Source organism: Anastrepha ludens, chromosome X (genome assembly GCF_028408465.1).
Source record: "Anastrepha ludens isolate Willacy chromosome X, idAnaLude1.1, whole genome shotgun sequence".
Lineage (NCBI taxonomy): Eukaryota > Metazoa > Arthropoda > Insecta > Diptera > Tephritidae > Anastrepha > Anastrepha ludens.
In genome coordinates this window covers 99,360,406-99,504,584 of record NC_071503.1, presented here as the reverse complement: position 1 = coordinate 99,504,584, position 144,179 = coordinate 99,360,406, and the positions used below count along the sequence as shown (strand labels likewise).

Sequence of the window (144,179 nt, the reverse complement as noted above, 5' to 3'; positions counted from 1 at the left end):
TCCCTCATTTCTTCGACGTTACTGCAGAAATTTCTATAGGATTCAAGTTTGGCTTTCCGCACGCTCCTAACCATTCCATCACCACCTCTCCCCGCTCTCCCCTGCACCTCATCGGTTCTTTCCTTCACCTCACTACTTGACAATGGTATCACAAAGAACGAATCCTTCTTCGTCCAAGTGTGCTCACTCCCTGGGCAACCATATCAACCTAACCTAAGTTTGGCTTTGCGTACTTTTTTCTTATATTCTCTCTGTGTAAGTCTATGATTAGCCCAGCCCTCTTCTGTTTTGGTCTTCAAGGCCTTATTAAGAAGTTTCCTGGACCGCACACGAAGCTTCGACAGTTCAGGGTTCCACCAAGAAACCGCTTTCCCCTGTCTGCTTTACCTGAGTGGGCACAGTTCCTCAAAGCAGTTGATTAAAGTACCTTCTAATTTCTTAGTAGCATCTTCAATCATTTCTGCTGATTTCAGTTTTTTCAGGTTTGGTAATCGCTCTGTTACAAGCTCACCATACCTGTCCCAGTCAACATTTCGAGGACTCCTTCCGGAAGGTATTGATATTGTGTCAATTCCCAGTCGGAATTCGATAAAACTCGCCATCGGTTGATTTGATTTCCTACTGACCTATTGGTAAGTGTTAAATCAATCACCTCTTGTCTCCTTCCGGTCACAAAAGTTGGTTTGTTACCAGTGTTTTGAATGACCAAATCGCATGACAGGATAAAATCCAGTAACTTGAAACCTCTGGGGTTGCATTTGCTGCTTCCCCACACAATGTTCTGTGAATTTGCATCACAGCCCACTATTAGCCCCAGATTATTGGATTCTGCATAATTGACCACTTCTCTTAGCTCCCTCGAAGGAGGTTGCTGTAAAGAGTCGTAGGGTAGGTAGGCCGAAACTATGATAGCTTCCACACTGTTTCCACTTTTCAAGTACTTTATTTTTGCAGCAATTATATCTCCGGAGCATAGCTCTTTTAACATTTTGTGTTCGATCAACCTCGGCATGATAATACATGCTCGCGGTCTCACATTCCCTTCACAATGAAGTATTTGTCAACACGACATAGCACCTAGACCACAGATACGCTTGTGACATACCCATGTTTCTTGTATAAGTTTTATGTGTGGGTTTGTTTGCAGTTTTGCATGCCTACGGCACAAGAGAGCCGTAGACGCTTTGCTATGCTGCAGATTTATCTGTGTAAATATTACTTCAGTCATGAGACTGAGTATATTTACGCTTTGTCCTCCACCTAATCCTGGACACGGAAGTGGATCCGCCCCAGATGTAGGTGAGGACGGCACCCGTACTTCGACTTAAGAACCTTGAGGGACCCAAGATCGATACCCAGTACCAGGTGGGAACCCGCCTCCGAAGTGGTAGCGCATTTCTGCCTGGTGCACGAGTATATTCTCCAGGGAGTCGTGTCAAGATCCTTGTTCTGAACACGGATGCGTATGAGGAGTTCTGCTGAATTACGGGAAGGACCCGGAATCCAGGCACTCGCTCGTACCAGCCTTTCTTTGCTACTCTCAACAAGAATAAACTTGTATTAATAAACTTGCTGTTTTCGCAGGCTGGAATCTTTGCTATTGCTTTTTCTAGCCATTCTCGGGAAAAAGCATACGATGCCGTCCACCACGCTTTTCCCCTCGAAAGTCGACGCGTCTTTCGACTCACCGATAGCTTTCCAAAGATAGCTGTCAAGACAGTCTTGTTGCCCTTTGGACGGTAGACCATCTTGTTTGTCGGTATGTATCTCTCCCGTCATTGCCTTTGCTGCCATTCTCGCGAATGATTCGCCAGACGTTGACGGAAGAGTGCCATTCGACATTTGAGGTCCCTTGTCAGGCAAAGGTTTGTCTGCCTTGGATTGGGTCGAGGATGCAGGCATTTCCTAATTCCGTCTCTCGACTTTCCTCTTCTTTGCCTTTCTCCTCTTCCCGGTCGTTGGCATATACCCCGTTTCGTTTCCGGAAGAGCGCAGCGCTACAGAGGAAACCTCTGTTCTGTCATGCTTTCCCGTTTCCGTTACAGGTGTCGAAGTTGATGGAGCTTGAGTCCTTGCCTTAGCTAGTGCTTCGGCTTGCCTCGCCTTCTGTCTTCTTCGTTTGATGTGCCTTGCGGTTAGACCAACACCTGCGTTCGACTCTCCAATAACTTCTACTGAGAGATTGTCCGCCATCTCCACATCCTCCACAACTTTTCCAGTTGCTTCAGATCGTTTCGACGACGGTATATCGCTCACACTCACTCGGCTCTCCATTGGCATAGCCAATGTGCCATGTTTCACCGCTAGTAGTACGCTTCCTTCTAACTCACCACTGAAGCCTCATCCCCGCGGCAAATAAACCGACATGACAAGATATACCCCTTTACTCGTAGGAACAAAAATGAACACTGATCTTAAAAAAACAAACAATGGTGGAAGCGGCCAAGAAGGCTTCAACCAAGAGGCTAGCGATAAACCTCAACAAACAGAGGCGGTCATACCTCAACAGGAAGAGGCCACCATGCCTCAAACTAATACGGAAGAACGGTCCGCAGTTGAAGACGTGAGAACTGCCGAGACGACTTCGAACAACACCGATGGCGAAGGGCCGACAACGGAACAGCCAAAAAGCTGAGTGGTGCGGGCAGGAAAATATTTGCACACTTCCTAAAAAAGGTCTAACCAGAGAAGAAGCATATGCTAAGGCGCTGAAGCCCATGCCTACTAAAAGCGCCGGAAGAACAACGACGGGGCCGAAACGACTAATGTCGGTTGAAGATACACCACCCGAGGCAACAGCCAAAAAGCGGCCTAAAAAAACGATCCGTCCACATCGAGAGACGCAGCTCTAAGAAGCAAAAAGTGGCAGCCCATTGCCACATATAAAGATATAACAACAGGAGTCAAGTTGGCAGTACTTGCTAGGGACTACCCTAATACGGCACTGACGACCGAACAAATGGACTTCATCCAACAACTTCTGTTGGACAAAATACTGGCGGAGAAAAACATGGCCACAAAACCAGCGTTCTTGGGCACTACTTACAAGGCAGGATACCTTGTCCTGCACTGTAAGGAGAGCACATCGGCAGAATGGGTCAAGGCGCCCATTTCAAATGCGTCGCCGTGGGGGGTGCAACACTGTGGGCCACAGAGGAATCCAAAATTCCTCACTTTCGGATCGCAGTGGGGTACTTTCCCAACTCCCTTAAAGTCGAGAAAGCCAGGTATTGATACCTGGCGCCTGCTAAAAAGAGCAGAAAGAGGCTCCAACGTAACGCTAGTCGTAGCGGTAGATCAAAAATCAGCCGCCAGCCTGATGGGGTACAATGGTAGAGTAAACTACCGATTCATCCAAGTGACCCTCAGGCTGAAAGCTGAAGACATAACGACGGAGAAGTTAGTAGACCAAATGGAGGCAGTGGAGTTAGAAGAAGAGGAGGAAAGTCCTCCCAATGACTCCGACAACGAACCACTAAAATGAGGTGCCTCCAGGCAAATCTTCACCATGCTAAGGCTGCTACCACTGAGTTTAGCAGAAGACTTGCCGAAGGTATCAACATTGGGCTGATCCAAGAGCCCTGGATCTACAGAGGCCGTCCTCAAGGCCTCAACGTAGAAAATCCACGGGTAATTTATGACAAAAGCGCTGTCAAACCTAGGGCTGCGATAATCATAGATACCAACATTAAATTTTTGCCATTCATAGAATTCTTGGATGGCGACATATCAACAATATGGAAGCAAAAGAGAGGTCGTAATCGACTCAGCTTATTTCCCTGGAGACGCCGACACAGTATCACCTGAGAAAATCAGAGGTCTAGTAGAGTATGGCCAAACCCACAATAAAACCCTCATAATTGGATGCGACGCAAACTCCCACAATGTGGCATGGGGTAGTACAAATACAAAAAACAGAGGTGAGTCACTCTTTGAATTTTTATCACTTGGTAACATAACAGTAGTAAACAGGGGTAATAAACCCACTTTTGTAAACGACAAGAGGTACTCGATTTAACTCTAATTACTAACAAATCTTTGAATATGATCAGTAACTGAAGAGTCTCGGATGAGGACTCAGTCTGACCACAAACGCATACACTTTGACTTAAATGACATTTTACAGAAGCCCAAAAACAGCAAACTGGAAAAGATACAATGAATGTCTTTCAGCTAAGCTTAATAACAGCGTAAGCAAAATAACATCAACAGAGGAGCTAGAAAAGGCAGTAACAGACATGACTGACCCAATTATAGGGGTTTTCAGCAAGAGCGCTTCAACTTTTGAACTTTTTTGAATAAAACACAAACGGTTTGACTTTTTTAACTAATTTTTTTTTTATTATCGAGTTTGAACATATACATTTAAGTATGAAATTCGATTTCTTTTGCATGACCACCGCGTGCACGTTTTATGAAGTCCAATCGTTGAACCCAATTTTCGACCACTCTTTTACATAAATCGGCCGAAATTCCAGCAATTTCGCGTTCAATATTGGCTTTGAGCTCACAAACCGTCGCCGGCTTGTTACTGTAGACCAATGACTTCACATAACCCCAAAACGGGACGGCTTGTTAAATGGGCCGTAAAATGGCCGTAATGCTCTTAAAGTAGCAGCAACAGAACGATTATTTTCATAAAAAATTTGCACGATTTGCAATGGTTGCTCAAGTGTGTAGCGTTTCATGATGAAATGTATACTAAAGAAGTTTACAAATGACATGCGAAAAATAAAAAATATTGCGTCGTTCGCCCTCCCTATCGGAAAAAAGTTGAAGCGCACCTATTGAATAACCCTATATATCCTCATACCAAGATTGTTGCCCACTAAAAATGAAATCCTCCACGAAGAGGGTCGCCTGGTGGAACAACGAACTTGATAAACTTCGGAAAGCAACGAGGAAATTATTCAACACTGCAAAGCAAACAAATAAATGGGATCAGTATAGGAAATCCCTGACTAACTATAACAAAGAACTAAGGAAGTCCAAAAGAAACTATTGGAAAAACTTCTGCGAGGATCTAAAAGATACTCCAGCAACAGCCAGAATTCAAAAATCACTATCCAAAGGTGACTTAAGTCCCATAGGCACACTAAAAGGTCCAAACGGAACTATTACCAACACATTCTCAGAAACACTAGAGCTTCTTCTAAAGACTCACTTCCCAGATTGTAAAAGTCATGACTTATCAATCGACAATAGTCTAGACATGGTAACTCACCGTCAACGGATATCGACGGTCTCATTTGTCAACAAAATCATAAAGTCTGAAAGGGTAGAGATGGCAATTAACTCCTTTAAACCATTTAAATCACCAGGTCTGGATGGAATATTCCCAGCACTTCTATCCAAAGGCACTGTGGAGCTGATCCGAGTCATGGTGAAAATCTTCAGAGCTAGTCTAGTATTGGAATACATTCCAAAGATATGGAGGAAAGTGAAGATAATATTTATTCCTAAGGGAGGTAACAAACCCTTGGGAATGGTGTAAAAAGGAGAGGCTGTCGATCAACCCTAACAAAACCACAATTATCCCCTTCACAAGAAAAAGAAAGCTGGAATTTCCTATATTGAAAATAAATGAAACAGTGATTGCCTATGCATCACAGGGGCTATGAGAACTACCCCAACAGCTGGCATGGAAGCACTCCTTAATTTCCCATCACTTCATATAGCAATCCAAGAGGAAGGAGCTACGGAAACACTCATGCTACAAATGAAATAAAATTTCAAATTAGGCAACCTCACGGGTTACCTAAGTATCCTAAATAAAGTCAAAAACACCATACGCATGGCTCAAGTTTCAGACCACATTGACCCAACCCTCTGTTTTACAAAAGAATACACAGTTACCTCTCCTGAGAGGAACGAGTGGAAAACAAACCCAAAATGGTCCACAAAAATGGTACATTGATGGTGTAGGAGCAGGAGTAGTGGGGCCCATAATCCCCAAATCATTCACCACCATCTTCCAAGCGGAATTATTCGCAATAATGGAAGCAGCAAACGTCATGCAACGTAGAAACCGCAAGAGAATAAAGATTAGTGTACTCTCGGACAGCCAATCAGTTCTAAAAGCCATACCTACAGCTCAAAAACTCTCTTAGAATGACACAAGGCACTCAGTAACCTGGCATCCAAAAACAATGTCTCATTAATTTGGGTACCACGACATGAGGGATATGACGGCAACGAAAAGGCAGACTTTCAAGCCAAAAAAGGGGCAGGATCGCCCTTCTTATGGATTGGACAGATCGCACTTAAATTCCAATAGGCAGGCATGCTTTCATCCAACCATATTTTGCATAGAAGCTGATGTATACACCTTATCAGCTCCTCGCCGCCATATTTGAATAGCTCAGCCGGCAGTCCGTCGGCGCCCGCGGCTTTGTTGCTCTATAGACTCATTATCGCTATTCTCACCTCGTCATGGTCGGGTAACGGAACGACAATTCTGTCGTCAACGATTGGGGTATCGGGATCTTCACATTCTGTGTGACCTGTGCAGCTGTCACTATTTAATAGGTTCGAGAAGTGTTCCCTCCATAATTTAAAAATGCTCTGGATGACAGTGACCAGATCGCCGTCTTTGTTCTTACAGGAAAACGCCCCGGTCTTGAAACCTTCTGTAAGCCGCCGAGCTTTCTGGTAGAATTTTCGGGCGTTGTTCCTCCTCCTACTCACGTATTTCGGCCTCTCGTTTCTTCTGTCGGGGTGTGGGCGCAAATTAGCGAGATGTTAAAAAATCGCGCTTTGATGCAGATTGTTGCGAGACGCTCATCCACCGGAGTGAACAGCAGTACTTGGCAACGAAGTCTCTCTCCCCCACCAATTTCGACACCGAATTTGCGCTGCTTTACATGGCAGCTGTAGTAGTGGGTTAAGTATCGGGTCCCAAACCCAGCGCACAACCAGGTATCCTGGAATGTTTCGCCTTCTCACGTCAGCTCACTCCCGAACGCGTGTTCGGAAGCTACCCAGAGGATACTTGGGCTAATCCCGGGAGTTGTGAGCTACTTGAACCATATGCAGAAGAATCGTCCTGGCCACTCCCAAGTGAATGGCGATAAGTAACTTTCCCCACTATCGTGAACTTCAACATATGGAACCATCCTAAATAGCAAACCTGGTAATCTATCATCCTTGCAACACAGAATACTGATGTTTTAGGATTTAGTGAAATAGAGAATTATTAAACATCTGTTGTTTCAGTTATCCAAAAGCGAAGAAGAAGGAAGTTTATTTTAGCTAACATATGTTAGCTGCTATTAAATAAGTAGGTTAATCTCTTATCAATTGTTCCTTTTATTTTTCGTAGCATACGTTTAACGGCTGCCCAATGCGCTTTTCCTGGGTTGGTTCCAAAACGACTCAACATGTTGACAGCGTACGCTGTATCCGGCCTGGTTTTTAGCTTTTGAGACATTTCTTCAATATCAGCTGTTTCCGTTGGGCGTTTACTTTTCGTCAAATTTTGGTTGACGTCCAGTGGCGTCGAGATTGGATTGCAGTCTAACATATTAAAGCGGTTCAATGCATCAAGTAAGTAATGCTTTGGATCTAGTGAGAAAATACTTTGATCTTCATTACGCGTTATTCTAATTCCCAGTATTGAGCTGGCATCAGCTATGTCTTCATTCGAAAATTGTGGCAAAAATTTGATTTTATCTTGTCATCCAATACATTGTCGTTGCTTAGGATGAGTACGTCGTCGACATAAATAGGTTTTTGTTTCACAATCAAGGTTTTCGTTTCACTTGAAGGATTGATCGATTTTACTACAAACCCGGACGAACCCCGTTCATTCCAGACTCTACTGTATTGCTTTAGTCCATATAAAGACAGCTGTAATTTACAAACGTGTTTCGTCCCATCATCACATCCCTCTGGTTGCATCATGTAAATGTCCTTTTCTAGTTTGCCATTGAGGAATGCTGTTACTGCACAATTTGCGTTATTCGTAAGTTAAGTTTTGCAGCCATGGCAATGAGTATGCGAATTGAGATGTATCGCACAACGGGGGCGTACGTTTCCTAGTAGTCGATGCCTTCAATTTGCGTGTACTCCTTCGTAACAACTCGTGCTTTGTACTTACACACGTTACCATCTGCATCTCGCCTCACCTTGAAGACCGATTTTAAGCCAATGAAGATTGACTAACACCCATGTTCCGCATGCTTTTAATGCATCAAGCTCTGTTTTCATTGCTTCTTTCCAATACTTGGCTTCAACGCTAACCATAGCCACCTTGTATGACAATGGATCACATTTCTGTTCTTCAATTGCCGTGAAGCTATACTTTGGTGGCAAGTAATTAGCTTTATTCCTGCCTTGTTGCCGAATCGAAAATTTATTTTATTAATACGCTCCAATGTAGAAGTGTCTTCATCAGGAGTATAGTAAGAGGCGTGTAAATCATCGGCGTAAACACTGGAACTTTCTAATGAACTTACGTCAGGTTGATTAGCGATCTCGTTTGTAGCCGGTTGGCTATTGGCATCTTCAGAATATACATATACCGATTTCGGTCTCATTTTGTAACACTCATGTCATTAATATTTCTTTCATTAATCTTAATTTTGTCTTCAAAGAACACTATATATCTACAGATTGCGATCTTCTTAGTCATTTTATTGTATAGCCGGTACGCTAGATTCGTTTCTATATCCCATCAATACACATTCAACCGATTTCTCATCCAATTTGAGCCGCTTTTGTTTTGGTGCGTGAACCATTGCTCTACAACCCAATTCTCTTAAGTGGGATAAATCTGGTTTGAAGTTTGTCCACCGCTGCACGGAATTCTGTTTAACAAATATGCTGCTGTGACAGAAGCTTCAGCCCAACCTTCAACAATGCTCCGATTAGTTTTTTCCTTTATTCTACGATAACTTTAGACTTTGCGATGACTTTTGCACTTTAATTAAATTCCTGTCACAGATGTGACCGAGACGACGATGTCATACGTCACCCGCAGCCTTTGTGTCTACTAATACCTACGTTGTGCACAGGTGTACAATTCAGTCGATATAACCCATTCACAAGTGACGCTGTACCAATCAATTCAGAGTTTGAATTACAAATTTCGCAATCCGTATTTTCAAAGGCTTCTATTCCCTTTGGATGCCATTTGACTCACTCATAGAAGGTTAGTAAACAATTGTGACATTAGTAATTGTTGCTTTAGATTGCCACTCCTCTTGAGAAACGTGTTTAGGTCACCAATACATTCCGCTTTAAGACTTGAATTATTAGCAATAATAACATTATTTTCCATAACTGAACTTTGTCTAAGAAAAGCGAGCTGGCCTTTGACATACGGGACGTGGCACCGCTATCAACGTACCGGTCTGTTGAATTTTCATTACACGCGAGAAGCGAAGCAAACAATACATTATCATGTTTGAGTTTGTTCTTGGTCGGTTTCTTTTTTTCTTTAAACATACCTTCGCAAAATGCCCGATTTGCTGACAAAGGTGGCATGAAAATTTCTTATTTTTTGCGAACATTGCATTGTCGCTTGAAGTGCTGCTCTTTGGATCTAGCCTTGATTCTTGCAACAACGTAGTTTTGATATACTCAATTGTTAAAGTATTTTGAGTATTTTCGATGGTCTTAACGAAAGTATCAAATTCAGCTGGCAAATCAGCAATCATGATTGAGGCTACCACTTCATCATTCAGTGAGAAACCCGCACTTTTTACCCGTGACGATAACGGGAGCATTTCAGTGATATACTGCTACATGGTACTGAAGTCAGAGAGTACGGTGAGTTTATTGTTTTAGCAATGCTACTCTACGGTTTAGACATGTTTCACTTCGACTTTTTTCAAGTGCATCCCATGCATCTTTCGCTGTTCACTTGCCATCGATATATGAAAACACGTGTGATGACACACTTTCTGCAGATTAAAAGAAATTTTATGGGAAATATATATGTATAACTCAATAAATAACAGCAAATACGCAAATTCTTTCCTGGTACGAGATTAAAAAAATATTAATTTTTGATAGTTCGCTGCATAAGTTAGCTCCTATTACCTCATCATATTGGTCTCCTTGCCGCTGTGATGGGGCTTAAGTGCTGATTTAACACCCATATCCGGAGGTCTAACTCACCACGAACTAAGAGGGAAGCTCCGTTCGAACGCCGTTCGGTGGATGAATGGCTAGCCAATCCCCATGAGGAGATCACCGTACCGACGATAGTCACCCTATGGTTCCTAACACTGGCATCCCATCATATAGTCCCTTACCGTGCTCACTGGATGGTTTGCAGCCAGGGGTATCCGGCTGTATTTTAACGACGCTCTCCTGATACCGAGTCACCTCAGGAGGTAGAATGACCATGCCCTGGTAGAGGGGACTGATTGAAAAAACCGTAGCCTCGAATAAAGGCACAAACAAAAAAAGACCCATGGTCACTAACCCAACCCTGTCTCAACAAAAGTTGGTGATGACATTCCATTAACGTCTGGTGTCAGTAGTAGACCCCCCCTTGGAATTAAACCCTCAGAAAGCAAGAATGGTCCTGTTCTAAGACAAGCCGAGCTTCCTGTCTCCGTCACTCCAGGTGACACGTGAACTCTAGAAGGAATAACACTCCTGACAACGTTGGCGGCATCGAACCACATGGCTCAGCCAATGGTTTCTGGAGCTCGCCCTTCTGACACAATCACTGCCCCGGGTAGTAGCCACCCCTGAAGCAAATTAGTGTTTCAGAAAGGTACTACCGTACCGACTCCAAAGCGTGGGCTGAAGCCTTCATAGTTGAACACCGGGAGAAGGCTAAAATGGATTCTGCACAAAGGAAGCGCAAACGATCGAGTGAGGGGACATCGGGTGAAGCCAAAAGAACTAAGGTGCCCGCTATGCAAACAACTAACACCACGAAGAAATCTTTTGTGGAAGTAGCGAAAGAAAGCCACATAAAGGCGTTGATTGATCGCAGGTCCCGTGACGGTGCGATCACGCGAGCAAACTGGGGCCTGATAAACAGGAGTCTCTGGAAAGTTTACCGAGACATGCTGCAAGAAAATCCAGGACCCCCACCCAGTTGCTTGGACGTGGGTTGGTTTCAATCACGCGTCAAATTAATTAGGTGCGTCAACGATTGGTGGACCTATATACCCTGGTAAAAAACGCATATGGGAGCCTCGGCTGGGGGGCCGCATTGATGTGGTCCTCCGAGAAGACATCCCCAATCGGTCAAGATCTAGAGCCTGGATACCAGACTTCCAAACCGAACCAGAGGAAGTGTTGGAACTGCTAAAACTAAGCAACCCTGAGCTACCTACCAGCGTTTAAAAAGTAGCAAAGATTGGTGAAGTGGATGGCAAGAGAAGGCTAGCGGTGATCATCTTGAATGAGGAATCACTGGATCCATTCGCCAAACAGAAATAGAAGATTAATTACGGCTTCCAATCGCTGACACGCCATGTCTACAGACAGGATGTAGACAGTAAAAGTAACTCCGCAGAGAACATGACCTCGTCTGCGGAGGAGACCACGGTTGCGTTAGACAACCAAACAGACGCCGAGGTGGCATCCAATTCTGGCATGTTAGGCGAACTTTTCCAAAGGGTTACCCTAGAGGACAAGGGGGAATATTGCGAGCTCTCAGATGCTTTGGAGGATGAAGAGTATATTCCAACTTCTTCCGACGAAGAGACCGCTAACCAAACCGTGGTTGGCTGTCATCCAACAATGTATACGAGCGTTGGTTGGGGTTGTACAGATCAACCTCCACCACAGTAAGGCGGCTTCAGCCGCACTCATCTTCCGTCTCGCTGAAAGAGAAGAGGAAATCGCACTCATCCAAGAACCATAGGTCGTAAAAGATCGTGTTGGCGGGTTGAGCAATAAAGACTTCAAACTGATCTATGTCAACGACAAAGGTAAACCCAGGTCGTGTAAACTAGTGAAAAAACATATTAATGTGTTCTTATTGAAACAATTTAGCGGTGCGGATATTATCAGTGGAGTCCTGCGGAAGGACAATATGGTTAGCCCTGTCCTACATGGCACATGACGCGGTGCAACCATCTCCATCATCACTCCTAAGAGGTGCAGCCAAGAAGCCGCGAGACGTGGTATCCCATTTATACTGGGTGCAGATGCCAATGCTCACCATCATGTTTGGGGTAGTTCAGACACCTACGAACGCGGTTAGTACATTTTTGAGTTCATCATGTGCAAAAATTTTTATATTAACAATATAGGCGGCACCCCTACTTTTGTAACAGCTACTAGGAGGGAAGTTTTGGACATTACGTGTGTCAACGAATGGAGGGCAGCCACTCGGTATTGTATTACCAACCAAAATGTACAAACCGGTCGTGAACCGCAGACGCACAAGTTGGGGAATGTTTGAAAGCATATTAGTCAGTAACCTCTCTGGGATGGCATACCAAATTGACCACCATGGGGGTCCACTGACATAGCAAATCTAAGAAGGGAATACAGCATTAAGTATAATGAAGCGAGGAGAACCAATTCTGGGGACGGATACAAAGACTGGGAACGCAGATTAAAGTATGCCATTAGGGCAGCAAAAACAGCGTCTTGTAGTGATTTCTGTCAAAAGATAGAAAGCACTTCTGAGACCAGCAGACTCAGGAAGTCGTATCAATGAGCCCCAACAGCCCTAGTTACCTCATGAAAGAGGACGGCAATTGGACAACTAATAGTAAAGAAACACTAGAATTATTTATGCAGACTCACTTTCCAGGTTGTATATGCAATGAAGACGGTAGAACTCATCCTATATTTAACAATGAAGATCCACCAATAGATTTTATAACGGAGGACAATATAAAATTTGTCATCGGCAGTTTCAAACCTTATAAATCACCGGGACTAGATGGAATTATCCCCGCTGACCTGCAACACACCATAAGTATGATTGCACCTAGACTCTCCTCAATTTCTGAGGCAGCCGTACGACTTAATTATATCCCCAAGAAATGGGCTGAAGTAAAAGTGGTCCTCATTCCCAAAGCAGGAAAACCATATATACGAAACCGAAAGACTACAGGCCGATTAGCCTATCATCCTTCCTGCTAAAAACGTTAGAGCGATTGCTAGATGGGCACATCAAAGGAAAGATTAGCAACAAGCTATCACCTTCTTAACATGCATACAGCAAAGGCAAATCAGTAGAGGCAGCGCTTCACTCGCTAGTCGATACGATTGAGAATTCACTTCACTATAAGAAATACACTCTTGCTGTCTTTCTGGACATCGAGGGTGCTTTCAATAACATACACCCGGAAGCAATTACCAAATCGCGAATGGAAATGGGAGTAAACAGAGCGCTCGTCCCGCTCATAGAACGAATGCTAGTCGGGCGGACGATACGCGCAGATTTTGGTGAAACATCCATTAAGAAATTTTCGATCAGGGGTACACCTCAGGGTGGGGTATTCTCTCCATTTCTGTGGAACCTGACGGTCAATAATCACCTTCAGGGACAGGGAAAAATGTGAGGTAGAATAATTTCATATGCCGATGATATTGTAACAGCAATCTCTGGCAAACACCTTCCAACACAGTGTGATCTTCAACAAAGAGCTCTCAACAAACTATCAATATGGTGCAAGAGTCGAGGACTAGAAGTAAGTCCAGAAAAAACGGAACTGATACCATTCAGCAGAAAACATAAAACACCTGTTCTTCAGAAAATACTTTTAGAGGGAAAACCCCTTAAAATAACAGAAAGTGTTAAATATCTAGGACTCGTACTGGATAGGAAGCTAAATTGGGGGCTCACAGTCGCAGATAGAGTACGCAAAGCTACGACTGCGCTATACTCCTGCGGAAGGCTCATTGGAAAAAAAATGGGGCTTGAAACCCATAATGATACACTGGTTGTACACAGAAGTAATTAAACCAATTCTCCACTACGGTATTGCAATATGGTGGAATGCCCTGGAGAAGGGCATACACATTAAAAGAGTTGACAGGGTCCAAAGACTTGCATCTGTTCTCATAACCGGTGCAATGTCAACCCCACCATCAAAGGACTATATGTGATATTAAACTTCCTGAGATGGCATGGGTTCTAGGCCATTGTGACATTGACGGGAACTGCAGAGCCGATGAACTAGCGAAAATCGGCACCAAATTGACTGATGAGTACATAAACAACGATATAGGTATACCCTTGCAAACAGCTAAACTACGTATCCGCGAGGAAATTGTAAGAGTAGCGAATGAAAGATGGCGTAATGAAGCCACTTGCAAAATCGCTCGACAGCTGTGGCCGACTCTCAATGCTAAACGAACGGAACTTCTACTAAGAAGAGATAAGCACAGTCTTAACACACTGATTTCAGTTATTACGGGGCACTACCTAATCGGCAGAAGTTGTCTACACGAGGAAGAGACGATCCCGCACCTTCTGTGCCACTGCCCTGCTCTTTCTAGACGTAAACTCTCCGTTTTGGGCGGGCAATTCTTAAATGAATTAGAAGATCTCGGCGCTGTTGAAATTCAGGATCTTTCGAAATTTTTGAAAAGTACATATTGGTTTTAGGAAGGATAAGGGTTAGTTCCCCACGCGGCATCCCAATGGGCCAGGACCCTGAGTGTATCCTACAGCGGACAGCCGCTTCAACCTAACGTAACCTAACCTAACCTAATTGAGGCAGTCCGAAATCGATACATTAATGGAGAATTTAAAATTTCTTATGATGGCGTGATTTTGAAGGAATTCATGTTTTGCAAATAGCTAGCATTTCCGATAGAGTTACAACAGGGAGAATAATGAGATAGGGCAAAGCGTAAGAAAATAAGCTGTAAATATGTTCAAAGTTTGTTTTTAGTCTATTAAATTTATGATGAATCAGTTTTTTCTATGAAATAATTCATTATGACCCTATTTTGCTTAGGTAACGTAATAGCTTCATATTGGCGACACCTCGCGATCGGTTTTAAATTTAAAAATTAAGTGAACATTTTTTTTGTTTTAATATCAGAATTGGCAATTTCTGCTAATAACTTCTATTAATACCATATCATATTCATATATGATACATGAATATGAACATATGTAAATATATTTATTCATTTACATAAATATGGGCATATGTATATGAAATATGTGTATTTACATTGTCCATAAAATATGAAATTTGTTTCCATTTAAGCACCTACAAAAATACTTTTTTGCTACCATTTTTAGCAAAAAGGATTTAATTTTTTTCACCTTCTTAAATGCAACCTTTTGTAAGGGAGTGTAAAAAATCGAATGTCACAAGTGAGCAAACCTTTTATAATTGAATAATGGTAGAAACTTAAATTTATTCCTGGAGAGTGCGTGCTCGAATGGAAAATTCCTTACAACACACGAAAGGTACGCAATGGCAGAAACAACAAAACCAGTGTTGCCACGTAGGGCAGTTTCCACAGTAAATTTTATATGCGTTAGTGATGCAATGAAAATGAAAATTACAATTAAATTAAATGATAATGCCGTTAATTTATTACGCTTTTTTCATTTCTGCACACCTTTCATTCTATGTTATTATATTTTTTTAAAGTGGTAATAATTTGCAAACATGGAAATCAAAGAAAAAGAAATTACTGTATCAGAAAAAAAATATTTAGAAAATTTTGGAAAGATGGAAATAGCTTCCCCCATATCATGGGGACCAATCCAACACGAATTAAGAGGGCAGCTCCATATGGGGATTGGCTAGTCATCCAACCTGCTTTATGGCGTATTTGGTGGCTATCCAATCACCATGCGAAGATCACCGTACCGACGAAGATCTCTCTGCTATTCCCAAACCCCTGTCATCCCAGTATTCCCTCTCCTTGCCCACCCCCTAGTCCAAGGTGTTACGCGACACCGTGCCCATTGGATGGTTTGCAGCCAGAGGGTTCACCAGACCGACTGTATTTAAACGGCGCCTTCCTAATACCGGATCACCTTTGGAAGTATCTGTGGCCTTGCCACGGCATGGGGCGCTGCCGTGGTGGACCATTTGAATTCCCCTTTACTTACCACTGCGCTCGCCTCGTTGAGCAGGTGGTCGTACGAAAAAGATGAATACAAATAGAAATATTAACTTAACCGACAAAACTTCCACTCTAGCGGGAGCAGGTTACAGGGTCTCAATGCTACTGCCAAACACACACATAACGCTCTGCATCGCGGAGGTGCCGTTGTCCACGAAGACTCGGACAACGAAAGCGTCGGGAGCACAAATACAGCTGAAGAAGAAGCTCTTCTGCGATCTCCGGCTGGGTCCAATGGTGCTGCTTCGGATAGCAAGAACAGGCCAAGAATCAAGCCCGATAAGGAGAAGCTGAAGGCCAAAGCTCGGTATAAGGCCGCGGTCAAAGTCTGTGACCGATTTGGTAGCAAGTCCAACCTGACGAAGCATGAGGAGGAACGGTTGGTTTGGACCAGGGAAGAGATAGAAAATGGCCGGGCCTTCTACGCAGCAAAACCAAATTTCGCAGCCTCCAATCCGAAGTATGCGAACAAAATCGAAGAAGATCTAGCCATCCAAAGGCAGCGTTCTGCAGATAGCGAGGCCTCAGTGCCATCGAAAAAACAGAAGCATAGGCACGAGATGGCTTAACCGAAAAACGGAGACGAAAGACCTACGACGTCGAAAGCAACGGCAGCGGCCAGTAAAATCGCCAAGAAACACCTGATCCTGGCACTCACTGACCGTAGTGACAAGCTGGGGCGAATGTCACAGGAACGGTCGAAGGTAGTGGGAATAAAGCTACAGGAAACTCTATTTACGAAAATGGACGCAGAGTCGAACGCACCCGTGCCAGCATTTGACGCAGCAGGGTAGTTCAGCGGCGTCAAAATTATAAAATGCAGGGAGGTAAAAACATATCTCGGTATAGAAGAGATCTTGGAAGCCTCCCTTAATATATAGGAAGTGAAGAAGGGTGAGCTGGAGGAAGCATCCAACCCTGAGAAGGCACTGAGGCCAAATGCTGAAGGTCCTTCAGATAAACCTCCACAAGAGTAAGAACGCCTCAGCCGAGCTCCTGCTCAACATAGAGGGAGTCGGCTACGATGTGGCTCTAGTCCAGGAACCATGGATAGCATCGGGCAACATAGTCTCCGGTCTAACGTCATATAACTACAACACCTACATCCCAATTGCAAAGAATAAGGTAAGAACAGCGATAATGGTTAAAAAAAGTATATGTTCTTGTATTGATCGTAATCTCTCTTCAGACGATCTGACAGTGGTGGCGCTGGAGGGCTGCAAGGATGAGACGTTACTCTTTGGGTCTTGCTACATGCCACATGATGAAGAAGCACCACAGATAGAACTTCGAAAGCTGGTAGAAACAGCTGCCAGAAAGAAGAACGCTCTGGTGGTAGGAATAGGCAGACATAAACGACCGAGGTGAGTCACTATTTAAGTATATTCTTCAGAGTAGCCTAGAAATTGCTAATAGAGGTGAAGAACAAACATATGTTGGACCAACCTCGAAGAATGTACTTCACTTAACACTTTACACAAGCAAGAATGTTATGGTACAGGAATGGGAAGTGTTGAGTAGGTCCTCATTCTTTGATCACCGATACATAAGCTTTCAGTTTATATTCCGCTCAAAAATTAAACTTATATCCTTTAGAGAATACTTATACTTATATCCTTTAAGAATACGAACTGGGACTTGTATAGAGATATCATATCAAAAACACCAATGATACCCCGGAAATACAGGTCATACGTCGCACTTGAGAAAGGGGTTGAATTGTTTGCAACTACTCTCGTCAAAGCCTTCCAAAGATCCTGCCCTCCAACACGTAATAGACGCAAGGGGAAACCTCCTTGGTGGAACAAGGAACTAGGAGCACAAAGGCGTAGGGTACATGAATTCTATAGGTTAGCCAAAGTTGCTGACAATCAGTTTTGTTGGAGGGAGTATAAGGATCTACTAAGAGTATACAAGAAAGACATACGTAAAGCCAAGAGAGAAACTTGGAAAGACTTCTGTAGCAGTATGGAAGACACTAACGAAGTGGCTAAACTTCGGAAACTGTTATCCAAAAATCCGTCTATGCCAAGAACAATACGAAAATTTATCGGAGAGTGGGCTGACAGTTGTGAGGACTCTCTAGAAGACCTAGTCAACACACATTTTCCAGGGTGTGCGGACACTACAGATCTCGAACCTAGAGGATATTGTGCGACACCCCGACGAACGTAATTACGACCAACAAGATAGAATGGGCTATACAAAGTTTCGACCCATATAAATCGCCAGGACTGGATGGAATCTTCCCAGCCATGCTCCAAAAGGTAAGCCATCTTGTGGTACCATGGTTAAGAACGATATTCAGGGGATGCTTGAGGTTCAGCTACGTTCCTGTATTGTGGAGAGAAGCGAGAGTTGTGTTTATTCCAAAAGCTGGTAAAAGCAACCCTCTCTACTTGAAGGAATACCGACCCATTAGTCTGACCTCTTTTCTCCTGAAAACGTTAGAGAAGATTCTAGACGCATACATTAGAGATACAATTACGTCGGACGTATTATCCAAGGCGCAGCACGCCTACACCAAAGGCACATCTACTGAAACTGCACTTCACTCACTTGTACTAAACATAGAAAAGGCGTTAGAATATAAGGAGTACGCTCTAGGAGTATTACCAGATATATCAGGGGCCTTCAACAACGTGACAAAAGATGCTATTTTAAATAGCATGGAGTCCCTTAGTGTGCAACCCGCGGTTTATCTATGGATAAGGCAGCTATTAGCAGAAAGATAAGAGCGGAGTGGAACGATGCGAGCGTCACCAAAAACGCATGCAGAGGTACTCTGCAAGGTGGGGTACTATCGCCGCTATTATGGTTACTTGTAGCAAATGAAATGCTCAAGAAACTTGACGGAGGGGCACCAAAACTAGTGGCATATGCCGATGACATAGCTATAGTAGTTACGGTAAAGTACCTGGACACCATCAGTAACGTGATGAAAAACGGTACACCAATGGACATCTCGCGCAGGGCTAGGGATGAACGCAGGAAAACAGACATGGTACTTTTTACCAGGAAGTACAAGGTCTCGGCGTGGAACCTCCCGAAGCAAGGCAACAACGAACTACTTCTCAAAGATTATGCAAGGTGCCTCGGAGTAATACTGGACAGCAAATTGCTGTGAAAGCACAATGTAGAGGAGAGGGTGAAAAAGGCCAGTAATGCGTTGTACGCATGTAAAAGAATGCTGGGTGTTACTTGAGGTCAATCACCCTCTCTGATGCATTGGTGCTACACAGCAGTAGTTAGACCGATATTGCTTTATGGGGCCGTAGTATCGTGGACTGCGACAAGAAAACTGACATACTTAATGCCACTGGAAAGGATTCAAGGACTCGCTGCTCTGTGCAAAACAGGAGCGATGAAAACCACTCCAACGGCGGCGCTGGAAATGATACTTAGCATGCCACCTATTGACCTTATGGCGGAAAATCTGGCAGCGAAATCCGCGAGGAGGCTAGTGGCTGCGGGGGTATTTACCTGCAGAACCTTCGGTCACAGCTCAATAGGAAAGTGGAGTTCAGGTTACACGGACTACATCACTCCGTACTTTAATTGGGAGAGAAGGTTTCGCACTACAATTGAAGAGGAGGGATGACACAAAGGCATGAAGCCTGGCCATAGAGCTTTTCACATCTATACAGACGGCTCTAAGCTTTAGTCGGAATGGGAGCGGGTATTTACTGCTCAAAACTAGGGATAAGGCAGTATTTTCCAAGCGGAAGTTTTTGCTGTGGGGAAGGCCGCGGAGCTAACCTACACTAGAACAAGAAAGAACTCAACAATTGATATATACGTGGACAGTCAAGCAGCAATAAAAGCAATAAGCTCATATTGTATTAAGTCCAAAAATGTTCGACGGAGCAGGGAGGCCATAGAAAAGCTTGCCGCAAACAGTACTGGGTACCTGGTCACAGAGACGTTATGGGGAACGAAATAGTAGATGAGGTAGTGGAAAGTGCTGTTAGACTACATTTTGAGGAAAAGAACGACATACCAAAACCGCTAAACACAATATACAATGAAACGGGCGACCACATGAAAAGACGAGTGGATGCTAGGTGGACTAACCTGACCACATGCAAAACAGCAAAAGTCATGTGTAGAACTAACGTCAAAAAACTGACTCAATTCGTACTTACGCTCTCGCGAAAGGACTGCAGAACTATCATAGGTGTGCTATTGGCTGCACATGCGTACAAGATAGGTATTGCTAATACGGACAAATGCAGGAAATGCATAGAGGCCGTGGGGGACACTTTAGAACACATTCTGTGCGTTTGTCCGGCATTATTAAAAACGCGACTTAAATGCCTGGGAGCCCCACTGTTTGAGGGTCTGGAGGACGTCTCAAAAGCGGAGCTCCCAGCTCTACTTAGATTCGCGAAAAGCGCTGACATCCTACATGATGTCTACTTTAGGTATTCATAGAGGTCGGTCTCCATCTGGAATCGCTAGGGACCAAAAGGTCTATGCGTGGTTTATTGCCAACCAGGCTAACCTAACCTAACCAGATGAAAGTAAATTTTGTATTTTTGGGATAAGAGGTCATCAAATTGTTTGGGGCAAATCAGGCACTGCTCTTGAGAAACAAAATTTTGTTCCTACATTCAAAATGGCAGTGGTGGAGTTGCGGTGTGGGGATGCATGGCTGTATGGGGGATGGGGATGTAATAAAAAGTAAGAAGACTTTGTGAAGTGTTGTGCGGGCAGAATGGGCGACGACTACAATTGAGGAAACTTATAAGTTAGTAAACTCAAGGCCAAATAGATTGAATGTGGTCCTAAAACATCGTGCCTATCCAACAAGATATTAATTTTATTTATAAAGTTTTTTCTATGTGTTTTAAAACTGCACATTGACTTTCTGGTTGCTATATTTACATGTTGCTGCAGTTACTTACCGTACTGTAAACAATGAAATCTTGTTATTTTCTTTTGATCTTCCAACTTGAAAATGTAACGAAAGAGTAAATAAATAAAATATGTTTTCAACTATTAATTTATATTGTGCTTTTAATGAATTTAAAAATATTTGTAAGGAGTATGCAGACTTTATGGGCTATGTGTACGTATCTCGGTAAGTTTTTGACTACTTTTGACCACAACTTGGAAGTATTGCTTTGGCGTGCAACTATTCATGATAATTTGCCAAACCTTACTGAATAGAAGTGCCAACACAGGTTGCCATTCTCAGCTGTCAAGCCATAGTTATCGATATCGACAGTTCTAATGAATCTAAAAAAACTTCCGATACTTCCACAAAAATGCTTAAAGGATATGAGCACCTTTATCGAAAATTTACGTCAAACCGTTTTGATATATGCCATTGAGCGGCCGCCGTAGCCAATTGTATTTGTGTCACACTACCATTCGGTGGTGAAACACCAAATGATAGAAACAGGTTTGTCTAGTGTACTCCTGCCATGCAAAAGCTCCTCCTAAAAAACACTTTCTGTTCAAAGACCGTAAAAAACTGAAGGTCCTTCCATTTGTGAAAAAAGATCCAAACGCACACCACAAACATGAGGAGGAGCCCGGCTTAACACCCAACAAAGGATATAATTAATTTTATCCGTAGCTTAAGAGTTCGTCTTAGTAAAAGTTGAATTTTAATGCTTTATAACTCTATGAACGATCCGTAGTTACGATCCTAAAAACACAACTGCGCTCAAATAAGTTGTTTTGTCAAAAGTCCACAAATACGTTTAAATGGTCAATTAATTTTAACTCGTGCCACACGCGAGCTATATTAGTAGGTAAATTGGTTTTTGAATCAGCTTGTCACATAAATAATAATAATAATATCTTACGTTACGACAGGAAAAAATTAAAATTGTACAGAATTTTTAAATAAACATTATTAAGAATGTGCTTAAAAATTGTTAGGTCAATTGTATCCCTATGGCATAGTCGTGCGTTAAAAGTGTATATGACTTAGTTCTCTTGGCAAAAAAGCGGAAATACTCGAAAATAAATACAGAATTAATATACCTACATTTATCTGTATTTATCAAAGAAAGAAAGAGAGAGGAAGAAATAAGTTGTACCATACATTATAAACAAGAGGGTGTGATCTAGCAAGCCGTAAGTAGCTTTATTGGTTGAGTGAATATATTAACGTGAGTTTAATGTTCATACACATGCGTTTGTTGTGTGACTATTTTGACGTGCATATGTATACTACTACTTGTACATATACGCATACACACGTAAATACATAAGCACATACATAAATATAACAAGATATTTTGTCTATTTACATATGTGGTTGATTCGACAATAGCGTATAGCCCTCCGCGAATGACAAATAAAATATCAACAGGTAAGAACATTATTGTATTGTATTGTTTTATAAGGGCCGAGGTCAGGGCCAATCAAAGATTTAGAATTGGTATACGGATAGTTTAAATAATTTTGCGCGTTTTGCAAATAACCTTCTTTATGAATTCTAGTTATGAATTATTCCAAATAAATGCCTAATGAATCATATACCTACGTAGGAGTCATAACACATGGACACGATCCGAGCCCTTCCGTAAAAGATCGCTAGTCAATATTATTTCGTGGCAATTCGCGGCATTATTTTTGAAAGAATGGCATTATTATTTATGGCATATTATTCTGTAGCAATCAATCCTTTCGATGCACATTGTTTCATGCCTGCCATGAAAAAGCTCCTCATAAAAAATATCTGCCGTTCGGATCAAAGCGCACACCACAAATAGGAGGAGGAGCTCGGCCAAACACCCACAAAGGGTGTACGCGCCAATTATATATGTATATATATAATCAATCCTTTCGATGCACATTGTTTCAGTTTGGCTATGAACTCATCGCGAGAGGCATCTAATATCAAGGAGCCATTAAGAGCTGACAAGATTTTCTAAGCCTTTTTCACCGACCAAGGAGACAAATTATTGTAAATAACATAGGCCAACAATCAAAAAACTTTTTCGATAATTTTAACTAATTACTTTGTAATTTGGTGTCCTGATTACGAAAAAAGTTGTTAAAAAGTTATATCACCCACCAATTTTTCACATTTTACGATTAAGTAAAAATAAAGTTTATGTACCAAAATGTATCGGATATATTTCACAGTCCTGCGAGGTACAATTTCTAAAACGGCTATGGGTGTTTCTTGAAGGTTTTTTTATGCTGAAAACGAATATGACCTTGAAAATGCTCCAGCACGTCAGGATTTTTGGCAATTTGAGGTTAAATAGTCAAAAAATGCAGATTTTGGCCATTTTTTTAATTTTTTTTTGAGCAAGGTAAAGTTTTTTTTTTTAATTTTCCACAACGGCATTGCAAAGTACTACTCTTCAGCTTTAAAATCCATTTTTAAAAATATTTTTGCGATTAATATAAAAAAAAGTTATACTATTTTGAATTCGCCCTTTACAGGGGCGTTAGAGAGTTAGAAGGGTGAATTTGCATGTCTAAAAGTCTCCAATTCAAAATAGAATAACTTTTTTTATATTAATCGTAAAAATATTTTAAAAAAGGACCTTAAAACTAAAGATGCCGTTGCGGAAAATTAAAAAAAAACTTTACCTTGCTCAAAAAAAGATTTTTAAAATGGGGAAAATCTGCATTTTTTGACTATTTAACCTCAAATTGCCAAAAATCCTGACGTGCTGGAGCATTTTCAAGGTCATATTTGTTTTCAGCATAAAAAAACCTTCAGAAAACACCCATAGCCGTTTTAGAAGCTGTAAAAAAGCGAGATTTTGCAGGCCTGTGTAATCAAAGTTCAAAAAACTATTAGGAAATTTAGGTAAGGACGAGAGAAATTGAAATCAGTACATCCTTCGAGATAAACCAAGCCGGATGAACCAAACCTCGAGCTTCAACGGCTGTCGTGGAAGCTTTACTGGTAATGAAAATATTGTCAACTTTTGAGGGAGATTCTTGTATAATCGAGTTCCAAATCTTTTGCCATATATGACAATATGCCACATATACTTATGTATTGGGCTCGTTCCAACCACTTCGTCTTTGAGTAAGAAAAAAATTCAAACTTTTAAGCTTTGAATCAGAAAAAGATTCAAACTTTCAAACTTTGAATCGAAAACAGATCTCAAGCTATTTTCGCGTACGTTTACAAAAGACATACTTACTTCGCTTTATTTGCTTTATGTCCACGAAAAGTTTAGCATAATATTAAATACTGATAAACTTACAACCGACCTTTATAGTAATAATGTTGCCACAATGATGTTGCTGAAAGGGTCTTCCAAAGGAATAATCTTCTTTCGCTGATTAGTGTTCATTGACATCATTCCATTTTTTGTACCTTTCATATTATAATATTGTTTGTTCATTATTACCTATTCCTATTTCGACGCTTCTTAAAATAATAATAAGGAAATGAAACCTTTATAAACTAATTTGATACCTAAAAAAGTACAAGTATGCAGTGTAGAAGCTCTCGAAAAAAAACAACCACTAAAACAAAAAGAACAAATATCACAATATTGGAACACTGTAATACAGCATTATCTTTGTCTCGTCGCAAAATATAATGTCGTCCCATGCTGATCTCGATGATTTATTTCGTACATTTATTTGTGGTATAGTATGGCTGGCGAATAAAACGAACATTTTTCACTGAATGATAATGAAAGCATCAAATGAAATCTGTCTGGAACTCTGTTACCGATGTTCGTTTAAGAGAGCTGCAAATGTACGTGCAAGTACGTAACGGTGAGCTTTCGTTCATTCGGGAAAATTTATTTACACACGTCCATATAAACATATTTTGACTAGAACCTAAGTATTTTTATTTATTTATTTATTTAAGTCTATAAATTACAATCCTTATAGACTATGATACAAAAGTTGCTTAGATTAAACTACAAATATATTACATGTATTTGAAAACTATACTAGCTACTAACTAACTATAATATAGAACTCAAAAGATTTAAAAATGCTGTTTTTGAAAGCGAGAAATCAAGAAGAACATCATTATGAACGGCATTTAATTCCCGTAAAGCACGGGTAATGGGAGCATTACTGGCATACGTAGTTTTAAAGTTTCCCCCATAATAAGGGTAGAAGTTCCTAAGAGATCGCTGGGGAACATTAAATCGAATCCTTTCCAACAAGTAGGGACAATCAATTACTCCAGTAATAATATTATGAGTAAAAGACAGACACAGTATAGACCTACGAATCTCTAAGGACTTGAGACTCATAAGCATGAGACGAGCAGAATATGATGGCATGGGATCAATAAAATTCAGGGACCGAAGAGCATATTTGAGAAATACTTTTTGCACACGTTCGATTCTATTGATAGCTTGCCGACTACAAGGTCTCCAAATAAAAGCAGCATATTCTAAATGAGATCTAACAAAAGATGTATAGAGTAACTTAATGGTATAAGGATCAGAGAACTTAGTGGCGTTTCGTCTGACGAAGCCCAACATCGAAAAAGATTTAGAAGTAATATTATTTATATGGCTATTAAAAGAGAATTTGTTATCGAAGATGACGCCAAGGTCCTTAACACGTTCCCTGTCCCAATAAAAAAATGCAAGATTGACCGACAAGTCCAACAGGGTTTTTTGAATAATTAGTTTTTTTGTAGTCATAGGATAGCTTTAGTAATAATAATAATTAACAACAAAAAAAACGGATGTAGGGTATTTCTACCTGAAACACATATGATCCATGAGCGTAGAGCGACATTTTTGCTTCTGCACGTTCATGAAACACATGTGGTTCATATACCCCCTGACGCACATATGGCTCAGGAACGTATCAGTGCTTATCAAGCGCACGTTTACTGAACCATATGTGGCTCAGCGGACAGGAAACGTGTTAAACTCGCTAACATACTGCAGGACACATGCCGAGATCCTGTACTTAGTGCACAAAATGTTAGATGTTTTCGAGTAAGATATTTGGAAGCACTTAGATAAGTTCAGCGAAAGTCGTGAATTCTGGCACCACAAGTACAGCCTATTCATATCGGCTTGAAGTTTAATGGCATCCTCTTGCGTCTTGATCGCTGAGAAGATCTTAAGGTCATCAGCATAAAGCAAAAATTTAGCAAATGTGAAACAACTTTTGATGTCATTAGATACTTGTCCCAAGATACTTCCTTGCGGAACACCTGAGGTGGCAGCAAAGGAGGTAGATGAAATACCATCGATTGTTACAACACAGCGTCTATTGCTCAAATAAGAGTTTATCCATTGCAGAAATGTAGAATGAAAGCCAAGACTAGCTAATTTTTTAACTAAGATTCTATGAGAAACTTTGTCGAAGGCTTTCGAAAAGTCGGTGTAAATACAGTTGACCTGGAAGCCAGCGGAGAAAGAATCAATGCAGTATTCACTAAAAACAGCCAGATTAGATACTGTAGATCTGTTAGCAATAAACCCATGCTGGTTAGGGCAAATTAAAGATTTAACGGCAAAACTCAGCTTTGCATAGACCGCGTGCTCAAAAATTTTGGAAATAGTTGACAGCTTAGAGATAGGCCTATAATTTCATTGCCACTCTTAAAAAAGGGCGTAATGAAAGAGAGTTTCCATGCGTCAATGAAACACCACGACGATAAAGATTTGTTGAAAATTTTTAGAGAGTATTTTTCCTTAAAGAGTACTTTTCTATGGTAAAAAGGATGGGGAAACCTAAGATCAGCGAAAACTACCCTGCATATGTTTCAACTTCAAACAAACCATATTTGTTTCGAAAATAGACGGTACCCAGCCCATTTGCTAAAATTTGTAGCAGGGTTGCCCATATTCGATGGACCCGACGGATTTCGATGACTCTTTGCGCCCATTCCAATCGACGAGGCTTGTCCGCAGGCCACAATCTTTGCGTCAATTGAATCTTATACGGGAATAAATGCAAATAAATGCGGATAATCCGTTGTAAAGTGGTCCGAGCAATGCCCAACTGCTGAGAGCGGCGATTTTTGGATGTCCTTGGCGACACCTTGGTCGGTTTTGATTTGGCCTCTTTGGATTAGAAAGAGCATCACCAGTCGAAAACCTTTCGTACAAACGTTTAATGGTGTTCTTAGAAGGAGCGCTTTTCACATTATTTAATTTTTTTATACGCACGTTGAGTTTTCACAATTGACTTCTTTTGTTGAATGTAAATTTCAACAGTTTGGGAGCGCTCGCGTGGCGTGTACTGTTCCATGGTAAACATCTCCTTGGACTGACTCTTCCAACGCGGTATGTCATTAAGCGATCTAACATCTCTGTCAAAAGATACAGGGTTGCCAGATGGGTCCGTCGAATATTGGGAACCCTGTATTACTTCCTTCCATTATTTTTCAAACCTATCAAAACAGTCTTGACTCTTTGGCTGGTTATCGCTTATTATAATAATATATAAAATTGTTTGTAACCTCATTAGAACAACCTTTCAAAACACTCTTGACAGCTGATTGCCAATTTTGCAGCTTATCTGCCGTATGTGAACGGGTAGATTAATTTTATTTATTTAGATTAATGGATTTATTGCCAATAACTGCATATGTGAACGTACTTTTATGATAAAGTGAGTTTGTTTTTCGAAAGATCTACACATCTCACATTAGTAAGTCATCCTCTTTGAAAACAGTAAATTGGCTTTTTGCACTTATAGTTTTAACTTTCGAAGAAGAATTTTATAATTATTAATGAATGGGTAAAAACAGGAGCATGTTTTCTGAGCCTATCGTTGGATGAAATAGACGATGATGACAGGAGACTACGCCGTACTGGCAGGGTTTATGAAACTGTTACAACAACAACAGCAATAGAAGCACTGATCCCAGAAAAAATAAGATCATATGGGACTTATTCCAAAACTTAAAACGGTAGCGAACGGAAGTTTTGGCATTTTTTAGAGAAAAAGTTGATAATGTAATCCAATATTTTCATAAAAAAGGAGCAAGAACAAATGGAAACGAATTATGAAGTAAATATATTTATCCGCCCTAATTGTCTAGAGACGACTTCAAGAGAATTGTATGAATGAACCTATAGCTCGACGTAAACCTAATGGAAATAAATTTTCTGGAGTGACGAGTCCAAATTTAATGTGCTTGGAAATGTTGAAAGACCTAGTGAAACGTTCACCACGTTCAAGTAAGCATTGTGCGAGGGTTATAGAGTTATACGGCATATGGGGCTTCCTACAAAATATTAGCAGGCAAGGTATGGAGTTGATCAAAATATGTATTATTTTCCAGATGACTTAATTATATGAGCACAAAATATGTAATGTAATATATTATTTTGCTCTTAAAGGTTTATAGATGAACTTAAAAAAAATCATAGCAATAAGTTGTATATAACTCTTATTACTTTATTTTTTCAACTTTTTTACTGTTGTTTTTGAGTTATCGTGTGCACGGAGGGATGGATATACAGACAAGGCCAAATCGACTCCCCCTACTGTTTTTCTACATCAATTTCGAGTACTTTAGGCTGTCACAACCGGTAAGTTAAAAAAGATACATCACTTCTGTGAAAAGAGCTATTTGATTTAAGAATTCAAAATAAAATTCAATCCCAAAAATGTGCATATGAAGTTCTTTGGCTTTTGCGCAAAACTGTAGGTATTAACGCGTATATGCTTGTACATGCTCAAATACTATGTTAATGAGAGTTAGTTTCTACTAACACTTGTATTCATTTACGCTGGCTTGCTAGTAGAAGGGCGCTCAACACCAATCGAAATGAATAATGCCACACAACGACGCATATTGCCTTCGATCGCAGAAGACGCAAAAATATCCAACCACTGGCCACGGATCCTAGTAAAAACGAAACGAAACGAGGCAAATGAATAAACAAAAGCACGGCCGAAAACTAACGATCGAACGGAGTGAACGAAGCGTAACGAAACTCAACTCCACTGTGTGTTGTTCTGCTCTACACCAGGTATGATGATTTTTGTTACAAAGGTAGTTTAACTCGAGATCTTCGTGTTTGCGGATGGCACGGAATGCAGAATTTTCTCTTAAGAACACTAAACTATACGAGGCTTTAAAGTGTGTATGTAGATATAACAAAATTATATACGTTAAATTAGAATGCTCATTTTGTGATACTCTGCACCAGTTAAGCGCGCAATAATCAGCGCAGAAAAACCGTTAAAGTGTCACAAAAAAGTTATTAACTAATATAATTGTATGCGTACCTCAATCGCGAACCGCATTAAAAAATTCAGTATTTATCGAATTTAAGGTGTGATATGTGTAACAATATAAACAAAATCTTATAACAATTTAAAATCCAATCTAATATAATTAAACGTTTGGATTAGTATATAATAAAAAACTCATTCAGCACAAGAGTTTATTTAAATTATAATTTTATTTTATTTCTCGTACATAGTAACACAGAAATGATGCATATAGAAGTGAAATTTAAATCCAATAACTTAAACTAACCAATGCATAGCTTCAAAATGTTGTGAAATATTTGCTGGTAAGCAAAACAAAACTTCTCGATCTACCGCAACAAAAACAAAAAAAAATTGTATGAAGCCAAATTTAGTACAATCTTTCAAAAACTCTTTGAGTGGATAAAACAGTTATCAACTGAAATATTTATGAGATTTATTGTATAATAATTTAGTACAATCTTGTAAAAACTCTTTGAGTGGATATAACAGTTATGAACTGAAAAAATTATGAGATTTATTGTATAATAATTTGCATGATTTGAAGTTCGAAATTCAATTAAATAAAACGACGTAGAGTTTTTTTTAACAAAAAGTTTAATCTATATTCTCTTACTCTAACAGTTTTTCGGATATGATCTGTCTTTACATTTATGCAAATTTTCTTAAAATTAGAACATTCGCTAAAATTAGGCCATTCGTGAAAGGAAAGACAGTATTTGCACAAATGGCTTCATTTTATGAAAATAATATTACTATTAAGAAATAAAGCTACATATTTTGGTATATTTTTATTTTTAAAGACTGGTAACGTGAAATTTTTAAATTGTTGCACATTATTTTACTTAATTGACATATAAATGCACATACATTTGTAATTCCTTGAACATTAGGGAGATCCACCTTTGGAAAACAGCCGAATGTCTTGTAGCCAGTGATGTTAAACTTTACGTGTAGTATAATTATTTATAACTACATTCCATTTCAATAAATAAATAAATAGTTTTAAAAATTACGATATGGCTAAAGTTGACTAATGACTGATCTATTCGCGCTTTCTTTAATGCTATTAATAGAGAACATGTACTTCAAACAAAAATATCCACACATTACATATTTTACAGATAAGTTTTCAATTTTAAGGAAGGTCCGTACCGAATTTTATAGCTCGCGCACATTTAACTAAAATTTAAATTTGCTTGGATGTTAATTTTTGTATCAAATATACTCAAAGACAATTGCAATATCAGTCTGACGGACGAAAATTTAGTTTCAACGCGGAAAAAGAGGGTAAGGTTTTTATCCGATCTCAATAATATTTATGTCCAATCTAAACGAGATGCTACATGTGCATTGTACCAAATTCGAGTAATTTTTCTTTGTTTATAACAGAGTTATGAATGTCCTCATACAGAGTTAAAAAAGTAGTGGGCGAGCTTTTTATCCGATCTCAATAATATTTACAGTAGCCACAAGCGAAACTCATACAGCTCAAAAAAAAATCTTCTCATAAATCATAAGTAAAACACACGGTTCAAAAAAGTTATAGCATATTTTATTACTACAGTGGTATCAAACAAAAACAATATAATCAAACTCAAATTTTTAATTCAATTACATTTTAAGTCAAAAAATAAAATTCATGTAATTTAATGCAAAAGTAGAACTCGTACATTATATAAAGTTACATAAATATAAATCTTTCGTATGCATGCCTCTGTTTTTGCTAACCATTTGTAAACTATTTGGCACACTTTTAACAAGCTTTGTACAAAAGTTGCCCTCAATTTTTTGCCATTCGTCTTGAAGGACCCCCTTCATGTCGTCCTTTGAACTTATACTAGTTGGCGAACTTTCTCATCGGGATAACTCCACAAGTTCTTAATGGGGTTTAAATCTGGGCTCTGGGCCGGTGAATGTATGACATGCGCATTATTAAATATATAGCAACCACGATCGCACATTATACGCCTTATGCTTTGGGTCATTGTCCTGATAAAAGTGCAAATCTTCCACTAGACCAAGTACTTCTATAAAGTGGCAAATTTTCTTTTAAAATGTTAAAATACACAGTCTGATTTATAATACCCTCAATAAAATGCAATTCTCTGGGCCAGATGCAGAAATTTACCCCACACCATTACTTACCCACCATCGCTTCATTTGATCTTCACCATACATACATAGGGTCTGCCATCTGGACCGAAAAGGTGAATAGAACGTTCCGCTAAAATGATAAATCTTTTGATTGATGTTCCTTGGCAAACCACAGTCTTGCTTTACGATTACGTTCGTTGATAAGGGGCTTATTTCTTGCTCTTCTACCGTTGAAATCAGCCTAATAGAGTATATTTCTAAATGTCTGTGGGTAAAATTTCTTCTCCAAATCCTTTTCGGCGATTGTTGCGAGTTTCGGTGCACTTCAAAATGATCCTTTTTGACTTGCCGTAGAATATATTGTTCATCACGTGGAGAGAAAATGTTGTTATTTGCAACTTTAAATCTATTTCTAACTCTTTTTGCTCTTTTTACCGTTTTATAATGTACTGTACGGTCAATCGGCTTCGATTTACAATATCAGATATTTCCCAAGGCGATTTTTGGTTTTCGTAATAATGAATTACTAATTTTCGCACTTCAACACTGGTTTGTCCTCTTTGTCTGCCCATTTTACTTTTTTGTTATCCTTTATCAACAAATGACACAATATTTAATATTTGGAACTTCCCCAAACTCCACTTTTAAAACAACGTGAACTTAGGTGTGATAGCAACTAATGTTGCCTCATAAATTAACACTGTACGAGTTTGGCTTTTGCACTGAAAATTGCCACTTGTTAAATAATTTGTTTTTATTTTAATAGAGTTTGGCTTTTGCATTGAAAATTGCCACTCGTTAAATAATTTGTTTTTATTTTAATAGAGTTTGGCTTTTGCATTGAAAATTGCCACTTGTTAAATAATTTGTTTTTATTTTAATAAATAAAGGACCATTTCAAATTTAGCTTTTGACGTTTAATGCATTACACAGTATACAAATTAAATAAAACCAATTAGTTTTTATTGCAATACTAATCCTCCCTATTTAATGTAAAACCAAATATCGAGGTGGATATACAAGTTTCGCTTGGAGCTTCTATATGTCGAATCTAAACGTGGTGGGGAGCAATACATGTACTGTGAGTTCTCATTTTATGTGGTGGACATGTTCTACAAAAAACCGCATATAAAAACTCGCATTAAAAAAGACTGTACCTGCCTTGAAAAAGGAGGGACACGTTACGAAATTTACTTGCCTTGAAGAAGTAGGGATATATATATATACAGGGTGACCGATGGGAATCTGACGTTTTTGAAATGAACAGTACACAGTTATTTTAAATGAAATATTTTATTTTAATACACAAAATTCTTTGTCATGACATGCCATTTGAAGATGTATATTATTTGTGAAAAATTACGTCGGGTAAGTGGTGCCTATCCTCCTGAATGCAGTTTATAATAACTGCATTCTCATTGTCTTCCAAAAGCACTTGCATTCGAAAAGCAAACTCCTGCCGCTGCGCATAATCTCTTTCCTCAAGCTTCTGAGCAACACACATCTTGTAAGGGTGAAATTTTAAGTCTTTCTGTAAAATTGTTCGCAGAGATTCACGGCTCATTCTTAATTTGCGCGCGTGTTTACGTGCAGAGCGCCCAGGGCTACGAGTCAGCGCGGCTCTCACACGCTCGAAGTTGTCTGGTGTTCTTGCTGTCTTAGTCGGACCTGGTGGCTTCTTTTTCACAATAGATCCTGTTGTTCGTAGATTATGAACCCAACTGAGAATCGTGTTGCGGCTTGGAACGGTTCCACGACGCCCACGATTGAAACGCACACGAAAAAGTCGCTGCACGGTAATAACAGACCCGCCATTCTGCACAAATGCGTCATACGCAAACATGCGATGTTCAACCGTCCACCGCGCCATTGCTACTGAAACGGCATCGAATGGCGAGATTACTGGCTTGTAATTCGCCTCCCTACTCCTCTCACCGGCAGAGTACTAGCCATCCCAAAAACGTCAGATTCTCGTCGGTCACCCGTTATATAATTGGCGCGTACACCCTTTTTTGGGTGTTTGGCCGAGCTCCTCCTCCTATTTGTGGTGTGCGTCTTGATGTTGTTCCCCAAATGGAGGGACCTACAGTTTCAAGCCGACTCCAAACGGCAGATATTTTTATGAGGAGCTTTTTCATGGCAGAAATACACTCGGAGGTTTGCCATTGCCTGCCGAGGGGCGACCGCTATTAGCAAATTTTTTTTCTTAATTTTGGTGTTTTCACCGAGATTCGAACCGACGTTCTCCCTGTGAATTCCGAATGGTAATCACGCACCAACCCATTCGGCTACGGCAGCCGCCGTAGGGATACCTTCCGTAATTTTCCAAAGTCGCATAAAACCAAAACAACAAATTAAAATTAACTTAAAACCGCATAAAAAAGTTTGTAGAAATTAAAAGAAATAAGCTGATTAAATTATTTTCAATGTCTGAAAGAAATTCATATAAAAGCTTAAAATAAAGTTGTATTCAAACTTAATTAATTTTTTTTTTATAAGAGACTGTCTCTGCAATAGATGTTTGCGGCAAGGCAATGGTTTTTCACAAACTTCATTCTCGTTCTGTGTAGCTCTGAAAATGTAATCAATAATTAAACTTTACGATGATGATCCTACTAATTTTTTATGAGGCTCGTACAGAATTTGGGCCGTTAATAAGAAAATGACTTTCTAATTTACTGCAAAGTTGAAGACTTTCTCGAACTAATCTTTCAGTGAAGAAGAAACCCCGAATTGTAAAATCTCACTGTAAAAATAAATTACGGACATCTAGATGTGATGAATTAAGGTAGATCTAACTGTCCTTTACATTCATAAACGTTGTACTGGTTCCACGATTTTTGGAGACTCTATACGCGGGCTTCCAAACAATGAAATACAAACCGCACAACTTAAAAATCGCATAAAAATAATCCGCATAAAAAGAGACCTTACGGTACATTGTACCGAATTCGAATAATTTTTCTTTGTTTATAACAGAGTTATCATGTTTTTTTTTCTTTTTTTAATATACAGTCTGTGTCAGAAGAAAAGAACCGGTGTTTCTCTTGTAACTTCAAGATATATTTTGTTCTGCTTTTTGCTGCATAATAGTCCTACTCAAGGGATACGTCGCTAGTGCTAACTCAGGTTAGTGTCGTTCGAAACTTTCCCGTAAACGCAATCAAACAAAAATGAGTGAGAAGTACGCGAAGCGTTTTGAGGCGGTATTTTTATGCACGCATTCGAAAGGGCCGGCTGCAAAAGTAATTAAAAAATCAAAAAAGTTTGTTGTGATGTGGAATCAGCGGTATAAGGTGTACGAAAATGTTGATGACTTTTCCGAGCGCAGCTTGAAGCGAGTGAGGAAAAAAAGGTAGTATAAAGTGATCGTCCAACTTTTTAAGCGGGACCCTTCTTTGTGACTACGCCAAGCACCATCAGTTCTTGCTAAAAAGGGAAAAGATGGGAGTATCAACACCATCGAACGTCGACTGAAGTAGACGAACATATCTAACGGTCCCACATCATCAAAACCACTGCCCTCAGAAAAACACATTGAGAAACAATAAAATAAGAAAATGGCGTCACAGTATTGGACTGGCCTTCCCAGTCCCCAGACGGCAACCCTATTGAAAATGTGTGGGGAAATATGAAAACGCATCTTGCCGGAAAGCCAGTCCATGATTTAAAGCAACTCGTCCCTCAAGTTCGCAAAAACTAGTTCTGCTGTAGACGAGCTACGCAGAAAAGCTGGTTCAAGGCATGAAGAAGATGCCAGGCTATACCCGATAACGATGGAGACTACACGGCTTATTAAGTAATTGCGACTCGTAGTTTTGTACATACATACTTTCATGTAAAAAAATTTTAAATTTATATCTTTTATATGAATAATCGCGGTTCCTTTTTTCTGACACAGAAAACATTAGAAACTTTAGCGGATTTGCAGTATTTTATTTTTACGTAGGAAAATTATACGACATTTAAAAAAAAAAAGGAGCTAATTTCTATTGCATAAATATTTACTTATACAGTTAGTATCGGTTATATTGAAATACACTATTGTCATGATACACCAAATGATAGAAAAGGTTTTTTCTACTATGAAAAAGCTCGGAGACATGAAAAAGCTTTTATGAGAGGAAGTATAAAACTGTAGGCCCCTTCATTTGCTGGAAGGCGCCAAGGCGCACCAAATTGGAAGATAAAGGCCAAACAACCAAAAAGGATGTAAGCTCCAATTATAATATATAATTTGATTGGAAACCAATATCACAAAATGAGCTAATCAAGTTTTTATTACCGGTTCGAATTGAGCACAATGGAGCACCTAAGTAAAATCGTTTATTTAGTCTAATGAATTGCAATTTTACAGACTACAGAATATAATAAATATATGAAACAAATAATTGGTGAATCGAATATTAAAGGTGGTGTCTTCCCAAAATAATTACATTTTTTTTCGTGATTTTCGGAATTCAGTGAATGGCTTGGCAATATTGTGATTTGTGAGATTCAAACTCAACAAAGTAATGAAAACGAAGTGCCGTGTGTTAAATTGTGAAAGTACAAATTGAGATAAAGCTTCCAAATACAGTTGTTTGCGTTTTTATGCGGAAGATGCCGGGGCGGCAAGAAAATGTGTGTGTGTGAAAATGTGTTCTTGTGTTTGGTAGTTTCTCTTGCGTTCACCTATTCTTCCTCTTCTCAAACAAGTAATTCCTCTTCCTTTTGTTTGCTTATGAATGGATTCTGACGGCACAGCGAATTCGGAAGGCGCAATCTTATATTCTATCACGTTTGGTGTTGTGTCGTAACTATATTACATATGTACATATGGTATATGCATGCAGCAGAGACTTTTGCATAGTAAATTCAAAAATTTTAAACCGTTTTTATAGATATTTTGATTTTTTGGATTATGATACTCTTGCAGTGAGCGAGTTCGAAGCTGGAGAGGTTGCGATGGGAACATCCTCGCTTTCCGTAAATTAATTATAATATCTGATAGACGCTTGCCGGCGGCCGACGAAGCCGAGAGGTTTTGTGTTTCTGATATTCGGTTGCCCTGAGTTCAATACCTATTGTTGGCACATTAAATATCTTACTATGTACATTGCCTTGGATTTGAAGATTAGACAGAAAACTGCTTGGAATCATTTGCATAAGGATAATTATAATTACATGTATTAGGTGTTAATTTCATAGTCGAAATAGGGCGAACGTAGAGAAGTTTTTATTTAATTATTTGTTCATTATATAATTTAAGTTTATTATAAGCGAAAGCATCAAAGTGATCATTCCAAAGCGGAGATAACGGTAAATCGAAGTTAGTCGCGTAACACATTCTAATGAAATTGAAAAAGCAAAATGTAAAAACAGTTTATTAAAAAAAAATAAATAAATAATTGGCGCGTACACTTCTGTTAGGTGTTTGGCCGAGCTCCTCCTCCTATTTGTGGTGTGCGTCTTGATGTTGTTTCACAAATGGAGGGACCTACAGTTTCAAGCCGACTCCGAACGGCAGATATTTTTATGAGGAGCTTTTTCATGGCAGAAATACACTCGGAGGTTTGTCATTGCCTGCCGAGGGGCGACCGCTATTAGAAAAATGTTTTTATTAATTTTGCTTTCACCGAGATTCGAACCAACGACCTCTCTGTGAATTCCGAATGGTAATCACGCACCAACCCATTCGGCTACGGCGGCCGCAAAAAAAAAAACAGTTTATTACCAGTGTCAAAATAGTGTGTTATTTGTTTTTGTTGCTGTAGTTGTTGTTATTCCAAGGAATTTGAAGTTTTTTTTTATTAATTCCCTTTAAATGCTGTGAATAAATATGAATCTGTACAAAAAAGAACTCAAAGATAAATAAAGAGTGCTATTTTTTGCTAATGAAGTCGAAAAATTTAATTTATTTTCTGTGTCAAAAGTCATTCTTGACAAAATGCATGTGTATACCTTTTTAAACATCTATTTCCGTACCTGACCTTGAACTGATTTTCGCGATTTCACTTGAATTGTCGTGTGTCTACCGTCTTAACTGCTACACTTTGTTTGTTTTGAATGGGAGCTTTGTTATGTATTTTCCCACCCGCTTACATGTTTTTTGTAGGCTTGCATTTTTCATGAAGCGGAAAGCTTTATTCATTTCAATACTAAGAAATACTCCCACGGCAAAATGGGTAGTCTATGTGAATACATTACTAAGTTGTCTGCCTTAGACACAGTGGCAATGTCAATGACAGTCTCTCCGGAGTTTAAGAATTAAAAGGAAAAGTGCTATATTAGTTAGTACAAGCACATGTGCCAAAGGGCATTTGCTTATCTCTAGTTGTGTTTCAGCACACAATTTTCTAGAATCTACATACTCAATAGCGTTTCTCTACGCCCATCATCTATGTAATGAGTGGTTTTAGATGTACAGATTTTTTTTTCAAACGAAACAAAAAACAAAGTAATGTTCAATATTTTTAGTTTTAAAAATATTATCGCATTAAGGGTGTACCTATAAATAATTTTGGACTTCGTGTTATGGCAGTTTTAGGGAATAGCAACCGTATTTGATCCAGTAACTCAAGGTTTTCTAATAATTCAGGTTAAGGATGAGTTTTGCTCGAAACTAAACATGTATAGCTTGGAGTTCTGTTAGAAATAACGATCCCGGTGAATGGAAAATGTAACATTTACTGTTTCCATGACTTAAGAAAGGAGGAAAGGTGGAATCATCTTTTCTTGAGACTCGTGAAATATTTTTACATATCAATAAGATCTTTCATCAGGTTATCTGGAGCATTTGTACAAATTCCTTCCTCATAGTATTTACGTAACTTATACTATGAATTAAGTGACAGCACCAATTATTAATTAATAATAAATGAAACAAAAACAAATTTCCTGTATTTATAAATATTATTTTCTTATTTAGTTAGTGCCTCTATTAAGGTGAACCAATAAATCAAGCACAGTAGTACAGCTGTTGAAGTGTTACTGCTGCGAATTACCGTTAGGTGGAATAATACTTTCATGCATGTTTATTTTCTTAACTTGAAATATCAGAAAACCTTGAGTTACTAGATCAAATACGGTTGCTTTACCAACAATTTCATCCCATAAAAATTATTGCCTCTAACCAAGTCAACCGGATCATTTTTATACAGTTATCACTCAATTTATTCGTACACTCACAGTTTATAAACATATATGTACACCTGGAACTTAACACGATTTATACAAAAGAACAAAGTTTAAATATATTCGTAAAAATAACATTTTTATTCAATATTTAAGGAACAAAAGCTTCCAAATTCAGTTCTGGAATTACAGAACTTAAGGTTATAACGAAATAAGCCACAATTTTATATATAATATATATATTATTCGTACATAAAGAATATTTTAATTTGTTGCGCCGCCTTTAGCTTTAATAACTGTTTCTAAACGTCGATGCATAATTTTAACCAATAACTGGGTTTCGTTAGCTGCAATTTTCTCCCACTCAACACTTAAATCTGCCTTTAGTGACGTCTTTGATGTTATTTTGTGCTTTCTGATTCTCCTTTCTAAGAGCTCCCAGACATGCTCAATTGGATTCAGATCAGGTGATTGAGGTGGAGTTTTAAGCTGCTTACTGTGGTAAATAAGCCATTCTTGCACGAGATAGAATGAGTGTTTGGGTCATTGTCTTGTTGAAACAAGAACCCTTTAGCATCCAGTCCAAGGGCACTATCATGCAAATTATTCTTCAATATATTTAAATACAGATGTTTGACCATTTTATCATCAATAAAAACCATTTTTCCCATTCTAGATGCAACTATGCACCCCCAAACCATAGCATTTCCTCGTCCATGCTTAACGGTAGGAATACTTTTTTTTTTTTCAATCTGTTCTGTATTTTCTTTTCGCCAAACTTTTGGAGGGCCATCTGTCCCGAAAACATTAAATTTCGACTAATGAATATGACGTTTTCCCAAAAACAGGTTGGCACACCAATCTCTTCTTTCTGTTGATATCTGAAATGTAGGGCTTGCGGCGTGTCACTCTGCTATGATAACCAGCGTTATGCAGACAATTACGGACTGTTTGTGGGCTTACTTTTTTATCTAAAGACTCTTGAATATTTCGGCATAGTAACGTGGGGGTTATTTTTGGATTTTTGGACTCTATTTTTTTGCGTTCCTCACGTGGAGTCAATATTTTTCGCCTTTCGGCTTGGTGGAGGTCATTAGCTTCGAATTTATCAGTATTAACGTAATTAGCAATAACACTTTGTTCCATAGAATACGATTTGCCAATTGTTTTGCCGATTTCTTTTTCTAATTCTCCAATTTTACGCATTTCTAATGGTAAATCCGCACTTTGTCCCATTTTGTCACTTTCAATCGAGATATTACGAGCAACTGAAAATGAATCTGCTATACAAACTAAGAAAAACCAATCTTATTTCGTTTTCAGCATTATTAGTAAAAGCACAAACGAGTTTTACTGATACTTTTGTAGCAACAATGTCAAGTGTACGGATAAATGTGTTGCGGCATTTTGCTACATCTGCCTGCTTTCCTTGGAACCCATCAGTGGGAGTTGAAATAACGGGAGTTTTGTTTAAGGCAATTCTTTCGGAATGTAACATTCTTATAGTGACCTTAAAGAAATATGTATATTGTCACAGCAAATATTTTGCGCAAAGCTAAAATTTTTTACGTACTACGCGGGGTGTACGAATAAATTATGTGACCACTGTATATAATTTCGGTTACAAGTTGTTACGAGTTTTCCTCGGAACTCTTTTGTCATTGTAAAATAATAACAAAAATGGCTTTATTGTTTCTTTAAATATTCTCTTTGGAAGTGGATACCTTCGAAACGAGTTGTTTAAAGGCTTCAACAAGCTCTTCAACTTCTTCAACAACTTTTGTTGGATTAAGCTGGGACTGGAATACCCATGCTGTCAATTGCTGTTTTGTTTCCGTTACGATGTGATAGAGGTGCTTAGAACCACCTCTGCTAAATCGCTGAAACATTTTTTTACACCAAGCGACAGAGTCCATTTTTGGCCAATTGATAACAACTGGAAGATTGAAGACTTACACTTGAAAATCGTACTTTTCTCAAATTCAAAATTTCTGTACTTATCGGCCGCCGTAGCTGAATGGGTTGGTGCGTGATTACCATTCGGAATTCACAGATAGAACGTAGGTTCGAATCTCGGGGAATCACCAAAATTAAGAAAAACATTTTTCTAATAGCGGTCGCCCCTCGGCAGGCAATGGAAAACATCCGAGTGTATTTCTGCCATGAAAAAGCTCTTTATGAAAATATCTGCCCTTCGGAGTCGGCTTGAAACTGTACGTCCCCCCATTTGTGGAACAACATCAAGAAGCACAGTGCAAATAGGAGGAAGAGCTCGGCCAAACACCCAAAAAGGGTGTACGCGCCAATTATATATGTATATAATAGGACTATGCATAAGTTCGTGCGGTTTTACAACAGATGGCGTAACTTGATTATTATTCCATCGATCCACATTTCCAAACATTCATTGGAGAGCTACTGTCGTAAGGCACAAACGTCAGTATAAGTTTTTTATTTGAAGCGTAAACAACAATATTTTTACCACACTTGAAAATGTCGAATTTCGTGCCAAATAATGTGTTTTTGCGGGGAATTCTTCTTCATTATTTTAATATGAAGAAAAAAGCAGCCGAAAGTCATCGTATCTTGGTGGAAGTTTATGGTGAGCATGCTCTATCTGAGCGAACGTGCCAGAAGTGGTTTGCACGCTTTAAAAGTGGTGATTTTGGCTTGGAAGACGAAGAACGCGAGGGTGCGCCGCCAAAGTTCATGGATACCGAATTGGAGGAATTGCTCGATCAAGATCCGGCTCAAACGCAAGAAGAGGTTGCAAAAACTTTGGGAGTTGATCAATCAACCATTTCCAAACGTTTAAAAGCCATGGGAATGATCCGAAAGGTAGGCCATTGGGTGCCGTATGAATTGAAGCCAAGAGACGTTGAACGCCGTTTTATGGCATGCGAACAACTGCTTCAACGGCACAAAAGAAAGGGTTTTTTGCATCGAATTGTGACTGGCGATGAAAAGTGGGTCCATTACGACAATCCAAAACGTCGGGCAACGTATGGATACCCTGGCCATGCTTCAACATCGACGTCGGCGCAGAATATTCATGGCCTGAAGGTTATGCTGTGTATCTGGTGGGACCAGCTGGGTGTTGTGTATTATGAGCTACTGAAACCGAATGAAACGATTACGGGGGATGTCTACCGACGACAATTGATGCGTTTGAGCCGAGCACTGCGAGAAAAACGGCCGCAATACGCCGATAGACACGACAAAGTTATTTTGCAACATGACAATGCTCGGCCACATGTTGCACAAGTGGTCAAAACATACTTAGAAACGCTCAAATGGGATGTCCTACCCCACCCGCCGTATAGTCCAGACCTTGCGCCATCCGATTACTATCTCTTCCGATCGATGCAACATGGCCTGGCTGACCAGCACTTCCGTAATTACGATGAAGTCAAAAAATGGATCGATTCGTGGATTGCGGCAAAACCGACCGAATTTTTCACAAAGGGAATCCGTGAATTGCCAGAAAGATGGGAAAAAGTAGTAGTAAGCGATGGACAATATTTTGAATATTAAATTTGTAACCATTTTACGTCAATAAAGTTTCAAATTTCGAAAAAAAACCGCACGAACTTATTCATAGTCCTATTATATATCGAAAACATTTAAAATCAAAATCGTTCATTTGTAAAAATTCTGACTTGACGCTGGGTAAATATCCGTTTTAAGCAGCCGAATTAAAAACAATTGGTGGAGACTCAGCGATTCGCAAAAAGTTTTCAATTGTAGTCTAGATTCGCTGAAATTTTCCACAATTTTTTCAATTTTCGGGTGATGATGCATAAACTGCCGTAAATGTTTTTTCTTCCAAGTGACTTTTATGCAATTGCTCTTCAAACTGTTGAAATTCGTCGCAAACATCTTTTCTTGGTATGTAATAAGGTAGATTAAAGCATGTGTCGAATATCTCTCTGTACGTAAAAATGACAAATGGGTTATTAACGGCGGGTTTGTTAAGATCATACACTTGAAAATATTAATGCTTCGATACATTCGGCGATGGAATCGCTATTTATACTGAAATTACTAATGAAATTAGAATACCAAGAATGATATAACACAAGATTAAAATTTGCTGTCAGTGGACGGACATGCTCGCGAACATGCTCACTGTTGTCTGCTACAGACTGCGAGCGGCTCATGTGGGAATAGCGTAAAGATGATAGCAAAAATGCGGATAATGTGATTGCAAAACGAAAAGCAAAACGCAGAAAAGTATGGGTAAATGATTGGCCAATAGAAAAAGAAGAAAGATAACGTGTAAAGCTATTAAATCGTCTTGAATTGTCGGATTCTAGGTTGGGTAAATGATTGGCTAATAGAAGAAGAAGAAATATACCGTGTAAATTGAATTGTCGGATTCTAGAAATTATTGTTTTTTTGTTGCGTATGGATATGGAGACTACTACTTATACATTTACGAATTGGTAACGCCTGCAACAGTTAAAAAAATACATTAATGCGATACGCGATTACGCCAAACGACAAAACTCTTGACAAATATTTCACCCCAGTCCTTCGGGTTAGTAGTAGTAGAATTCCTGCACTAAAGCCATTTAACCCTACCACAAGTTCTGGTTTTTTCGATTTTTTTATATATCTCATTTTTTATTTGCCATAATGCTGGCTCGTTTTTTAGGCACCTAACTAACTGCGCTATTAATTTCTGGCTCAATCTCATTTTTTTCCGCCTCAAGCATCAACACAAAATGTGATAGTTTTTGTTTTCAATGTAATGTTCGCGCACAACACCACCTCCTCTGCGAGGGGCTCGCGCACATGCTCATCGTATGTAGCCTACATAAGCAAAAGCAATAGAAACTGCAAAAAACAAAAAAATTATATACCTACAAACACACACACTTTCTTGCCGTGGCGTCATCGGCAAAGAACTGCATTTGAAGGTATTGTTATAATTCATGCTTTCACAATTTGTTTAATTTAAAAATCATATATCTATAATAACAATATTCACAACTCCATTCACTAAATATTCACGAACAAGTAACTTCTTTTATTTTGTTTGTGTATTCACAGCACTGAGTCATCGGTTGTCAAAATCGCAGAAAATGAGATAGCGGTTTTCGGCAGGTGTCACCTTTATATTTTGTACATTGTGAAAGATTTTTGTTTTCGTTGAAAACTTTTAGAAGTCAGTATTTTGTTAATTTTCAAAAACAGTTCTAAGTAGTGGATTCGCTAATTAACTAAATGATTATCTTTATTTGATTCATTTTCTAATGGCCATCATACCGTCTGCTGTCGCCTGTGTTGGCGTTTTTGGCAAAAGTGATAAATTACTAGAAGTGGCCATACGAAGCCAAATTGTGAGAATAACTTCTGTTGCCACAAAATAGGGGATTCGGCAGAAGAATTATGATCGCTTATTTTATATGATACATATTTTTACGCTCTTCCAGTCAGTCTTTAAAAACATTAAACATACTCATTTTAGGAAAATATTGGAGATTTTAAAATGTGGTAGATTTGAAGTTTATGGTGGTAGATGTGGTAAAAAAGCAATTTAGCAAAAAAAAAGGGGTATATTCGCTACAAAACTGGTATACCATAGTGACCACACTGGTCCGAATCTGTGCTTATGAATTAATTCGTATGACTTGAATAGCGTCTTTTGTGTGTTATTTTTTTGTGAAAATTCAATAAATATTGTGATTTTTAAATTAAGCAAAAGAGTAAATATCAAATGCCACGTGTTAATAAAGCCTCCATACAATTTTTCTTTACTCTTTTCAATTACTCAATTTTCTTTTCATTCTTTTTTCTGCGCTGACGAAATGGTCTAGGGATGGAGCTATTCAAGTTTAGTGACCTGCTTTTTTGTTTGGTTATTTACATTCTCATGGAAATTTTGATATTAAGAATCTTTTCGACAAAAAAAATATATGTATATGTAAATGTTATGGTTGCTCAAGAGCCACCTTCTTGAATAGATGCACTTTGGCGCAATCTTGTATCCTATTAATTTTGACTCTTTATTAGCCTTTCGCGCAGTTGTGGCTTATAGCTGAAAAAAGCACTGAATGCCATAACGCCTGGAATGCTAGGTACGGTATTCCAGCTTTACATTTTACTGTTTGGTGCGCATTACGGTGTGGTGGTATCATTGGGCAACTTTCCTTCGAGATATGTTAACAGCGTATTTTTGGCCTATTATTTTTTAATTGTTGTAAATTGATTTGCATTTTTGGCGCATCTCCCGATTCTGTTACACAAAGGTCCTTCCATGGAAAGTTACGCAAAAAATGTCACTCACATTTTAATCTGAATTAATTTTCAGATTGCAATAAGCTAGCAAAATTGAATTGGTTTTTACACTTAAAGTCCGCACGATCTGGAAAATGGTGTTCTTGCACTTCGTCTTCTTTATTTGCATATTCGATTTCGAATGATTAGCGAACGTACTAGAGCAATTAAAATCATAAAATGAGCTTATAACTACATTGCACTTCATAATATAATATTATATTTTATAAATAAACGCCTGTTTAATAGTGATTAACATATAATAAAAAAATATACTAATTTATATAATGATATGATTACTTGAAGATGTGAAGCCATTTTAGCTAATGGTGGTGACTATACATTACTATACCGATTGCGTATAATAAATATTATAAGCCCATACAATGTAGTTAGTTAGAATCGAATTAGTCAAATTGTTTCCAAGTCGTGGCGGTCACGATTCTGTTTGACAGACTGTATATAAATATAATGCTTTTGACATAACACTTTTTAAATTTTTCGTTCCAGAATTATGAGAAGTTAGAAAATTGTTTGTTTTTCTTATAAGATATCAGTAAAATTTTTGTTTCTTCTTCAAGGATTGTGGTTTTTATGCTGAAATATTGCCAATAAAAGAATATATATTACTACATATGTTTTTACTTACCACTATTATATCACATCGCTTGTCTAAAAGATATAAATGATTCACTTTTATAAAAAGATTGAAGATGATGGTTAGATGTTTTATAGTGGCGCAGGGTGTAAAAACAATTTTCTAATTTTTCGACGATGTTTACTACTGCTGCATCACTATTACCAGAGAATGTTAATGCAATGAGAAGGTGCAAATGTTACTGTGAGCTTTTTTTAGTACAATTGAGATTTGAAGTAAGGGAATTTAGCACACCGAGTTTATCACTGACTCACTGACTTCTGCCCACACAAAAATTAGAAACACCACACATCTTTCACCTCAACACACAACACATTTCTCACCTCGACATTAAACCAATTAAATTTTTACTATTTTCGTATTTTTGAAATAATAAGCGAATACGTAAAATTTATTACATAATTTTTTTTTCAATTACATTAAAAAAAAACGATTTAAAAAAAAAAAAATTTATAGAAAAAAGTTTGCGCCGGGAATTGAACTCGAGTCTAACATGTGGCGAGGAAAAATAGGCGGTGCGTTTATTTCTTCGACTGCTTATTTTTTTACCATTTTGTTACTTTTGAAATGATAAGCGGATACATAAAATTTATTACAAATTTTTTTACGATTACATTAAAAAAAAAAAATTTAAAAACAAAAAAAAAAAAATTTGCACCGAGAATTGATGGCGAGTCACGTGGGGAGGATAAATACGCAGAGCGTTTATTTCTGCGCCTGCGTTGTGAACAAAAGGTTTTGTGCATGCGCGCGACGCGAATAAATTTTAATAAAGTACTGAAAGTAATTCATGAAGTTTTTCATTACATACATTCAAAAATGAACGTATACTTTATATGTAAATAAATGAGGGTATATGATAATATACATAAGTACATAATATGTATGTACATGTCAAAAGGAGGTATTTGCATTCAGAAAAAAAGAACGGTTTAAGATAAATCAACACTTATTTTATATTGTATGTCAATTTATAGTTTATGTATTCGACAGCATTTACATACATATGTATGTATGTACATTTGTATATGAAAAACAATAATGCACAAGCGCAAGAACATCATATCACATATGCAAGTATGCCCAAATAACCTTGACTTATGTATGTACACATGTCATACCACATCACATTCTTACAAGAAATCAAATACACATACGCACTAGTGAACGAGTTTCTTCCTAACAAGTGCAAAAACAATTCTGCTCTATGTATGTATATATACCCACTTTATGTCCTAGCATATAGACATACATATACAAGTATACCTACTTGCCTTCTAAACTTCCTACAAAATAATTGTATTCATATGTTACTACATCCATGCACGTTCATACATTCATGCATATACATATGCGCGAGCACAGCGCTCCCTTCTTGCTCCCGTGTACTTTTGTCTTTCACCAGTCGATATTCCTAATATTATATGTACTTACAAAAACACAATACTTTGATAGACGCAAAAGCAACATCAAGCGCAACGGGATGGCCGCTTTGCCACCACACATTCTAAAATGTTCTAGAACACAACAAAAACACATACCTCACATGCGCATGTCGCCCAAAGCTAAAATCTAAGCCTAGCGACTACAAAAACAAAATACATTCGTAGACGCAGTCGCAGCGGCCATGATTCTATCAGCGACGGCGCTGAACAATTTAGAACAAAAACAAAAAGTTCATTCATAAGTTCGAGCTCATATTTCAATTTCATTCATAAAACGACCCGCCATATGCCAATTTTCGCGACCATTCGAAAATAGTCAATATTGGAATATTTCGCGTGGAATTATTTGCCAATATTTGATAAATCTTAAATTTTTGTCATGTCGAGTGGCCGCTCCTCCGTATGTATGTATGCACCCTTATATGTATGTAAATATGTCTTCTAACTGTGCGACAGTCGCGAGTTAATGCGACTTCCAGCGAATCACACATTGCTGTCCGCAAAGCCACATATATGTACCTTATGATCAGAAAGTACCGGGAATGTTTAAATTAAACAAAACAGAGTTAAATTTAAGGCAAATTTATATTATCTCCTTCAAAATATGACCCGTCTGAAGCAACACACATGTGCCAACGTTTAACCCAGTCTTCCAAACACCCCCGGCAGGCCGATTTGTATTCTCTTTGATCAGTGCGATGGCGCGTTATCATGATGCAAAATCTGAGAATTGTTTGCTCACATTTCCGGCGGTTTGCAACACACAGCATCTCTCTAAGGTTTCAAAACGGATAAATAATATTCTCTATTGACTGTCTGGCCCGATGGAAGGTACTCATGGTGTACTATGCCTTGGCAATCGAAGGAAACAGTCAACATCACCTTCTCGGTTCTTTTTGCTCATAGGGTATACATATCCCATCTTTTCACTGACGGACAAGAAGACGGTCGCAGTTGTTGTTTTTTATATGCATACATTTTGCGTTCGTTGAAGGTTTGTATATATTTGTATACATATGCGTGTATGCGCGTTTGGCTTTCTGGATGCATCCATGGATATTAGAATATTTTCTCATCAATATGTGTATGTAAGTAGTTCAGATTTGACTGAAGAGATTAAATATAGGAATGCATATTCATATGATTGCCTTTATGGCTGTTTCACATATAAATTAATTCAAATGAAGTATGAATAATGTTGTATAGAAAATAAATTTCTAAATAACAGGTATTAGAAAAACCTGAATACACTATTTTAAATCAATTCTAATTAAACCAAATATAAAAAATGAAATAAAAATATCGAACAAAAAACTGTGTACAGGACTTGAACCTGAGTCAAATATGGGACGATTTACTGCATACACGACACGTCTTTCACGATTGCGCTAAACTATAATTACTAATGAACTTTTCTAAATCAGTCAATTATTCGATTCGCAGTTTTATACATATGTACACATTCTGCGTTAGTTGAAAGCTTGTATGCGTAATTATAAGCATGTGTATGTATGTGTGTATGCGCGTTTGGCTTTCTGGACGGATATTAGAATGATATTTTCTCATCAATATAATTTGGATTTGATGAAATAGATTATAGACATATGTACATATTTTCTGTTTTGATTGATTTATATAAAAATCAGGTCATATCCAGTATGAACTATTTTATACCGAAAAGAAATTTCCATTTATAAAATACAAAATAAACAGTATTTTAAAGAAATTTTAATTAAAATAAACTCAAAAATTTTACTAAACTTTCCTGGTTTGAATTGTAAAAAAAAAATGTGCAAGAAAAAAAATATGACTTCAGGACTTGAACCTGAATTAAATACGTGCCAAAAAACAAAACGAATAATTCCGCCGACTTTAGCTTCTGCACCACAAACTAACTGTCGCGCGGCCTTCTTAATCGCAAATTTATTCGCTTCGATTTCCTTAGTAGTGTGCCGAAAAATCTTATGAACTTCCTCAGTAGTTTGGTAAACGCAGAAAATATCTGAATTCCTGTCCTAGCGTGCTAAGTAAATATAGAAACCCTCCACTCGCGTCACTCGCGTGGTAAATATCTGCAATTCCCCACTCGTGAGCAAAGTTGAATTTGAAATTACCTTAGTTTGAATCTACAAATTTGTACTCGAAAAAAGCTCATTTAACATTTGCTCCTTCTCATTGCATTAACATTCTCTGCTATTACGGCGCATTGAAATATGGTACGCAACGACTCTAGCTTTCGCTTTAAGCTCTTTATTGTTGCCAACTGTAAGTGTTCAAATTGATTGCTGCTGATATTTTTTGTGAATTGGAGAAGCAAATACGTAAATATTTATAAACTTGTGAAGTGGGTAAATGTTTAGACAAGTCTAAAAAGCAGAAAATGAAAATGGAAAAAAATGTAATATACCACATATGAACTGTATTGAATAAATATCCTAAAATAAAGAGGCAACGATAGGTGTAGTCGACACACATCGTTCTACGCTGCCTAACGTCTATGATCAGTCAATACAGTATTTTCAATTCTTTTGAATAAATATCCTTTCTTATCTAAATGTTCACATAATTTTATCCAGCACATTAAATAAATATTGTTGGAGAATATCCATATTAATATCACATTTAAATACAGGTCTAGGGAAAATTATTTTCTAATTTTTAGTCCATTTATAGAAATGTGGAATATTAAAACAAAAGAAATTATTTGAAGTTTTTTATAAATATCTTTGAAAACAATGAAAATGGGAAGTCCACTTGTGGTAACTTGGTTCAATCGAAACTCTTGGGCCGTAAATTTCGTCTGTTTTAACGTTTTTAGACTATTTTTTATGAACTCATTTCAAAAAAAGAGTTTATGTGATTAATCCCAAACAAGTATAGTTCTGAAAGATAACGTTAGACGCGCAATTTTCGAGATAGAACCCCTTTATATCTACTTCGAAAATTTCGTTAAGCATGCTTGTTAAGCATGTACGCTGGATAAATTCGGAAAACACTATTTATCATTCATAAATTTTAGATTATCTACTACATATTTTAGCAAATAAAAATGTTCTTCCATTTAAAATTGTTGTTGAATTTGAATTTGAATTTAAAAAGTAAATTTGTACTTGACAGACCCTATATTAAATAATATAAATAAACGAAATTTCTCGATTCACATTCAAAAGAATACATTACATTAGAAGAGTACAAGAATACATCTGCAAATTTGCACTACCAAATTGGATCGGGTAAAAGAAACTAATGTTGACCAAATATCAGAAACAAAAGAGAAATATTGTGGGAATGTTTTTTATTAATATATTATGTAATCTGGTAGATAACTTGGTATTTATTTTTTGAATATGATATCCGACACATGTCCGCCGCGGTTACGAGCTACATAGTTCATTCGGTCAGTCCAACGCTTGACTACTTTTTCCAATAAATCTGGCCGTATGGCGTCCATGGTGGATTGAATATTGCATTACAATGATTCTTATGCGCGCTCTATGGCAAGTTGTGCCGTCTTGTTGGAACCAAATGCCGTTGATGTTTAGCTGATTAATTTTTGGAAACAAAAATTCAGTTAGCATGGCTCGATAGCGCTCGCCATTCACGGCAGCTCTATGAATTTCGCGAACAGATTTATTTTATTTAAAGTAAATTTCCACAATATTAAAGCGTTGTTCCGGCGTTAGGCTATTCATGATGACTTGCTTACCTTACTGAACAGAAATGTCAACACAGTTTGCCATTCTCAACTGTCAAACCATAGTTATCGATATCGATAGTTCTCAACACCCGTTATATTATCACCCGTCCAGGTCTTCCCTGCAGTGTTTTAAAGCTGCGGTAATACAAGCCTCAGAATATAAAGGTTTCAAATCTGCATTACCATATAAAAACCTTCTTGGCTTTGAAAATGTTTGAAAATAAATGTTATATAGTATACGTTTATAATAAGTTTAATAAACATATAAATTACTTATAATATTAGCACTGGCAATACAATGGATCCTAGATGTCTAAGTGAGATCTTTTTACAGATCAGCCAGCACTACCTAACCTACTTATAATGAGTAAATGATAAGTCTATTTGAACAGGACAATAACCTTTTTTGTTTTCCCTTCCTCTTTATGGGAAACCGTCCGTAAAATAAAACATTTGTAATAGCAACAGATGGCAGAACACTTGCCTTATTTTCACATGAGAGTCAGAAAGTAGACAAAATGCAAAGATGAGGAAAATCTACAGGTGTCGATCCAAGATGTACAAAAGCATATACACATTTGGTTACATTGCATTTCCCCTTCCTAATTTTTAGCACGCACACATGCTAATATACAAAACGTTTGCGTCATGTAACAAGTGGTCGCTAGAACTCTTACTGCTATATGTTTAATAAATAGTATTGGTGGTGGTTAAAACGGTGGAATTTCCACTTTTTAATAGCAATGCATCTGATAGTGGAGGAGATGGTAACTTTACATTACAACCTTTTTCAAATTAAATAAAAAAGAAAAGAGTGCCTATGAACAGAAGGGAGAAGTAGCATACAGTATAACGAAAACGTCAATTATGAACAGGTGAGCCTTGGTAATAATTGACCCTCTAAAAAGCGCAGAAACCGCCAATAGCTTACTATATTTTCAGACACATTTTATATGCATATAATACTAGCAGAAGAGGGTTGAAACAAAAAACAGCACGGAGATGAATAACGAGGCTCGAGTTAACCTATTTTATTTTGATATAAAAAATTGTATGAAGATTAATTTGACATATATATATTCTATTTACACTTCTGAACCAAATTTTGCATGCATCAACAGTATAATGCTTCCAAATAGACAGGTCAAATGGTTTTATTATTGTTTTGAAGTGTCTGGCAAGTCTTCACATTTAAGCCTTAAAAATATCTATGAAGGCTTTACGTGAAGTTTTTGGAGAAGAAAGATACTAAAGAAAATTTGAAAGTTTAAAAAACACAGTTGTCCTGTAAATGAACTCTATACGAGTAGGGATTCTCGCACTAAAAAAGTTAAGCTAATTGTTCAAATATGTAGATGCATATGCTTCCCCCAAAAAGATATGTATATATTGTACGAGTACTTAGTCTTGCCATAAATTCTGTGACAAATTTTACAATACTACGGCGAGAACAAATTCGCAGAAAGAAGTTACGTTATTTTTGCATTTGTTCATACGCATTGTCTACTCATAAATTATGCACAGTTTCGTGGCAAATTTCGGTTGTTAACAATGGAGGGGGGGCTAAGGAAAATCGCATTCTAGTGATTGCATTACATAAGTATGTAAAAGTGTAAATGAGATTTCCGAATTGCTGAAAAAACTTAATAGTTCGAAAATGTTTGTTTACAGCAAGATCCATCGTTTTTCCAAAACGTCTAAAGTGACAGACAGAAAAAGAAATGGTCGTCCTCGCGTGGTTCGAACCAGTACACCCATAAATGTCGAGACAAAACTCGCAAAAATCCCCTTAGAGAGCAGAAAACCATGACAAGGGAAATGAATGTATAGACTAGATCCACGTCAAGACTAATTAGAGATGATCTCCACATGAAGGCCTTCCGTCGCTCAACTGGTCATCTTTCGACAATTCGCTTGAAGAAAATTAGACTTGACAGATGCAAGCAACTCTTCGGGGCCCGTGGGCAGCGGTCATGAAAATATTCTTTTCATAGGTGAGAACATTTTCATTGTTGAAGAAGTGTTTAATAAGCAAAACGATAAAAACTATGCTCAAACTTCTAAAGAGGCAAAAAATCGTGTTCCAAGGGTTCAACGTGGCCACCATCCAGTCTCTGTAATGGTTTTATGGGAGTGTCTTGTAAAGGCGTCACATCTCTTCATTTCTGCGAAGAAAGTAAAGACTGGGGAAAAATTGTACCAGGAGGATATCTTAGAAAGTGTGGTGAATCAGTGGAGCAGTACTCTCTTCAATGGAGAGCGTTGGATCTTCCAGCAAGATTCCTTTGCTGCCCATAAGGTAAAAACCACCCAGCAGTGGCTAAAAACAATATTCCTGGGCTTATATTTCTGGAACCCCAGATCCGAATCCATTTGACTACAGTTGTGGTCAGAATTGGAGAGTTTCAAACAATCTTTGGGTCGAGCAACAATGAAAAGTTAAACCTAAATTGGACTACTCGTTTGTGTAAAAGAAAAAAAAACATTCCAGATAACTTATCTACAGCAGAGAACGATTTTACGTTCTTTGCCTACAGTTGAATGTAAGTATACTTGGGTAAGAGAGGCAGAGTTGCGAAAAATTGATCACCCTATCCGAAGATTTATAATTTTTCAAGTAAGTCAATCATATTTGACACTCGTGAACTAGACAACTGTAGGAACAAAAAGATACAAGTAAAGAGCGCGTTAAGGTTAAAATAAATATATATGTATTCGGCTGACGTAACTGAATGGCTTGGTGCGTGACTACCATTCGGGAGTGCGCAGGTTCGAATTTCCGCGAATGAACATCAAATAACAAAAAAAGCAGCAGGTCCATAGTTTGCATAGCACTATGCGCAGTTGCTCCATCTTGTTGAAACCACAAATTAGGATACTGCTCCGCCATTGGCCGCAAAAAGTTTTCAATCAATATTCTCTAAGAAGCTTCTGAAATCGATTCCGGCGTTTCATTTTCATTTTCGAAGAAAAATGGATCGATAACTCTAGTGGCCATAACACCGCACCAAGCAGTACATTTAGATGGGTACAACTGATGTTGGTGTGTTGCCCTTGGATTTTCAGAGTGCAACAATGTACAGTTTTGTTTGTTGACACAACCATTTAAATGGAAATGCGGTTCATCCGACATATGCCGATATTTACGCTGCGTTAAAACAATTGATCGTTGACAAGAATAGAAAATTGAATGGTGAATAAAATATATGAAGGACACTCAAAACTGTTATTAATGGTTGGCGCAAAGTGGGATGCAAAGATTTTAAAGGTGTGGCCAAGATTAGACAGTTACCCGGCTTTCAGCCAATTCGAAAGAATCAGCATGACAACAGGTTGTGTACGAAACAAATTGTATTGGTGATATACGAAACAAATCAACATAGTCTACGTTCATATTGCTTCGCTGTTGCCTGAACAATGACTGATGAGACGAATGTGTGAAACGACCGGTCAGAAATCTGTTAAATTCGCTGAGAGCCAGTTAACGGACTTATAATAGCCACATCTGTAAACATCTTTTGATCATGGAACCTGGGGCATTAAGCACACACTCGTCCAATCAGTCGGTATCCAGACTGCAACGAAATAACATGAACGGAGACCGTGTTGTTTTGTTTTGTATACCACCAACACTATCGCATTTTTTTCGTTAATAAACAGTTTTCATGACCCCAGTTTCGTCAGCCAATCAGCTGATTCCTTCAAAATCACCGAAAGTCGGTTAATTGTCTGATTTTGGCTACACCTCTGAAAGTGTTTTCACCATGGGTTGGCACTTTTATTACTCTCGATGGTTCGCCCCGATCTCTCTGTATAAAGTTGACAACGCATAATTTTCTTCGAGTTCAAATTCACAAAATAGTATCAAAAGAAGTAAAAAGGAGTAACAAAAACTTGCAACTAATAAGGCAACTGAAAAAAGAAATACTTGCCACATCTTCTAAACCCTTAGTTTGAGGACTCGTGTTTGTTGATACTGCTTTGCTTTTTTTAATTCTTACTATTACTTCCTGAAATATTTCGCATTATTTTTTTAACGCTCTGTGCTTCAATTGCCACCATTCTGCTAGAGTATAAGTTTTGAAAACTCTACCTTTAGGATTGCGTCTTTCATAAATTTCATGGTTTATAATTAGACGAATTATCGCGTAGCATTACGAAAATGAAGCTACGACAACAAAATGTAACGCTTATTTTGTGTGTTTAAGCCATACTTGTAAAAAAATTGGAAGGAGGAATTTATCTTTTGAATGCCACCAATGTGACGTGCTATGTATACATACATACATACTATATAGGTATAACATACAGTAGTCCAAAACGATATTGTTTAGATATTAAGCAGAAATGCAAAAGTAATATACTTGTACGGAAAATAAAACTCATCATCGTATGTGTTTCGTATAACTTAGTTGTTGTTAAGAAGACTTTTGGCTATTTTTACGAATTTTTAGTTGATTATTTGGCAACTTTAGCCACCTACCGATACAAATTAACAGATAAGTCCCAAAGTCCCTTCGTCTGCCGTATCTCAAATGCTAATAACGTGTATGGCTCCATTAAGCATATAATTTCAAATATAATCTTATAATACTTATTTTTTGTTGCATATCCTCATGGAACGGTTGCTTTTAAACTTTTTATTTGTTGGTAAGTACAGTTTCGATTCGCTTCCGAAGCTTGTTACATAATATGCGGAAAATAGATTTTAGATTTAAGTGCCCTTTTTGGTGCAGCAGACACCAGCCAAGCTTTCAGCTATGAATTTATAGCTAGGCGATGGATAAGGTTCATGTGCCGCATGAAGGAAAAACACAATACACTAAGTACAAGTGCGACTTATTGTAAAGAGGCAACGGTTTTGTTCCGGTAGTTCACTTTAGCACCAAGTGTTGTTTTCATATTCTTTATTGTTATCATCGTCATTGGATGGTATATAATGCACAAGATGTGTTATTTAAGCTAGAAGTCTAGTAAGCTTTATAACGAATGGGAATATTGGCGCGTGCTCTCTCTAGCAGCCTCTTACTTGTTGATCACCACTGCAAATCAGTTGATGTTGAATAGTACGTGCTTGAAGCGAGGCTAGGAAGCTACAGCGCAACAGTGAAACATCTCCAACAACAAAGATAATAGTATACATAATAACATTAGTAATAGAAATAGTCAGCAAAGGCACCTGCAGTAGCAAATCAGGTAAAAACGACGAGGACAACCGAAACCGCATACTCAAGCAGCAATGCCGATTTTCAACCATCATCATCGGGCCAGTTATTACATGCAATAAACGATTTGCACTTTTTGCGCTCATTATACATGTTTCTTTCTGTCCTCAGTACTTCGTCTCAATTTTTATTTATTTCTTTCTTAGTTACTTATGTAGTTCTCCTATGCACTTTTGTTGTCATGCCTTATGTTACAGTCTATTGTATTTCCATAAATTTTTACCATTTGAATTTGTCTATGGTTTCTATTTCACCTTTTAAAAAAATATTATTTTTTATTGTGGTGTACACAAATACATAGTCACATACATATAGTTAGAAGTATGTTCTACCGCTCTTTGAATGTATGGATTATGAAAAATATTTTTTTGATGCTACCCCATAGCTGTTCTCTAGCCAAAAAACAAATGATACACTTTTTGTTTAGTTTATTTAGTATTTACCTGTGCCGCCAATGTTACGAAAATTACTATTGAATTCCCATGGGCAAAGCATTTTTCCGTCAATTTGGTATAAAATATTTACAAATGGTGTAAAATAAAGTAAAGTAAAAGTAGATGTCTAATTTTCAGGCTATAGAACAAATTTATGGAGTAGCATCAAGAAAAAAAATGTTTTTTTGAGTCATCCTAGTATGCATGTACGAGAAAATCTGTGTAGATCTTTAATCAGATATTTTTATCACCACGGGAGCTACAGCGATTCAGGTAAAAATATCATTAAATGTAAATTATGGAACTTTCTAATACCAACAGTGTTATTGGTATTGATAAACAATATTTTTGAAACAAACGTTTTATTTTCAGCCAGTAGAGTACAATGTATCATCCGCTAGGAGAATCTGTTTACGGGAGTTCCGGAAAATCATGTTTTGTGGTCTGGAGTTTAGTTTCAGTCCGAGAGAAAGTGTACAAATGTAATCACCTCCAGTACTGACTTCAGTTTAGATGCCTTAAATTAAGACCAATTTAATTATAAAAGCTTTGTTTTGAACTCAGCAAAACTTTTCTAACTCGACAATAATTGGGTTAGAAAGGGTTTCTGTTTAATTTTATTAGTGCATTAAAAAGAAATCTTTCATTTTATTACAATTCAATACATTATATGTAATATGTATTGTAATATGTAATTTACGAATTTTGGCAATTAAGTTCCAGCAATGTAGTTATAACGTATTTTTCTTTATTTGTAGCATTTAGATTCACACATATTTATTTTGTTTTTGTGTATATAATATACAATTTACGATCAATACCAAGTTAAAATAGTAATCCGTTTTATATATTGGTATATTGGTTCGTGAACGAAAACAACCTTCTATAAGTTATTTTCCCTAATAAATAATTCAAAAAGTAGTAATTCTAACTTTGAAAAATTAAAAAACAAGGACTAATTCTTTGCCGTCTTAATATATTGTATAATGTACGAGGGGTGCCTTTTATATGTCGGGATTAGAGAACAAAAACAAATTTTAATCATCGAAAATCACTTTACAAAACATGCATTCTGAATGCCGCAACCGCTTCTTCAGGTGTCGAAAAACGTTGACCTCTCAGTTTGTTTTTTACGTACGGGAATAAAAAGAAGTCATTCGGTGCCAAGTCAGGACTATACGGCGGATGACCCATTAATTCGATGTTTTGGGTGCTCAAAAATGCAGTTGTTTGAGCCGATGTGTGAGAGCTCGCATTGTCCTGGTGAAGAGTGATCCGTCTTTGGCGATTGGTTTTCCTAATTTATTGGAAGACAACTGGCAAACAAATGGTTGTGTACCACTCAGAATTTACTGTTCTGCGTTGTTCTAGTGGTACGGTTGCGACATGTCCAGTTTTTCCGAAAAAACAGGCGACCATTTGCTTGGAAGTGCTTCGTGCGGGAACAACTTTTGTTGGATTTGGCTCATCTTGAAACACCCATACAGTCTACTGCTGTTTACTTTCGGGCTCATACGCGTAAATCCATGATTCATCACCTGTCACGATGTCATAGACGTGTTTTGAAACCCCGCGATCGTATTTTTTGAGCATTTTTTTGAGCGATTGACAAATTGTGTGGGATCCAACGCGAACAAATTTTCTTGACAGTCAAATGTTTATGCAATATTGAATGTATGCTGGACCCACTAATGCCTAAGATTGTCTCAATCTCCCGATAGGTCACATGACGATCATGCAATATCAGTTCGCGCACAGCATCAATGGTTTTCGGAACAACAACTGATTTTGGACGACCTTCACGAAATTCGTCTTGGAGTGAACTACGACCACGATTGAATTCACCATACCATCGATAAACACTGGTCCTTGATGGAGCTTCATCGCCAAAAAATGAATTAAGTTCATCCATGCAATGTTGCTGAGTTAATCCACGTCGAAAGTTGTAAAAAATAATCGCTCGAAAATGTTCACGATTTAATTCCATTTTTGGACCGAGATGAATCGGTATCGCTGGTATTTCAAAATGTTCTGAGTACTTAAAAGCCAAAAAATGGCAAACTTTGCGATACAGCTGTCAGTTGCCAGATTGCAACACCAGGGTTGCTAAATCCCGACATATAAAAGGCACCCCTCGTAAAGTGGAACAGAACATATCTTGGCTAGGTGCGTCTGATTAGCGTTAAACTCTTTCGAAAATAGTCAGAGCCTGACGTTTGCTTTTGGATCTTAGACAAAATCCCTTAAGTAAATACAAAATCTCAGTGAGTGTATATGAGTGGGCAAAAATACGGCATTTGTAGTGAGTAAAATTATTACAAGGCTGTAGAGATCAAAGTTTAAAAAACAGAAGTTCCAGGAAGACTGTGCAATTTTTCATCACTTTATTGAAACGAACTTTTGGTGACCGTATCATCTCATTAGCTGTCTAGGCTATACACCACACGAAAAAATAATAAGATCAAATAAATTTCTTGTATTTTTATTATCAGTTTAGGGCTAACAAATTATGTTTTTAATATTTAAACTTTTAATGATAAATTTTGTAAAAATATCCTGAAATAAGCATACATTTCACGAAACATAAATTAATTATTAGGAAAAGTAAAATCTGTAGAACGAAAAAAGTATAAACTAACGTTATCATACAATATTTAAAATAAAGAAATAAAATTCTTGGAGTTAGTTTAAATTTTTTATTTCTATTTTATTTAATATGACGAAATAATTATGAATAATTAATTCACTAAAGATAAGTGCTGGATACTAGGGCCTTCGGCTCATGTTACTACAAATTAAAAAATACATGTGTAAAGAGTTACTACAAACTATCTTACATCTACATAGTTTAATTTTATTTAATATGTCTAGAATGTTACACATTTTTACGAATTTGTTGATAGCACTGATGTTCGGTGTCTTCTGTAGGTTGGTCGGGTTCATATTATCAAATGTGATTTCCCTGTTTAGGTGTAAAGCATGGCATTCGTCAGCAGTATATGTATGACGGACAGGGTCTTTTTTTCCTTTATATCGAGGGGGCTCTACCTGCTATTACCCCTGCTTAGAAAAATTACGCTCTGCTCTACAAAATGAGATATCTCATCATAAATTAGAAAACGGGAAACTTAAATCTGCTATATGTAATATATGTGCTGATGATAATAAAACTGATATAAACCTCACAAAAAAACATGTTTTGAAGTTTATGAAACTGATGAAGAAGAGCTTTTTCATGGCAGAAATACACTCGGAGGTTTGCCATTGCCTGCCCAGGGACGACCGCTATTACAAAAATGTTTTTCTTAATTTTGGAGTTTCACCGAGATTCGAACCTACGTTCTCTCTGTGAATTCCGAATGGTAGTCACGCACCAAGCCCTTCGGCTACGGCGGCCGCCTCCAATAACTGCCAATGGTATACATAAACTACTAGGTCATCAGCGTAGCCTTGAGTGTGAAAACCTAGGTTGTTCAGCTTGTGGAGAAGTTCATCTATGACTAGAGTCCACAAAAGAGGAGAGAGTACGCCTCCTTGAGGGCAACCTCTTGCGGCTTTGACAGATTTCATTGTTCCTCCTAGTTCGGTGCTGATCGTCCTAGATTTCAGCATGAATATTATCCATCTAGTAATGGGTTCAGGTACCTCCTTTAGATATAGGGCATTATAGATTTCCTCATAGGAAGTGTTATCAAAAGCCCCTGATATATCAATAAATGCACACGGAGCTTTCTGTTTGGACTCAATAGCCTTTTCAATAACTGTTACCAGGCTATGTATTGCAGTCTCAGTGGATTTTCCGTGTTGATAGGCAAATTGAAGTCGTTGCAGTGGGAAGTTAGCTAGATTGTTTTCCCTAATATACTGATCAACTATCTTTTCCATTGTTTTAAGGAAAAATGAGCTGAGACCAATTGGTCTGTATTTTGGAATAAATACAACCTTAACCTCAGCCCATATTGTAGGTAAATATCCTAGCAGTAAGCTTGCTTTGTATAGTCTGGTCAAATTAGGTATAATATGGTGAGCACCCTGCTGTAAAAGACAGGGGAATATCCCATCAGGTCAAGGCGATTTGTATGGGCTGAATGTTGATATCGCCCATTGTACCCGCTTTTCATGGAATAGCTTGTTTGCTAGTTTTAAGTTCTCAGCACTCGCAGATGTAGTTGTTTCTACCAGCACAGAGATCTCGTCTAGCACAAGTGATCCAGGGAAGTGAGTGTCCAGCAGAAGTTGACTGGTTTCCTCTGGATTCCTTGTGTAGCTTCCATCTGGCTTTTTCAGGGTACTTATGCCGTTTGAGTGATCTTTTAGTAGGGCTTTTTGGATACGAATAGCATTCGGAAGACTACAAATCTTTTCACAATGATTCCTCCAAGTAGTCCTTTTAGATTTCCTCAATTATTTGTTGTAGTTGGTTAGGGCTGTTGACTAGGAGGACCAGTCCCCCATTGCTTTAGCTCTATTCCATAAGGTTCTTGTTTCTTTACGCAGGTCGGAAAGTGTACTATTCCACCAAGGAGCATTTCTTTCTGGCTTTTTCACTTTTACTGGACAACTCTCGTGAAACACAGATGTCATGTTTGAGTGTAGTTCGTTCGATTCGAACTCAACCTCAGATATAAGCTGAATATGACGCTTGAGCAGTTAACACTTTGTTCTAAACAAAAGTGAAAGTAGTCCCAATTAGTTTTTCTTGGGTTTCTGTAAATTGTCATTTGTGGTTTGGTCGCACCTATGTCAAATCTAATATGTCTGTGATCCGACATAGATGTTTCCTCTGACACATGCCAATTTGAGACTTCGGACAAAGCATTATGACTAGAGAGAGTGATGTCAAGGACTTCTCCCCTGGTTTCATTAATGAAAGTCGGTTCGTTGCCTCGATTTAGGATAGATATATTATACCTAAGTAGAAATTCAAGAAGGTACTCACCTCTTGAATTTATGTTTGTGCTCCCCCACGCTGTGTGGTGTGCATTTGCATCACAGCAGAGGATCCACCGGAGACGTTTTTGTTGACAGTATTCCACCAGGGCTATAACCTCCCTTGTTGGAGCAGTAACCTCATCTCCTGGAAGGTAAGCGGAGGCAAGTACTACCTCATGCTCACCTTTGCTCGTTGGCACTTTTACCCAAATCGCCACCAGGTCTTCTGTAATAAACTGTGAAATTGGTATAAAGGTTAGTTGATTAGTTATTATCAACGCCGCTCTGGGACGGTCTTTATTAGCAGCATATATCAACTTACCGTTTACGTTCTGGAGTCCCAGAACGACTCCTTTACGAACCCATGGTTCATGAATGAAAGCTACATCCACTCTGTTGAGCACCCGCCAGTCATTCGTGTTGAGGCCCTCGTTTGGCCATCAAGGAGGCTAGTAATATAGTCAGTTGAGGTGCTGTCCAATTCTGGAAAGTGACCAACGAAGATTTGTGGGCGCGGTATATCTGCCTCCTGTACAATCTTCAGCTGAGCATCTTTCCACGGCTTCAGCTTAGGAACTGCTTCCTTTAGCCAATTAGCCGTATCATCGCAGCCGCATGAGATAACTATGTATCCTGGGCGAAAGGTGTAGCTATTAAATTTGGGCCTTGAAGCACCAGTCTGCTTTTTCCTTATAGCCTCCAGGATAGCATGTTGTATGGCCGTTAGTTTTTCCGTCGACCATATTGTAGTTGGATAGTCAGGAGGTATTATTCCCAACTTCGTGCTACACGCCGCGTCTTTGTAAGACATTTTTGTTAAGTCTACCTTGACTGCTGGATTAGGCACTGCTGCCTTTGGTCCTTCCGTTTCGGTAGTCTCATCTGCCTTTCTTCCAACGCTAGAGTTCCCCTATAAATTGGCACGCTTAGGGTAGCTTAGCTTGGCGTGGTGCTGCTGGAGCGTTGTCGCTTCAGATCAGCTGGTTTTTGAGCCAGCTCTCTTGCCTCGTCTTGTCAATGCTGTGACCGTTTCTCAGGAATCACTTTAGACGCTTTCTGGCGGCACCACACAGCCGCACCTTGTTTTCATCCTTTCTTCCTGAGTCACGAGTGGGAGAAGCTAGTAGTTTCTCCTCTTCCTCTGGGGATATTGCAGAAGCTTTGCCATCTGGCCCCAGGGCCATGTCGTCAACTTCCATATCCTTGATATCGCTGGCAGTTGGAGGGCATTGGTTGCCCTTAGCTGCCTGCGATGTTGTTGGTAGTTCGGCATTGTTTACCGAAAGGTCGTTATCGACCTGGTTTATATTAGGCACTCCTGCCCTTTTTAATAAATTATTGTTTGACTCTGCCATGTGGTCCCGCGAGTAAAGGGGAAGGGAAGGTCGAGCCACGACAGTGCCCCGGTGCCGCGGTAAGGCTAATTACAACCAGAGGGTGCCCAATATCTGGAGATCACCGTTATAAGACACACTACGTCCATTCATCCTATAGGCACGGTTGGAATTACACCTAGGATTACGGGTTCTTTCGAGTTTTGCCTCTCTAAATCCGCCATTTTTAGTTAAAAGCAGGGACACCTCGTGCAGGAGTGGCATTCTACCACAATGGTCGGTCTTTAGGCTACTGGCACAACTGCCATACGCCTCTGTGTGCATTCCCCCAAGAAGCAATGTACACTTCACCCCCAAAACAAACAAAATTATTGTCAAATGAAAATATTGCTTGGCACAGCTATGAGAATAAGCAAAATAGACCTATCAAGGTAATGGTTAAAAATCTTCACCATTCCTGCGACAGTGATTTAATAGTGAATGACTTAAAATCACAAGGGCTAAATGCTTTAAGCGCCATAAACAAACTCAATGGGAAAACAAAGGAACCACTTGAAATGTTTCTCATCTCATTCGATCCGTCTGAAGATGTGAAAAAAATTTACGGAATTAAAAATATATGGAATACCATAGTAAAAGTTGAACCTGTCAAATCTACAAATCTGATACCGCAGTGTAAAAAATGGCAATCTTTTGGCCATACTAAAAACTTTCGCGGGAAACCCTCACGATGCGTCATGTGCAGGGAAGCATGCAACCATTGCTAGTAAAAAAACTGAACTAGAAAGCCCAAAGTGTTGTAACTGCGGAGAGTCCCACCCTGCAAATTACAGAGGCTGTATAGTGGCGAAAGAACTCCAAAAAATTAGAACGAAAAAGCGATCCCAATATTCAAAACCAGTAAACAGTACAAACAAACAACACACAATCCCAAAACGGGCTACAACCACTACAAGTCTTACAAATAATCCAACAAAAATCCCTATAATAAAATAAACCGGCTACATACGCACAAATTACCAAAAATTTATTACCGAACGAACCTATTGTGCAAAATCCCCTTTCAGCTATATTAAGCAAATTAAATGAACAAGGCCAAATCTTCAAATCAATTGAACAACGCTTGTGTGCCCTTAAACAAAACATGCAATTTTTTGACTATGAACAAAACACTAAAAATTATATTATATTATGGAATGCCAACGGTCTAGCTAAACACCAAACAGTGCAAACAGAAGTTCTGTTAAACAACGACCAAATTGACGTTTGCCTAAAAGCGGAAACACACTTCACAAGACATTCATATTTGAATTTTAAACATTATTCCCTACACCATACTATTCACCCCAACAATTGTGCAAGTTGAGTTGAGCAATTGAGTTTTGCCTCTCTAAATCCGCCATTTTTAGTTAAAAGCAGGGACACCTCGTGCAGGAGTGGCATTCTACCACAATGGTCGGTCTTTAGGCTACTGGCACAACTGCCATACGCCTCTGTGTGCATTCCCCCAAGAAGCAATGTACACTTCACCCCCAAAACAAACAAAATTATTGTCAAATGAAAATATTGCTTGGCACAGCTATGAGAATAAGCAAAATAGACCTATCAAGGTAATGGTTAAAAATCTTCACCATTCCTGCGACAGTGATTTAATAGTGAATGACTTAAAATCACAAGGGCTAAATGCTTTAAGCGCCATAAACAAACTCAATGGGAAAACAAAGGAACCACTTGAAATGTTTCTCATCTCATTCGATCCGTCTGAAGATGTGAAAAAAATTTACGGAATTAAAAATATATGGAATACCATAGTAAAAGTTGAACCTGTCAAATCTACAAATCTGATACCGCAGTGTAAAAAATGGCAATCTTTTGGCCATACTAAAAACTTTCGCGGGAAACCCTCACGATGCGTCATGTGCAGGGAAGCATGCAACCATTGCTAGTAAAAAAACTGAACTAGAAAGCCCAAAGTGTTGTAACTGCGGAGAGTCCCACCCTGCAAATTACAGAGGCTGTATAGTGGCGAAAGAACTCCAAAAAATTAGAACGAAAAAGCGATCCCAATATTCAAAACCAGTAAACAGTACAAACAAACAACACACAATCCCAAAACGGGCTACAACCACTACAAGTCTTACAAATAATCCAACAAAAATCCCTATAATAAAATAAACCGGCTACATACGCACAAATTACCAAAAATTTATTACCGAACGAACCTATTGTGCAAAATCCCCTTTCAGCTATATTAAGCAAATTAAATGAACAAGGCCAAATCTTCAAATCAATTGAACAACGCTTGTGTGCCCTTAAACAAAACATGCAATTTTTTGACTATGAACAAAACACTAAAAATTATATTATATTATGGAATGCCAACGGTCTAGCTAAACACCAAACAGTGCAAACAGAAGTTCTGTTAAACAACGACCAAATTGACGTTTGCCTAAAAGCGGAAACACACTTCACAAGACATTCATATTTGAATTTTAAACATTATTCCCTACACCATACTATTCACCCCAACAATTGTGCAAGAGGTGGCAGCGCCGTTCTCATAAAAAATAATGTAACTCACCACTTGGAAGACCAACTCAGCGCCGACGAATTTCAAACAACTTGCGTTTCTGTCGAGGCCTTCGAGCAACAAATATGACTAACAGCTTTATAAAGCCCACCCAGACACCAACTAAAATCTGAAGATTATGTATCTCTCATCGAAAGATGCAAAGGAGGCGATTTCAACGCTAAGCACATACATTGGGGGTCTAGGCTTACAACGACAAAAGGTCACGAAATGTTGAAAGCCGTAAGACAAAGAGGTTGCGAAATAATTTCCACTGGCAAGCCAACATATTGGCCTTCAGACTCCAACAAAGTACCTGATTTCATTGACTTTTTTGTCTTCAAAAATATTCCCGCAAACCATCTTTCTATTTCCGAAGACTTCGATCTGAACTCTGACCACTCACCGATCCTTTTTCGAAATATCAGGAAATGTGGTACTAAATAAAACGTCTCCTCGTCTATTTAATAACTTCACCGGCTGGCAATACTTCCAACTGCAATTACAAGCTGTAGTGGTAGACACCGACCGTATCGTGACCATTGATGATCTTGATGATGGCGCGCTTCAATTCTCGCAAATAACTGAAAACCCAGACACCAACTAAAATCTGAAGATTATGTATCTCTCATCGAAAGGTACAAAGGACGTTTTATTATAGGAGGCGATTTCAACGCCAAGCACATCATTGGAGGTCCAGGCTTACAACGACAAAAGGTCACGAAATGTTGAAAGCCGTAAGACAAAGAGGTTGCGAAATAATTTCAACTGGCAAGCCAACATATTGGCCTTCAGACTCCAACAAAGTACCTGATTTCATTGACTTTTTTGTCTTCAAAAATATTCCCGCAAACCATCTTTCTATTTCCGAAGACTTCGATCTGAACTCTGACCACTCACCGATCCTTTTTTCGAAATATCAGGAAATGTGGTACTAAATAAAACGACTCCTCGTCTACTTAATAACTTCACCGACTAGCCGTACTTCCAACTGCAATTACAAGCTGTAGTGGTAGACACCGACCGTATAGTGACCATTGATGATCTTGATGATGCCGCGCTTCAATTCTCGCAAATAACTGAAAACGCAGCATGGAACAGTACGCCCCAACAAGAAAATAAGAAAAAATACCCATCATATATCAAGTTGCTGATAAATAAAAAACGAAAACTTGGACGTCGTTGACAGCAAACCAGATGTCCTGAGGACAAATTGAAACTCAACCAAACAACAAAACGACTACACGTTCAAATTCAGACATTCAAAAATGATAATTTCAATCGATTTCTTAACTAACCACAAACTAAAATTGATTTTGCCCAGGAATTATAGCGAAATCCTTTCTTCCTACCTTGATGGCAGAAACTTTCGTGTCAGAATTGACAACGCCTATTCTTCATTACAAAAAGCATGCGCGGGGGTACCTCAAGGAAGCATCCTAGGCCCTCTCCTGTACCTTTGTATACGTATGACTTACCGGTTCACGAGCACCACGTTACCGCAACCTTTGCAGATGACACGGCTATCCTAGCAGTTGGAGAGTTAATCGAGACTACAACGACGAAATTGCAATCAGCGGTGAGTTCTATTGCAACATGGGCAAAAGAATGGCGTATCAAACTAATGTAGTATGTTGTATGCCTAATAAGCATATGCCCACAGTATTGTAGAGTATACAATACATCAAGTGGTCATATGCCATACTCACAACATAGCGACACTTTGTTGCTATGTTTATACAATCAAATATATAAGTGCAGCAATATGATCCGTCACTTATGCGGACTGGCCTGCAGCGTGGGATCTGCAGTGCAAGCACTTTGACGCTTCGACCGTTCGGTCCCAGCGCATTATATATATGCCTTCTGCATGTATATGCAATAACATACATACATACATGCATACTACGCTCTCCCGTTCTGTCGCTGCTCTCAGCGGCAGAACTCTATGTATAAGCAGCATGTATTTAGCCTAAGTAATTTTTGAAATAAAAGATTGGATTCAGTTCCATATCAAAAGACAAAGAATAAACGTGTTTAAAGATAACGAACCACCTTTTTTCCTACATGGCGACCGTGACAAGTTTTTAGTTTTCGTTTAAAACGTTCGCGCGCCAACATACAACAAAATTAAATTTCAACCAAATGATTTGGCCAAAATACTTAAAGTGCCCAAAGTCGTAGTGGGAGGTGTGAAGCAAAGTGGACAACAACAGCTACAACAACAACAACACACAAAAAAAAAAAAACGGGGACGCCAGTCAGCGACAGACGACGGCGATGGAGGGATAGCTGTGGATGTCAAAATTAGTATCTGAGTGAGTAGAGTGTAGATGGATAGGAATAAGAAACAAAAAAAGCGCGGCGGAATAAAACAAAAACTGAGGTCGGAAATTGACCGTCTCAGCAAAGAGTTGAGCAATCAAGCCAACCCGCCAGCATGGAACGATTCTGTTTCCATGCATGAAAAGCGCTCGTTTCACGAAGCACAACTAGTGCAATTGATAAATAAAAACAAAAATCCATCTATCACCTACCACCAGATTAAAAATTTGAAAAAGAAAATAATACCTCCATTACCAACAGCTATCCCAGAATACAAGCGACAGTGCCCGGATGACTGCGAGGGACCGCTGGACAGCCCATTCTGCAACTACACGTGCAAACATTGCACAGCAGCCTGTGCGACCAGCACCGGCACCGCCTAGCGTTACAAGCTAGGCCAAGGACAAGGACACCACCGAGGACCGACAGCGCTCCCAAGTGCGCACACCAATATATTTTAATTTTCATATATTATTATAATAAAAAAAAATACATTGTAAAATTGAGCGAGAACTCGCCCGATTAGAGTACATGTCGGAAGGCTGTACAAAATATAGGCAGGAAACATTGTAAATTCACCTGCGAGTGAATAAAATAATAACAAAAATTTTTTAAAGTAAAAATATATAAAAATATATTTGTAAAAACAGCAAATATAAGTAATGAAAAAAAAATTGATTGAAAAACAAAAAAAAAAAGGGATTAATAAATTGTATATATATATATAGAAGAAACGAAATGACAAATCCATAACTAAAACAAAAAAAAAATTTTAAAGAAGACAAATAGATATTTTAAAAATGGGAGGAAAAACTTCCAAAGTTGAGGATAACACAGCCAATGTGCTGAATGTTATATCAGTTGTCGATACAACCAATCATTTAGACATTCAAATTGTTCTTCTTGCTTTAATAGTAGCAATTTCGGCAGCAAATTTATTAATCAAAATTTACTTAATGTACAAACGTACTTTAAAAAAACGATATCTAAGCCGTGCAAACGACTTAGATAAAGTCTAAAATTCATTTTACTGATTTAATTTTTTTTCCAAATTCAAAATATATTAATTCATTGCTGTCAACAATAGTTTTGGTAAAGTTATATCGCTAAGAGTGATGGAATGGAAAGAATTAGCAAAACAAATTAATTCAATTAAGGAAAAATTTGAAAAATCTTATAAATGTATTAACAAAGATACAACAATAAGTGTAAATACGCTAATCCACCATACAACCATTCTAGTAGCTGAATATAACAATATCAGTCAATTAGCATCCTCTTACAAATACAAGATATCAAGTTTACATGTAGATCAATGTCTTAAAATATTACGCTCATTACAAACAAGATTGGAAAATGTAAGTGTAAGACACAAAATTACCTTACAAATACCAACAAATCCCTACTATCAAATTGAGTTTGACCCAAATCAATTCCAAAATTTGGACAAATCAAAACCAATAATTGAAGTAGAGGGTAAAGCGGAAAGCGACATTGATACACTTGAAGAAAGCGAAACAACAATAGCAATGGCACAAACAATTGTGGAATTCCTTAAGCTAGCCTCATCACTCATACCTGAGTTTGATGGAAAGGCCGAAAACCTACAAAGTTTCATAGATGCGCTGAATCTAGTAGATTCCCTTAAAGGCACACATGAAGCAGCAGCTATAAGTCTAATAAAGACAAAGCTCAAAGGCCATGCTAGAAACTTGATTAGTAATGAAGACACAGTAGCTGCAATAGTTGCGCAACTGTCAAAAGTAGTGAAAGGAGAATCGGTAGAAGTAATATCTGCCAAACTTCTAAATCTGCAACAAAAAAGTAAAACAGCTAATCAGTATACCCAGGAGGTAGAAAAATTAACTAAATCTCTTGAGGGAGCTTATATCAGTGATGGATTGTCACCTGAATTAGCCACTAAATACAGCACAACGCTTGCTGTCAAGGCCATGACACAGAACTGCGCTTTAGATAAGGTAAAACTTATCATGCAGGCTGGCACATTCAATAATATGAATGATGCCATATCCAAGTTTGTGAACAGCTGTACCGAAGCAACAGGACAGTCAAATACTGTACTGCACTTCCAACAGCGCCAAAATGGATATTATCGAGGTAACCGAGGTAATTACCGAGGAAGAGGTAATTACCAAAACAACGGTTATAATAATAACAATAACAGAGGTAGAAATTATTCTAACAGAGGCAACGACCAAAACAGAAATAATTATAATAACAATAATGTCCGAGTTGCCCAAAATACTTCGGGAAACTCCCAGACACCTCCAGATACACAAAATTAAATAATAAAATATATACTGTTAACTTAAGTCTCAACAATTTCGTATCATTCAAAAATGTTGCAACAAATAAAAAGATAACATTTTTGATTGATACAGGTGCAGACATTTCAATTATAAAAGAAAATTCTGATGTCTTTCATGACATCCAAATCAATAGAATTATAGACATTCGAGGCATAGGAGAAGGAGTAATAAACTCCAAAGGACTAGTCTCGATGGAATTACAAACAGACAAATACATTATTCCATACAAATTTCATCTACTTCATTCAGATTTCGCAATCCCCTGCGATGGAATAATAGGATTAGATTTCATAAAAAGATTTAATTGCCAATTAGATTACAATAGTTCAGAGGATTGGTTTATAATTAGACCGCAAAACCTAACGTATCCTGTCTACGTCCCAATAACATTTAGTTCTGGTACTAACTCGACACTTCTACCAGCAAGATCCCAAGTGATGCGCAAAATAGAGTTGTCTTCAGCAGAAGAAAACATTTTAATTCCAAATCAGGAAATTAAACCGGGTGTTTATGTTGCAAACACTATTGCAACAGCCCAAAATACTTTTGTCCGATTCTTAAATACCACAGATACATGCCAAGTAGTAGGCATTAACAACTTAAAATTTGAATCACTTTCGAACTACGATTTAGTTCGAAATCCAAAAGAAAAAAGAAAGGAGTCTGTAATTAATAAATTAAAGAAAAATTTTCCAGTTTTGTTTAAGAAACAACTTGAAGAAATATGCACCCAGTATAGTGATGTGTTCGGACTTGAAACCGAACCAATCACAACACACAATTTTTATAAGCAAAAATTGAGACTTAAGGATGATGAGCCAGTATACGTAAAAAATTATCGATGTCCGCATAGCCAAATAGAAGAAATCCAGCATCAAGTTGGAAAATTAATTGAACAAAATATTGTTGAACCGTCTGTCTCACCATACAATAGCCCACTTTTGTTAGTCCCAAAGAAAGCTCTTCCAGGCTCTAAAGAGAAAAAATGGCGATTAGTAATTGATTATCGCCAAATAAATAAAAAATTGCTGTCAGATAAATTTCCACTCCCCAGAATTGACGATATTCTCGATCAATTGGGTAGAGCTAAATATTTTTCATGCCTTGACTTAATGTCAGGTTTCCACCAAATTGAACTTGAGGAAAACTCAAGAAACATAACGTCTTTTTCAACAAGCAATGGTTCATATCGCTTCACGCGATTACCATTTGGTTTAAAAATAGCGCCTAACTCATTTCAGAGAATGATGACAATAGTATTCTCAGGCCTAGAGCCTTCACAAGCATTCCTTTATATGGATGATTTAATCGTCATTGGCTGTTCTGAACAACATATGATTATAAATTTAACAGATGTTTTTAAACTTTGTAGAAAAAACAATCTAAAATTGCATCCAGAAAAATGTTCATTTTTCATGCACGAGGTGACGTTTTTAGGTCACAGATGCACAGATAAAGGAATCCTACCAGATGACAAAAAATTTGATGTTATCAATAATTATCCTGTCCCTACGGACGCAGATAGCGCTAGAAGATTCGTTGCATTTTGCAATTATTACCGACGTTTCATTAAAAACTTCGCCGATTATTCACGGCACATAACTAGATTATGTAAAAAGAACGTTCCTTTCGAATGGACTGCGGAATGCCAAAATGCATTCCAGTACTTAAAAAATAAACTTGTTCAACCAAATTTATTACAGTACCCAGATTTTAGCAAAGAATTTTGCATAATCACAGATGCAAGCAAACAAGCATGTGGAGCAGTTTTAACTCAAAACTATAATGGACTCCAACTCCCAGTCGCATATGCATCTAGAGCATTCACTAAAGGTGAAAACAATAAGAGTACTACAGAACAAGAACTAGCAGCAATACATTGGGCAAAAACACATTTTCGACCATATATATATGGCAAACATTTTAAAGTTAGAACTGATCACAGACCTTTAACATATTTATTTTCTATGGTAAATCCAAGTTCAAAGCTAACACGCATGCGACTCGAATTGGAAGAGTATGATTTTACAGTAGAGTATCTGAGAGGGAAAGATAATTTCGTGGCAGACGCCTTATCAAGGATAACAATATCCGAACTAATTGACATGAATCGAAAAGTCCTGAAAGTCACTACCAGGCAACAATATAGACAGAAAAATTCCTGCGCAGGAAATGTACAAGTAGATTTGCCTACGCAAACTCTTGACAACGCTTCTAAGCCCAACGTATATGAAGTCATTTGTAATGACGAAGTACGAAAAGTAGTGGCCTTGCTAATAAAAAATCAGATATGTTTTTTGAAACGTGGAAGAACAATTATAGCAAGAATTGATGTTAGCGATCTGTACACCAATGGAAAACTTGACTTAGGTCAGTTCTTCCAAAGGCTTGAAATGCAAGCCGGTATACTTAAGATTAACCAACTCAAAGTGGCACCGAGCGAAAAGATCTTTGAATTAGTTTCAATTGAATCTTTTAAAAATATGGGTAATAAAATTGTGAATATTTTAAGAGTAGCGCTACTCAAGCCGGTGACCCTAATAGATAAAGAAAAAGATCAAGAAGCGATACTGTCTAAATTTCATGACGATCCAATTCAAGGAGGTCATAATGGCATTACAAGAACGCTAGCTAAAATAAAAAGACATTACTACTGGAAAAACATGACTCGTTATGTCAAAGAGTACGTACGTAAATGTCCAAAATGCCAAAAATCCAAAACAACAAAATATATAAAGACCCCATTGACATTAACTGAAACACCAATTATAGCTTTTGATAGGGTAATTGTAGATATTATAGGTCCATTACCACTATCAGAGAATGGCAATGAATATGCAGTTACGCTAATATGCGATCTAACAAAGTATTTAGTAACCATTCCAATTTCAAACAAAAGTGCAAGAACTGTTGCCAAAGCTATATTTGAAAACTTTATTCTAAAGTACGGTCCAATGAAGACGTTCATTACGGACATGGGAACAGAATATAAGAATTCAATAATAAATGATTTGTGCAAATATTTAAAGATAGATAACATAACGTCTACCGCACATCATCACCAGACTTTAGGAACAGTAGAACGAAGTCATAGAACATTTAATGAATACGTTCGTTCTTACATATCAACAGACAAAACCGATTGGGATGTTTGGATACAATATTTTACATACTGTTTCAACACAACACCCTCGGTAACACACGGCTATTGTCCATACGAACTAGTATTTGGAAGATTACCAAGACAGTTCACAGATTTTAATAATACAACTAGAATAGAACCATTATATAATGAAGAGGATTACGCTAAAGAAATTAAGTTTAGATTAGAAATAGCATATAAAAGAGCAAGAATAGCACTAGAGAATAGTAAAGCCAGAAATAAAAAATTTTATGACAATAAAATATCAGATGTAAGCATAGAAATAGGAAATAAAGTTTGGTTAAAAAATGAAGCAGGACACAAACTAGATTCTTCATATATAGGACTATTTGAGGTCATAGATATAGATAATAAAGATAATATAACAATAAGAAATAACAAAAATAAAGAACAGAAAGTTCATAAAGATAGGTTAAAATTGTTTAATAAATAAATAAAGACAAGAAAAAGGTCTGATCAACCAAAAAAAAAAAAAAGAAAATTAAATAAAAAAAAAAAAACGAATATATATATATATACAAATAATATTTCCACTAATTTATAAAACTAAATAAAATTAAAAATTTACATACATATATATACAAAAACGTTATCTATACTAATCTATACTAATATTATAAAGAGGAAAACTTTGTTTGTTTGTTTGTTTGTTTGTTTGTTTGTTTGTAACGAATAGGCTCAAAAACTACTGGACCGATTTTAAAAATTCTTTCACCATTCGAAAGCTACATCATCCACGAGTAACACGGATTACATTTTATTTTGGAAAAAAATAGGGTTCCGTAAGATATTTGGATTTTTCGGACACAAACTGAAAAAAATCATATATATAAAATAAAGTCAACTTTTTGTGTGTGTTCGCTAACCGGCCGCGTCTGCACCGAATTAAACCAAACTTACCCACATTGTTAAGAAGGTATTGAAGATGGTTACCGTATAGTTTGGATACCTATTGGTGGATAGGGCTCGAGATATAGGTCAAAACGTGGACCCGGGTAACCTTCGGATGTGTATGTACAATATGGGTATCAAATTGAAGCTGTTGGTGAATGCTTTAGTACAGAGTATTTTTCATACCGCTCCGTGACTGGGGTCTCGAGATATAGGTCAAAACGTGGACCCGGGTAACCTTTGGTTGTGTATGTACAATATGGATATCAAATGAAAGCTGTTGATAAGTTCTTTAATACGGGGTAATTTTCATACCTATTGATGACTAGGGTCTGGAAATATATGCCAAAACGTGGACCCGCCGTGTCTTTGCACCGAATTAAACCAAACTCACACACATTGTTAAGTAAGTATTGAAAATGGGTTTCGTAAAGTTTGGTTGGAGCACTGGCAACGGGTACAGCGTTCTTTTGAACCAGCCATAATGTCGCTTACTTTTTTAACGCTTGGGGCGGAACTGAACTGTCAAATTGACAGTGTGAGTTACAATGGGTCAATATTTCTTTCTGATTTGGATGCCATAAGGAAAAAACGTAAGTGCAACATGTAAAAATTGTTTGTGAATTTTTTTGGAGTGGATTTTGGAACAGTGAATAATTTCTTACGAAATTTGAGAATTTAATGTGAAATCCGAATGAAATTATGTGTTCGTGAAAAAAAAAATTTTTTCGTTTTTTTTTTTTGAAAAATATAAATGGATAATGGTTAAAAAAGCTCCAATGCTTAATAAAACATATAAATTGAAACGAAAAATTCATGGATGATCAGGAAAAAAGACGATTGTTTATTCATATGCGTTGATTTGAAATTTAAAAACAATCTTCTTTTTTCCTGATTTTCAATTTATATTTTATATTTACTCAAAAACAAATAGAAAAACAAAAAATATTGTTTATGCCAAAGCGCTTGAATAAAGAATAAAGAAATAAATAATACGAAAATCATATACAGTCGAACTTCCATATAGTGAATTCGCACGGGACCTGAAAATCACTTCACTATATAGAAACTTCATTATAAAGAAACATTGATTTTTTATGTAATTTTATTTAAAATAATCAGTGAGTTTTGTTTGAATTACAGCCTTCCATTTTTCATTTTCAATAAAAGCTTCCAAATCATGTAGAGAGTTGAAAACATTAATCGGCACGTCACTCCTCATTTCCACAAAGGTTCTAATTACGCTAATGGATGAAGCAGCTTGTATCAATGTAGGTAATGCCTCCTCAGTTTCTGCCAATTTTTCAACGGTCAAATCGTGTTCATCGTTATCTGAAATAATATTTACATATTAAATTTTTGTTTGACTATAAAAAGATAAATGCTTACCAGGTTCAGCTGGAACTCCGCGACTTTCAAAAATGCTGTTGAGAATATCTTCTTCGGATGGGTTGTCCGAAGTCTGCACACCATTATCAACATTTACGTAGTCATCAAACGATGCTTCGATATTTGCTACTTTTTTAAATGAAGACTGTAAAGCAGCCAAATCTGATATTGAAAGAAGGTCCTCTTCAGCCCAATGCTCAAATGGAATCTGCATAGCATCTTTTGAAAATCCAGCCTTTTTAAAACAGTTGGCAATTGTTTCTGGTTTAACATAGACATTCCATACATTGCTAAGATTTCGAACTGCTTGCAGCAAGTCTATGGCCATAACAGAATTTCCCTCATCCACTTGAGTCAATATATTCGTTAAAATTCGTTTTCTGTAATGTTGTTTCATATTGTAGAGAATGCCTTGGTCCATTGGTTGCAGTAACGAAGTCATGTTGGGAGGAAAATAAGCGAGATGAATGTTTCTCAACTTGTCTCTTACATCTTTAGGGTGGGCAGTGCAGTTATCAACAAAAAACAACACCTTTCTGTTTTGATCACAAAATTTTTTGTCGAGTTTTACAATCCATTTCGTAAAAATCTCACTGGTCATCCATGCTTTTTTGTTAAACTCATAATCGACACCTAAAGATTTTATTCCCTTGAAGCACCTCGGATTTTTGGCCTTTCCGATTACCAGCAATTTTAGCTTTTCTGATCCAGTCATATTGCTTCCCACCAGGACAGTTATTCTCTCCTTGCTTTGCTTCCCACCAAAGCATTTTTAATTTTTGAATGCCAGTGTTTTAGTTGGCAAGCATTTGAAAAACAAAGCAGTCTCGTCGGCATTAAAAATGTCGTTAATGTTGTAATTTTCAATTAATTTCGGTAAGACGTTCGTTACCCATTCATCACGGTTTTCTATGTTGGCGTCAGCACTTTCCCCACATAATGTCTTTTGAATAACGCCATGCCGACTTTTGAACTTGTCTAACCAACCTATACTTGCCTCAAATTCGTGGTGTCCTAGTGCTTCCGCAAAATCTTTGGCCTTTTGCTTCAATAATGGTCCACATAAAGGGAGATTCTTACCACGTGCAACGAGTAACCATTTCAGCATTGCTTCGTTAATATCCTCAAAATGACAAGGTCGAACTCTTTTGCGTTTGGTATTTACTGCCAAATCCTCCGCATTTTTTAAAATCACTTCCTTATTTTTTAAAATATTTCATAAAGTGCTGGGAAGAACTTCGAATTCATTGGCAATATCTTTTTTTTTTTTCTTTCCTTCATTAACTTTGTTAATCATTAATAACTTTTTTTCAAGCGAAATGCTGCTTCGATGCGTCATTTTAACTTCGATCACTGAATAAAACTGTAATAGCTCAGCTTTTTCTGTTTTAATTTTGGGATTCCCCTCATTACAGTTTGTCCACATCTAACTGTAATTTTTTGCAACAGAAAACTTTTGAAAAAATTCACTATATGGAGACAAAAACTTAGGACGCTTGAATTTCCAGCTGTAAAATTTGTTCATTATATAGAAAACTTCACTATATAGAAATTCATTATAAGGAGACAAAAATACACCGAAAGTAGAACGAAAAAGCAGTGTCTTCGAAACCAGTTCATTATAAGGAGAGCTTCATTATATGGAAGTTCACTGTAGAGAAGTTCGACTGTATTTTCTGTTCTAAACCATATCTATTCTATTTTAGTGTGCCCAGCGAAGGGGGCCGGGTTTGCTAGTATATAAATAAAAAGATTTGAAAAAAAAAAAAAATAATAATAATACATTAAATATATATAATTAACAATACATATAATTATAAAATTAAATAACTCCATAATATTACGTTTTTTTTTTAAAAAGGGAGGCGTAGTATGTTGTATGCCTAATAAGCATATGCCCACAGTATTGTAGAGTATACAATACATCAAGTGGTCATATGCCATACTCACAACATAGCGACACTTTGTTGCTATGTTTATACAATCAAATATATAAGTGCAGCAATATGATCCGTCACTTATGCGGACTGGCCTGCAGCGTGGGATCTGCAGTGCAAGCACTTTGACGCTTCGACCGTTCGGTCCCAGCGCATTATATATATGCCTTCTGCATGTATATGCAATAACATACATACATACATGCATACTACGCTCTCCCGTTCTGTCGCTGCTCTCAGCGGCAGAACTCTATGTATAAGCAGCATGTATTTAGCCTAAGTAATTTTTGAAATAAAAGATTGGATTCAGTTCCATATCAAAAGACAAAGAATAAACGTGTTTAAAGATAACGAACCACCTTTTTTCCTACACTAAATAATTCAAAATCAGTGCACATTGTATTCGGTCTGAAAAAAAAAAACAATTTACAAGCCAGTCTACATAAACAGCGTAAATACAGTATACTCGTACCGTACCGTAGGCAAAATATCTTGGAATAACGCTTGATGCTAAACTGCGCTGGAAGGCGCATGTCAAGAAGAAGTGGGAAGAGCTGGAATTAAAAACAAAAAGCCTTTTTTATCTTATTGGTAGACACTCTATTCTGTCAACGAACAACAAACTACTGCTATATAAACAAATTCTTAAACCGGTCTGGACGCTTGGCATTCAGGAATGCTCAAGCGAATCTTGCATGACTATTATCCAACGATTCCAAAATAAAGTGTTGCGCAACATCGTCAATGCTCCATACTATGTGAAAAATCTCGACCTCCATCGTGATCTTGGTAAGCTACTCGTCACTGACGTGGCGAAAAAGTATGCCATGGCTCACAGACAAGGTTTAAGTACACATGTCAACGCTGAAGCACTGGCTTTGCTTCAGCCAAATACTCATCGTCGGCGGCTCAAGCGTAAAACAGTTTTAGACCAGATGGGCATCCAGTAGCAGCTGTACCTTATATATTTATACATTCATAATGAATTTATGAATATTGAGGCATCTTAGTTTTTCCTTTCTATCTATATATATAAAAATTCAAAAAATTTAAAACGTGGACCCGGGTAACCCTAGGATGTGTTTGTACAATATGGGTAGCAAATGGAAGCTGTTGATGATTTCTATAGTATAGAGTATTTTTCATACCGTTCCGTGACTAGGGTCTCGAGATATAGGCCAAAACGTGGACCCTGGTAACCCTAGGATGTGTTTGTACAATATGGATATTAAATAGAAGCTGTTGGTGAATGCTTTAGTACAGAGTATTTTTCATGCCGCTCCGTGACTGGGGTCTCGAGATATAGGTCAAAACGTGGACCCGGGTTACCTTTGGTTGTGTATGTACAATATGGGTATCAAATGAAAGCTGTTGATAAGTGCTTTAGTACGGGGTAATTTTCATACCTATTGATGACTAGGGTCTCGAAATATATGCCAAAACGTGGACCCGCCGTATCTTTGCACCGAATCAAACCAAACTTTCACACATTGTTAAGTAAGTATTGAAAATGGGTCTCGTAAAGTTTGGTTGTAATTCGGAACACCGGCAACGCGTACAGCGTTCTTTTGAACCGGCCATAATGTCGTTTACTTTTTTAATGCTTGGGGCGGAACTAAACTGTCAAATTGACAGTGTGAGTTACAATGTGTCAATATTTCTTTCTGATTTGGACGCCATAAGGAGAAGACGTAAGTGCAAAGTGTAAACATTTTTTGTGAATTTTTTTGGAGTGGATTTTGGAACAGTGAATAATTCCTTACGAAATTTGAGAATTTAATGTGAAATCCGAATGTTCAAATGAAATTATGTTTTGTGGATTTATTTTTTCGGTTCATATGCGATAAGCTACGATACACCATGAGTAAAAAAAATGGTAAAACAAAAATTAAAGAAAAAACAAAAGAAATTGTTAAAGGATGCAAAAGAAGAGCACGAAAAATGCGTAACTTTGATGAACAAATTAATAGTCTTATCATGCAAATTGTCAATAACATGAGTAAAAAAAATGGTAAAACAAAAATTAAAGAAAAAACAAAAGAAATTGTTAAAGGATGCAAAAGAAGAGCACGAAAAATGCGTAACTTTGATGAAAAAATTAATAGTCTTATCATGCAAATTGTCAATAATTTTCAGAAGAAAAGAGATGATTTAAGAAAATCACAACAAAATAAAATAATCCTGACCATGTGGACTTGGGTTTTTAAACATATATGCATCGAAAATATAATTCACAAAATTGAAAAAAAAACATGTTTTAAAATCTCAGAATACCATAATTACAATCATGTTTATTACAGTACAAATGCCAAGACAATCACGTAATCATATTGGTCGTTCGACAAATAATAATAGGCGCATAAGAAATGCCCGGAATAACGCGACATCAGAAGAACGTCAAGAACAAAATGAAGTAGACAAACGATTGATGAATAATGTTATCCAAGCAACTATTTTAATTGGCAATTCAAGAATGAAGACGTTCTAATACCAAGAATTCCAATGATTCCACCTGAATTGCCATTTGAATTGAAGCGTTTGCAATTGCCCATTCGTTTAGCATTTGCAATAACTATCAATAAATCACAAGGGCAAACTTTAGAAATATGCGGGATGAATTTAGAAGAACCAGTATTCACCCATGGTCAACTATACGTTGGCTGTTCACGTGTTGGGAAACAAACAACATTATATACTTACTCAAAAACAAATACAAAAACAAAAAATATTGTTTATGCCAAAGCGCTTGAATAAAGTATAAAGAAATAAATAATATGAAAACCATATCTTTTCTGTTCTAAACCATATCTATTCTATTTTAGAGTGCCCAGCGAAGCGGGCCGGGTTTGCTAGTTCTAATATGTTCAATAAAAATTGCTCGTTAGTATCTTTATTTAGTAGTACTAGTTGTATTTTCTCAACGTTATTCTGTTTATACTTTAAGATAAAAAAAAAAAAAAATTACCCCTGCTTCTTCGTCAGATATGGTTTTGTAGCCTCTAATGATTCTAACATTGCATAATCTGTACACCCATTTAGCCTGTCTCAAGCAGCTGGGATATTTCACCTCGCCTAGTCTTAGCCCAGACGATTGTAACCATCGCTTAATTTTATTGATGGTGTCCTCTATCATTCATGAGACCTCTTTTAGCGTTTTCCCTACGAGTACCACAGCTAGGTTATCTGCATACCCAACAATGCTTGTTTGTTCGTGCTGTTCAACGCGTAGCACTCCATCATACATGATATTTCACAGGGCCGGGCCTAGTACAGTGCCTTGAGGAATTCCTCCCCGTCCGTATTATACAATAAGGTTCTGTTATCAAAGTATTATATGAAGCAATTAGCTTTATCAGATAGTTCGGCACATTCATACTCCCTAGTGCTATCACTATTTGGTCCCATTTGGCCGTATTGAATGCGTTTTCAACGTCCAGAGTCACGACTGCGCAAAATTTTTTGGTTCCACCTAGCGATATTCTATCGGAGATAACAGTTTTTGCTATTTCGCATACTTCTATTTTTGTATCTACTACATTGCGATGCTTTCTGAAGCCGTATAGGCGAGCTGACAGACCTGTATGGCGGTTACAGATTATTTCTTCTAGCACTTTGCCAGAGGTTTTTCAGGCTTCGGCAGTAGGACTAGTCGTTGTTGTTTCCATTTCACAGGAAAAACTTCCCTTCTAGTGCATGTTGTCAAATAATATTGTAGAAAAAGTTTTTTCTAATAGCGATCGCCCTTCGGCAGGCAATGGCAAACCTCCGGGTGTACTTCTGCTATGAAAAAGCTCCTCATAAAAACCATTTGCCGTTCGGAGTCGGCTTAAAACTGTAGGTCTCTCCATTTATGGAACAACATCAAGACGCACGCCAAACACCTAGCAGAAGTGTACGCGTCAATTATTTTTTTTTATGACCAAGGCTCCACATGATTTTGATTGTGTTTCTATGTTGGTGCAAAACTTCTCTTATACGATTTATCAACTCCTAGCGCAGTGCCATAAATTGTAAGGCCAAAGTCAATTTTAGGTATCATCAGTGATTTTACAATGGTGATTAAAGTTGAGATATGGTAGATAAGTCCATGTATGGTATATAAGTTTAGGAGATAGTCTTATGAGTAAGCTCATTCTAATATAAGATGTTTGAAATGGTCTTCATAAGTGAGTTTTTTATCAAAAATTATACCGTGTTTTCTTAATGAGTTAGTATGTGGGATTTGTGTATTATCAATAATGGGGTTAGGGGCTAGGGAAGGGACACTTTCTTTTTTGCAAATGTGGGAGGTTGCGCTTTTATTTGCGGAAATTTGAGTCCCTGATGTCTTATTCTTCTCGGTAATATCGATTAGGATCCCAGTAAGGAACTTAGGTCAAGTCGTTAAAAGTTGACAAACATCGTCACCGTTAATTAAATGGCATACATATGGATTGAAGGATAATAAGTAGCTGAGCTAATTAAACGCTATAATAAAAAGGGAAGTTCTGATTGTTTCCATTAAGATAATTTTCGGTTAGAAAGAAATACTTTGATAAAAGTATTCATTTTATTCTCATTTCTTTAATTCCTGTAGTACGACGTGGGCTCGAATTCTATTGAAAGCTCTCTCAAAGTCATGACAAAGAACGGATAAGAGGGTTTTGGCAGATAATGTTTTTAAGGCGCAGTCTTCAAAGTATAGCAATGGATCGATAACACCCAAACGCGGTTGAAATGCGAATTGGTTGCGAGTTATCAATTATTTTTATTTGGCATACTTCAATATCTTCTTGGAAAGAGTTTTTTCAAGAACCTTTGACATACAGGGCATTAGGGATATAGGTTTCAAATTTGGACAGAGGACTTTAATTTATTATGTTTTGGGAAGGGATGACAGTGGACTTTTCTAGTTTTGAGGAAATACGCTTTGTTCTAGTATATACTATTATATATAATTACAAGCCTAGATTTCAATGTATGGGAGAGGTTTTTAGCAGGGGATGTGAAATTTTGTCTGAACCAGGTGTTTTTCCAGTCACATTCCAGTCAGTCATACCTCCGGGTATGATGTGGGATTGTGATACGAATCAGAAATGAATTTTTTTGACAGAGTAGTGAAATTACTGTGGAAGTTGGAGCTGTTTGACCATGTAGGCGCAAATTTTTACGCAATGTTTCGGGAATGGTATACACGTCCTTGTGCAAAGTGAATAAAGTCGATTCTATTTCATTTATTTCCTCCTGAGAGGGCTTTTATGTCACACCATATTTTGAAATGGGTTTTATGCTACCTGTGAGTTTTTCAAACGATTGATTTCTTGCAGACTTTAACTCTCTTCTAAAATTTGGGTAAGCTTTTTTACTTGATTAAATTCCCTGTTGCTCTATTGTGTTTAAACGTGCTCCAAAGTGACTGCTCTGTGTTTCTTAAAAAAGCTAGTAAATTCGTTCAATACGGAAGTTTTGAATTTTCTAGTGTCTGATGGTGGTACGAGTATGGGTATGTGGGTTGCGAACCGCTTTACCCTTTTTTTTAAGCTCCGGCATTTAACCCTCTAGTGCATACTTTTTTAATTTTTAATTTAAAAATTTTATTATTTAAATTACCTACAGTTTTGCCAAAAATTAGGAAAAGAAATTTTTGCCAAAAGGCACTGCCATGCAGTTAAGGTATCATTGTACCGTATCAAAATAAGTACACATATTTTCGTTTTCGATTGATCAGTTATATTTTTTTTATTAATTTTTTTTAATAATTTAATTTGTTTGTATCTTTGCCTGCATTAAGATGTACATTAGATACATAAATACATATATTTATAAATATATATATATTATGTATATATATTTATATATGATTGGTTTGACTTACTTATGTATGTACTTGTATTTGAATTAGTTATTTCTTGGTATGAAATTCTTTGAAACAGTTCTTTGTGGATGAATTACATAATGGAATATCGCATTTTTCACAGTAAGATTGCGTCTGCGAATTACAAGGTTTATTTTTACAATGCAATTTTGCAGACCGATCTCGAAATTGACCCCAGCGACCAACGTTATCAAAACGTACATCTGATATTGGCATATAACCTTTTTTTACCGACAACAAAACTTTCCACTTTGCTTGAGTTTGTTGGCCTTCCTCTGCCTTTGACTGAATCCTGGCCTATTTTAGTGAGAGCTTCTGCCATTTCACATCGAAATTCAGCTAGAGTCAAGCGTTCGTGTTGCAATGAATTAATACGATTGTAAAGAATATACGCATTAACTAATGTCATGTCTAACAAATGATAAAAAACACGGGTCGTCGACTTCTGGGTCTTTATGCGGAACTTATATCGGCCAATCAGGCTATCCATCAGGTCGACACCGCCCATGTGTTTATTATAGTCTTGGACAATTTGTGGACAATCAATGTATTCGTAAGATTTTTGTCGTCGATTCCATCGACGACAGTTTTGCAAACATGTATCTGTACTGGATCCGTGTGGTTGTAAACCCACGTAAGTTGAAGCAAAACGGACGCTTTTGTTATCATTCCACAATACCGTTGATATATCGATTCCATAAGCTGACCAAACAAATTCTTCAGAATAGCCACGCTCGCGCATATTTTGCTTCAAATCACAGTCAGTAGCCAGTTTACAATTCATGATACGATTGGCGCGAATGGTTCCTAAGCCATGGATAGCCCTGCTTTCCAGATAAAGTACTAAGCCCAGCGACGTGTAAAAATTGTCAAAATAAAGTATGTGGTTTGCAAATTAGGGGATGTTTTTTGATAACCTTACAACCACATTCGATGAGGCGCCTAAATCTGGAACTTCTTCCTCCATTTTATTATCGCCAGCGCCGGAATATAATTCAAACTGATATGAAAACCCACTAGTATCAGGCATTGGAATAGAAGAAAACTTTATATTGAAATGATCAATGACCCTTCTCACGTTATAAATGACGTCATAATCCTCGGAGCTTTTTTCCGGTCGTTGTGCATTGTCAGCGAAGTGTATGAATCTATTTATCTCCTCGAAACGATTTACAGGCAATGTTGTACGCATAGCCTCAAAACCATGTCGGCCCCAATATGACCGAACACTTGGATATTTATAAACTGACATACAAATAAGTATTCCAATATAGCGCCGAATATCATTAGCCGTACATACAAAATATGTATCTATCTGTTTCTGCCTCGCGTATAAGTTCGTTTCATTTACAATAGTAGAAAAAAAATGTTCATCAGCAAAGTAGCAAAAACACTTATATGGAGTAGGTAATTGTACATATCCGGGCATTGGAATTTGATTTGATCTTCATGAACTTTCATGCTTTTCTTTTTCCACACGATTTTCCTTATTTCCTCATCCTTCTGTCGCATCTGGACAACATTTCCATCAAATCTCCTGAATATGTAACTACTGACCCCTGCGCACGTCTTAGGCCTTTTTGGAGGAGCTGGTGGTGTACTGTCACCATGTAAATTTACACTTGATTCTTCCCTGGCTACGGAAGCTGTAGGCGTAACCAAAGTTAAATTTAGATCTGATACACTTATGCCCAGTTCGCCACAGCCAAAACTGAATTTGTCAACCAAGTTGATACCGTCATCTATATCTTCATCATCCATTGAGACCACGTCATCACTGCCTTCCTCATCTATAACATCAATAGTGTTCAGAAACTCCTCAATTTCTTTTTCAGTCAAACTTGAAACCTTGTTTTGCATTTTTTTCCAACCATTCATTTTAACTTTAAAATTTTCAAAAGAGAGAAGTTCGTTACAAAAGAGTATTCACATGGTAACTGCATGCTGGTGCCTTTAGGCATTGAAACTTTGAAAAGTCACCATAATGAAGTACACTGTGCGACAGTGATATTATACTTTTATACTAGTACAACTTGTAGGTATAGTAAAACTAAGAACAATGGTATAGGAGAAATTTCCAATACACCCCCAAAATCTCATTTTATGGCCATAAAACCGTTTTTCAGTAGGTTGATGTGAAGAATCACTCCTAACTTCGCCAATTTCCATTCGATTTCGAATTTGTTTTTTTAGTTCGAAAGAACAAAAACAAGCCTTTTTGACAGTTTGTTGACAATTTTTCTGAAATGACAACTGACGAGACTGTAGACGGAAGTATTTGGAATTTTTTTATTTTTTCTCTATATTTTCAACTTTGACATAATTTTTACGATATTATCCGATATTGAGGATTTTTTTAGTACACTAGGTTAGGTTAGGTTTGGCAGCCGCATCGCACATAGAGACAACGATGCCACTTAGACCACGAAATGGGTCCGTTGTGAACCGCGGGGGCAGAGCTACATTTCCCTCTCCATATTACACCATCCTGAGCTTTTGACAAAGCGTAAAAGGTTGTTGATACCTAAAATGTATAGATTATCTATATTCGTTAAGAAGTAGGATTTTAAAAATCGGTTCCTGCTTCTGGCTAGAGCTGGGCATGTGCAAAAAAGGTGTTGAATTGTTTCCAACTCCTCCTCATTTCTGCTGCTACGACAGAAATCATGCTTGTAAACGCCTAATCTCTTTGCATGATTTCCTATGAGACAATGTCCTGTGAGGGCCCCTACTAAGGCCCTGATTTGAAGTCTATTCAGTTTTATAATACTCTTGGACAGACGTAAATTTAGCCTTGGCCATGTTTGCCTAGCAATTTCACAGGTGTTAACGCTAATCCATCTCTGATTTGTAGACCTGATTAATGCGTCCTTAATGAGAAGCTTACAAGTTGCGAGAGGTATCTCCATAAAATTACTTATGTCTGGCAAACAGGTACCTTCTCTTGCAAGTTGGTCTGCCCTACAGTTCCCTGGTATATCTCTGTGGCCTGAAACCCAGCACAAGATTATACGATATTGTTTGGCCATCTCATTTAGAGATCGGCGACAACGTAAGACACTCCTTGATGTTGTTTGGAAAGCATCCAGGGCTCGTAGGGCAGCTTGGCTGTCTGATAGAATGCAGATATTCGTTGATGATATTCTGTTTATCTTTAGCCATTTTAAGGTTTCATGAATAACATTTATTTCCGCTTGAAAAACACTACAGTGATCCGGTAGTTTAAAGGATTCACTAATAGAAAGCTCTTCGCAAAATAACCCTGATCCTGCACCGGTATCCATTTTAGACCCGTCCGTGTAGATCTTAACGGGTGTGTTGGGTGTTGGATCTTCTTCAAACCATTCCAGTCTAGAAGGGATTTTCATTAGGAAATTCCTTTCGAAGCAGAGAATGGGAGGGTGATAATCACAGTCACTGGGTATATCCGTGTAGGAGTCTAAGATGGTTGAATGTCCCTGTGTGACAGTCTTCCATTGTGAGCTCGCTTTGAGCCTTACAGCGGAGCAGGCCACTAAGTATTTGCAGAAGAGATCTAGGGGTGGTTCTCATGACGCCACATATTGCTAATTCCGCTGATCTCTGCACCTTATTCAATAAATTAGAATAGGTTTTTTTCTGCATAGCACACCACCAGACAACATTTCCATATAGAAGAATGGGTTTGACGACAGCAGTGTTAAGCCAATGAGCAACCTTAGGTTTAATTCCCCAGGTCTTACCTAAAGCTCTCTTACAGGCATAAAAAGCTAGGTTCGCTTTCCTGACTCTTTCTAAGATGTTTGACTTCCAAGCCAGTTTCCTATCTATGATTAGTCCCAAGTACTTGGTTTCTTCCGAAATCACAAGAGCTTCCCCCTTGAGCATAATTGGACTTAGTTGAGGGATTTTGTGTTTCCTAGTGAACAATATAAGTTGTGTTTTGTCTGGGTTGACTCCTAGACCACACTTTCCTGCCCACCTAGAAAGTATGTCTAGAGCATTTTGTATTAGGTCTCTTAATGTAGATACAAATTTACCAGAGACAGCAATGACAACATCATCGGTGTAAGCTATCACCTTACAGCCCACAGTCAAATATAGCTCATTCGACGCAAAATTAATATCGTAAAAATTATGTCGAAGTTGAAAAAATAGAGAAAAAATAAAAAAATTCCAAATACTTCCGTCTACAGTTTCGTCAGTTGTCATTTCAGAAAAATTGTCAACAACCTGTCAAAAAGGCTTGTTTGTGTTCATTCGAACTAGAAAAACAAATTCGAAATCGGATGGAAATTGGCGAAGTTAGGAGTGATTCTTCACATCAACCTACTGAAAAACGGTTATATGGCCATAAAATAAGATTTTGGGGTGTATTGGAAATTTCTCCTATACCATTTTTTTTAGTTTTTCTATACCTACAAGTTTTTTTTTTTTTTTGTCACACAGTGGTATACATAAAGCTAACACTTTTGACAACTGAATATCATTAAAAATACATGAAATAACTTGCCTGAATTTTTTTATCACTTTCTTTATATAAATTACCAGCGAACAAATACTTAAAAGTTTACACTTTTCACACAACTATTTTATGCATGCTCAATACTCAGTTTCTCGCGGACAACTGCCATTCATTATATAATGGAAAAAGAAGTAAAAACTTTGCATATCAAAAAAGAGTCATAAAATTGTATAAAATATGCCCGTTTAACTTTTAAAATAAAAAAGTTACATAATAATTCAAAATTCTGTTGCAAAGCAAGCATTGCCTAAAGGCACTGTTATGCACTAGAGGGTTAAATTTTTGGATATGGCTTTTGCACTTGCTAAGGTGGTAACTAGATTACAGTTTTTGGGCCAATCATCTTTTTTCGTGAGAAATTTAGGTTTCGGTTTGAAGATATATGTGTTAGGGGTAGTGAGGGTAGTTATAATGGGGGAATGGTAGCTATTGGGGAGAGCATCTAATGTGTTTAAAGAGAGTTAAGGAACTATGGATGCTGGAGAAAGGGCAACACCTACGTGAGTGAAAGAATTGTTGGCGGAAAAGTGGATTGGGGTTCGGTCGTTGAGGATAAAGAGGTTTTTTGATAGCCCCCGTTAGTAGATTTAAACCACTGTAGTTGTTGTATATACCCTTTAAATTCCACTGAAAAATTCGTATGATCTATTTTGTGTTTGGATATCTGTAGGTAAAAAGGTAGCGGGGGGATTGTTGAGGTGTAACAACAGGTTTGAAATGTGTGGAAATGTGGTTGGGATGTCAATAGACGTTGTTGTAGCGTGATCAATAGGTGGTGAGAAAGAATCGTTGAAGTTATCAGAACAAAGCTCCTGTCGTTTCTATTTCAGCTCAGTCTTGTTTATTTTCGATTTCACTTTGTATGTATAGTACTTGACACTATTAATTTTTATGGATATTAAACATAAAGGATTTTTGCCTTTGACACTAATGGCTGCCCAAACCATGACAGAACCGCCTCCGAAATTGCGAGCTATTCTCTCCTCCTTTTTCTTCCGTTTATCATGCCAATACATTTGGAAACCATCTGGTCCCTCCAAATTGAAATAAATTCAAAAAACTAAAGAATTGGACTAAAGTAACCGCAAAATTAAATGTAATAACCAGCAGTGATGAACTTTTAGAAAATCGTAATCAATTAACTAATATTAAAATTGTGTCGTATAACATTAACGGCTTAGCAAACAAAACGTTATATTGGGAGGTTGAATTAGTTTTAAAGGTGACACACAGATGGCGCTATTTATCACTTTATCGCGTTGGCAATACTGAATATATATTCATGACAAAGCCTCATCCCTAGGCTTTGTTTATCAGTATCTGTCATTTCGCTGAAGTATAAACAACGCAGTGTTTTCTTGCTCCGAGTATGTCACCTTTCGTGCCGTCGAAACGCAATTTGCGGGAAGCTTTGCTTTTCTGCTTCAATTTGAAAAAAAATACAGCCCAAGCCCGTGAATTGCTGCAGGAGGCCTACCCAGACCATACTCCGTCGATTTCAACATGTGAGTACTGGTTTCGACGATTCAAAAGTGGTGATTTTCACACCGAAGACAAGGAGCGTCTTGGCCAGCCCAAAAAGTTAGAGGACGCGCAATTGGGGGAATTGGTAAACGAGGACTCGTGCCAAACCCAAGAAGAGCTTGCTGAATCATTGGGCGTTGATAAATCAACCGTTTGCAAGCGTCTAAAAGCGATGGGAATGATCCAAAAGCAAGGACATTGGGTCCCGTACGAGTTGAAGCTGCGCGACGTCGAACGGCGACTTTTTACGTGCGAATTGCTGATCGAGCGACAAAATCGGAAGGGTTTTTTGCATCGGGTGGTGACTGGCGACGAAAAATGGATCCACTACGATAACCCAAAACGCAAAAAATCATGGGGTTTGCCCGGCCACGCATCAACGTCGACGGCCAAGCAGAATATTCACGGCAAGAAAATCATGCTCTGCATTTGGTGGGATCAGGTCGGCGTCGTATATTTTGAGCTGCTCCAACCGGGCGAAACAATTACGGGAGATCGTTACCAACTGCAATTGATGCGTTTAAGCCAGGCATTGAAAGAAAAACGGCCGGAAACGGTAAAAAGGCACGACAAGGTTATTTTGCAACATGACAACGCTCGGCCGCATGTTGCTCAACCTGTCAAAAAATACCTTGGAACGCTTGGCTGGGAAGTGTTACCCCACCCGCCGTATAGTCCAAACATAGCTCCCTCCGATTATCATTTGTTCCGGCATATGAGTCTCGATTTAGCGGACCAGCGCACACTGGGCCAGAAGACCCGAGTGAGTGGCCAAAAATAAAAATTTTCGACTTAATTTAAACAGGAAATTTATAACATCATCTTATTTTGAGTAATTTTTTACACCAAATTATGAAGTTTCATTAGTTTTTATGAATTAGTTTTTTTTATGTAACAGTTCAAAGTCAAAGTTTTAGTTCGATTTTTAACACTTTCAAACAATGTTTATCAATAAGTTGTTGTGAAAAATACTACTCAAGATGTTATTATCGTCCATAACTTTTCTTTATGGATATCAAAAAATAATTTATAATTGAAACCATGTGTATTTATGTTGAATAAGTTTTTTTTTTTTTTTTTAACATTTAATCAACAAAATCTGTTTTTTATTCATACATGACTTACTTTGAAAACAAAGTTCCCCGAAGTTCCCCTATCAAATGAGTTAAATTTTATGCCAAATTGTTCGTAAAGAAGTATTAAATAAGGTATGTATGCGCCTTTTTGCGCCTTTTCATAAACATGTCTGAAATATCGATATTAGTGTGAGAGAAATCTCAAATAATTCTGACCCATTAATGTTTGAGCAAAAACTACCGAGGGAAAATCGAGTTTAATTCAGTGTTTGCATTTACTACTTCAGAGCAGCAGTAGTACCCCAAAAAATGCTTTGCTCTAACTATGTAGTTAAACATTGTCAGCTACAGAGTAGAGCTGATAGCGCACAAGTCAAACTAGGACTCCAAGCTATGACTCTAACTGCGCAACAGTCAGAGTCATAGTAGAAAAATAATTGCGTCTTAGTTTTACACAGGAGCTCATAGTCACTAAAATAAAATGCGCAGTAGACCAAAAACAGAGATTGAACTTTGTCCAGAAAGATCCAGAACTGTCCAGTACCTCAGAGAGTGAGAGACTCTCAGCAGATCGTTCGGTCAATGTGCGCCCCCACCCCCGTTTTTATTTTGTACACGAAAACTGCGGAGCGACTATTTGCAGTACTACGAAGTCATTTCGCGATGTCATATTTTGAGCGAGAGCGAACTGATTCTGAATAAATTGAGCTTAAATGCAGATTCAAAAATTAAGTCAAATTAAAAAAAATTAAAAATTACAAAAATTACAACAAAAAAAAAAATTTTAAATTACAAAAATTACAAAAAAAAATTAAAAATTACAAAAATTACAAAAAAAAAATTAAAAATTACAAAAATTACAAAAAAAAAATTGGGATACTAAATCGTACTAGAATCCTCCTCGCGGTGTATCCTGGGTGTATGAGTACAGCTAATTCTAGACGCATTTTCTTTGTTCTAAACCCCTAGATTCAGAGTTTGAAACAAAAATACTGATTTTTTAAATTTTATGTCCGCCATTTTGGATCCGCCATTTTGAATTTCTCAAAGTTGGCATTATATTCGTAATGTGCATTGTTCTAAACCCCTAGATTCTGAGTTTGAAGCAAAAATACGGATTTTTTAAAATTCATGTCCGCCATTTTGGATCCGCCATTTTGAATTTTTTAATTTTGACTTCAGATTCGCATTCATAGAGTTAAAAAACTATAATAAACGTGGTTTTAATCGGTTTTATGGCCTTTTCCTAAGAAACAAGAGTTTTGGCCACTCACTCGGGTCTTCTGGCCCAGTGTGCAGCGGTTCTCCTCGTACGAGGCTACCAAAATATAGGTTGAGTCATGGATAGCCAAGCAGCGGCCAGAATTTTGGAGAAACGGCATCCGGAAATTGACCGAAAGATGGGCGAAAGTTGTAGCTAGCGATGGCCAATACTTCGAATAAAATATTTTGTACCGTTTTTTCACAATAAAGCCCCAAATCTTCGAAAAAAACCTTTAAAACTAATTCAATTTTTTTGATTACATTTGTTCGTTTGATGTTTTCATCTTGTTAGAAACGCATGTTGAAACGGAAAATTTTGAAAAGAATTTTAAATTCTTCAAGGGGTTTACTCTGTTCAGCAGTGCGACGTATTCATTATGGACGGGCAAGAGGTGGACTCCTTTATGGCATTAAAAAAGACCTAGGTAATGTTGATGTCAGATATTCGTTTAAGTGTTTAGACTGTTTAGACGTAATCGAATTTTGTGTGACCGAAAAAACTGTAAACTTGATTCAAAAATTAGAAACACCACACATCTTTCACCTCAACACACAACACATTTCTCACCTCGACATTAAACCAATTAAATTTTTACTATTTATTTTCGTATTTTTGAAATAATAAGCGAATGCGTAAAATTTATTACATAATGTTTTTTTCAATTACATTAAAAAAAAACGAATTAAAAAAAAAAAAATTAATAAAAAAAAGTTTGCGCCGGGAATTGAAATCGAGTCTAACATGTGGCGAGGAAAAATAGGTGGTGCGTTTATTTCTTCGACTGCTTATTTTTTACCATTTTGTTACTTTTGAAATGATAAGCGGATACATAAAATTTATTAAAAATTTTTTTACGATTACATTAAAAAAAAAAATTTAAAAACGAAAAAAAAAAATTTGCGAGGAATTGATGGCGAGTCACGTGGGGAGGATAAATACGCAGAGCGTTTATTTCTGCGCCTGCTTTGTGAACAAAAGGTTTGTGATGTCTACGTAGATATGTATGCGCGCGACGCGAATAAGTTTTAATAAATTCTGAAAGTAATTCATGAAGTTTTTCATTACATACATACATTCATACTCTATATGTACATAAATGATGGTATATGACAATATACATAATATGTATGTATGTATGTACATGTCAATAGGAGGTATTTGCATTCAGAAAATAAAACGGTTTAAGATAAATCAACACTTATTTTATTATATATATATTATGTCACTTTATAATTAATGTAATCGACAGCATTTACATACATATGTATGTATGTATGTACATTTGTATATGAAAAACAATAATGCACAAGCGCAAGAACATCATATCACAAATGCAAGTATGCCCAAATAACCTTGACTTATATATGTACACATGTCATACCACATCACATTCTTACAAGAAATCAAATACACATACGCACTAGTGAACGAGTTTCTTCCTAACAAGTGCAAAAACAATTCTGCTCTATGTATGCATATATACCGACTTTATGTCCTAGCATATATACATACATACATATATACCTACTTGCCTTCTAAACTTCCTACAAAATAATTGTATTCATATGTTACTACATCCATGCACGTTCATACATTCATGTATATACATATGCGCGAGCACAGCGCTCCCTTCTTGATTCCGTGTACTTTTGTCTTTCACCAGTCGATATTCCTAATATTGTACTTACAAAAACACAATACTTTGATAGACGCAAATGCAACAGCAAGCGCAACGCGATGGCCGCTTTGCCACCACACATTCTAAAATATTCTAGAACACAACAAAAACACATACCTCACATGCGCATGTCGCCCGAAGCTAAAATCTAAGCCTAGCGACTACAAAAACAAAATACATTCGTAGACGCACTCGCAGCGGCCATGATTCTATCAGCGACGGCGCTGAATAATTTAGAACAAAAACAAAAAGTTCATTCATAAGTTCGAGCTCATATTTCAATTTCATTCATAAAACGAGCCGCCCATATGCCAATTTTCGCGACCATTCGAAAATAGTCAATATGGGAATATTTCGCGTGGAATTACATATTTGCCAATATTTGATAAATCTTGAATTTTTGTCATGTCGAGTGGCCGCGGCTCCGTATAGAAAATAAGTTTCTAAATAACAGGTATTAGAAGAACCTGAATACACTATTTTAAATCAATTATAATTAAACCAAATACAAAAAATGAAATAAAAATATCGAACAAAAAACTGTGTACAGGACTTGAACCTGAGTCAAATATGGGATGTACTGCATACACGACACGTTTTTCACGATTGCGCTAAACTATAATTACTAATGAACTTTTCTCACTCATTTATTCGATTCGCAGTTTTATATGCACATATTCTGCGTTAGTTGAAAGTTTGTATGCGTAATTATTTGCATATGTATGTGTGTATGCGCGTTTGACTTTCTGGACGGATATTAGAATGATATTTTCTCATCAATATTATATAATTTGGATTTGATGAAAGAGATTCAAGACACATGTACATATTTTCTGTTTTGATTGATTTATATAAAAATCAGGTCATATCCAGTACGAACTATTTTATACCGAAAAGAAATTTCCATTTATGAAATACAAAAAAAACAGTATTTTAAAGAAATTTTAATTAAAATAAACTCAAAAATTTTACCAAACTTTCCAGGATTGAATTGTAAAAAAAAAATGTGCAAAAAAAAAAAAAATATGATTTCAGGACTAGAACCTGAATTAAATACGTGCCAAAAAACAAAACGACTTTAGCTTCTGCACCACAAATTAATTGCCGCGCGGCCTTCTTAATCGCAAATTTATTCGCTTCGCTGTGGGCATGAAATAAGTCGATTTCCTTAGTAGTGTGCGGAAAAATCTTATGAAATTCCTCAGTAGTTTGGTAAACGCAGAAAAAATCTGAATTCCTTCGCTAGCGTGGTAAGTAAATATAGAAACCCTCCACTCGCGGGGTAAATATCTGCAATTCCCCACTAGTGAGCAAAGTTGAATTTGAAATTACCTTAGTATGAATCTACAAATTAGTACTCGAAAAAAGCTCATTTAACATTTGCTCCTTTTCATTGCATTAACATTCTCTGCTAATAGTATTGAATGGCATGTTAAGTAGTGATGTTGAGGGAAAATTTACTTATGTTAGTAATATAGGTGAATCTGTCAATGATATATGTGCAATATCTCGGGACATATTGAAACATGCGTCTGATTTTATAGTGGACAATAAAACATGGTCTGATCACATGCCTATTATTTTAAAAATGCAATTGCCTGCAAGAAAATCAGCTTCAATATGCAAGGCGAACTTGTTACCAAAAATTGTTTGGGATGAATTACGAGCAGAATTGTATAACAAGAAACTTATTAGCAACCTACAGAAAAAGAAATATGTAAAAAAAGAGCTAGATCTTGAAGATTTAACTGAAATAATTAGAATATCAACTTCACAGAGGCGAAATAAAGAAAGATTAAGAAAAAAATCGGAATGCTTTGCCTGGAAATGTCAGTCAGCTAGAAAGATGTCATTAAAACGACTGAGAATTTATAACAAAACTTTGAGTGGAAGTGATAAAAAGAAATATATTCAGGCAAATAGGAAATACAAGAAACTATGTGAAGATAGCAAGAAGAATTACTATGACAATCTTGAACTCAGAATAAATGAGGTTAATAACAGTAAGGATTGGTGGAAGATGGGCAACGTCCTTCGGTGTTCAGTTACAGAATCTTGTCTAGAGGTATCGCCAGCAATATCCATGCACTGTTTTCAAACATTATTAAATCCAACTCGCTGTACACCATGTATACAATATGTGGCAAATTTAGTAAGGGAAAGAAATCAGATTGATGTTACAAAAAACGAAATGTGGAAAAGCTCCAGGCTCAGACAAAGTTCCATATGAGTTTTTTAAAAATGCCGATGACCGGTTTCTTGTTGAGCTGGCAAAAGTTTTTAATAGGCTATATAATATGGGCCAAGTATCTGAATGTTTCGAAACAAGTCTGATATATCCGCTCTTTAAAAAAGGCGATAGGAAATTTCCCTCCAATCTCATTCACGAATTGTGTTGCAAAGATAATGATGGGCATTTTAAATGAGCGACTCACAAGCTGGGTAGAAAATAAAAATATTATAACAGAATTTCAAGCAGGTTTCAGAAAGCGACATTCAACTGTAGATAACAAATATAAACTAGCAGCAATAGTCCATATTAAGTTTAGGGAGAAAAAAAAAGGGTACGCGTTTTTTGTGGACTTTAAAGCCGCTTTTGATACTGTCCCTAGACAACCATTGCTATACAAGCTTCATGAAATAGGAATCTCCACCAAAATGACAAACTTTATTGAAAGTTATTACAGAAATACATGTTCGATAGTAAAAGTAGGAGATGAAATGAGTGAAAAATTCAAAATATCGTCAGGAGTAAAGCAAGGATGCCCCCAAGGGGGTGTTCTTTCTCCGCTGCTGTGGTACTTTGTCGTAGACTCTCTATTAGTGGAGATGCAGGAACTCGATTTTCACGTCCAAGCATATGCGGACGACGTCCGTGCGCTAACATCAGATAAATCCTTAAGGAGGCTTTGCACGAAAGTGCAGAGGATCCTTGACTGGTGCATGAGACAAGGTCTTTCCGTTAATCCGAACAAAACAACCATAGTCTTGTTTACGAGAAAACGGTGATTGGATGGACTCAGTCTTCCAACACTGAAAGGTGTGACACTTGGTCTTTCCAACGAAGTTAAATATCTAGGAGTAATCTTGGATAAGAAGCTGACTTGGGAGACACACGTTTCACTGAAGGTGAATCGTGCATTGAAGATTTTTCAGCAATGCCGCAGAGCCTTTGGCAAAACCTGGGGTCTGAAACTTGCTGTGGTCTCATGGATATACACAGCACTTATCAGACCAATCATCACTTACGCTTCTGTGGTCTGGTGGCGACGGAGCATGGTTAAGTCCACAATCCGGGAACTATACAGGCTGCAAAGAAGTGTATGTTTATGCATCACGGGTGCCATGAGTACAATCTCTGGTGATGCCCTAAATGCTATGCTTGATTTGCTCCCCCTGGATCTTAAGATACAACAGGAAGCAGTAAAAGCAATGTGTAGACTCCATAAATATGGTTCCTGGCACGAAAATGGAACTTCGGGACACAGAGAAATCTTTAAGTTGCTGTCGGAGCAGTATCCACTGTTTTTGGCACCTAAAGATGACCTGATACCCACCGTTTCATTTGGAAGGAAATTTGATGGAGCAATCCAGAATGCATTCAGGGAGGTTTGACGGATATTTTCTTTACCGATGAGTCCAAGAATGAAATAGAGTCTGGAGCCGGATGGTACTTAAACGATAGTAATAAGTATCACTATGCTATGGGGGGAATGACAACTGTTTTCCAAACAGAAGTTTTTGCCATCCTAAAAGTAGCCGAATGGATAATCGAGAGGAGATGGAGCGGGAAACAGATTGGAGTCTTCAGTGACAGTCAGTCTGCATTGAAGGCCCTGGAGAACGCGAAGCAAACCTCAAAGATTGTTCAAGAATGTAAGAAGAAGCGTAATTCTGTCGCATGACAAAACAGGCTTGTACTTACATGGGTTCCGGGACACTCCGGTGCTCAAGGAAACGAAATTTCCGACGAATTGGCCAACCGTGGATCAGCGGTGCCCCCACAGGTGCCAGAGCCAATAATCGGAATCAGTCCCGCAGGAATCAAGAATTGGATCAGCGATTATGTAGGCAATCTACATAAAGAGCGATGGTCCGGTCTGGAACGCTGCAGAACTGCAAAGTGTTTTGTGACAAGTCCGAACAGAAAACTGTCAAACTTTCTACTAAAACTTAGAAGGAAAGACATTCGGTTGATGGTCGGCATCATTACAGGACACAACCCATGGGGTCAGCATATGACCACCATTGGAATCATCGAGGACCCGGTATGCCTGTCATGCTTGGAGGAGGCGGATAGCACTGAGTACTTTCTCTGTGAGTGTCCTGCCTTTGCTAGAGCGCGACTACGAGTATTGGGTTCCGATGTCATGAGAATGAGTAATATTCGTTCTCTAAAACTGAAGGATATTTACAGATTTGCCAAAGAATCTGGAAAATTTTACAGGACTAACTATCTCTATCTCTGCCTCTATTCTTTCTTATCTCTTTCTCTGATACTTTTCTCCCTCCCTCCTTGACTATCTACCCCCTTTCCAGAGCTTTAAATACAATGGGCTCTTTAGCCTGAGTGTTTTAGGAGCCACCAAATCTCTTGGTGCTCCTTGGCTCGACTTTTTCAAATTTCAATTTCAAAGCAAGGGTGCCTGCTTTCACCTTCGCTCTTTGCTCTTTACTTGAATGACCTGCACGACTGCTTGGAGGGGGGACTCTTTATAGATGAGTTAAATATCCGTTTGCTATTATATGCTGACGATATCGTCATATTGGCAGATGAGGTTAGTGCTCTTCAAAAAATGATAAGCAACTTAGAAAAATACTGCGATAAGTGGAATATGCAAGTAAACTTATCTAAGTCAGCTATAATGATTTTTCGGAGAGGCGGTAGAATAGCAGAAAAAGAAAAGTGTTTTTTTCATGGCGAAGTTATACCAAAAACGAAAGAATATAATTACTTGGGTGTAATGCTAACATCAAAACTCAGTTTCAAGCAACATATAGAAAATAGAAATGTTCTAGCGAAAAATAGCATAAATGCAACTTGGCGCACATTTCTTAGTAAAAATAAAATTAAGTTGTCGGCAAAATGGAAACTGTTTTTAGCGGTGGCTAGAGCAATCCAGAGTTATGCTGCTCAGGTATGGCGAAACTCGTGGTTTGAAGAAGTAGACAAAATTCAACTTTATTTTTTAAAAAGGGTACTTCATCTCCCGGGTAATACGCCATCTTATTGCATTCTCTTGGAGACAAATGTTCCAAGTTTTCATTTGTATACACTGCAGCTTCATTTAAAATATATATTCAAAACGTAATTTGAATATGATGATAATAGATTGCCTCATATACTATCAAAAAAGACGATAATAATAATATACGATAATACTGGAATCTATAAAATTATGTGGATTATGAAAACCAGATGTGATTTAATATACTTGGGAAGCCAAAGGGATTTAAATTGCACTTTATGTAGGTTAGGTTAGGTTAGCCTGGTTGGCAATAAGCCACGCATAGACCTTTTGGTCCCTAGCGATACCAGAGGGAGACCGACCTCGATGAATACCTAAAGTAGACATCCTGTAGGATGTCAGCGCTTTTGGCGAATCTAAGTAGGGCTGGGAGCTCCGCTTTTGAGACGTCTTCCAGACCCTCAAACAGTGGGGCTCCCAGGCATCTTAGTCGCGTTTTTGATAATGCCGGACAAACGCACAGAAGGTGTTCTAAAGTCTCCCCAACATCCTCTCTGCATTTGTCCGTGTTAGCAATCCCTATCTTGTACGCATGTGCAGCCAATAGATTGTGACCTGTTAGCATACCTATGATAGTTCTACATTTCTTTCACGAGAGCGTAAGTACGAATTGAGTCAGTTTTTTGACGTTAGTTCTACACATGACTTTTGTTGTTTTGCATGTGGTCAGGTTTGTCCACCTAGCTTCCACTTGTCTTTTCATGTGGTCGTCCATTTCGTTGTATATTGTGTTTAGCGGTTTTGTCGTTCTCTTGTTCAAATGGTAGTCTCGCAGCACTTTTTGCTATCTCATCTACTATTTCGTTCCCCATAATGCCTTTGTAACCAGGTACCCAGTAGATATGCAGCCTACTCTTTCCGGCTAGCCTTTCTATGTCCTCCCTGCTCCGTCGAACATTTTTGGACTTAATACAATATGAGCTTATTGCTCTTATTGCTGCTTGACTATCCACGTATATATTAATTGTTGAGTTCTTTCTTGTTCTAGTGTAAGCTAGCTCCGCGGCCTTCCCCACAGCAAAAACTTCCGCTTGGAAAATACTGCTGTGGTCTGACAGCTTGATAGACTGCCTTATCCCTAGTTTTGAGCAGTAAATACCCGCTCCCATTCCGACTAAAGCTTAGAGCCGTCTGTATAGATGTGAAAAGCTCTATGGCCAGGCTTCATGCCTTTGTGTCATCCCTCCTCTTCAATTGTAGTGCGAAACCTTCTCTCCCAATTAAAGCACGGAGTCATGCAGTCCGTGCCACCTGAGCTCCACTTTCCTATTGAGCTGTGACCGAAGGTTCTGCAGGTGAATACCCCTGCAGCCATTAGCCTCCTCGCGGATTTCGCTGCCAGATTTTCCGCCATGAGGTCAATAGGTGGCATGCTGAGTATCATTTCCAGCGCCGCCGTTGGAGTGGTCTTCATAACTCCTGTTTTGCACAGAGCAGCGAGTCGTTGAATCCTTTCCAGCGGCATTAAGTACGTCAGTTGTTTTGTCGCAGTCCACCCTACTAAGGTTCCATAAAGCAATATCGGTCTGACTAATGCTGTGTAGCACCAATGCATCAGAGTGGGTGATAGACCCCAAGTAACGTCCAGCGTTCTTTTACATGCGTACAACGCATTACTGGCCTTTTTCACCCTCTCCTCAACATAGTGCTTCCACAGCAATTTGCTGTCCAGTATTACTCCGAGGCACCTTGCATAATCTTTGAGAAGTAGTTCGTTGTTGCCTTGCTTCGGGAGGTTCCACGCCGAGACCTTGTACTTCCTGGTAAAAAGTACCATGTCTGTTTTTCCTGCGTCCATCCCTAGCCCTGCGCGAGATGTCCATTGGTGTACCGTTTTTCATCACATTACTGATGGTGTCCAGGTACTTTACCGTAACTACTATAGCTATGTCATCGGCATATGCCACTAGTTTTGGTGCCCCTCCGTCAAGTTTCTTGAGCATTTCATTTGCTACAAGTAACCATAATAGCGGCGATAGTACCCCACCTTGCAGAGTACCTCTGCATGCATATTTGGTGACGCTCGCATCGTTCCACTCCGCTCTTATCTTTCTGCTAGATAATAGCTGCCTTATCCATAGATAAACCGCGGGTTGCATATTAAGTGACTCGATGCTATTTAAAATAGCATCTTTTGTCACGTTGTTAAAGGCCCCTGATATATCTAGAAATACTCCTAGAGAATACTCCTTATATTCTAACGCCTTTTCTATGTTTAGTACAAGTGAGTGAAATGCAGTTTCAGTGGATAATTCGTTCGGCGCAATTGTGTCTCTAATGTATGTATCTAGAATCTTCTCTAACGTTTTCAGGAGAAATGAGGTCAGACTAATGGGCCTGTATTCCTTTGAGTATAGAGGGTTGATTTTTCCTGCTTTTGGAATAAACACAACTCTCGCTTCTCTCCACAATACAGGAACGTAGCTGAACCTCAGGCATCCCCTGAATATCGTTCTTAACCATGGTACCACAAGACGGCTTACCTTTTGGAGCATGGCTGGGAAGATTCCATCCAGTCCTGGCGATTTATATGGGTCGAAACTTTGTATAGCCCATTCTATTTTGTTGGTGGTAATTACATTCGTCGGGATTTCGTGCACAATATCTCCTCTAGGTTCGAGATCTGTAGTGTCCGCACACCCTGCAAAATGTGTGTTGACTAGGTCTTCTAGAGAGTCCTCACAACTGTCAGCCCACTCACCGTTAATTTTTCGTATTGTTCTTGGCATAGACGGATTCTTGGATAACAGTTTCCTGAGTCTAGCCACATCGTTAGTGTCTTCCATACTGCTACAGAAGTCTTTCCAAGATTCTCTCTTGGCTTTACGTATCTTTTTCTTGTATACTTTGAGAAGATCCCTGTATTCTTTTCAACAGAACTCATTGTCAGCAACTTTAGCTAACCTATAGAATTCATGTACTCCACGCCTTTGTGCTCCTAATTCCCTGTTCCACCAAGGAGGCTTCACCTTGCGTCTATTACGTGTTGGAGGGCAGGATCTTTTAAAGGCTTTGACAAGAGTAGTTGCAAACAATTCAACCCCTTTCTCAAGTGCGACGTGTGACTTGTATTTCCGGGGTATCATTGGTGTTTTTGATAGTATATCCCTATACAAGTCCCAGTTCGTATTCTTAGGATTTCTAAAGGATGTAAGCTTGTTTTTTGAGCGGAATATAACCGGAAAGCTTATGTATCTGGGATCAGAGAATGAGGGCCTAGTGTTGAGTTCCCATTCCTGAACCATAACATGCCTGCTTGTGTAGAGTGTTAAATCGAGTACATTCTTCGACGTTGGTCCCACATATGTTGGTTCTTCACCTCTATTAGCTATTTCTAGGCTACTCTGAAGAATATAGGTAAATAGTGACTCACCTCGGTCGTTTATGTCTGCACTTCCCCAGACTGTGTGATGTGCGTTTGCGTCCGTTCCTACCACCAGAGCATGCTTCTTTCTGGCAGCTGTTTCTACCAGCTTCCGAAGTTCCGGCTGTGGTGCTTCTTCATCATGTGGCATATAACAGGACCCAAAGAGTAACGTCTCATCCTTGCAGCCCTCCAGCGCCACCACTGTCAGATCGTCTGAAGAGAGATTATGACCAATATAAGAACATATACTTTTTTTAACCATTATCGCTGTTCTTACCTTATTTTTTACAATCGGGATGCATGTGTTGTAGTTGTGTGACTTTACACCGGAGACTATGTTACCCGATGCTATCCATGGTTCTTGGACTAGAGCCACATCGTAGCCGACTCCCTCTATGTTGAGCAGGAGCTCGGCTGAGGCGTTCTTACTTTTGTGGAGGTTTATCTGAAGGACTTTCAGCATCTGGCCTCAGTACCTTCTCGGGGTTGGATACTACCTCCAAGTCACCCTTCTCCACTTCCTGTATATTGAGGGAGGCTTCCAGGATCTCTTCTATACCGAGATCCTTTTCCTGAAAACCTTTGCCTTCGGTATTGAGGGAATGCAGCTGCGATCAACAATTTCCAGTGATGTCCCCTCCCACAGGCCGTGAAGCGTTTTTACCGCTTCCTTTAGCCATGTGAGTGTGGGGTCATCCTTGCATTTTATGATTTTGACGCCGCGGAACCACCCTGTTCCGTCGAATGCTGGCATGGGTGCGTTCGGCTCTGCGTCCATTTTAGTAAACAAGGTTTCCTGTAGCTTAATTTCCACTACCTTCCACCGTTCCTGCGACATTCGCCCCAGTTGGTCGCTACGGTCAGTGAGTGTCACTATGGGGGGTCGACGTCATAGGTCTTTCGTCTCCGTTTTTCGGTTTAGCCGTCTCGTGCCTGTGCTTCTGCTTTTTTGATGGCCCTGAGGCCTTACTATACGCAGAACGCTGCCTATTGATGGCTAGCCCTTCTTCGATTTTGTTCGCATATTTCGGATTGGAAGCTGCGAACATTGGCTTTGCTGCGTAGAAGGCCCGGCCATTTTTGATCCCCTCTCTGGCCCAAGCCAACCGTTCCTCCTCTTGCTTCGTCAGGTTGGACTTGCTGCCAAATCGGTCACAAACTTTGGCCGCGGCCTTGTATCGGGCTTTGGCCTTCAGCTTCTCTTTATCAGGCTTGATCCTTGGTCTGTTCTTGCTATCCGAAGCAGCACTATTGGACCCAGCCGGAGAACGCAGAAGAGCCTCTTCCTCAGCTGTGTTAGTGTTCCCGACGCTTTCGTTGTCCGAGTCTTTGTCGACAACGGCACCTCCGCGCTGAAGAGCGTTATGCGTGTGTTTGGCAGTAGAATTACGACCACTGTAGCCTGCTCCTGCTGCAGTGGAAGTTTTGTTACTTAAATTTTTTTTGGTATTCATCTTTATGTAACTTAAATGAATTAAAAGACATCACACATTTCTTAGGAAAATGCCCGATGCTTAAAAGAATTCGTCAAAGATTTTTTGGAAAATATAGTTTAAACCGAGATGAAATCATAGACATTTTAAATGGTATTGGCCCTTCTGGATACAATAACTTATATAAGTTCATCACTGGGGCTATAGAATATAGAAAATTTATTTTAAACGAATTCAATACATATGTAAAATGTAAGATTTTGTTTTTTTTCTTTTTTCTTCCGACAAACGACCTAGTGTCACTGTCGTACGTTCTAATGTTAATGATTAAAAATGAAATGTAATGTTTATTTTAAATAAGTCGAACAATAAATAATACAATAATAATAATAATAATAATAATAAACATTTGGAAACCATCTGGTCCCTCCAAATTGAATTTTTTTTATCGGAACAAATTACTCTTTCCCATTCATTTTCTCAAAATTGGTACTTTTTGGCAAACGTTATGCAAGGTGCACCTTAGGTTTAATGTAAAATCACAGTTTTGTTTCGTTTTAGTTTTGAAGCAGGCGAAAATCTCTCTCCATGATAAAATGTGTCCCTGCTCAAATTAGACAAATCTTTTCCGCGTGGCATATTTTTTGTTTTCTAACCAAAACAACCACACACCTATGTGCATGTATATTTTTGAACGGGATATAGTAAAGTGATCAAAAGCACTTATAATATAATAATTTTAACGTATAAACATGTGTACATTGTACATTTAAAGCAAACACTTTTGGTCTTATATAATAATTATTTCGTTTTGCACTGAATACAAATTTGCATGTTACTAAAATACCATAGAAAGTTCACATTATAATCGTAAAAGTTCGGCTAAGCTGGACGAATCTAACAAAATTGGTATTTATTATAATTCATAAACAAGGCCAAAATATATCAGTTTTATTTAATCTTTTGACGTTTTGCGGCATCGAACAAATTTCTTACACCATCACTATTATTACAGGGTTCAATGATATTCTCAGCATGGAAATGCCAACATCACATGCCAGCCATGGTACCACATCATTATCGGAAGTAATAACTCATCATAGTATTACCGGACCTAGTCATAGTCTACTTTCGAGCTCTCATCATCATCATCAGCAGTTGGAACATCAAGCAACGGCACACACATCGAACACTGTATCTGCACTTCACTTACATTCCTCATCCGCTGGGACCTTGGCGGCAACATCAGCGCATCATCATTCACATTTAGCTCATTTGCAATCGCAGCATCCACATGAAAACCCATATGTGCCCGTCATTCAAACTGATAATGAGAAAAATATAGGTAAAACCTTTTAATAGTTTTAAGTACTTTAATTCTAATTACAAAAAATTGCGATTTGAAAAAAATACGCAGTCTTGTCGAGAGCGAAATTTCAGGAGTACATACATGCATACCTACATATATACTCGTATTATATCCACAACACAGTCGAACGCACTTGATTGCAATCTGTGCGACTGAAAATTTCGCTAAACTGAAGTACTTTTAAGATTTTACGGCGCGGAATTCAGATAAACAGAACTACAATTAGGCCCGGAATAGAATTGAAGCGGGACAGCGGGTGACGGGTTGACGGATGGTGATCAGCTGATCCACTGTCGTCGGAAAAATCGGTCGGTTAAACACAATTTGGACGGGGACGGAAAACACTATTGCGACGGGCCGGTTTTCAGCTGTCATTTTGTGGTTATAATAAAATTAGTTTTGCAATTAACTCTTTTCTTTTGCTATATTTCTAAAGGATCTCGTTAAAGCCCATTGTTACAAATAAACAATTTATTTCTAAATTATTGATAATTTGCAGGGCTTCTTAAGCAAATCGAATATTATTTGCTTTCCATTTGCCTGCTTAAAACTGTAGGTAGCTCCATTTGTGGAACTACTTAGTCCTGCCATAAATTCTCTTACAAATTAAGTCCGTTATAGATATGTTAGTTTTATTTCATCATGTAAATATTAAAAAAAAAATTTAATTTTCATTCGAAATGGTCACCAATTGCTTTTACACAAGCCCTCAAACGATTAGATCAGTTAGCTATTGCAGCGCGTACGATTTCCATGGATATTGACGTCGCTGCTCGAACCAAGGATTGTTTGAGACTCTCCAAATTTCTGTGAGACCTTCGACTGATCATGTTCTCTAATTCTGACCACAAACTGTAGTCCACTTTTTCCCTTGTCTTAACTTTTGTTTGCGCAGAAATGAAGAGATGTAACACCTTTACAAGTCACTCCTCACCAAATCATTACGGAGGCCGGATGGTGACCACGCTGAACTCTTAGAACAACATTTTTTGCGCCTTTAAAAGTTTTAGCACAGATTTTGTCGTTTTGTTTATAAAACACTTCTTCAACAATGAAAATTTTCTCATCTGTGAAAAGAATATTTTCATGACCGCTAACTACGTGCCATCGAAGAGTTGTTTGCATCAAGCGAATCGTCGAAAGATGACCAGTTGAGCGACGGAAGAATTTCATGTGGAGACCATCTCTAATTAGTCTTGACATGGATTTAATTTGCCTAGTCATGATTTTCTGCTTTCTAAGGGGATTTTTGCGAATTATTTCTCGACATTTATGGGTGCATTGGTTCGAACCATGTGAGAACGACCACTCCTTTTTCTGTCTGCCACTTCAGACGTTTGGGAAAAACGATTGATCGTGCGGTAAACAAACATTTTCGAAATATTAGGTTTTTCCAGCAATTCGTAAATCTCACTTGTACTTTTGCAATGCAATCACTACAATGCGATTTTCCTTAGCTCCCCTTCTATTGTTAATAAGCGAAATTTGCCACGAAACTGTGTATAATTTATGACTAGACATTGCATACTAACAAAAGCAAAAATAACGTAACTTTTTTCTGCGAATTTGTTCTCGTCGCAGTATTGTAAAATTTGTCACAGAATGTATGGCGAGAGCAAATATAGCCTTATAGCCATACAATGAAGGTTGGGAAATTATGTATACTATGTTTGCTATCATAAACAAATCAGGTTCTACCATTTATGCCGTTATTTTGCCCACATACTGCTCGGTATTGACATTGAAGCAGTTGCTTTAGGCGAAGCTCATTATATTCACAGACAGTTAGTCCTCTATAAAAGTCATCTTGTATCCAATGAACGAAAGTCATTTCGCAGCCGCAATGCCCCAAAATGATTCCATTAAAGTTATATGAATACTACTCTATAAGCATGCTATAGGCAAAATATGGGGCTTAAAATTCTCGCATAATAATACAGGCTCATCATCTTCTACGGTGTCACTGTTAGGTGAATAATGTTAGAAAATATAGTATCCTGGAGCAAAATGGAAAGCATGCCTGTCTCCCATCGGACGCATCCCCAAGTGGCGGATAGGGGAATTCTCGGCAGACATGTAGCGTAGGTGGGAAATAAAATACCACTCGCGGACCAAAACAGTCAAACACCTGCTTGGAGGTGTATTTAAACCAAGAAAAATGCTAAGTGTATGCACTTAGTTGCCGCTGTTGAGTCAGCGTCTCACTCAGAGTGAGCGGCTGAACCACCCCGGAAGGTTGACTAAAAGTAGTCAAAACGGGCAGTTGACGACCTCTTGCTACAACAATGTATACTGGATTCTGAGTCCAATAGGATTCAGGTATTGTGCCACTGGAAAGCGACTTGAATTGATTATGTGAGCGGGTAACTGTAGGGACTGTGCCATTAGCATGTTGATTGAAACCCCACAGAAACTGCGGTATAGATATTGCCACAGCTGCCCCCGTCCCGGTAAAACCATGGCAGGCCTTGAGGTACATTCTCAGTTCGTCGCCGTTAAGTTGGTGATATAAGTTAGGTTGAGTTTGTTCCCTTTTAACACTGACCCGGTTCTGAACACATGCACTAATAAGGTTATGTGTCAACCCTCGCGTCGGCCTCCTTGCATTATAAAGATAACCACGGGGTCATAAGGCGACTGTACGTACAAACTGGGAAGCGACCTCAAGGGGGAATCCAACCACCATGAATAGCTTAAAACAACAATAGAGGTGCATTCGTATAAGCCATCCGTGAATATGCGAAAACAGTGTTTGCCGGACTCATTTTGAGGGTTTTATCACAATTAAGCCTCTCAGAGACCTATTATCATAGCCGGATAAAGACCCCACGTTTTCCCAAAGACACCTTACCTTCTTGTAAAGAAGACAATACAAGTCTTGGTAGAGTTTGCCGATTGTCCATTTGCACAGCACCAAGTGTCAATCATATCCAGAGTTTTCTGCACTTTTCTACAGATGTTCATAAGCGAGGGGCCTGTTACCAAACAGGTAACGTCGTCCCCATATGCTTGTGCGTAGACTCATGCATCATTTAAGGTGGTGAGTAAGGGCCGATCACCATGCTCCAGAGTAGTGGAGACAGCACACCACCTTGAGGGCAGCCTCTATTAACTCCGGATCACATCAGCAGATCTTTCTCTGCTCGCACCGTAACGATTATTTAGGCCAGCATCGAACGAATCCAGTTCACTAGCACCCGGTCTACGCCATGCCTACTAGCAGAGCTGCACATACTCTCAAAATGCCCATAGCGTAGTCCCTCCTGTCGATGGCTAGCTTAACAACAAGGTTTTGTAGTGTCGACTCGCCGAATTTTTCACCTTCATAGGCATGCTGAAATGGAAAAAGAGGGTGAGCCTTCAGCGATTTCTGATGTATGCACAACTCCTTTAGTTATTCGAAACTTTAAAGGTTTTGTGGTTGGTGGAAGGCAAAAACTTAATATTTCGGGAATATTTGTTTACCGTACGATCAATCGTTTTTCCCAAACATCTGAAGTGACAGAAATAAAAAGAAGTAGTCGTCCTCGCGTGATTCGAATCAGTGCAGCCACAAAAACCGTTCGAGAAAGAATTCGCAGAAACCCCCTTAGAAAGCAGAAAATCATGACCAGGGAAATTAATCTATCGCGTAAATCCATGTTAAGGCTAATTAAAGATGATCTCCACATGAAATTCTTCCGTTGCTTAACTGGCCATCTTTTGACAACGCACTTGAAGAAAATTTGATCCGACTCAACTGAACTTCTTCGGTGGCACGTGGTCAACGGCCACGAAAATATTATTTTCACAGATGAAGAAATTTTCACTGTTGAAGAAGTTTTTATTTAACAAGCAAAACGACAAAATCTATGCTTAAACTTCCGAAGAAATAAAAAATGTTGTTCCAAGGGTTCAGCGTGGCCACCATCGAACCGCCTTAATGGTTTGGTGAGGAGTGTCTTCTAAAGGCGTTACATCTCTTCACTTTTGCGAAAAAGGGCTTAAGACCGGGCAAAAGTGTACCAGGAGGATATCTTAGAAGGCGTGGTGAAGCCCCTCTTCGCTCCAACACATAAGGTAAAAACTACCCAGCAGTGGCTACAAAACAATATACTGGGTTTATAGTCACAGAAGATTGGCCGTCTGGAAGATCAGATCTGAATCCATTGGACTACAGTTTGTTGGCCTGTCGAAGACTTACACAGAATTTTGGAAAGTCTCAAACAATCTTTGGTTCGAGCAGCGACCTCAATGTCCATGGAAACCGTGGTTGCTGCAATTCAGCTATTGGCCTAATTGTTCTAAAGCTTGTGAAAAGAAAGCATGATTAATTATTACATTAGGAAGCATGACTAATTATTAAATAAAACTAACTTGATTAAAAAAGTATTATGATTTCAAATCTTTACCGGACTTAACTTGTAACAGAACTTATGGCAGGACTACGTACAGACTTCTCTAAAGCATTTGACAGAGTGTTGCAAAAAATTCTAATTTAGAAGTTAGCTTGCTTTGGCTTCCACTCCCCCTTTCTGCGATAGATTAAGTTATATCTTACACATATGTATATAAGTATTATGGTGCGTTGTATCTATCGACTGTTTGTCAAATCAATTTATTGGTGCTTCAGGTGTTTTCAAGGGAGCATCTTAGTTCCACCACTTTTCATCCCTTTTATCAATCACATTAGCAAATGTATTTACCTTTTATTTAACGTGTTCAAAAATATTTCTTAAACGTTCTTTGAGTTCCTTACGGTTTGAAATTCTTGTTCCATCTTATAATTTCCGACTTATGCAAATTAATCTGGATTTTTTTGAGAAGAGAAAGACAGTCCTTTCTCTTTAAATATAATAAAATCATTGATTGTCTAGTGTTACCCTTTTTGTTGGGCTACTTTAACAATTTATTTGCTAGTAGTACACCTATTGATCGTACTTTTCGGGAACTTAATGAGTAAATTAATTCTTTCAGCAAGCTAGAAATGCTTATGAATATTGTGCATATTGTATAGAGCGGGGGCTGCATGGAGTTGAGTGTGCAAAATGTGAGGACGCATTCTATAAATAGTTTTGAACTCGGGAGATTTGATGGTCCATTTTTTTTTTTACCTCACCCCCTTTGTATTCAAGTAAATGGACTGAACAAGTGCTTTGAAACCATTTCAATGATTGTTTTAGTGACAAAATTCAATTATTTCTTATGATTAAACATAATTTTAGTTAGTCAATAAAAAAAAGTAAAAAATAAAACACATATTTTTGATAAAAAATGATTTAATAGGAAAAAGAACATTTTAACATAAGACATACAAAAAAATACAAATAATTAATCTTTTTTATTTTGGCAGTTATTATAAAGACATGTGCACAACGAAATACAATTTAGTTGTAACTTTTGCAAGAACAAGCCTTTGTTTGACAATTAGATGTACATTTGCAGGGTTGAATTAACAATTCCGGTAATGGTCGCTTCGTCAATTGTCGTTTTTTCATAGCATAATAAGGTGTAATCAATAGGCTGTAGTACTGTTCGGTCAGAATTTATCCATATATATGTTTGTGCTGAAGCTCTTAACAAATGTAAATGTAGAGCATCTGATGTGCAAATTACTTTTAATAAATTTAAGCCGAAGCCGATATTTTGACAAATTAATTTATAGCGAAGTTCATCAGCAGTTAATGTTTTTTTTGACAAAAGATAGGAGCAAATGGTTTCTAATTCCGTTAACTGTTCGACTGTTAGGTATGGATTTCCTAAATGCCTTAGACCATTTTGCACAAAATCCAACGATGCAGCTTTTAAACTATTTTTTTTTAGCCCAATCTGTTAGTCGAATCTCAACCAATTGACGCTAGTACTTCTTTATCGAAGTTTTTTAATGCTTTGTAATTAATGCAATGACCAAATGTATTCATCACATTGATTATATTTTTCGATCGAGTCAAATGATGAATAAATTGAGCTAAAGCAATATGCTTTGGAGTCGGTTTCTCATTAGACCATTTTGCACAAAATCCAACGATGCAGCTTTTAAACTATTTTTTTTTTTAGCCCAATCTGTTAGTCGAATCACAACCAATTGACGCTAGTACTTCTTTATCGAAGTTTTTTAATGCTTTGTAATTAATGCAATGACCAAATGTATTCATCACATTGATTATATTTTTCGATCGAGTCAAATGATGAATAAATTGAGCTAAAGCAATATGCTTTGGAGTCGGTTTCTCAGTAATCGTGAAGTATATATCATGAAACCCTAATAACGCTCGTCGATTGTAATTTTCACTTAATTTTTTATTTTTAGCACTGAACAAAGCTTGCATAAAAATTTGCCAATTATGCGGTAAATGATTTTTCTTTAAAAGTTGTTCAATTAAAATTTCATCACATAAAAACCCATTTGGTATTACTTCAGTACTTAATATTTCTTTACGAAGTTGTTTTGCCACTTGAACAATGGAGTTTGTTGAAGTTATGGTACGAATATGTTCAATGACTTCATCCAGTTTATGTTGCCCATAAACACTAATGATGATTTCGATCGATCATTTGGATATGGAAATAAAACGTTTTCACCATACTTATCTATTAGTAGTGATTTAATATCACGATTTTCTACAACTGCGTCTTCTATGTCAGTGAGTTCAGCTAGTCGCTTAGCTAATGATGACACTTCAAAAGAGTGAGTTGTTAATTTATGTTTTATTTCATTAATCAGCTTCTCAAATGTCTCTATAAGAATGTCATGTGGTATTTTATTTGGAGGTCTACCTGCTGGAGTTGCTGAGTTTCTTGGTAGTCGTAGATAATCACGATAACAGTGTTTATGATACTTTACTTCCATTGCAAATAAATCGGCTGGATGTTCGCAAGTGTCAATTTGTGTAAAAACATCATCTTGTCTTTTTCGGGCAGTATTTAAGATTTGTTCCGCTGCTGACATTTCGGAGCACAAATAAAGTGTTTTGTTTTTATTTCTCGTTTGTTTACCACAGATTAAACATTTTAGATCTTTATTAAATTTTAAATTTGTTCTTGATGACCTTCGAGTGCCTTGAGTACCTGACACACTAGCTTCTGCAGAGCAGGTAGAAATAGAAACATTCTCCGGCTTTTTTAGTGCCAATTCTCGACGTCCTATCTTCTGTTCGCTAATGTAACTTGCCATACAAGTTCGATGCCAAGTACCTTTGTAATCAGTAAAGTCTGCATTATTTTTAATTTTCTCACTAATATCATCTTTGCTCCGATCTGCTGCTCTCTGAATATTTATAAATGATTGTGGTTTTGGATTCATCACTAAATTACCCGTTTCATCACAAAACAAACACGAAATTTCGTATAGTTTTCGTTTCTTTATATTTATCACTTCTAAAGACATTGTCCATGTGTTTATTTAAACAAAACACTAATAAAACACTGAATTATAAGAAAACTTAACTAAAATAATTATGTGATTACGAAAAAATAAACCGTCATGCGCCACGAAATATTTTCTACTGACTAATACGAGTGCTATGACGCAATAACGCTTGGACAAGGTGAAGGGCGGGGGAGAGGGAAGGGACCATCACAGCTGCCGGCAACATGTTTTTTTTTGTGTAGGGTCTCAGGTAAAAGAATTTCAGCATTGTTGACGGTCCTCACATTTTGCATACTCAATGTCCTTTAGCGCCTGCACTATTATTTATTTATTAGAATTAACATATAATACTAAAACGAATACTAGATCGAGTATTAGCTGTCAGGGTCCACAACTCGATAGTTAGATATACTTCTTCTCTTCTTGATTGGCGCGATAACCGCTTACGCGATTTTGGCCGAGCTTAACAAAGCGCGCCAGTCGTTTCTTTCTCGTGCTAACCGGCGCCAATTGGACACACCAAGTGAAGCCAAGTCCTTCTCCACCTCATCTTTCCAACGCAGAGGAGGCCTTCCTCTTCCTCTGCTACCACCAGCTGGTACCGCATCGAATACTTTCAAAGTCGGAGCGTTTGTTTCCATTCGGACGACATGACCCAGCCAACGTAGCCGCTGGATCTTTATTCGCTGCGCCATGTCTATGTCGTCGTAAAGCTCATACAGCTCATCGTTCCATCGTCTGCGATTTTCGCCGTTGCCAACGTGCAAAGGTACAAAAATCTTACGCAGAATCTTTCTCTCGAACATTCCAAGCGTCGCTTCATCAGATGTTGTCATCGTCCACGCTTCTGCGCCATTCGTTAGGACGGGCATGATAAGAGTCTTGTAGAGTGTTAGTTTTGTTCGTCGAGAGAGGACTTTACTGCTCAGTTGCCTACTTAGTCCAAAGTAGCACTTGTTGGCAAGAGAGATTCTACGTTGGATTTCAAGGCTGACATTGTTATCGGTGTTAATGCTGGTTCCTAAATAAAGGAAGTATTTTACTACATCGAAATTATAACTGTCAACAGTGACGTGGGTGCCGATACGAGAGTGCTCCGACTGTTTATTTGAAGACAGGAGGTACTCCGTTTTGTCCTTGTACACCACCAAACCCATTTGCTTTGCCTCTTTACCAGTTTGGAGAAGGCAGAACTAACAGCGCGGTTGTTAAGGCCGATGATATCGATATCATAGGCATACGCCAACAATTGTACGCCCCCTTTCGTGGGTCTTTTCTAAGATTTGGCGTATTGTAAATATTTGGTCGATGGTAGACTTTCCAGGTCTAAAGTCACACTGATAAGGTCCAATCAGTTGGTTGACGGTGGGCTTCAGCCTTTCACACAATACGCTCGCTAGAACCTTATAGGCGATATTTAGAAAACTAATCCCGCGGTAATTGGCATAAATTGCAGGATCACCCTTCTTATGGGTTGGGCAGAGCACACTTAATTTCCAATCGGCAGGCATGCTTTCATCCGACCATATTTTGCATAGGAGCTGGTGCATGCCCCTTGCTAGCTCCTCGCCGCCATGTTTGAATAGCTCAGCCGGCAGTCCGTCGGCGCCCGCGGCTTTGTTGTTCTTTAGCCGTGATATTGCTATTCTCACCTCGTCATGGTCGGGTAGCGGAACGACAATTCCGTCGTCAACGATTAGGGTATCGGGATCGTCACATTCTCTGTGACATGCGCAGCTGTCACTGTTTAACAGGTTCGAGAAGTGTTTCCTCCATAATTTAAGATGGCTCTGTACGTCAGTCACCAGTTCGCCGTCTTTGTTCTTACAGGAAAACGCCCCGGTCTTAAAACCTTCCGTAAGCCGCCGAACTTTCTGGTAGAATTTTCGGGCGTTGTTCCTATTGGCCACCATCTCAAGCTCTTCGCACTCACGTATTTCGGCCCCTCGTTTCTTCTTGCGGATAATACGGCTCTCTTCCTTTTCTAGCTATCTGTAGCGATCCCACATGGCTCGCGTTGCGCCCGTTCGCAGCGTCGCTCTATGGCGGCATCCTCTCTTTCTGCGACAGCATGACATTCCTCGTCGTACCAATTGTTTTTTCGAGCTCGCCGGAATCTGATTTCTTCTTCAGCGGCGGTACGTAGGGAACGAGAAATGTTGCTCCATTGCTCGTGCATGCCGGTTTGTTGGGCAGTGCTCTCTGAGAGCAGGAGTGAGAGTCGAGTGGCGAATCTTCTGGCTATCTGTTGTGATTGCAGTTTTTCGATGTCGAACATTCTTTGCGTAGGTAGATGTACGTTTCTTGCTGCGCAGAGGCATGTGCGCAGTTTGGCTGCAACAAGGTAATGATCCGAGTCGATGTTGGGTCCTCGGATCGTACTTACATCTAATACACTAGAAGCGTGTCTTCCATCTATCACAACATGATCGATCTGGTTTCGCGTTTTTCGATCAGGAGACAGCCAGGTAGCTTGGTGTATCTTTTTATGCTGGAATTGGGTGCTGCAGACTACCATGTTTCGGGCCCCGGCGAAGTCGATCAGCCTCTGTCCGTTACCGGATGTTTCGTTGTGCAGGCTGAATTTTCCGACTGTGGGACCAAAAATTCCCTCCTTGCCCACCCTGGCGTCGAAGTCACCAAGCACGATTTTTATGTCGTGGCGGGGGCAGCGCTCATAGGAACGTTCCAAGCGCTCATAAAAGGAATCTTTGGTCGCATCGTCATTCTCTTCTGTCGGGGCGTGGGCGCAAATTAGCGAGATGTGAAAAAAATGGCGCTTTGATGCGGATTATTGCGAGACGCTCATCCACCGGAGTGAACGACAGTACTTGGCGACGAAGTCTCTCTCCTACAACAAATCCGACACCGAATTTGTGCTCCTTTACATGGCAGCTGTAGTAGACGTCGGAAGGTCCTATGTTTTTCTTACCTTGCCCCTTCCATCGCATCTCTTTGATGGCAGTGATGTCAGCCTTTACTCTCACGAGGACATCAACCAGCCGGGCAGAGGCACCTTCCCCATTAAGGGACCGGACATTCCAGGTGTATGCCCTCAAATCATATTCCTTATTTCGTTTGCAGGGGTCGTCATCCGTAAAGGCAATTCTCATCCGAGGCTTCGCAGTTCTTTTCATTGAGGGGGATTTTAAAGTGGCGGGTCCCAAACCCAGCGCACAACCAGCTATCCCGGAATGCTTCGCCTTCTCACGTTAGCTCACTCCCGCACGGGTGTTCGGAAGCTACCCAGAGGATACGTGGGCTAATCCCGGACGTTGTGAGCTGCTTGAACCATATGTAGAGGAATCGTCCTGGCCACTCCCAAGTGAATGGTGATCAGTAAATTTCCCCACTTGCGGGGACTTCTACACATCGAACCATCCTCCAGTAACTTTCCCCACTTGTGTGGACTTCTACACATGGAACCATCTCCCCGTCGATAGTTAGATAGTCTGTGTTATTATTAGCAAATTATTGTATATTAAATCATAGTAGTTAGCCTTTCGAAGTCTGTCGCTCGCACAGAGACGTGACTTTTGGTTGAAAGTGCATTAGACACGTAATGTTGGAGATGAATGCGTCTGTTGTGCTATGCTTGTTTTTTAAGGCTACTTGATTATGGCTAATTAGTTTGCACTTCGTTATGTACCATATAAGCCGTTTGGCCAACATTTTGTTCAAAGTCTTACTGATGCAAGAAATTGAAGAGATCGGTTGGTAACTGATGTCAAGTAGAGCTTTATTATGCTTTAGTATAGGTAGAACAACGGCTGACTTCCGCACAAGGAAGTTAACTCCGTTTAGCCAAATATTGTTATATATGTACATATGTAGATACAGTAATCTATTTTTTGCAAATATCGATAGATACTTCAACATGGGAGACGAAATTCGATCAGCACCTGGGGTTTTGCCTTTCGCATGAGTTAATGCAAATTCTAGTTCAATTAATGCAAATTCAGTTTCCAAGTGCCATGCTTCTCGGAATACATGACTTGGTCCATATATACTAGAAATAATATCGTCCTTTTTTGAGCAATATTCAGGTAGTGAGCGAGTCACTGACATTCCAGCTACGACTTGGGCTGATCTGCGATGAAACTAATGTTAGGTCCACGTGCGTAAATGTATTTTACGTAGTGAAGTGCGTAGCAGATCCATCATTGAAGACAACTAAGTCTTCACATAAAACTAGATTTTCGATTTGGGTCCCTCTTCTATTGGTGATACTGGAACCCCAGAGAGGGGCCCTGTTATTATTAACTGAGAATTTACTTGGAATATGTATAATATTAATTCTTCACTCGAGAAGTCTTTAATCGAGGGAATATATGTAAATATTGATTAATGTGAGTTTTAAGTTTAAGTAGATTTCTAATGCTATAGATGCAATGTTAGAATTTATGCTAATTAGTTTGTGTGGGATGTGAGGTTTTATATGGATGCCAACTCCTTACTTTGACGACTGAGTATTGGGTAAATTAGAGAAGTAACCAATATAGGTTTGGGATAACTACATACATGTGAGTTGGACGTGAGAAATGGAATATGGTCATTCAAAAGCAAACATAGCTCATTAAAATTATTATAATAGCCTTTCATATTCCATTGAACTATTTTAAGAGACATACAAAAGGTAAGATAGGTGAAAGAAAAAAGAGCGGTAAATAGGTTTTCATGTTGGTTTATTATTTAAGAGCGCTACTATCATCGGATATGCTCGAATGATGCGTAATTGAATTTATGGGTCTAACTGTTTCCGGGGAGTGTAATCGTTCAAGATTAGAGAGAGAAGTTAACAGTGCCGTATTTGTTGCTTCAATGGGAAGATTAGCGAGCGAATGAGGGAAATTTGATATGTTTGGCGTAGTGTAAAGAGTGTGAGAAGAGATTGGCGATAGGTGGGAATTTATTGCAGAGTTGTTATTTGCGTGTGAATTGAGATTTGAATGAGAACTCAGTGAATGGTGCATAGGGCCTTGAATTTCGTAGTGCGTTTCTGGTTTTTATTTTATCGGGTTGGGAATATATTCACGTATTTTTACGTTATGCTAGGATATATCTATTTTGTTTGGTATGTTGTAAAGGTCGAAAGTCAGCGGGAAAACTCCTGTTGGTTTGGTTGCACCGTCCACGGTTTTTGTAAATTTGTAAACTGACACCACATGATTAGATTTGAGATCTTCAACAATTTCGTTTTCAGGAATTTTATTGAGCCAGGGGGCGGAAATGGTACCCTTCACATAGTTAAGCTGATCATGTAATTTGCAAGTAATTTGGCAAATACCTGTTAGATTATTGGTCTTTGTAAGTCGTTTTGCTATTGACTTCGTTTTTACCAATAAGAGGAGATTACTGTCTTTTAAATTTGAGATTGATATAAGTTTTTTATATAGCATTAAGCCCTCTGTGAACTGTGAACTGTGAAGCACGAGTATGCGGAAAGGGGTTTGCCGGAGTCGCTTGACGCAACAACTACAAATTTCGGTGCTTGTTTGTGGATAGTTGGTAGTTCAAGAAAATAACTGTGAAGCTTTAAATATGTAGATCATTTCTTTTAGGCTTTCGGGCTTTCAGTTAGTAGAGAGAAACGTTTTTTTCCCGGGGCCCGGGGCCATCACTGCGACACTTGTGAACTATATAGAGAATTAATAAAGCAAAATCAAATGAACACGTGTACGAATGTAAGAAGCAGAAACTACAAGGAAGGATGAAAATTCGCTGTTTAACCGAGCTACTAGCGCAAAGAGTAAAACTACCATCTGGACGTTTCGAGTGATAGTCGGAGACTGGAGTTAAAAGTTTCTTTGTCATAGTTTTTTTTTCAGAATTTACTGGTTTATTACTTCTCAGTTTTCTGCAGTTTTCTTCCTTTCGTCTCTCATATCGTTCTTAATCATATTTTGGGTTATATCTACGACCTAATACTTAATTTACTTGTACTGTAATTTATACTTTTCGTCTTAATAGTTAGCTGGCAACGCCATGTACAAATATTTAACTTAATATTCTTAATTTTTTAACATTTGGTTTGATACCCATATTTAACCTCTAATTAAATTTTGATATAAAATATAATTTTTTCATTAAAATAAAATCGTAACGCCATTTGAAATATTATTCAATTGCAGCTATACCTATATATGTACATTAGGGTGACCGTTATTCATGTGGAAAAAATAAAGCACCTTTTTTTTTGCGGGACACCCTCTAGAAATGTGAGGTTACCTAAAAAACTGCAAATTATGAAATCTTAAGCCAATCGAAAAAAATTTAGAAGTTTCGACTAAAGCCTAAAGTTGAAAAATAAAGAAAAATTGGTATTTTTTTAAATTATTCTCTAGTTAATTAAAATAAAAATAGTTTATGTATATTTACTATTCGAAATATTGCACTTGTAGAATTAAAATATTGTGTTCTTAAAACTATGTTAGTTTCTAAGGAATAAAGATTTTATAGTAATCTAAATATTAAAAAAAAGGAAACAAATATTATGTTTCAATAACAGTTTTCTCGCCTTGCAGTAAGTTTTGTAGATCTTCTTCATTTTTCGTAAGTTTTTTATTGTACGTTTGAATAAGTTTAACACCACGCTCAGCAGTGTCGTTAACAACTTTAATTTTGCTAATAATTTCCAATCCTTTTTAAAATTCTCGTCCAGGTCCCAAAAATCTGGATCATTTTTTAAAAACTCTTGGGAAATACCGAAACGTTCAAAAAAAACTCCAAGTATGTGGCGTTATAAAATCTGAAAATTGTTTTCTCACAAATGTCCCAACATCAGTCACTTTCAATTGTATACGTTTGCATGGTTCGACATCTAGCATATTCTCTAATAAAGTAGCAGCTCCTTGCACTCTTCCAGTATTTGCAGAGGTCGTATCAATGCAGGCCGCGACCATTGTTTTTTCAGTATTCCAATCAACCAACAGTTCGTGATCCTCGGCAATTTCTAGGCCAGTTGAAGTAGTTAATTTTGGAACTTCTAATAGTTGTTCACCACTTGCATGAGAGATAATGACTGATAAACGATTTACTTTCTCTAGTCCTGTTAATTCTGGAAGCACATTCCCATCCCTGTGTATTACTCCAGCTGCAACCTATAAAAAAAATATTTTTGGATATTGAGTAATACAAAATAAAAACAATTTAAAAATTCAATTCTTCCATACCTTGAAACTATTTTCAACACATATAGATATTTTCAATCGGTTTTTTTACGTTCCTCCTGTAATGTTGTGCGATTTATCAATTCAAAGTACTAAATATGCTTGAGTGCGCATGTGCAAGAAAAAACCAAACCATATGTTGGCAGAAATGCTTGTAAAAATAATTGAAAGAGACATTTCATAGCAATGGACAAAAATTGATGAATTTTTTCAGAAATATTAGTTGATTAGATACTGTAAATGGAAAAATGTTTGAATAATTTTTACTTGACTCTGGTCTATTGATTATTTTTAAATATAAACGTGAGAAGTTTACTACAACAATAATAATTTTGCTGCAAAAGTGAAAATGTCTGAAATTTACACACAGTTCAACTTTAACTTCGATTAACTTTTAAAGGAGTCAATTTATCGAAAAATTATAAGAGACATTTTTTGTAGAGAGTTAAAATTGCCATCAGAATAGGTGTTTTTCATAGCTGTAAATTAGCATACTAGAGAAAAAAAAAGTTTATTCCAAAAAGCAGCAAAATCCCATGTTATTTATATGGGAAATATATCGTGTTTGGGGTAAGGTATATTCTGAATATTAAGAGCTGATTTTGATCTGATAATTTTTCTTAGACGGAAAACTAAAAGTTTAGGGGGCGTCGCAAGAAAAATAAGCAAATTGGGAAATAACGGACACCCTATTCCGCATCCATCATTTCAAGTTTCGGATTATCTTGTGTTTCGAAATCGCTTTCCGACGAAGGAAAAATTTCTTGATCTAATCAAAATTTATTTTTAACATTAAATTTAGTAAATTAAATTAAATACTCATTTTTCAAACCTGGAAAACTGATTCCTATTGACTTATTATTTTCATCAATATGCTTTCGCTTCCGGCTTTCTTCTGCATTCAATCGATCTAATTTTTGTTTATCTTTTAGAATTGCTGTTTTATAATTTCCAATCATACATCCTGGACGCCCTTTCTCACGTTATGAAAGAAGAAAAGATAGAGCATCAATGTGTGCGATATCGAAAAGAGCATCCAGTTCATTAACAAACTCCATCTCTCTTTTACGAAAAACCTCCAAATTTTTATTTTTATTCTTTTAAAGATTTTGCCATTCTTGATAAAGCTTTTTCACTTTTTTTATACAATATTGTTCTTTTCGAACTGGAATGTGTGCCTTTTCCCAAAATATGCACACTTCTTTTATAGCTAACTTTGCACTTGCAGGAATAGTTAATTTTACAGTACGATGATTGAGGAAAAAAACGGACAATGTTTGTTTTTTGATGGTAGTTTGGAGCCAAGTATTTGTGGATTCTCGGAGCTCAATACATAAATTTCCGAAGTAGAACGTAACTGCGCCATTTAATAATTATATCTTCCGCTTTAAGTAGAACACAAGAAACATTAGAACGTAAATTGCACTTTATAAACACAATTAGTCAGCAGAACAGTGGAAAAAAGCAATGAACGATTCCGCGAACGTGAAAACACGGAACTCAATGCTTCCAAATGTTATGTTTGCAGACTATACCCGAAAACTAAAACCACAAAAACCCGAAAAGTATAATCAAAATCGAACATTCATTAAGAAATTAACTTAAAATAAAATGAAACGATCAAGTATCCGACCAATGATCGAATTTCATAAGCATCCAGCTATCCAGCTTAGTGATATCAATGTAATCAGCGTACAGCAATATTAAAAAAGTGCAACACTTAAGGTTAAGAGAGTTGCAAAAAACAAAAAAAAACAGTTTGTTTTGAACTTAATTTTTTTAAGAACAATCAAAACAATAAGATTCGTTTGTGAGTGCGCACTTGCACTTTGCAAAAAAAAACATATAAATGGAAAACCTAGTTATAGCCAAACAATATCAGAAAACTAAATCATTGCAAGAAGTTAATATATATGAGCACTTACTGAAGTATTTACACTTACTTATTTTTTTAATGTAAGATACTGATTTTTAGAGAATTAAAGCTTAGCTCCTCTTTGCTTAATTTTTTTAAATTTAACCTTCACAATACTGTGATCAAATAATTATTTTCAAGCAATTCTGATCATCAGTAGTGTGTAAAAACACTTAAATCTAATCGAATGATTGCAATGATGGTTGAAATGAAAAAAAAATATAACACATTTTTTTATATTATGTGATCGTACTTTTTGAAAATCGACGATTTTCTTAAGTTTAGGCTCAAGTCGGAACCTCTAAATCAACTCAGATTGGCTTGAAATTTAATATTCGGTAGTTTTTTATGTGTTTTTACATTTGTAGAGGGTGTCCCGAAAGATATCAATAATTTTAATAATAATGGCCACCCTAATGTACATATGTATCAAAATATCAAAACAAGAAATGTAACTAAAACAGTTGCTCGCATATATACTTACCATATACATATATATATAATTGGCGCAACATACTTTGTTATACAATATATTACTGTTCAAATGACTAGTAAGGAATATGACAACTTAATAATTGCTTTTTTTATGCACAATACATGGAAAGCTTTGGGTGATTTTGGGGACTTCCAAATACTATTAAAATTTATTCTTTTTAACTGACAGAAATAAGAATAAAAAATAAATAAATAATTGGCGCATAGACTTCTGTTAGCTGTTTGGCCGAGCTCCTCCTCCTATTTGTGGGATGTTTGTTGATATTGGAGAAACCTACAGTTTTAAGCCGATTCCGAATGGTAATGATCTTTTGAGGAGCTTTTACGTTGCGCGTGAAACCTAGTGAATTAATACACATAAAAAGTTATGTAACTTCGAAAGAAGCGAGACGGGTCCTAAGCTTAATTTTTTGCACGGACAGTGCCGGCCGAGGTTGCCCCATTTAAGAAGTTAATGCGCTTCAAAATTTTCACACAGGACAAGTTCGCAGCGCGTGTTAGTGAGTTTCGCTAAATTTTTGATGATCTTAGAGAAATCGGAATTGTGGTGCCAGACGATTTCATATTTAATTTGCTTCTCTGTAGTTTCTCTGATGAGATGGAAAGTTTCATAGTGGCTATTAAAAGCCGGGATACCTTGTCGAAACTCGATGCGTTGGTGTCAAAGATTTTGGAGATTTTAGTCGATCAAAAATAGTGTGTTTTAAATGCGTCAAAAGGGGCATATACCTGCCCAGTGTATAGTTTCATTACATAAGGAAAATATAAATGAAAAGGGATGTTGTTTGTTTGAAGAACGGAAAAATGATCGGTACACGTGGATTTTATATAGTGGTGCTAGTTCACACATGTGTTTGAAACAATGCCATTGAGCCTAGAAGGCAAGAAATAGTGCTCGCAACGGGAAAAACGGTTTACTCATATGCGGAAGGAATAGGTACAGTGAGATTAAAAATGGACTTCATAAACTTAGTTTTACATAATGTGTGGTATGATCCAGAACTAACCTCAATTTTTATCTCAATTGGTACAGCCATTTGTGGAACAACATCAAGACGCACACCACAAATAGGAGGAGGAGCTCGGCCAAACACCCGAAAAGGGTGTACGTGCCAATTACAGGGTGGGCCACGTAAAATTTGTTTTTGAATCGGCTATAAAAAAATACTTATCAATATTTTTTCAAACTTTTTTTTTATTTTGAAGATTGAACATTGTCATTGATGAATGAAAAATAATATCGTTGAAATGATTGCCACGACGGGCTTTACAGTAGGCCATTCGATCAACCCAATTTTTAAGCACATTTTCGATTGTTTGGGCTCCAATTTCATGAATGGCAACTTCGATTTCGTGTTTTAAAGCATCAATATCCTCTGGATGGTTCGCATAGCATTTGTCCTTAACGGCTCCCCACAAAAAATAGTCCAACGGACTTAAATCACAGCTCCGAGTCGGCCAATTGATATCGGAATTTCGGCTGATTATTCGGTTCTCAAAAACGGTAGCCAAAAGTTCGAGTGTAACTTTAACAGTGTGACAACCAAAGTGTGTTGAAACCAAATATCGTCCATGTCATCCTCTTCAATTTTTGGAAACAACTCGTTGAGCATGTCACGGTAACGCTCGGCATTTACTGCAACAGCGGCTCCTCGCTCATTTTCGAAAAAAATGCCCCGATGATGCCGCCAGACCAAAAACCGCACCAAACAGTGAACCGTTGTGGATGCATTTGCTTCTCTACAGTAACGTGTGGATTTTCTGAGCCCCAAATCCGACAATTTTGCTTATTGACGTAGCCACCGATGTGAAAATCAGAAAAGAAGAAGAAAACTCACCACGTTGGAAATAGGTTTTCAATATTTCCCAATTTTGTTCAAGCGTATAGCGTCCCATTTCGTAAATGTCAAACCTTTAAGTAAATTATGAACACATTTGACATGTCATTTGTTTGACGCTAACACTTTCCTTAATATGAAATCAAAGTATTTCACACATGATAATTGTGTACTGGAATAAGCTTTCATATGCACCTTAATGTAGCTATAAGATTTAGGTGCCTTTATCCACGCTTCGCTTTGCCTTTGATGCCAGCGAAATTTATGTCACAAAAGTTAGTATACAGCGAACGATTGTTCAGTTAACATAACATTTACTTTTACGTATTGATTAAAAAAGTTAAAGCTATTAAAAGGAAATAATTAAAGTGAGTATTAAATCCATTTGTGGAACAACATCGACACGCACACCTAAAAATAGGAGGAGGAGCTCGGCCAAACACCAAAAAAGGGTGTACACGCCAATTATATATATATATATATATATAAATTTAGGGAAGTACGTTTTGTATTAATTTTTGCGACATTTTTAGTAATGGCACCAAGAAGAAAAGAGCTTTCGGATAATTTAAAAAAACTGATTATAAAATATCACAAGGAACATAAATCATTGCGAGAAATCGGTCGTTTGGTAGATATGAGTTTCGATACAGTTCAAAAGATTTTGAATAAATATAAAAGTGCGGGAAGCACCACTAACAAAGAGCGTTGTGGGCGTTCGCCGCTCTTAAGTCCCAGAGAAAAAAGCTTAGTCCTACGGAAAATCAGGACAAACCACAAAATAAGTGCCCAAAATTGAAATCTGAAGTTAAAAATGAGACTGGAAAACAATTTTGCACCCAAACTATTCGCCGGGTTTTGCATAGTGCTGGTTATCATGGGCGCAGTGTTAGGATAAAGCCCTTCGTGAGTAGTGTCAATCGGAGTAAACGGATTTCATTCGCAAAAGATCATGAAAAATATTACCAAACGTTTTGGAACCAAGTCATATTTTCTGATGAGTGTAAGTTCAGTATTTGTGGATCTGATGGCCGTGAAAAAGTTTGGAGAAAAGTTAACGCGGAATTGGATCCAAACAATATGCGCGGCACTGTGAAGCATGGAGGGGCTCTGTGATGGTTTAGGGATGTATGGCTGCGTTGGAAACTTGGTATTTATCGAAAATATTATGGACCGATATGGTTACTTAAATATTTTGAAAAATATTTTAAAAGAAAACTACGAAATTGGGCCTGGGCGGAACGTTTATCTTCCAGCAGGATAATGACCTCAAGCACACATCCAACATTGTACGAGAATGGCTTTATATAATGTGCGAAAACAGCTGAAAACACCGCCACAGTCCCCAGATATTAACCATTTATAGGAACATTTAAAGCGGCAAATACGTAAACATCCCATTAGAAATAACGAACAACTGAAAAACGTCCTTCAAGAGGAATAAAATACCACCAGCTGTAACTGGAAACTTGGTGAAATCAATGCCATCACGACTGAAAGCGATTGTAAAGTCTAATGGTTATCCTACCAAATACTGGGATTTGATTTTAATTATATTTTTGATTTCACAAATTAATAATATGATGAACTGTATATTTATTTTCGAGACATGAATTTTTATAAAGTTTAATATAAAAAGCTATAATTTTTTTGCTTTTTAAATTTTCTCATTATTTGGATTAAATATGATTTTTGTATTTCTTTCATGTAAATAAAACACAATTTTGCTATAACTTAGGTTGTTTGAAGGAATCGATTGGGGAAAATTGAAAACGTATCCGGTGTATACTTACTTCTGTTACTAACTGTATAAAGCCATAAAATACGGTTATTTAAGAAAATTTTCGGAGAATAGCGCAGTAATGGAGACAAAAGATGGGGAAAGTCGGTGCTGTTGCTAAAATGATAATAAAAAACGGTTGAAAAGTTAGATGCCTTAATGGAAAACGAAATCTTTCTCACACCAAGTAAATTTTTAGTCTTAATTTATTTCAAATTAATAATTCTCTTAATCTCTGAATAGAAGCTTCATAGGAATAGAAATGATAACATAAACTACAAGATCAATGAATGTTTAAATCCCATAACTCCTAAGATGAGCATCATTTACCCTTAGTTGTCAAACTCGACGTTTACTGTTTTGCTACTGTTCCGTCTGATGCCAGGTTATCATTTAATTATTCATTATGTGATTTTGCCAATTTCAATGACTTATTACTTAACATTAATTGGGGTAGTTGTGGTCTCGGTTGTCTAGCATAAGTGCACTAGCCTGCCATCCCAGAGGTTGTGGGTTCGAATCCCACGTAAAGCACGGTCCTCGCACTTTTACAAATTTACCTACTTTTCCTTTTTCTCATCTCATTCCTCTAACCCAAAAAAAAAAATACTTATCCTTTCCATCCTTACTCCCGCACAATACTCTGCGCATTATTTGCATTGTGGCTGCTAAAAACAAAGATAAGTACACAGTTGCACATGCATCAAGTGGCGCCAGCAAGAGGAGGTGGGCAGCTGCGGTAATAGCGCAGGCACACCACTTTGGCCGAAGTCCTCAATCATCTGTGCGATACTTCTGCCAGAAAAATGTGACACACAGATGGCGCTCCAAGCTGTAAGAAAGCGTTGTTTCTAAGCAATGACAGGTGGGCATTTCCGCTACTTAGGACTGATAGCAGCAGGCTATTCACCTACTATGTCAGAAATGAAATAGATTAACGAAACCAACGCAAGACAAGTCTTGTCGAGGCCCTATGCTCCCGAGAGGAGTAGACAAGAAAAGAAAAAATTGGGATAATTTATGTGCTGAAATTGACACATCTAGTAGTTTTTCTGCCTTTAAGTCCATTTTGTCTAAACTCTGTTTGGATAATATTCCGCTCAGAAAAAAAATCTTCTAAATTACCCTGGTATTCTAAGACTTTGAAAAAGCTTAAAAATCTTAAAAATAATTATTTCAAGAAGATTGAATCTACTAAGAATTATTTGTATTTCGTTATATGTAACCAAACGTGCAGGGATTTAAATAAATCTCTCTATAATACCTATATTAATAACATGGAGTTGAACATTAAAGCAAACCCCGAAACCTTTTGGAAATACATAAAATCTATAAGGAGTAGTGTCTAATTTTGTTGACGAAGAACTTTATCTTCAGTCCGACTTTTCTTCTGAATTAGTTTACGCCCTGAAATTTGGAGCTCTTTGCCTCTCTCCTGAGGATATAAGTAATGCTTTATTTAAATTGAAATCATCCTCTCAAATTGATGCTGATGGACTTTCAGTAGTTTTGATAAGCAAATTTTCTGGCCTTGGTCTATCCCCTGAAAATTATTTTCAACAAATCCTTATCGTCGGAGTGTTTCATTGACGCATGGAAGCTGTCTTTCATTACGCTCTTCTTTAAGAGTGGAAATAAAAATGACGTTAGAAATTATAGGCCTATTTCAAAGCTATCGACTATTTCCAAAATTTTTGAGCACGAGGTCAAAGCAAAGCTGAGATTTTCAGTTAAATCTCTAATTTGCCCAAATCAGCATGGGTTTGTTGCTAACAGATCTACAGTATCTAATTTGGCATTGATTTTTTCTTGGCTGGTTTCCAGGTCGACTGTATTTACAAAGTTTCTCATAGAATCTTTATTAAAAAATTAGCTTGTTTTGGCTCTCATTCTGCATTTTTCCGATGGATAAACTCTTATTGATGGTATTTCATCTATCTCAATTGATGGTATTTCATCTATCTACTCCTTTTGCTGCCCCCTCTGATGTTCCTGATTTTTAGCTTGGGACCAATTTTATTTGTGTTATTTATTAATGACATCAAAAGTTGTTTCTCATTTGCTAAATTTTTGCTTTATGCTGATGACCTTAAGATCGTCTCAGCGATAAAGACTCAAGAGGATGGTGCCAGAATTCACGTCTTTCGCTGAACTTATCTAAGTGCTTTCAAATATCATATTTTATTCGAAAACATCTAACATTTTGTGCAGTAAGTACAGTATCTCGACATGTATCCTGCAGTGCGTTAGCGAGTTTAAGGATCATGGCGTTATCTTTGATAACAAATTTTCTTCTAATGACCACATAAATAATATAACTTCACTACTGCGCCTTCGCGTCATCTTTCATCCATTATCCCAGAAATTTATATTAATATTGAAAAACTTTAATTTTACTTCCCATGCGCTGGGCTCATAACCTGTAGCCGAGAGTAAAAAATATAAGTCTAGCTTTCATATAAGCAACAGAAATGAGAGATTTTCCGTTCCCACGACAGTCGGTTCTACGTAATCGAAACGACCCGGATTTATATCCGGCCAAGGACTGTCACTTCAACAGCATTCCTCGTATATGCACAGGTAATGTTTATGCTGCTACAACAACAACAACAAGAGATTTTATTAACTCTTTTAGCCACAGTTTTAGTATGATGACTTTATAAATAAAATAAAAAATAGTTTAAAAAAACTAAAAAACACGCTTTTATTGCTTGATATAGTAAATATTACAATCATTCTATTGGCAACTACCTATGTACAGAAGGTTATGAAAGTGAAGCAAAATGCATCCCACGCTTTTAACTCGAATTTGAATTATTCTATTTGTATCTTAATTTTTGTTATAATTCTGTTTTGAGGTAGTTGACTATGACTGATCGTTCAAGTGCTATTACTTCATTATAGGTCTCTGTCATTAAAATTTATTTTATACTTTTTAGTTCGATTGGCAATAAAAGCGTGTTTTTTGGTTTTTTTAAACTATTTTTTATTTTCTACTTTTTAGTTCGATTAGCAAAAAAGCGTGTTTTTTAGTTTTTTTTTAAACTATTTTTTATTATGAATGAAAATTATTGTTATCATTGCAGTCAGTGAAATAATGTTTGGATATATTCGTGTTATATTTAATTTGTTTCTTATCGACTGTGAGTCTAAAGCTATACAGTTATCGGCCGTGATAAAGAAGTAATCGGGATGAAGAACTTATTTCGTGGAGGGAGCCTGAGAAACGGCTACCCCGCTCCATTGGCCAGTTTTTTTTTCGATTTTCGTGGTGTGGTGCACTATGAATTCCTTCCACCTGGCCAAACTGTTAATAAGGAATATTATTTGAGCGTTATACGTCGTTTACGTGAAGCAATTCATCTAAAAAGACCAGAATTATGGGCCAACAACTCTTGGTTTTTGCATCACGATAATGCACCGTCACACACTGCACTCGTTCTTCGTGACCATTTCGCCAAAAATTCCATGCATATAGTTCCGCAACCACCGTATTTGCCTGATTTGGCTCCGTGTGACTTCTGGCTATTCCCAAAACTCAAGAGACCACTCCGGGGAACGCGTTTCGAGTCGATTGAGGAGATAAAAGCTGAATCGAAGAAGGTGCTGATGGCTATACCGGAAATGGACTATTTGGCATGTTTCGGGGATTGGAAAAATCGTTGGCATAAGCGTATTTCATTGAGAGGGGATTGTTTTGAAGGGGATGAAATTGAGTTACAAGAATAAATAAAGATTTTTCATTTTACAACCAAATTCACCTTACTTTTTGCCCACAGGTAAAAAAAGAAAATATTAATCCTGGCAATCCTAATAAGGATAATGGAAAACTTTTATCAAATTATTGCATCGGTCCTTGATAGGTGTGCAAAATTTCAAGTCGATCAGATTTTTAGAAGCCAGTGAAAATTAAACTCAAAGATTCCGTTACATACATACATACAACCCGACCTAATAAAAGAGTGTTAACAATTTGATGTTTGGTTTAATAAGGCTTTAATTATTAAGAAAATTTTTTTTTTACAAAAATATTATACCTTTTAAGGCTTTTGAGGTACGAGGTGGTTAGTTTACTAACCACTGTGGCGTTCAGCATAAAACTAATCTAAGCAGTAATGAAAAATAAAATGTTATGTATATGCAAAATACATGAATAACTTATTTCTTATGAAAGTCTACAAAACATGTTTTGTGTTTGCGGATACAAAGGGGGGCTTTACAGGTGCTACATTGCCAAACAGTACGTGCTGGACTTCTTTTAGTGCTGTATTTCGCGCATCTTCGTGAAGTAGATCGCTCTGGCTGATGCATATTACTTTCCGTGCGTAACTCTGTCGGAACTGAAGGCTTATGACATTTTATCAGAACTCGTAATGGTGATGACGGTCCAGAGCCACTGAGAGAACGTCTGGAATGCTTGCCGTTCTTCGCCTGAGCTGGTGCTAGTATGCCTTGGTAAACACTTCTGCGAAAGTCTTTTGTATCCAATTGGTCCAATTGTGGGTGGTGTTCTTTCTGGATCTCTTTATATACTAAAGAAGCATTCACAACTGCGCAGTCCAAGCAGTGAAAAAAAATTCGGTGCCACCATTTGTGCGACTTTCTGTCGATGGCATAAGTACTTTTCAACTGGTCGAATTTATCAACATAGTTCATGCAACTGTTGTACTGCATCACAGCTTCAGGACATGCTACTTCAGTCCTGTCTCCATTGCGTTCTCTACGAGTAACAACTCCTGCTTTCGTTCGATCTATATAATTGGTGAGAATGAAAACTTGTCTTTCCACTTTAGAACCGCAACGTTCGTGTTACTGACCCTGTAATCATACTGTCGCCATGACAAATCTTTGTCTTCTTTTAGTTTTGGCAGATTTTTGCGATTAGAATTGACAGTGCCACATGCTAAATAATATATTGTCTTTTCGCAGATCGACTTGTAGAGAATAGCTATTGTATTAAAATAATTATCAAAAAATACTTTATGATTTTTATATTTTAAGTTTTCGCAAAACTGGCGAACCACCTTTCCACCGAGATCAACCTGTACCTTGTCACCTTCCTTTCCAGTATATATGTCGAAATATAAACAGTATCCGGACTCTGCACATTTCATCCAGACTTTATATCCGCGTTTTATTGGTTTTTTTGGCATATACTGTTTCAAATAATTGCGGCCCTTGAATTTTATCATACTTTCGTCTATAGCAACTTTTTCTGAAGCATAATAGTTTTTGTCAAAATTTCTTTGCAGTATATCCAAGAGAGGTCTAATTTTGTAAAGCTTGTCATAATTAGCAGCGGTTTTATTGGGCATCATGTTGCTATCATTCAAATGCAAGTTATTGAGAAGCCAGCCAAAGCGATTGAGTGGCATAAAAGACTATATGTAAGGATCATGCAGCTCAGGGGCAGAAGACCAGTAGTTTCTATAACTGGGCATTTTTTTTATACCCATCACCAAATTTAGAGCAAGAAATACTTGTATTTCTTCAGGCGTAGTAGGCGTATATGGCGTTTCTTTTTGCGTGGAGTATAAATTCGTTTGGAAGCAGATTATTTCAACTAGATCCTCTGACCAAAACATGCGAAATAGTTCGTCCCCTTAGTATTAAAATAGCCTATACATTTTTTGATGTTTTGAGAAAATGAATTTCAAACTTTTTGTCGAAAGTAGCTCTCACTCAAATCTCGATATGTCTGTAAATATTTATTATTTTTTGACTGACGTTTTGACCCACTTTGTGGAACTAGAATTTGACAAAATTTTGACCACATATAAAATCGACGATGGAGAATCCAAAAATTCAATAAAAAAATAATAGCCTATGAGCACATAGGCTATTGTTATACTAAGGGGACGAGTTGTGTTGTAGTGAGATTCTCTAAATCAATTATATTTGTCGGTACACCTCCACCTCCTATATACTCACTTGGCTCTTCCATTTTGTAGTGTCTCTTCCACTTAGGTTCCACCACTTCAGTTTGATTATGACTGGCTGAAGTTGAAGGCAAGACTAAATTTGACAAAGGAACGTCATTATCCGAGGTAAATCCATCATCTAACTCTGGCTGTAACTCGGGGGGAATGTCACCGAGCACCATCATACTTTGCGATCCATCATTGTGGTAATCTTCATCTGGCTCCACGCTACATACACTCTCACCATCTGAGGCTATGTCTTCTAAAAGAAAGTCTGCAATCTCACGTTCATTCAGTATGCGCGGCATTCTGGAAAAGTAAATACAATAAATTATTTCATTAGTTTAATTACATATGAACAACGAACAAAATATGACCTACTAAAGTCACAGTGGTTAGTAAACTAACCACCGTAATATTTGCGCTATTTATATCTTACCTTTACGAGATTCTTTAAGATTTTATCATAAACCAAGGAGACCAACACTAAATAACAGGAAAACACTGTAATTGTAACATAATAAGTACTCTTACATTTTTTAATGAATTTCAAACTCTTCCGTTGAAAAATTAACATTGCACAGCATTTTCAAATATTTGAAACAACTCAACCGTCACTTCTCTACTTCAAAGATTGCAACGCGTTGACAAACAAGGACATAAGGAAGCATAGCAGTACTGCACATTATCGATAGATGGCGTAAAAATATATTTTAAAAAATCGCGAAAAGGTGGTTTCAAAACTAACCACCAAACCTGAAAGAGGCATATAAAGAGGCAATAAAAGGCATTTATGTATGTAACATACCTATGTCTACATATGAATAATAATACACAATTTGAATAAGCTATCGCAATGAACACAGTAAGGTGCACAGCTGTTTGTGTGCTTAACATATCGCACCCTAAATACAAAAGGGTCACAACTCAAAATGTACTTCTGCTCAAATATGAACGAGACGTTATCAATAAAACGGTTCGTGGATGACATATGGCAAAAATAAATTTTTTGTTTTTTGGTAGGACTGTTATAAGCTTACATGGCAAATTTCAGCGTGATATGTCACATAGTTTGTTTTCTGTGCTACTGTAAACAAGTCAAGCTCGAGTGTGGAAAATTTTGAGTTGTGCCCCTTTTGTATTTAGGGTGCGATATATGTTATTTGGATTAATTAAAAAAGTGAACAACCCTGATAAACTGTAAAAAACAAAAGGATTGTACAAATTAGATTTACTTTTAATAATCTTGGTCATGCAACAAAGTGGTTTAGAAATCAATTGTAGCCTTTTTTATGCTGTTTTCAAGTAGAATAAGCCGTTGTAACATGTCTAGTAGCCTATTCGATCTTGTTCTGTAGTCTAATAAAAACTTCACCTCTTTATTATGCGTTACTCTTTCCATTACGTAAATTTAAGGTAATATTGCAACATTTCGTTGTTTTAGGCGGCTTACTAAACATACGAACTATTTTCTAACTCTTCATCATCCAAGCCTTCGATTGCTGATTCATTGTCTTCGAAATCGTCATTTTCTGAAAGTTATTTTAATATTTAAACTTGAAGAACGCACACGCCTCTGCGCAGCGAAAAGCGTCCATCTAACTACGCAAAGAATGTTCGACATTGAAAAACTGCAATCACAACAGACAGCCAGAAGATTCGCCACTCGACTCTCACTCTTGCTCTCAGAGAGTACTGCCCAACAAACCGGCATGCACGAGCAATGGAGCAATATTTCTCGTTCTTTACGTACCGCCGCCGAAGAAGAAATCGGATTCCGGCGAGCCCGAAAAAACAATTGGTACGACGAGGAATGTCATGCTGCCGCCGAAAGAAAAGATGCTGCCTATAGAGCCACGCTGCGATCGGGCGCAACGCGAGCCATGTGGGATCGCTACAGAAAGCTAAGAAAAGAAGAGAGCCGTATTATTCGACAGAAGAAACGAGAGGCCGAAATACGTGAGTGCGAGGAGCTTGAGATGCTGGCCAATAGGAACAACGCCCGAAAATTCTACCAGAAAGTTCGGCGGCTTACAGAAGGTTTCAAGACCGGGGCGTTTTCCTGTAATAACAAAGACGGCGATCTGGTGACCGACATCCAGAGCATTTTTAAATTATGGAGGGAACACTTCTCGAACCTACTTAATAGTGATAGCTGCGGATGTCACCGAGAATGTGAAGATCCCGATACCCCAATCGTTGACGACGGAATTGACGTTCCGCTACCCGACCATGACGAGGTGAGAATAGCGATAACGCGGCTAAAGAACAATAAAGCCGCGGGCGCCGACGGACTGCCGGCTGAGCTATTCAAACATGGCGGCGAGGAGCTGGTAAGGTGCATGCATCAGCTCCTATGCAAAATATGGTCGGATGAAAGCATGCCTGCCGATTGGAATTTAAGTGTGCTCTGCCCAATCCATAAGAAGCGCGATCCTGCAATTTGTGTTTTTTTTTATTTAGTCTACTAAATATCGCCTATAAGGTTATAGCGAGCGTATTGTGTGAAAGGCTGAAGCCCACCGTCAACCAACTGATTGGACCTTATCAGTGTGGCTTCAGACCTGGAAAGTCTACCATCGACCAAATATTCACAATACGCCAAATCTGGGAAAAGACCCTTGAAAGGAGAATCGACACACATCATCTTTTCGTCGACTTCAAAGCTGCATTCGGCAGTACGGAAAGGAGTTACTTGTATGCCGCGATGTCTGAATTTGGTATCCCCGCAAAACTAATACGGCTATGCAAGATGACGTTGCTCAACACCAGCAGCGCCGTCAGAATTGGGAAGGACCTCTCCGAGCCGTTTGATACCAAACGAGGTTTCAGACAGGGTGACTCGCTGTCGTGTGACTTCTTTAACCTGATGTTGGAGAGCATCGTACGAGCCGCAGAACTTAATCGCTCAGGCACAATATTTTATAAGAGCGTACAATTGCTGGCGTATGCCGATGATATTGACATCATCGGCCTTAACAACCGCGCTGTTAGTTCTGCCTTCTCCAAGCTGGATAAAGAGGCAAAGCGAATGGGTCTGGTGGTGAACGAGGACAAAACGAAGTACCTCCTGTCATCAAACAAACAGTCGGCGCACTCGCGTATCGGCACCCACGTCACTGTTGACAGTTACAATTTCGAGGCTGTAAAAGACTTCGTTTATTTAGGAACCAGCATTAACACCGATAACAATGTCAGCCTTGAAATCCAACGTAGAATCTCTCTTGCCAACAAGTGCTACTTTGGACTTAGTAGGCAATTGAGTAGTAAAGTCCTCTCTCGACGAACAAAACTAACACTCTACAAGACTCTCATCATGCCCGTCCTAACGTATGGCGCAGAAGCGTGGACGATGACAACAGTCGATGAAGCGACGCTTGGAGTGTTTGAGAGAAAGATTCTGCGCAAGATTTTTGTACCATTGCACGTTGGCAACGGCGAATATCGCAGACGATGGAACGATGAGCTGTATGAGCTTTACGACGATATAGACATAGCGCAGCGAATAAAGATCCAGCGGCTACGTTGGCTGGGTCATGTCGTCCGAATGGATACAAACGCTCCGGCTTTGAAAGTATTCGATGCGGTACCAGCTGGTGGTAGTAGAGGAAGAGGAAGGCCTCCTCTGCGTTGGAAAGATCAGGTGGAGAAGGACTTGGCTTCACTTGGTGTGTCCAATTGGCGCCGGTTAGCACGAGAAAGAAACGACTGGCGCGCTTTGCTAAACTCGGCCAAAATCGCGTAAGCGGTTATCGCGCCAATTAAGAAGAGAAGACGACTAGTTGTTAATAATACCTGTTGTCTTAATGTTTTTATTATTAATTTATTATTATATATGAAGGAAAAAATGTATGGTAATATTTACCACATACCCCAGAAAATATGTTGTGTACAAATATATGTATGTATATAAACATGCATACATACCTACATATACTTTGGTGCAATTTTCATAGACTAATATACATATGTACGTGCCAATTATATATATATATATATAATATACATATGTTCTATGCCAATACATATAAACATACATGTATACAATTTCGCGCAATTTTCAAACAAAAAGAACAAATCTATATGTAAAGATGCATACCAATCATACGAGTATGGACATATCAAATGTACGAATCTATTCTGTACGCAAGCAAATGTAAGCTTTTGTGCCTTGCTTGAACTGCAAGTGAGAGCGCGGAACGAACGACAAAGAGGCACAATAGGCCCCGCGTTCGGCAACGGTCGACATCTGGCTCTCTGCTACTTGAGTGAGCATATATGGGCCCGCCATCTATCGTTACGGATTTGAACTAGGTATTATTTGAAGAATGGTAACACTTAGCTGTCATCTGATTTGACAGAAAATTAGTTTTATTCCTCCGCTGAACGAAAATGGTTGTGTATACGCTCAAAGGACCGACCACCCAATGCGTTTTCGCTTCGCTTCATGGGGTTGGGATCGACTTGGAGAAGATGAAGACTTTTACCGAAAAATCATATTTTCGGATGAAGCTCATTTCCATCTCGGCGGGTATGTTAACAAGCAAAATTGCCGCATTTGGGGCTCAGAAAACCCGCACGCACTCGAAGAAAAGCCGATGCATTCACAACGAGTCACTGTTTGGTGCGGATTTTGGTCGAGAGGCATCATTGGTCCATTTTTCTTCGAAAATGAGCGAGGAGTGACCGTAACCGTCAATGGAGAGTGTTACCGGGCCATGTTGAACGAATTTTTGTTCCGAGAAATTGAAGAGGAGAATATTGGTGGCATTTGGTGCCAACAAGATGGCGCTACTTGCCACACAGCGAATGCTGCGATCAATCTTTTGCGCACTGTCTTCGAAGATCGCATTATCAGCCGAAATTCTGATATCGTTTGGCCGCCTCGGAGCTGCGATTTGACGCCGTTGGATTATTATCTTTGGGGTGCCGTCAAAGACCAATCGAAAATGTATTGAAAAATTGGACCGATCGTATGGGATGGTGCATGGCTAGCCGAGGCAGCCATATGAATGAAGTTGTGTTCCATCATTAACCGGAAGGATTGTACTTCAAAATAAAAAAAATACCAGTCTAGCGGTTAGACGCGATAGAAGTGAAACCTTCCGTAAAACAAACTGAGAGAGAATGAGACGAAAGCAGCATTAGGAGCGGGATAATTATAGGTTCATTATACTATTGCTATAAAATTCATATTTTATTTTCTTCATTTTATTATTATTCATCCTCAATGTTTTCAATTTCAACAAATGATACGAGTGGCTTATGATAGCTAAAATATGATACAAATGCTTTGGTTTCGATGTTGTCAACATATCTTTGAAATACCGCGTCAATTGTTGTTTTTGATCGTGTTGTCGATTCAGTGCGATTGTTACACATTTTTAAATTGAATGTTGTATTGAGAAAGTCAATTAAAGAAACCGCTGTGTCCAATGCAAAATTTACGTTAAAATCGCCACTTAAAATCATTGGAACTTTATCGTAATCTTTTCTAAATATCCGCGATACTTCTGGTGTATACTTTATTAAATTTTCGTGAATGAATTCCGTGATGCTATTTATTGATTGATTCGGTGAAATATAAATTGTCACAATTAAAACTGTTTTAGTTTTTTCTTTTTGTTTTTTTTTTTTTCTGTCGATATTCACGACACTTTTCTGCATTATTTCTCGGCATAATTGCGGTAAATATTTAAAAATGAAAATATTTACGAATATAAAAATACGGACGCAATACAGCACACGCTGTTGCTATTATGAGCGTCGTAACGCGTATAATACACAAACGTACTAACATACACGCAAACATTCGTAGGACGCTTGGTTTGAATTTTTTATACATATGTATGTATGCTATACTATGGCCTAGCCCAGTGATTCCCAAAGTGGTCTATATCGACCCCTGGGGGTCTATGACAACCTGCAAGGGGTCTGCGTCAGCGAAAAAAAAATTTGGGGGTCCATGAAATGGAAATGGGGGTCCACGATAGTGGATCTTAACACATACACTGATAGTACCTATTTACTTACATCATACTATCTTATAATATCAAAATATATTACATTATTTATAAAAGTACCTATGAAGTAAAAAATTTATTATATATAGTGTAATAAATGACGTTGGCAATATTTTAATAAATCGAGCAACACTGAAACGACGAATGAACGAAGATAAGTTGACGGGAAAGAACGACAGAAGTGAAGGTTGGAAGTAAGGCGGCAACTTGTTTAATTCGTCACTCCATAAATACGAATGTGGGACAAATACGTTTATTCAACATTCGTTTCCCGAATCTTGAAAAGGAAAGTGCCAAGAAAATATTTTGAAAAATATAAACAGATAGTAGTAGCAGAGAATGTTAATGCAATGAGAAGGTGCAAATGTTACTGTGAGCTTTTTTTAGCACAATTGAGATTTGAAAGATTTGTAGTAAGGTCATTTAGCACACCGAGTTTATAGACACCTCACTGACTTTTGCCCACACAAAAATTAGAAACACCACACATTTTTCACCTCAACACACAACACATTTCTCACCTCGACATTAAACCAATTAAATTTTTACTATTTTCGTATTTTTGAAATAATAAGCGAATACGTAAAATTTATTACATAATTTTTTTTTCAATTACATTAAAAAAAAAAGATTTAAAAATAAAAATTTATAAAAAAAAGTTTGCGCCGGGAATTGAACTCGAGTCTAACATGTGGCGAGGAAAAATAGGCGGTCGTTTATTTCTTCGAATGCTTATTTTTTGACCATTTTGTTACTTTTGAAATGATAAGCGGATTCATAAAATGTATTACAAATAATTTTACGATTACATTAAAAAAAAACGATTTAAAAAAAAAAAATTTATAAAAAAAAGTTTGCGCCGGGAATTGAACTCGAGTCTAACATGTGGCGAGGAAAAATAGGCGGTGCGTTTATTTCTTCGACTGCTTTTTTTTTGTCCATTTTATTACTTTTGAAATGATAAGCGGATACATAAAATGTATTACAAATTTTTTTACGATTACATTAAAAAAAAAAAAATGTAAAAACGAAAAAAAAATTTGTGCCGAGAATTGATGGCGAGTCACGTGGGGAGGATAAATACGCAGAGCGTTTATTTCTGCGCCTGTGAACAAAAGGTTTTGTGCATGCGCGCGACGCGAATAAATTTTAATAAAGTTCTGAAAGTAATTCATGAAGTTTTTCATTACACACATATGTACATAAATGAACGTATACTTTATAATATATATAAATAAATGATGGTATATGAAATATACATAAGTACATAATATGTATGTACATGTCAATAGGAGGTATTTGCATTCAGAAAAAAAGAATGGTTTAAGATAAATCAACACTTATTTTATATTGTATGTCAATTTATAGTTTATGTATTCGACAGCATTTACATACATACATATGTATGTATGTACATTTGTATATGAAAAACAATAATGCACAAGCGCAAGAACATCATATTACATATGCAAGTATGCCCAAATAACCTTGACTTATGTATGTACACATGTCAAACCACATCACATTCTTACAAGAAATCAAATACACATGCGCACTAGTGAACGAGTTTCTTCCTAACAAGTGCAAAAACAATTCTGCTCTATGTATGCATATATACCGACTTTATGTCCTAGCATATATACATACATACATATATACCTACTTGCCTTCTAAACTTCCTACAAAATAATTGTATTCATATGTTACTACATCCATGCACGTTCATACATTCAAGCATACATATACATATGCGCGAGCACAGCGCTCCCTTCTTGCTTCCGTGTACTTTTGTCTTTCACCAGTCGATATTCCTAATATTGTACTTACAAAAACACAATACTTTGATAGACGCAAAAGCAACAGCAAGCATAACGCGATGGCCGCTTTGCCACCACACATTCTAAAATGTTCTAGAACACAACAAAAACACATACCTCACATGCGCATGTCGTCCAAAGCTAAAATCTAAGCCTAGCGACTACAAAAACAAAATACATTCGTAGACGCAGTCGCAGCGGCCATGATTCTATCAGCGACGGCGCTGAACAATTTAGAACAAAAACAAAAAGTTCATTCATAAGTTCGAGCTCATATTTCAATTTCATTCATAAAACGACCCGCCATATGCCAATTTTCGCGACCATTCGAAAATAGTCAATATTGGAATATTTCGCGTGGAATTATTTGCCAATATTTGATAAATCTTACATTTTTGTCACGTCGAGTGGCCGCTCCTCCGTATGTATGTATGCACCCTTATATGTATGTAAATATGTCTTCTAACTGTGCGACAGTCGCGAGTTGATGCGACTTCCAGCGAATCACACATTGCTGTCCGCAAAGCCGCATATATGTACCTTATGATCAGAAAGTACCGGGAATGTTTAAATTAAACAAAACAGAGTTAAATTTAAGGCAAATTTATATTATCTCCTTCAAAATTTGACCCGTCTGAAGCAACACACATGTGCCAACGTTTAACCCAGTCCTCCAAACACCCCCGGCAGGCCGATTTGTATTCTCTTTGATCAGTGCGATGGCGCGTTATCATCATGCAAAATCTGAGGATTGGTTGCTCACATTTCCGGCGGTTTGCAACACACAGCATCTCTCTAAGGTTTCAAAACGGATAAATAATATTCTCTATTGACTGTCTGGCCCGATGGAAGGTACTCATGGTGGACTATGCCTTGGCAATCGAAGGAAGCAGTCAACATCACCTTCCCGGTTCTTTTTGCTCATAGGGTATACATATCCCATGTGTCAAGTGTGCGCAGAAGCTTGTGTTCTGGGTTTGTTAGAATGGTGGTAGTTTGTACATATATTTATACACATATGTGAGTATGCGCGTTAGGCTTCCTGGATGGATATTAGAATATTTTCTCATCAATATGTGTATGTAAGTAGTTCAGATTTGACTGAAGAGATTAAATATAGGAATGCATATTCATATGATTGCCTTTATGGATGTTTTACATATAAATTAATTCAAAAGAAGTATGAATAATGTTATATAGAAAATAAATTTCTAAATAACAGGTATTAGAAAAACCTGAATACACTATTTTAAATCAATTCTAATTAAACCAAATATAAAAAATAAAATAAAAATATCGAACAAAAAACTGTGTACAGCATTTGAACCTGAGTCAAATATGGAACGATTCACTGCATACACGACACGTCTTTCACGATTGCGCTAAACTACAATTATTAATGAAGTATTCTAAATCACTTATTTATTCGATTCGCACTTTTATATGCACATATTCTGCGTTAGTTGAAAGTTTGTATGCGTAATTATATGCATATGTATGTGTGTTTGCGCGTTTGGCTTACTGGACGGATATTAGAATGATATTTTCTCATCAATATAATTTGGATTTGATGAAATAGATTATAGACATATGTACATATTTTCTGTTTTGATTGATTTATATAAAAATCAGGTCATATCCAGTATGAACTATTTTATACCGAAAAGAAATTTCCATTTATAAAATACAAAAAAAAACAGTATTTTAAAGAAATTTTAATTAAAATAAACTCAAAAATTTTACCAAACTTTCCTGGTTTGAATTGTAAAATAAAATGTGCAAGAAAAAAAAATATGACTTCAGGACTTGAACCTGAATTAAATACGTGCCAAAAAACAAAACGAATAACTCCGCCGACTTTAGCTTCTGCACCACAAACTAACTGCCGCGCGGTCTGCTTAATCGCAAATTGATTCGCTTCGATTTCCTTAGTAGTGTGCCGAAAAATCTTATGAACTTCCTCAGTAGTTTGGTGAACGCAGAAAATATCTGAATTTCTGTCCTAGCGTGGTAAGTAAATATAGAAACCCTCCACTCGCGTCACTCGCGTGGTAAATATCTGCAATTCGCCACTCGTGAGCAAAGTTGAATTTGAAATGACCTTATTATGAATCTACAAATTAGAACTCGAAAAAAGCTCGTTTAACATTTGCTCCTTCTCATTGCATTAACATTCTCTGGTAGTAGAGTCAGTGTTATTTTGTTTGAGAGTGCTGGAGAAAAGTAAGTATATTATTTTTTATTAAATGTTAGTTTTGTGCTCGTATTCAATCATGCAAAATTACACGAGTAGGTTCTCCTCAATAGTTTCTTTTTAAAAGTTTTAGCAATCGGTATTATAATTACAGTGCAATCTCCGAAATTCGAGCTAATTGTTGCAATAAGATGTTCGAATTATGGAATGTTTTCGGAAAAATCAAAAAATATTTTTAATATACAGCTGCTGGATTTTCTGTCTTATTTAAATAATTTAATTTTGTCCACAGATGACTGGTGCCATATCCGAATCTAAAAAGAAATGTAGACAGCACAGTGTTGCCGGGCAAACAATTGCCTATGTGCCTTTTATGCAACAAAGTTTCGAGCAATGACGCTATGAAACCATCTAAACTGCAAGATCATCTGAGAAGATGCCACCCTGATAAAACAGAGAAAGATTTGAAATACTTTCAAACACTCAAAGATGAACTTCAGAAGAGACCTACACTGGACAGAATGTTCCCTTCGACGTCACAAAGAAATGATGATGGTTTGCGGGCGTCTTACAATATCTCGTTACTTATAGCCACATCCGGAAAACCGCATACAATCGGAGAGAAGTTAATTTTGCCAGCCGTTGAAAAGGCTTTAAAAACTGTTTTACACAAACCTGCATCTGATATCATTAAAAAAATTCCCTTAAGCAACAATACTGTTGAAAGACCTATTGATGAAATGAGTTCCGATATTGAAAGCTTCTTATGTAATCATTTCCAAACGACCCACTTCTCTCTACAACTGGACGAGTCAACTTTACCTGATAATGCAGAATTATTATTGGCATATGTTCGTTTTATTATGAATCAAGGAATCTACAAAGAACTACTCTTCGCAAGAAATTTGAAAACCGACACTAAAGGTGAATCGATATTTCATGTTTTGAATGATTACTTCATTGAAAAAGCAATTCCTTTATCAAATATAATATCAATAGCTACAGATGGAGCACCTGCCATGGTTGGACGTTATCGTGGATTTATAAGCTATTTAAAACAAAATGTGCCAGGGGTGTTAGCAATACATTGCGTCATCCATCGACAACATTTAGTTGCTAAAAATTTGAGTGTTAGATTGGTATGATTCACTTCATTTGGTCATTGATGCAGTAAAACGAATCCGAAGCAACACGTTGAATACGCGGTTATTTGCGCAGTTGTGTGAAGAAAATGACGAACACTTTCATCAATTACTCCTTCACACTGAAGTACGCTGGCTGCCGAAAGGCTTATGTTTGACAAGATTTTTTGCACTTTTTGAGACTATTTTAGAATTTCTGGATACTAAAGATAAGAATTTGAAAGAAATTTAAATGAAGAGGAAAACACACATCTCCTATTTAACAGATTTGTTTACAGAATTTAATGTGGTTAATTTGCAATTACAAGGCGACAGTTTAAATTTGATTAAAACAAAGTCCATCTTATCAGCGTTTCTTGCCAGAATTAAACTAATGAAGCAAAATATTGGACGGGGCGAATTTTCTCAGTTCCCCAATTTGTCACAAACAAGCTGCCAGGAAGACGACGTTTCAACTTACGTTCAACATTTAAATGACCTTTATTCAGATTTTGAATCTAGGTTTGAGGATATTTTGACGATGGTAATACCACCGTGGGTAATTAATCCATATGGTGACATAGAAGAAACGAATGTCATAATACAAGAGGATCTGACTGAACTAAGTACAAACGAAGAACTTAAGGTTCCGTTCCCCGGACAGTCGGTTCTACGTTACCGGAACGACCCGGATTAGTATATATCCGGCCAAGGACTGTCACTCCAGCAGCACTTCCCGTACAGGTATGGGGAATGTTTTTGCTGCTACAACAACAACAACAACTTAAGGTTCAGTTTCAAAACGGATATCAGCAATTCTGGCTGCAAAACAACATACGCGTTACTTATCCCGTATTATTGAATATAGCGAGGAAATTTTTAATTTCCTTTCCATCGTCATACCTAGTGGAAAGGGGGTTGAGCGCTGTTACCAATCTCCTAACGAAAAAAAGAAACAGACTGGACATCATTAGCCGAGGATATTTAAGATTAACTCTTACAGAATTGACGCCAAATGTTGATAATTTATTATTAAAGCATCAGGTTCATCCTTCTCATTAAAAATATTGACTTATTGCTTATGTTATTTTATTTATAGTTTATTTTCTGTTACGTATATTTTACATAACAGATACAAAATTTTATTTTGAGTAGTTTTAATTTAAATTCAACTAATAAATGTATAAATTAACACGTGTTTTTACTTTAAGTTTTTAACACTAAACTTCACTACAGTTAGAAATTCAATATCTGGCAATTAGGGGGTCTACCCAACACGGAAAAACAAGGCAAGGGGTCTACGACACAAAAAAGTTTGGGGAACTCTGGCCTAGCCTATGTACGTACATACATATTTGTGTTCTGAACTTCCAGCAAAACAATGCTTATTAATATACACATATGCATCTACATACAACCGCACACACAGGCCACTCACTTTATTCCTGTAAATGCATATGCCGTCCAAAGCTAAAATTCTATGCCTAGCGACTACAAGAACAAAATGCATTAATAGGTGCAGGCGTAGCGGCCATCATCCTAGTTGCCATAGCGCTGAACAGTCGCGGTGGCGCCGAACAGTTTCAACTATTGTACTGTGCAACAAAAACTCATAATCAAAAAATTGATTTATAAATTCGAGCTCATAGTTCTAAGAGCAAGTACTTTCATTCATAAAACGAGCCGCCCATATGCTAATTTTCTCGACAATTCGAACATAGTCAATATTGGAATATTTCGCGTAGAATTATTTGCCAATATTCAATTTTTGTCAAGTCGAGTGCCCGCGGCTCCGTAAATATGTTTGCACCCATATATGTATGTAAATATATGTTTCTAAATGCTCGACAACCGCAGCTGCCTGTTCAAGGTTACTGTACATTAGGCCGGGTCGATTTGTGGGAAGGCAAAAAAATCGCCAATTGCTCTGTGAAAATCATATTCTAGGGATCAGAATAAGAAATTTTGCCGAAGGAACCATACCTCTAAAACGATTTCTGATGTCCCCCAATATGGGTCGAACTTTTTAGTTTCTTTTCTATAACTCACATTCATTCATTTATTGTATTGTACATATGTTCTGACTAAATAAATTTCTTAAGAGAAAAAATAGATAATAGTATAAATAAATAAAAATAAAGAAAAAACATAGCCATTTAGCTGATTTTTTCATGTAAAGGCCAAAAATGGCGATATTTTGAAATTGGGGGACATCAGAATTCGTTTTAGAGGTATGGT

At 37.7% G+C, this 144,179-nt stretch overlaps 1 protein-coding gene across 1 annotated transcript; it reads left to right on the top strand.

Moving 5' to 3' along the window:
- Positions 1-28,960: 28,960 nt before the first annotated feature.
- On the top strand, positions 28,961-104,310 carry LOC128870418 (uncharacterized). Its single transcript, XM_054113033.1, has 2 exons — positions 28,961-29,048; positions 103,967-104,310. The coding sequence occupies exon 2, from the start codon at positions 103,987-103,989 to the stop codon at positions 104,308-104,310; it is 324 nt and encodes a 107-aa protein (XP_053969008.1). The 5' UTR covers positions 28,961-29,048; positions 103,967-103,986.
- Positions 104,311-144,179: the final 39,869 nt, after the last annotated feature.

What these genes read in the sequence shown, in the direction of transcription:
- LOC128870418 (XM_054113033.1), top strand. Translation starts at nt 103,987, where the DNA reads ATGGAAATGCCAACATCACATGCCAGCCATGGTACCACATCATTATCG.